This window comes from Lipophrys pholis, assembly GCF_963383615.2.
Source record: "Lipophrys pholis genome assembly, chromosome: 14".
Classification (NCBI taxonomy): Eukaryota; Metazoa; Chordata; class Actinopteri; order Blenniiformes; family Blenniidae; genus Lipophrys; species Lipophrys pholis.
This window is the reverse complement of record NC_137633.1, coordinates 5,173,126-5,317,304: the sequence shown is the minus strand read 5'-3', so window position 1 is coordinate 5,317,304 and position 144,179 is coordinate 5,173,126. Positions and strand designations below refer to the sequence as shown.

The 144,179-nt window shown below is 42.4% G+C and overlaps 4 protein-coding genes across 10 annotated transcripts; 3 read left to right on the top strand and 1 right to left on the bottom strand.

Moving 5' to 3' along the window:
* The first annotated feature begins 21,467 nt into the window (after nt 1–21,467).
* On the top strand, nt 21,468–31,017 carry galcb (galactosylceramidase b). Of its 3 annotated transcripts, none has more exons than XM_080480278.1 (17): nt 21,468–21,652; nt 21,887–21,955; nt 22,055–22,118; nt 22,938–23,051; nt 24,194–24,333; nt 24,412–24,450; nt 25,796–25,926; nt 26,168–26,323; nt 26,424–26,548; nt 26,644–26,771; nt 26,945–27,034; nt 27,122–27,211; nt 27,300–27,444; nt 28,638–28,818; nt 28,923–29,086; nt 29,257–29,333; nt 29,650–31,017. In XM_080480278.1, exons 1-17 carry the CDS (start codon nt 21,518–21,520, stop codon nt 29,791–29,793), a joined length of 1,992 nt encoding a protein of 663 aa, XP_080336404.1. In that variant the 5' UTR covers nt 21,468–21,517; the 3' UTR covers nt 29,794–31,017. The 3 variants fall into 3 exon arrangements, with proteins under 3 accessions (XP_080336404.1, XP_080336405.1, XP_080336403.1); XM_080480279.1 differs by lacking the exon at nt 25,796–25,926 and adding an exon at nt 24,605–24,732 and having other exon boundaries at nt 21,475–21,652; nt 29,650–30,953; XM_080480277.1 differs by having other exon boundaries at nt 21,499–21,652; nt 24,194–24,450; nt 29,650–30,953.
* Nucleotides 31,018–32,063: 1,046 nt separating this feature from the next.
* On the top strand, nt 32,064–37,394 carry ak7b (adenylate kinase 7b; the record flags this gene model as incomplete). Its single annotated transcript, XM_080479824.1, has 16 exons — nt 32,064–32,141; nt 32,517–32,625; nt 32,856–32,950; nt 33,891–33,998; nt 34,093–34,176; nt 34,323–34,411; nt 34,494–34,584; nt 34,674–34,751; nt 35,251–35,400; nt 35,658–35,777; nt 35,854–35,914; nt 36,152–36,274; nt 36,486–36,680; nt 36,760–36,980; nt 37,097–37,255; nt 37,356–37,394. 16 exons carry the CDS (start codon nt 32,064–32,066, stop codon nt 37,392–37,394), a joined length of 1,800 nt encoding a protein of 599 aa, XP_080335950.1.
* An 11,657-nt stretch (nt 37,395–49,051) lies between these two features.
* Nucleotides 49,052–109,969, bottom strand: LOC308119674 (protein phosphatase 1 regulatory subunit 37; the record flags this gene model as incomplete). The annotated part of the gene is made up of 11 exons (XM_080479823.1): nt 49,052–49,180; nt 76,346–76,512; nt 79,051–79,192; nt 82,473–82,585; nt 84,044–84,199; nt 86,950–87,100; nt 89,530–89,649; nt 89,887–89,987; nt 93,695–93,740; nt 108,335–108,435; nt 109,810–109,969. 11 exons carry the CDS (start codon nt 109,967–109,969, stop codon nt 49,052–49,054), a joined length of 1,386 nt encoding a protein of 461 aa, XP_080335949.1.
* Nucleotides 109,970–111,543: 1,574 nt separating this feature from the next.
* vrk1 (VRK serine/threonine kinase 1) lies at nt 111,544–124,392 on the top strand. 5 transcript variants are annotated; one of them, XM_080480180.1, is made up of 13 exons: nt 111,544–111,626; nt 112,184–112,343; nt 112,549–112,604; nt 114,013–114,082; nt 114,635–114,722; nt 115,581–115,689; nt 116,228–116,320; nt 118,111–118,243; nt 118,997–119,117; nt 119,343–119,401; nt 120,326–120,492; nt 121,697–121,787; nt 121,895–124,392. In XM_080480180.1, exons 2-13 carry the CDS (start codon nt 112,184–112,186, stop codon nt 122,044–122,046), a joined length of 1,299 nt encoding a protein of 432 aa, XP_080336306.1. In that variant the 5' UTR covers nt 111,544–111,626; the 3' UTR covers nt 122,047–124,392. The 5 variants fall into 5 exon arrangements, with proteins under 5 accessions (XP_080336306.1, XP_080336310.1, XP_080336308.1 ...); XM_080480184.1 differs by having other exon boundaries at nt 111,618–111,746; XM_080480182.1 differs by having other exon boundaries at nt 111,618–111,757.
* Nucleotides 124,393–144,179: the final 19,787 nt, after the last annotated feature.

Genomic DNA, 144,179 nt, shown 5'->3' with positions numbered 1-144,179 from the left:
TGACTTGGAGAAGTAACTTTAATCTGATTACTGGTTTGGGTATAGTAACGCATTAGATAACTCGTTACAGGAAAAAAAAGTCGGCATATGAGAGTAACGTGTTGCTAATTAACGTGATGCCGGCATCACTGGTGCTGGGCTGCACGATACCAGGTGAACATGCAAATTCCCATATGATGGATATTACACTTTGATATTTGTGTTTCCTCTGTGTTGTTGTTGACGTAACATGGAAGGTTTTCTATTGGAGTCCAGTTCGTCTTGTGCTCATGTTGATATCGGGATGAATTTGTGTCACATGGTGCAGCCAGGTTCGGACTCGGCTGGAATACCTGTACAGGTAAAGCAAGCTTCCCTGAAAACCAACTGCTTCTTTTATGGTAAAAGCATTTTCGCCGTCTTGCTTCATAGGAAGAAAACATAGGTTTGTATCCAGGAAAGAAAAAAAAAAAAGGTTATTTTGTGAGGAGTTTGCGTTGTTCTCCATATGCCAGCTTGTGTTTCTTTTGGCTGTTTTTGTTTCGCTCTGGCTTCCTGCTAAAATCCAAAGACATGCTTGTTAGGTTAATTGGGGACTGTAAAAGTGTGGGTAGGTTTGTTTCCCCGTGTTGGCTCTGACATGGAGTGGCACCGAGCCCGGGATGTACGCTGCCGTTTGGCCAGGATCGTCAGGAATCGACTCCAGAGCCACGCAACCCGAACTTGGATGAAAATAAATATTAAGGTATCATATACAATATTTCCAGATGCTGATCTACTTCACAATATCAAATGTCTACTGTCCATTAAGGAGGAGACACGCTTCTGTTTTCACCCCAGTCAGGTTGTTGACAATCGGATGAATAAGCAAAAACACACGTGTATTTAATTCATTTGAAAAATGAAAAAAAACAAAAAAACAATTCAACACAATACAGAACAAACGTTTTCAAATGCTTGAACGAAAGGGGGCAGAAAGAGGATTCACTTATGTACGCTTCCCCTTTATCTCGAAAAACCATTTTCCAAACAGCAAATTACAAACAATCGAAATGACGATAGAGTCCAAGAGGGCTACGTAGCCACTCCCGCTTATATCAGCATTTTGCTTCAAACAAAAACTACAAATAAAAAAAAAAATCTAATATGATAATAATTTCAAAACTAACCTGGTTTTAATCACATTTTTAAATCTAGCGTGTGTTTTTGAATCTTTTCAGTCCTTGATTTTTCCATAACTGGATCTCTTTTACTGAAATGCAGCGTTCCATTGCTTTGGTCCTAAATTTTTTTTTATTTTTTTATTTTTTGAAGATTTTCGTTCCGTTTAAGTTAAAGTTACTTTCTCTTTTTGCAAATTTATTTTGAACACTGATGGGTAAAAAATTCTTTAAGATCTTTATACATAATCTGCAGAATATAATCTACTAAGTCATGAGCTTTCAGATGATTTATTCATACATCACAGGTCAGAAGAAGACATTCGGCCAAACAGAGAATAATATTCTACAGTCCCTGCCCCGTTTTTACTCACATGTTCACTGGCAAACTGCCTGCCAGTGAACATGTGAGTTCACTGGGGCTAGATGTCTCCAAACTAGGAAAAAAAAAAAAGTACATTTTATTTGTGATCTTTAGTGCATGCACTTTGGCGCTAGAAATAAAGAACTCCTCACCAGTCTTATGGTGACACTCTGTTGTGATTAATTTCTAATTGACTGCTCTGCTTCATTGGCTAAAAAAAACAACCAAATCTCAAATGTTCTTTTTCTAAGCGGAAACCTGAGTAAAATATCAATGAATTGTGCGTGCTCCAAGCTGTCCTCCGTATGAGGAAGATCTCTGATTGTTGGTAGTGTTGTGACCGAAGAGGTGTGCAGAGCCTGGAAAAACTGGGTCACCTTTCATGGGGCTGTGTTACCGACTGCAGTAGTGGGAACGGTCGCCACTAATGGCCGTTCTGATCGCCTCTTTCGCCGAGCCTTCGCCGGCAGTGGACTCTGTGTCACAGCAATCTTTATGTGTCGTAGCGATACTTGGACTGGACTCAGTGTGAACGCTCCCATCGAGAGGAAAACAGAAAAAAGGAGAGCTACCACAGATAATAAGTACGGGTGTTTTGAACAGAGGCGTGTTTTGAAGCCGATACGATGTTCGATCTCAGAGTTTGCGCGAGAGCCTATTTATATTTATCTTTATTTTGAAAGGCAAATTTGCGGAGTTCCTATTGGATTTAGGTCAGGGGTGTCAGCGCGTGTCTCGACGAGACGAACGAGTGAGTTTTGGTTTGATGGTGGTCATTTTAGTGATTGTAGGTGGCGCTAGAGAGCACATTTTGGGCACTTTCGGAGTTCATCTTTACATTTTCTTATAGTCTGCGCCAGCTGTGTGCTGTGTTGGGTGAACGAAAGAAAGATTACAGATGTATTAGGCAAGCCCTTCTTGAATGTAAATTACCGTATAAAAAAGTAAAATCAACACTTTACCTTGATCATTACTCTCTTGCCACGTGTAAAACTCTTCTGCTCACCTACGAAGCAGTGAACAGTTCAAAGCCAGAGCTCAAAGTCATTGTAACTACAGCAAAAATATTTTGTTATTCCTCTAAAGATACTGGCTTTAAACCTCAGAGCTGAACGTCTCTCTTCATGTCTCAAGCCCTTCTGTTCTAAATTAGCTCTCACAGCTCCAGGGGAAGACTTTTGTTTTTGTAAGTAAAACCAATTTGACTGCCACTTAAAGTGAACCTCACACAAGGTTTCCCTGACACAGTCTTCATTAGGTACAGAGTCCCCCTTTTCTCCTCAATCTTACTGATTTATTTGTGATTTCAAAGTTCAGATTGTCCAAATTAAATGAGCGAAATGATTGCACCGACACAGGACTCCGATTCATTCAGTGGAACATTGCTTTGCGCACGCGTCAAATGTAATTTGCTTTTGAGAAATAATCAAGTGGGGGATTCATATATGATCCTGCACCACATAAGAAATTACTATTTAAAGAGGTCGTATTATGAAAAAATTCACTTTGTAATATTTTTCCAACAGTAATAATCTTCCCCATACCAGGAGTGATGCCCCAGAAGTAAAGAAAGTCTGTCCTCTCTCTCCCTGGCTTGTTTCAGTTTTTAGTTTTTTAGTTGCTCCAACCAGCCAATCAGAAATCAAACCTGTATAGTATCATTGGGGTTGAGCCAATCCCAATCGAGGTAGGCCCTCCCACAATTAGGCAGCTCTGCTTTGGCACGTGGCACCACGAGACGAAGAACTTCCTCCTCTTCCCAAGATGGGCATGTGTGGGCGGAGCCAGTCCAGCTCACACAGACACAGCAGATTCTGAATGCAGCTCCTATGATCCAATATTCAAATGGAGGAAACTCAAGGAAAAGCTGGATTTGGGGTAATAAACTTTGAATACAACGTTTTTGGACCAACGAGACCTTGTGAAAGTGTTGGAAAGCTGGACGATTTGACCCTTTTAAGTCTTAAATGGACTACCAAAAGACTTGTGAGGCAGAGAAACTTCATTGTCAGAATCGTGACAATACATTTCCAACACCGAGAAGACGGCAGATTCAGATCCAACTTCAGGGGTTTCGCCTGAAACCATGAACTAAGAAGTCACCCCTGCACGCCTGGCTCCATTATTTCAAAGCCATCATTGCACGTTTTGTGCGTTTTTGATGCGACGGCTGCAATAAGGTCTGTGCCATCGCTCAGAATGTGTCCAAGAGGCACCAGTGGGTCTATTAATAGAACCGCAGTGACCTCCAGGAAAGACTGGATGGCGTCCATGAACAGAGCAGTGACAGCTGGAGTGGCAGCTGACGGCACAGTGAGACGGCAATCAGGGCAGCAAAGCCTCGCACCCCCAGGTTGCAGCTCCCATGAGAGCGCACCCAATTCAGTTCTGAAAAAATTCAGGGGCTGGGGCGGGGTGGAATCAGCATCCCAATCAGCTGTAACTCAGGCCCATGAGAGAATAAGCATAAATGCAATCAGCATCTGCAGCAAGGTCTCCAAAAGCTGAATCCTTGTAAAGATCCACCAAACAAAGATGGCTGAAATCAACCTAAACAGTGAAGCTTTTATTTTTCAACCTTCACCTTTTCAACTGATTAATTGTGCACATTAATTGAGTCTTTCAGACTTAAAATAAACAATTTAAATTGTTTCCCGAGCTGAGTGATGCATATTTCGGTCCTCATTGTTCCGTACAATCTTATGTCACTGTTATTCACCACTTGCTGTCAGACATTTTTCATGAGGCTGTCAGCAGGACTGAGTTATTTTAGAATTAATGAGGCGTCTCTCCGCCACTGAACAAGAGTTTATTGATGAAGTTGAAGTGCCAGTTAAGACAACAGCTTTGGCAAACTCTAATAATAATAATAATAATGTGCTCAGTAAGCAGGACAGAGGCAGTTGCAATGCAGATCTCCAACTATATGTCTTACTAATACTGAAGATTACGATCCATAATTTTTCTTCCGCTGGATTTTTGGCATCTAACTAGTCTGTTGGGAGCACGTACACAAAAAGCACATCAAAACGACCGTAAAATTTAGTAATAATGCACCACGACTTTTGGTAATAATTTGGCAAGCAGTTTCCGCAATAAACACAAAAAACTGCAAAAAATATTCCAGTGAAAATAGATGCTGTTTTTGTGGAAAAACACAAAATAGAGGGGATACTCCTGAGCAGCGGGCAGCAGTCACACACAAAAAGTATAAATATTTTGTAATAGTAATACGAGAAAATACTGTCATGAACATATTACTCCTAAGTCAACGCTGAAACCTGTTATTCTCTATACTGCTTGTTGTGAAGGGAATCAAAAGAGCCACAAAAGTCCATCAAATGATGTCAGAACTGCAGCATTCCAAAGCTAAATTGTCAAATCAAACCATCCCCACTGTCTGGTACCGCTCTCCTGCTTTTTTTGTGTTTCTCTCGTAGTCATCTCGAAAAAGAAATCTGTGAACTGCGTGTTCTCAGAGAAAACACAACATTCCTTTTGGCATTCTGACATTATTCTGCAAAGACGACTCCTATTTGCCCGAGCGGGAAAAGGTTGTGAGACAAATGGCTGAGGCGGTTGTTGTTTCCCGGCTATGGATGCCCTCCCTGAGACGTCTTCCCCTCTGCGTTTATCAGAGCCGCACAGGAGCACGATTAGCTCGTTCAGCAGGTGTTTCTCGACCTATTCATGAGCAGGTAGGTGGCTGCACTCACAGCCTGCCTGATTACCCGGGGCAGGCTGCTCTCAGCACGACAGCATTTGGGTTGTTTTTTTTTTCTCCTGCTCGCGCAACGTTAAGGTTCACAGTGATTTATGCGAGAATATCAGGGACGAGGGCAGATTGAGAGTAAAAGCGACATGAGCCAAAAGAGAAATTCGCTGTCACTGAAAACGGTTTTTCATCTTGCCTCCGCCAACATATGGATGGCTTTGTGTGTGTGTGTGTGTGTGTGTGTGTGTGTGTGTGTGTGTGTGTGTGTGTGTGTGTGTGTGTGTGTGTGTGTGTGTGTGGTCACTATTAGTGTCCTCATTTGAACTCCGCTGTACCGCGGGAGGCCCCAGCTAAAGTGTCCATGTGATTATAGACACGCATTCATGTTTAACGGAGCGTGTAGCTGCTGAGTCCATCAGTCTCTGGTAGGTGTCTCCCTCGCTCTCTCTTTATTGCAATTTTTGTTTTTTATTTTTTTGTATTTGACCGTGCGTGGGCGTGTGTGTATGCGTGCGTGGGCGGCTTGCTGGCTTTTGTATCGTCAGTGTGTGTGACTTGTTCTGTGTGGGTGCTCGCTGTTTGTATGCGCTGCATGTGTGAAGAGGACGAAAGGAGCCGCCGCCACCGCCGCCGCTGAATCTCAGCACAGAAACACAAGCATGCAGGAATATTAAGTGGAAGACATCAGGATTCAGGGTTGCATCTCACGCTTGTGCGCGCACGCTGTAATTTTTGCACGCTGATCGCTTGTCAGCAAATCCCATTAACAACATGAACAGTCGCCATTGTTTGGACTATATACTGGTACTGAAGTAAGTGTTTTTATTTATTCATTTATTTTTTGGCAACTAGTTTTTCATAGCTTTTTAAGTCATCTCCTCATGGATTGCCTTCTTTGTGTCTCTGTTTGACACCAAATTGCAGTGTACAAGATCCCCTGGCTGGGGCCTGCTGGTGGAGTCAACAAAACTGAATGCCTCACTTCAGAATAAATGTTGTCAAAAAAAAAAAAAAAATGTGTGTGTTGATTCAACAAACACAAAATACACCACATGGTTGCATAAAAGGCAGGCGAGGGGCTCCAGTCCCCGGGGAGTTGATAACCACCACCGACAAGCAGGGGTGGGTTCAAATAATCAAAATATTACTGAGTACATTTGATTTGTTTGTGGTGAAAACATTGCATTGGTTTCATAACTCTGCATATGAGGACAATCTTCTCCCATTTGGTCATCGGATTTTGACTTCTATTCATCTGTCTTCCAAATCTGCTCTGTCCCACTCAGACCAACCGACGCCTGCAGGCAATGTATAGGCACCAGTTCACCTGCAAGCATGTCTTTGGATTATAGGAGAAAGCTAGAGCATCCGGAGAAAACATGTGAATATGCAAAGTCCACACAGAGTTTGACAACAGACGTGTGACCAACCCAAAAGAAATACAGCAAATTAAAGCCGCAAGCAGCGTTGCACGGGTCCTCGCACACCCATGCGCGCTGGAATGTGATGCAATGCCGAGCTTTTGTGCACGTCAGAGTGCGGTGAAAATGTGTTTCTGTAAATGATGATTACTTTTTCAAGGTAACTGTGGCGTCACTGTATTTAACACACATGGGAACGTCCACGATGGATCCCGATCCCCCTCACGGCCCTTCCCGGAGTCCCCCGAAACGATGACATGCCCAACGCCTCGAAACAAGTTCATAGCCTTCACGACTCTACTTCACGACTTTACTTGCCAGAAAGCTCATCATCCTCGAATGGATACATCCGCTCCCTCCTACACATTGTAGACGGTTACATGAAATCTTAAATTGCATCAAGCTTCAGAGGATCAGATTCTCCTTTCGGGGTTCCTTGAAAACTTTCTGCAAAGTTTGGCAACCATTTATTGATTACACATGTGATGATTCTGTTTTTCGTTTTGTTGTAAGGGTTTTTCTTTTGCTGTTTTCTTGCCTTTTCTTCTCTCCCTCCCCTCTCTGCTCTCCTCTCCTGCAGGTAGGACTGGCTGGGGGTGTGGCTGGTTTCTCCAGCAGCAGACGAGGCACACCTGACTCCACTCAGCTCATCATCCTGCCTATAAAAGCCTGGTCTACACGCCACTTGTCTGCCAGATAATTCCACTGTGTAGTGGTCGTCGAGATTCCTTGCTGCCTCGCAGCGGTGTGCTTGTGGACTCCTGTTTTTGGCCGGCCTGCTCCCTGTTTACCTTTTTGTGGGAACATTAAATTCAAATTTTTGCATTCTTAATCTGCTTCAGTCTCTGCTTTGGGGTCTCCTTGAACAAACTCTTAACATCTACTCCCTCAAATCATACAATTTGAAAAATATAAATTATGCAATGAAATACAATAAAGTAAAAACTTTAACAAGGCTCCATGGCTTATTTATGTCACAAATATATGGAAATATATCTGTGCCCGTTTGGATTGGGATTTCAGACTGAATTGTCTCCTGTGCCGCTCTACTGCGCATGTGCACAGCAGACTGTATTCACTCGAAAATCACAATTCCAGTTTACTTAGATGAATCTATTTTTAAACCTCTTTGAGTAAAAATGACAACATACTCACAGTTCATGAGTTAAATGAACAGGATAGTGAGAAATAAGTAAAGTACACAAATGTAATTACATTTATGTATGAACATACATACATGTTCATACATATATGTATGAACATATGTGTGATGTTTGTCTTAGGGATAAGGATGGATTATTTTTCTTTTACTTATTTACTCTTCAATTTTCTTTCTCTTTTCACTTCTTTTTTAAACTAATCTTGTTTGTTTTTGTTTTGTTTGTTTGTTGTTGTTTTTGTTTTGCTATCTTTAAGAGAAGAAGGAATTACCACAGACCATTACAACTGACTGGTAAAACTGTACAATTTCACCTGTGAAATTTAAATAAATAAATTTTGGGGGAAAAAGAAATGGATTTAAAACTTAACATTTAGCAGCTAAAAAAAAAGCTCTAGCCAATCTGACAATCTTTTATATAGTTAAATTTAATCTATGTGTATTGAATTCAGCTGTTGGGAATAAACAATTTCTTGTTTTCAGTTTTATTAAAAGATAGCACTTCGTGTTTTGGGGTTTATTTGGTTATTCTTTTATCTTTTGGAATAAATTGCAATGACTTTTGAGTTCTGGACATCAACAAGGCTGGACTTGTTTTTGTTTGTTTGTTGAGGTCATGTTGGACAGAAAAAACAAGTCAGCTGCACATTTCTAGGAAAGAAATAAAGATTGTGCCCCTTTATGACCTCTCAATAATCACAAAAAGACAGAAATACTAGACAGATGTCATTAATGAAAAAAAAAAATCCTGCAGTTGCCATGGTAACCGTTACTGTGACATCCTCGGCCACGCAGGTTCACGTATGACATCATCCCCTTTGATGTAACATCAAAAGCGTACAGCAAAGCTTTGATGTCACTAAACAGAGTCTGCAGCTTGGTTGCAGCAAGTTCTTCCAGACAGAGAAAAAGTTCGGACGAATCTAACAATGGATAAAACGAGACAAGCGACTTTGAAGAGACTGGAGACCGAAAGAAAGGAGAAACATGAGAGATTGTGGAAGGAGAAGCAGAGGAAGGAGGAAGAGAGAATAGAGACAGAAAAGGAGAGTCAGGAGAGAGTGCAGAAGGAAGCGGAGAGGAAGGAGATAGAGAGGAAGGAGTTTCAGGAGAGAAAGAGAATGGAGAAAGAGAGTGAGAGGCAAGAGAGAGAGAGGAAGAGACAGGAGGGAAAGAGGAATGAGGAAGAGAGGAAGGTGAGCGAATGGAAGGAGAGGGAACAGAGAGAGAGGAAGGAGGGAGATAGGAAGAAGAAAGAGAGGAAGGAGAAAGAGAGGAAGGAGATGGAGGAGAGAGAGTGGAAGGAACGAGAGAGGAATGAGAAGCATGATAAAGGGAGGAAAGAGTTGGAGGAGAAACAGGAGAGAGAGAGGAAGGAGAAAGAGAGGAAAATGCAGGAGAGAGAGTGGAAGGAGAGGCAGGAGAAAGTGAGGAAGGAAGGAGAGAGGAAGGAAAGAGAGAGGAAGGAAAAAGAGATGAAGGAGAGGCAAGAAAGAGAGTGGAAGAACAGAGAGAAGAAGGAGAAGCAGGAGAGAGAGAGGAAAGAGAGGGAGGAGAAACTGAAGAGAGAGAACAAAGAGAAAGAGATGAAGCAGAGGGAGGAGAAAATGTGGAAGGACAGAGAGAGAATGGAGGGAGAGAGGAAGAAGAAGCGGGATATAGAGTTGATGGAGAGAGAGAGACTGGCGAGACAAAAGGAGAGGCAGGAGAGAGAGAGGGTGGACAGAGAGAGGCAGAAGAAGCAGGAGAGAGAGAGGAAGGGGACAATTAGAAAACAGGGGCAGGAGAAAGAGAAAAAGGAGAAAGAGATAATGGAAAGAGAGAGGCAGGAGAGAGAGTGCAAAGAGAGGGAGAAACTGAAGAGAGAGAGGGAGAGGCAGGAGAAAGAGAGGAAGGAGAGGAAAGAGACAGAGGAGAGAGAGAGAAAGAAGAATGAGACGAAGTTCAGGGAGTCTAAGAAGGAAGCAAGGAAAGGGAATCAGGAGAGAGTGAGGAAGGAGAGGGAGGAGAAGCAGGAGAGAGTGATGAAAGACAAAGAGATGAAGGAAATTGTGTGGAAGGAAAGAGAGATAATGACGAGAGAGAGGAAGATGACACAGGATAGAGAGCAGAAGCAGAGGCAGGAAATAGAGAGAATGGAGAGGCAGAAGAGAGAGGCAATGGAGAGAGAGTGGCAGGAGAGACAGAGGAATGACAGAGAGAGGAAGGTGAAACAGGAGAAAGAGAGGAAAGAGAAGCAGGAGAAGCAGGAGAGAGAGAGAAAGGAGAAAGAGAAGAAGGAGAGAGAGTGGATGGAGAAAGATGTAATGGAGAGAGAGAGGAAGGTGGAGAAGGAGAGAGAGTGGAAGGAGAGGCAGGAGAGAGAGAGTAAGGAGAAAGAGTGTAAGGAGAGAGAGCAGAAAAAGAGAAATACAATAGAGATCAAGATGAAGGAGATGCAGGATAGAGAGCAGAAGGAGAGGCAGGATAGAAGGAGGAAAGAGAGGCAGGAGGTGGAGGTGAGGGAGAACGTGAAGCAGGAGAGAGAGAAAAAGGACAGAGAGAGGAATGAGAAGCAGGAGAGAGAGAGGAAAGAGAGGGAGGAGAAGCAGAAGAGAGAAAGGAATGAGGAAGAGAGGAAGAAGAGAGAGAGAACTGAGAGAAGGACGAAGGTAGAGCAGGAGAGAGAGCTAAAAGAGAAGCAGGAGAGAGAGAGGAAAGAGAAGCGGGAGAGAGAGTGGAAAGAGAGGCATGAGAGAGAGACGAAGGAGAGAAAGGAGAAAGAGAGGGGGGAGAGTGCGTGGAAGGAGGCAGCAAGGAAAGTGAAACAGCAGAGAGAGAGGGAGGAGCAGCAGGAGAGAGAGAGGAAGGACAGAGAGAGAATGGAGAGAAAGAGGAATGAGAGAGAGTAGAGTTAGAGGCAAGGCAGATTAATTTCCCGAGTACCATTCAAACAAGACAGTTCACAATGTTGTACAACGAAATGGAATGAACATAGAAAAGCTTTGCAGAGAAACAAAAGAAATACATGAAGCAAGCAATTAGGAATTTTAGGGGCCGTCCACACGAGAACACCGGTTCACGTGAACCTTGGCTGATCATTCACACAAGGCGGCGTTTTAGAAGATGTCCCAGAGTGGGGAAATCTAAAACCCCGGCTCGGTTGTGAGGTGTGGACAGCAAAGATAATCATCTGTTGAAAAACGATGATGTCATCACCTCTTCCACCCATGGCGGTCTGCGATGTCACCTCATCACCACAACAAAATGTGTGTGTGTGTGTGTGTGTGTGTGTGTGTGTGTGTGTGTGTGTGTGTGTGTGTGTGTGTGTGTGTGTGTGTGTGTGTGTGTGTGTGTGCGTGTGTGCGTGTGTGCGTGTGCGTGTGTGCGTGCGTGTGTGCGCGTGCCTGTGTGTGGGCGGGCGGCCACCAACCCCAGCGGCCACCCCGGCACTGCCACAGGCTGGCCACCTAGAGGGCTTTTCCACCAAAAAGAACCAGGAGCTAGTTCAGGGCCGGTTCCAGGGCCAGTTCTTGAATTTGAATTTGAATTTATTGTAAGGAAAGCCCCTTGAGATGCAACATCTCGTTTACAAGGGGAACCTAAGGAACACAGAACATAAAGACACAGAACATAAAACAGTTGACATGCAGTTTCACTGGTAGTCCGGATCCCCGGAGTGGCCAAAGAGAGAAAAATAAAAATAACCCGTGAATGAGCTTGGGCCTTATTAATCAACATTTGGGCATTTCAGACGCTTCCAGAAATTAAGTGTAAGCAACAGAAATTCACAATGTAATGCCCAAATGTTGAATAATAAGTCCCAAGCTCATTCACGGGTTATTCTTATTTTTCTCTCTTTGGCCACTCCGGGGATCCGGACTAAAACAAGACGGACGTGAAAAAACAACAATAGAGATACGAGGAGACGCATTGTTTTCTCGCCTTTTGGTCTGGATCCGAGGTTCAGGACAAACTAGATGGAGCAATCTGGACTAAACCGATGAATACAGTCCGTCTTCTCGTTCTTCTACGAGCGCTGTCAGCTCTAAATTGGTGAAATCATTGACGTATCCCGTTTTGGAGTGGCGCAATGACGTGGCTCTCACTTGGCTCCGTTAACGGTGAGGAAAAAAACGGTTCTTTTGCGGTGCTCATTTAAAGAACCGGCCCTGAACTAGCTCCTGGTTCTTTTTGGTGGAAAAGCCCCCCACCCCCACCCCCCACCCCCCCACGCATATCCCGGCTATTCCAACAACGCTGGCTGAGGGGATCCGATCTATGTCGGGTCCACACCAAATCAAATACCCCTTCCCAGCAAGCCCCCACGGTTGCATTTTTCATATTTGGCGTCCCCACCTGCAAATAGAAACTCCTCTCGTCAGAGAACCAAGCACGTCACGTTGTTTCGGGTACCTTCACCAACGATGGACCTTCAGAAAGACGAGGGCGTGTGTCTAAACGAGAAAATATGGCGAGACAAAAAAAAACACAACCCCTTTACCAAATAAAAACAAAACAAAACAAAACAGAAAATGACTTTTCTTTGAAGAAATAAAAATGGTGCGGCAGATACTGTCACTTAACAAGAAGGTTGCAACCTTCTGTTTGAGAATTTGCATGTTGTTCCTGTGCAGGTTTTCTACACTAGCGCTGGTTTCCTCCCACAGTCCCGAAAAATGAAAAAAATGTGTTCCTCTGGAGATGCTAAATGGGTCATTCGCGTTCATCATTTCTTCCTCCTGTCAAGTATATCAATGAAATTAATCCACTGGGTGTCAAGTCGCTCAGACTTGAAAGATGAGAACGTTAAAAAGGGTATAGGGCATGTATCATTACTGTTGTCTTCTAGTGTTTCAATCCCTTCACGTATAGGTTCTCGTCAGGTGCAAATATGCAAACAAGGCAATTGGAAACAAACGTAAAACAGACATAAGATACACAATACCATGACCAACACACAACCAACGTATGAACAAAACCAGTTATGGGGAGCTGTCAGAGCAAACCAGGAGTCGACCTTCAAGTTTGTTTATTTAAAGTTTTAAATTGATGTATTTATGTATTTATGTAAGACCCCCCCCCCCCCCCCCCCCCCCCCAAAAAAAAAGACATAAGAATTTCTAAAGCAGATACAAACTATTGAAAATAACAAAACCCAAAAGGTGACAGATGACAAAATAAGAGAAAATAAATATCGAACATAAACTTGAAAATAACTCCAGCGGTCTCTGCGGGAAAGAGAAGTTGGGAGCCGTAATGAAAAAGTGACTGTCGTGTAAACGAACTCCTCCAAGCCTGACGAAAGTTTCACAGTTACACTCGTTTTCTTTGTGGTGTAAACAAAGCCTACATTTAACGGCTGCAAACCGCTGTGTTCATCCTCGTTGGCTTACAGACAAGTGAGGTTGGGAACAATCACCTGCAGTGAGCGGTGACAGACTTGTAATATTGAAACACATTTCACCTAACTATAAGACGAAAGTCACTGTTCTTCATTCTGTGAAAGCTGCAGAGGGCCAGAAGGAGAAATGCTGAGTCGGCACTATAGCCGCGGGTTACACACCCTCAGGACAAAGTCATCGGAACGTGGACTGACTGCAGTCCTGACCGAAGTCCTGACCGAAGCAGATTTCTACTGTCTGTCGTTCCCTTTCCTGTGTTTCCCATGTTCGCCCGGAGCGAGGCAGGACAGTTTGCCTCAGTGTGTTCGCACTTGGCGGCTTTTCTATGATTAAAAATGAAGGTTCAAGCTGTGATGGGAATCGCGGTGACCACCAAACTAGCGGCGAGAGACCCCTTTTAACAGCATTTCTCACTTTGCTGCGGTTTGATTGAATACGGCATGAAACGAAGGCACCTCCACGGACTGAATAAAGGACGTAATGAGGCCCTGAGATCTTCATCGGCGTGTCCAACCGATGGATTCTTGGTGCTCCTCGTCGCTCTTTTACACATCCGATGAGTGACCGTGAGCTCCTACCCAGTAAAAACACATTTCTCCTCTGGACACGTTTGATCTGCCCAATCCTGATTTTGATACGACTGACCCGGTTTGGAGAAAGTCTTTTAAAGCTCCATGCGCTGTCCCCTCAGAGACCTTCTGTCCACCCATCGGTTAACATGGAGAGACACTCTTCTTCGACCTGATTTCTGACACTTTCGAGTCTCGGCTTGACCTCTGATGAGTCCAAATGTATCTGAAGGGTCGTGTGCTTATTAAGTGGAAGGATGTTAAATAAATTCTTGTTCAGTTTGACTACAGATATAGAAAAAGATGCAGTGTCTTTCCAAGTTTTATTTATATATCTTTTTAATTTCTGGTTGTGAATTAGGGAGCTTTGAGCCTTTTTGTAGATTGTTGGCTCCTGCTGTATTCTCGGATAAATGTCTTGTTCAGGAACTGGAATAAAAAACTTGGTGGTTTCAGTTTGGTTGCGGCTCAATAATGCCAACCAGGTCCTCCAGAAAACACATTGTTTTTACAGTTATCTCTTAACGTTACAACACAATTCAAACTGATTCTGTGTTTTAGGGTAGCATCAGGAAAATAAGTCATAGAAGTAGATGTTTTTTTAACCCCTGAAATGACATTGGTTTCAGAGTGAGCTCCAGTTTTGGTAAGAATCATAAAACGTCTCGAAGAAATCCTTCGTGGATGTGTTGCTCTGTTGCTATATTATTAAAAACTCAATCATAATGCTTTTACACCGAGTCTTCTTCTTCTTCTTCTTCTTCTTCTTCTTATTTGGGGTTTAACAGCAGTTGGCTTCAATAAAGTTGCAAAACCGCCATCTGCTGGTTCTATCGACATTGTTTCCCACCGGTCTCGTCGTCCCTGATGACGGTCCCCCCCTCTCTTCAATCAGCAGCTTTTTTGACCCTGATGACAGTTTCCCTTCTTCGTCTTCTTCTTCTTCGTCAGCCGGACCGGTAAAATAGTGCCATAATAACCTTTAAAATTAAACTTTAAAGTTTTTCTTTGCTTCGGCGCAGGTTGTACGTGATGGAAATGTCTATATTTTGTCAAAACCAAACAAAAGCAACTACAATAAAGCCAATTTCAATGAAACCTTCTGGTGCAAAACGCAGTGAAAAGTCCTACAAACTTCTCCCGTTGCTGTTGCATTATGGGTGTTTTTGCAATCTCAGCCTGACAGCGTAGCTTTGAGGCTAAAGATAGTTTCTCAACTTGGGGCTTAGTGTTGCATTCTTCAGAAAATTTGTTTGGAAAAAAAAGAAATTAATGTTTTCTTAAACATATTATTTTTTTTTTCAATTTGTTCATCTGGCGGACTGAATTTAAGATTCTTGCAGGCCGGTTTTTAGCCATGAGCGTTTATGTTTGACACCCTTGATATAAATGGTTACACTTGTAGTTTCTGGAATCTATTTCAATAAATAAAAATTGTTGATTTATCTCGTCACACGCACCTGTTCTAACAGATACTAATATTAACCATTACACATATTTAACAATTCTGTCCTCACTGGTTCACGATGAGTAGTGATTGATTGAGATGGTTGTTTTATTGGACGAGCCAACAAAATAATCTGATTGATCACACAGAGAAATATCCGAGAGGCCAAAAAGATCCTAACTATTAATATGGGTTCCTGTATATTGAACAAGGAGCCGACGGGAGGCCACATTTTGTGAGTGAGGCAGAGGAGAGACGGATGTCTTTTCACAGCAAACTCTGTTCCCGGAGGAGCTGCCGTTAACCGGCCGTTAACCAGCGTTTGACAAAATGTCTGCAGACTCTAATAAGAGAGTCTCTGCAGCAGGTAGTAAAGAGTCCAACGGTCGGTAAGAGAAGCTCTGCATGAAGACGACATGAATAAAGTCATTATCCCACACAGGATGTGTAAAATATAGAGTATTCACATTTGCTCGCTGTCGTGGCATGTTTGCCTGAGTTGCGGCGGAACAGAGCTGAAAATAAGAGGATTTCCGTGTTTTGCTTGTCTGTCTGCTCGAATGCAGTTTGACTCCATGAAAATGACACCAACAATTGTTCTACCTTGAATAACAAGTGCATTAACAAGGACGACGCACAGCAGAGACACGAAACAAACAGGAAAAGACAACAAAAGCCACAAAGAGGCTCACAATTACTACAAAGAGGCAGAAAAGACACACAGAAGGACCTCAAACAACTAAAGGGACACAAAATTTTAAAAAACAACAACATAAGAGGATACTAACTAACCACAAAGACACACTTCATCATCAAGTGGACAAAATCACACAAAATAGGCGTAAACGTTTTACAAAAAAGACATGAAACATTAAGCAATGGACAGACTAACATCACAGAGATTCAAAGTAAGCACTAAAAAAGACCAAACGACACTAAATCATTAAAAGATAGACAAAATGAAAATGTAGAGCAACAAAATGACCTAAAAAAAAACAATTAAAGGTGATCACAAATCTTCAGGAATTGAGATCAAACGATTGCAAAAGGCCACATATCATGAACAAAAACACACAAAATGACCACAAAGAAACTGTAATAATACAATATAACTACAAAGAGTCACACATAGAGACAAAATGCAAAGAAAGAGACACAATGGACCACAATATGACTATAAACGACCTGAAAGAGGAACAAAAAGAAACACATAGACACAAAAGATGACAGTGAAGGATGCAAGATAAAGAATGGAGATAAAACATTTACAAAGAGGCACAGAGTACTCATGCATTACAAAATGAACAAAAAAGGGACACAAAAGATGGACAACCACAGAAAAAAAAAAGAAAAAAAAAAGGTTAACCACGAGACGCTCTGAATGATCCATAAACAGACGGAACAACAAAGTAAACCAAAACACGGAATCATTTTCAAACCGACAGAAAATGAACACATTCAAATGTAAATGGAAGCTAAAAAAAAACAACGAGTAAACCGCCTCAAATGGCCAAACTCTCTGCTAGAATTTGATACGAATACAATTCCGATCCATTAGCATACGAGCTTAGTCGCAACACGCTCGTCCGACAGAACAAAAGCTGAACGAGTTCATTGTTCGCTCGGTCTGTCTGGGAAAGACAGACCGGCTACCTTTGCCATGAGAATCACTCCGACCATTTATTTATTTATTATTATTTTTTTAAATCTCACAGGTTCTTTGGTGGAAGCTGAAAAGAGAAAAGTGTGATCGGCAGGGATGGAATACAAGCACGAGCATGAAGAGGAAGAAGGAGATCAGGAGGTGTCGATTATGTAAGACCATCACAAATATCATGGTGAAGACCTGAAGAGGGAGCGGAGCTATTTTAAACCTGGGCTGCAGCTCAGAGGAAGAAGCAGTGTGGGCTGCTATGTTGGCCATCGCAACAAATTCTGCTTGTGTGTGTGTGTGTGTGTGTAGTTGTATGTGTGTGAGTGTTTATTCCCCTTCCTGCAGAAACCTGGCAGATCCGTGGCGGACTGGGACTTTAAAGACACGTTGCATAATGCGGGCTGGGGCCTTTCACGGCACAAAAAAAAAAAAGAAAGTCTCCCGGTCAAATCGTCCCCGCTGCTCACTGCTGTTTGGAGCTTTTTGTTGCACAAAACACAGAATCGATTGTGGTGGAAATGAATCACACATTGTTGAGAATGCTGAGTTACACAGGTCAGCCGAAACATTAAGACCACGGTACTGGTTTTAGAATGAGATGCAACAAGCGGCAGGAGAATATTTGGTCCTTGAAACTGATGCATTGGAAGCAGGAAGAAAAACGTGTATACTGGGGGTCTGCAACATGCGGCTCTGGAGCCACATTTATTTTATTTTATTTTATTTTATTTTATTTTATTTTATTTTATTTTATTTTATTTTATTTTATTTTATTTTATTTTATTTTAATTTTAATTTAATTTAATTTAATTTATTTTATTTTATTTTATTTTATTTTATTTTAATTTTAATTTATTTAATTTTAATTTTAATTTAATTAATTTTTAATTAATCTAAAATGACTCATTTCTAACAGGGAATAACTAAGCCTTAAAAAAACAAGAAAAAAAAATAGCAAAACTTAGAAACCAGACAAAATGTCCCTGTAAATAGCGTTTGCTGTACTTTGGTTAATTTAATTCTTTCTGTACCTATATATTATATTATTATTATTATTAAAGTTACATATTTTAATTTATCATCTTTTATTTAATATTCAATTGTCTTCCTTTTTATTTTCTGTGGAGCAATGCTTAAATAAATGTCCCTCTTAAATTAATAAAGTATTTCTATTCTATTGTAAAATGTCAGAATTGTCTGAAAAATGCTGGAAAAGGAGGCTGAAACTGCTAAAATCAGGTATAAAAACGAATCACAATGTAATGGAGTGTTCATCTTAAATTGTGATGGAGACTTCATATAAATGTGACATTAGATATAGTTTTTGTACGCGTTTCAAAGGTATTGTGTGTCTGAAACTTTACTGTTAACTTCATTTTAAAGGTGAAACGTGTTTCGCTGCAGAACCGTGGTATACACACGACATATGTTTAGCTGGATTACGTCAATTTGAATCTCCTAAACAAATGTCTGAAATGACCATTTGGTCAAGTTAAAAGTCAGAATCGTGCATTACGTGGAGCTATGGGCAAAGACAACTTTTCTTTAAGTTTCAACAAAGTGAAAAGTTAATATCAATGTGTATATTTAGGCTCTTCAGGGCAAAGTAAAACAAAATCCTCTAGATAGTCAGCAAATACAGATTGTTTCTTACAAGGAAGCCAAAGTCACAGATGATGAGGTCTTCGGTTGATTACATATAATACTGGATAAATACAACAAGTGATAATGGGCTCACTGGAATGTAGCACAACAGAGAAACATGGCTTGGGGGGGGGGCACAAAAATAGCATCTGTTGCTACACTTCCAGTCACTGCATTCTGGATTAGTGTGTGTGTGTGTATTGATTTGGCATGTTGAGTCATTTGCTTCACGGTAGCTCGGTGAGCACAGGAGAATACAGCGGAGTTTGTATTCTGTACACTGAATGAACCGTGTGGTTGAAGTCCGACTTTCACAGTTAAACTGTTCACCCATTAGTCCTCCTGATATGAGAATGAAATGGATCATCAGCGTGTGGCTCCCTCAGTTTAGGATGATCACTGTTTTTGCTGGTAAAGTCACGGGGCGTCACGGTTCTGAACCGAACGTGGGGCTGAAATGTTCCGGCTCGCCTCTTTGTCGTGGTGTAGTTTGAAACGCTGAACCTGCAGGGGAAAACGGTCAGTACTGCCATAACCCGACGCCCCGTGTGTGACTGGACTGAACTCGACCGGAACCCTGACCCACGTTGACCATAAGAAATGTGACGTGGGACTAAAACGAGACGAAAGGGAACATTAGAATCCATGTGAGTCCAAAAACAACAACAAAATGATCATGAACCTTTGGGAAGTGAGAAGATCGATGGTTTGATTCTGGGCTTGTTGCATCCAAAATATAACCAACAATGCAACACCTGACAATACCGGAGTGATGTTTGGCCATTTCGAATGACATAAAGCCAAAAATAACCTACCAAGCTCACACTTTATTACCTCGCTGAGCATTGTCAATGTGTCTCAGGCATTATGAGAGTATAATTAAAGTAATGTTTTCCAAATGAATGCTTTGTTTGATTGTCAACATCCAAATGTGACACAGAAAATAACCTTCTTCTTAGGAGGAACCCGACCTTGAAAAGGCCCCATTGTGATGAAACAACTAGACATAAAATAAAAACAAGTGACGCAGAATGGCCGTAAAACAAACGTGAAGAGGACTCAAAACGACCAAAAAGTTGGAAAAGAGGCAATAACAACTGCAAAAATACACAGAATGACCACAAAGAAATAAAACAATCACAGATAATTACCGCAAATAACAACAATTAAATAACACTAAACGCCCTCAAAAAGATTCATAAACGGCCATAAAAGGACACAGAATGACCACAAAGAGGGACGAAATAAAGGGGAAACTGCACATAATAGCACACACAATAGCAAACTTAGAGTTTAGAACAAAGAGCGACACTCTTTTTGGGATTTGGTTTGTTTCTCTAATAAAATGAGAGTGTTTCACACACCTTCCCCACACAGGAAACGCCGATCGTCTCGGATAGAAGCCGATGAGACGCTGCAACCGCAAGACTCCTCTCAATGACAAAACGTTATATTTATACAGCCTCCCGGCCTGCGTGAGGCTTTCCCGCAGAGCCGTGTTTACGTCTGAACAACAGAAACTGGTGCCAGCTGATATGACACATCCGCATGATGCCAACTCTCTCCCGTGGCGACCCGCCGGGTCGGAGGTCACCTTGAAATAAAGGCCAGCGAGGCCCAATCCCGGTTAGTAAGACACATTCCTGCTCACGCTTCTGAACTTTGCGCCACTCTGATTTGAAATTGCCCGGATCGAGCAGCAGCATCGTTTTTCACAGCCATCACGGTAATCTTGATTTATGGAACACCCTGCATGTGGAAGCAGCCGGGAGGGCCGTCTGTGAGGCCCCGCGCCCTCTGGTGGTCACATACGGAACTACAGGGTGGATTTCCATCACGACTACCAGAAAAACATTACTATTTATTTCTATTTATTCCATAATCTCAACAAGTAAAGTAATAATTTTATTTGAAATTAATACTTGAATCCAATTAAGTTTGATGTATGAGCCACTGTTAGTTAGAAAATTGTTCTTTGATAAGTGAATAAGAAATAGCTGCTTTTGTCAATTTTGAAAAGACAATCATTAGGTCATTACACTTATGATGAGATGATTTCATAATCCAATTCTTTACACAGGTTAGTTCAGTTATTGCGTGTTTCTGAATCAGACATCTTTATTTACATCGTAATATGACAAACTTCGACCAAGGACATATAACATAGAGCTCATGAGGGTCAAAGGTCAGGGAGCCACGGTGGAGACCTGTCTGCTGCTATTAAGAAGGTTTTTCTTGCGATGGGACGAAAGTGCTAATCATTGCACCACCATGTGAAAGCTCTGTATGCATGGACACTGCAAATGAACGACTGAAAAACTAAAACTAAAATCAACAAATACTGTAATTCTTTACCACTACCACTACTACTACTACAGCAGCAGTAATAGCAACAACTTCAACAACAACAACAGCAGCAATTATTACAATTACAACTTCCACTTCTACTACTAAGACTACATTGGCTTCTTCTACGACTACAACAGCAACTACTACTGCTACTTCAACTATTACTAAATGATGATTATATTCTTCTGTTATCACTTATTCACTCTTTGTTTGGTGAAATATCTTTAGTTGATTGTTGTGAACTGTTGAATTTTATATTTAAGTTCGAGCAATTCGATATAAATGAATAAATAATGAAACAACAACTACTAATGCTACTACTTCTGATATTGATCAAGGAAACTGATGTAAACACGTTAATATTTTTTTTTTCGTTAATGATTATTATTGACACGTATTATTTCCACCTTAAAAAAAAGTCGACACTTTTTTAGTCCGCAGGCTGTAGCTCTTTCTACGAAGAGCATAAAGCGCAGCAATATACACAATCAGTGTTTTATGGTTGTAGATGGTTTATAAATAAAGTTTTAACGCCGATTATAGTTGTATCCAGCGGGTCTGCGCCGCCCTCTGGTGGCTGTCGCAGGGAACTGCAACTTCCTCTTTCTTCCCCTTCCTCTTCTCTCCGCGGTCACGTGACGGGGTTCAGTCATTGTGTGTGATGAGCTCAGCATGGTGGTCTCCCTGCTGGTTCTGTTTTCTCTGCTTTCAGCCACCGGCCGCGGCTCCGCTCAGACGTACGTGTTGTCGGACGAGGGCGGGGCGGGGAGACGGTTTGACGGGGTCGGGGGTTTGAGCGGCGGCGGGGTGAGTTTGGCTTTTTCTTCAACACTTCCTGGGTCCAGCAACACTGACAACAGTGTGTGTGTGTGTGTGTGTGTGTGTGTGTGTGTGTGTGTGTGTGTGTGTGTGTGTGTGTGTGTGTGTGTGTGTGTGTGTGTGTGTGTGTGTGTGTGTGTGTGTGTGTGTGTGTGTGTGTGTGTGCGTGTGCCTGTGCCTGTGCCTGTGCCTGTGCCTGTGCGTGTGCGTGTGCGCGTGTAGGCCACTTCTCGTCTGCTGGTGAACTATGCAGAGCCCTACCGCAGTCAGATCCTGGACTTTCTCTTTAAGGTGAGTGTGCGCGTGCGTGTGAGTGTGTGTATGCGCGTGACCCCTGCATGTTGTTTCAATGGACGGATCACCCGCTTGTATTTCTTTCCTCTGCTGCAGCCAAACTTTGGAGCCTCCCTGCACATACTGAAGGTGGAGATCGGAGGAGACGCCCAGACTACTGGCGAGTATTCCACTTTCTTGTATCACAAATATTGTGCATGTTTATTAAATTTTTTTCAAAAAGTAGTGTAAATATCATGCCAGATTACCCGAAAGAAAAAGACAAAGTACACGTTAACACCCCCGATGCACAATTTCTTATATTCCATTTGATGAATGCTGTCAAAATGCAGTAAAAATAATACACACACCTTAAAAAAATAGTGAAACTTCACTATGAATGGTCTTTTTTTTAACAGCCTACAGTCCAAATTCCACTATTTTAACTTCAACTGGCCTCTAATTCTACAAAACATTGCTGTAATGTTCTGTAAACTAGTAATGAATGGGTTTGTCAAGCAGTAGTGAAAGGGACAGCTCCAGCTTAGAACTGAGTGTTCATAACTAATAAACTGTTTATGTTTGGCTGCGCTCCTGAAGACAATAACACACACGCGGTCACATGATAAAGTATCCCGTCCTCGTGATGTTTGTTCACTCTTGCACATACCTGAAGCTACAAAACCCAACCCTGTGGGGTGGGGGGGGCATGTTGGCTATAGTCAATAATCAGTATGGTGCAGTTTGTAGTAAATGTAAAAGCTGCACATTGACCGGAGATGTGGCCAGTGACAGGTCACTCTCTATTGCCTGCTGATAGAGTTTCACTACTAGTTTGTTTGCTTATTGTGAAGAAAACAGCCATAAAATAAATATATAATATAAAAAAACAGGAAATAATTGTTTTTTTTTTTTAAGCATTTATTCTTAGCTGTCGAAAAACAAAAGGACTGTAGCAGAGCCTTGACTGAACATCGAGCAACACCTTGATTCCCATCAGATGGAACGGAGCCGTCCCACATGCACTACGAGGACGACGAGAATTACTTCCGCGGCTACGAGTGGTGGCTCATGAAAGAGGCCAAGAGGAGGAACCCGAACATCACACTCGTCGGTGAGACGAAACCCAATTATGACGTATTCAGAGATGCATCGTCTAGATGTCGGATTTATCATTCATGTTTTTATTAGTGCTGTCAATCGATTAAAAAAAGAAAGAAAAGATAACTGATTAATCGCACAATTTTCTGTAATTAATCGCGATTAATCACAATTGATTACAGAAATTTGTGCCGATTTATTCATGGGATTAATGTAGACTCAACACACAGTGACTAAGTTCAAAGAGGATTTTTATAATGTCCTTTTTAGCTTTTAAGTTTAGCAAAAAAAATAAATACATTTATAAATAAACACCCGGTTTTGTGAGGGTGCGAGACAGAGAGAGAGAATTACTTCTGTGGTCCTTAAATTCGGCTTTACAAAGTGTGCAAATGACTTTATAAAGTGAAACTTTCTGCCTTAATATTATTCCATAGTTCAATGAATGAGTGAACCGTTTATTCCGGTGCAAAAATGTAGTTTTGTCCATTCAGAGTATAGTTCTTAAAAGTTCACGCGCACATGTTTTTTTTGTTTTTTTTCCTTTTTACAGGATAAGCCCAGGCTTATTTTTGCCTTACCTTTAAGAATCCATACAGGTGATACCAGAAAAAAAAAGGCATAAAAAACAAAACGTAACAGAAAGAAGAGAAAAACTAAAACTTAATCTTAAGTAATTCTTCTTAATTATTTCTGATTTCAGTCATTTTCCATTGCAACCATTCTTTTCTTTTTCGAAGCACAACTTAGATTTACACAATTTTAAGTCGTCCATAATATGACTTTTTAAAATAAAAATGTTTTTAACATTGATTCTCTTTCAAAGACTCCCAATCCTCTTAAATTATAATTACTTTCTCTTCATTTAAATTTTTTATAAAAAATTTTTTGGAATACTGGTGGGAAGACTCTTATATTTTACTCAAAATAATATTTCTAATCGTAGTTTCTCGGTGTTCTGCTGTTCTGTAGCCGCGCTGCTGCACCGGTAAGGGAGTGGGAAAAAAACACAACAAAAAAGTAAACAAAACGATAGTATTATGTAAAAAAAAATAAAATAGTTACCAGTTATTATTATAATGAATATATTTTTTTAATTTACATTTTTAATTATAATTTGATTCTTATATATAATTCTTCTGGGTGTCGCTGCAGGTTTGCCCTGGGCTTTTCCCGGCTGGGTCGGCCACGGGAAGAACTGGCCCTACGACTTTCCGGACGTCACCGCGTCGTACGTCGTGAGCTGGTTCCGTGGGGCCAAGATGTACCACGACCTGGACGTCGACTACGTCGGGGTGTGTGGGCGTACGCCTGCATGTAGACGTCGAACAGACGTAGTAAGACACTTGAGTAATGAATCTCTCTCGTCTCAGATCTGGAACGAGCGAAGCTTCGACGCCAAGTACATCAAGGTGAGTCGGTCTCTGTCCTTCGTTCGGCTTCCATGCAGTTTGATGCGAGTGTCTATGAACCCGGAGGAGAAGAACAGCCACCGACATTGAGAGCTTTAATGCGACTCTCCGTAAAAGAGAGAGTTCCCCTCAGAGCGTGTGTTTACTGCCGAAGGTTCTCCGCAACACGCTGGATAAGGTCGGTCTAACCGGCGTCGGCATCGTCGCAGCGGACGGCGATTGGAGCATCGCCGACTCCATGAATCTCGACCCAGACCTCAACGATTCGGTTGAGGTGATTGGGTGAGTACCGGCGACTGGAGCTCACGCACCGTTGTTAACGTCCGCCGCGTTTCTCTGCGTCTCCGCCGTCCTCTTCCTCCTCCTCCTCCTCCTCTTCCTCCTCCTCTATGAATCAATCCTGATCTGAATGTTCGTGGCTGTTCTTCTGCTTCAGCAGTTGAGCTGCGATAACCGCCACCGGACGCATGTGTTCGTTTATAGCGTGCGAATGTGGCAAACTCGAATACTGTAATCTGAGATTACGTCTCCGGATGAACAAATGAATGATCACTGCCATCATCTGAAGAGAGACAGATTAAATCTTTGTTTGTTTTGGGGGTTTTATTTTATTTTATTTTATGGGGCTCGATTAATCTCATTGTTACACGCTACATTGAATTTGCATATTTTGCATGTTATTATGAAAATACTGAGGCATAAACAAAAGCGCAACCCAAAAAATGACGACAACGAATAATGTGTTTTCAAACAGAACTTGGACTAGATATCGGACGTTCTTCAATGCATCTTCAGCCTGGATTTATTCACTAAAATAATATGATCTTTTAACCGGGTTTACAGTGCGCTCCAAAGTGTTGGGCCATGCTACGGTGTTTAACAGCGAGAGGAATGACAGTGGAGACAGTTCCCCCTTTTTTTTAAAACTCATTAAGCCCTGAAGTAACATCAACATCTTTCACTATTGCTTGCAGTGAGTTTTACATTACAACCGTCTCCTTCACATCTAGAATGTGTGTACACACATATATGTATATATATATATATATATATATGTATATACTGTCATTTATGGACTATAGGTCGCTATTCTTTCACACTCTTTAAACACCACAAGGCTAATTTATGGATTTGCTGATACATGTGTGATGCGTTCAGATGCATCATGTAACTTCGACTTTTCTTTTTTTTTTCTTTTTAAATTTGGTGGGAGCAGCTTATATTCAAATTACATTTTTATATGTATATTTATATACATAAAAAAACCTCATACATGGTGAGCAAAATCCAAGCTGAACCAGTTTTTTTTCTTTTTTTTTTTTCTCCCTGTTTATTGCTGCGTCAGCTGCTGCGCTACACTCTGGACAAGTTCGGTCTGCAGAGGGTCAGGATCATAGCCAGTGACAACCTCTGGGAGCCCATTGCCCAGTCGCTGCTGCTCGACCCCGAGCTCGGCACGGCCGTAGACGTGCTCGGGTAGGACGCCTCCGAGCTTCTGAGCCGCTTCGCCGAAACCTTAAAGCTTCGCGCTGCCTAACAAAGCCATTCTCGCTGCGCCGCCTCTCTTTATCGAGAGATATCATCTTCGTGTGATTCTGTAAAACCGCGCCGTACTAACAGCATGCGGTGTGTTTGTCGTGGAGCACATTGTCTGTTGTACGATCAAGCCAACGTCAACCAGTCTGATCTGCGGTGTCGTTCCATGCGGGCCGAGCAGGGCTCATTATCCCGGCACCAAGACCGTCGTCGACGCTTTGAAGACGCAGAAGAAACTGTGGTCGTCGGAGGACTACAGCACCTTCAACGACGAGGTGGGGGGAGGATGCTGGGCCCGGATCCTCAACCAGAACTACGTCAACGGCAACATGACGGCGTGAGCAACGTTTTGAGCAGATCTGACTGGAGATTCTCTGATTAGACCAGTTGGATCACGTTGTACTGGTGTCGGCGCCGCCATACTCTTTCCCCTTTAGCACAATCTCCTGGAACCTGGTGGCCAGCTACTACGAGGACCTGCCGTTCGGCAGAGACGGCCTGATGACGGCCGAGGAGCCGTGGAGCGGCAATTATGTGGTGGAGTCTCCCATCTGGATCACAGGTCTGTTTAGAAGTACAATACAGTGAACTGGTTTGCTTCTTAACACAAACAAAAAAAAACCCAGCAATAACCCTTTAACCCTTTGCGCTCTGCAGCTCACACCACGCAGTTCACGCAGCCGGGATGGACGTACCTGCAGACGGTTGGACACTTGGCTCAGGGTGGGAGTTACGTGGCCCTGACCGATGGCAAAGGAAACCTCACTGTTGTCGTAGAAACCATGGCAAGTTGAGCGTCCTTTATTTTCTGTTTTGTAGAAATTAGGTAGAATTAGACGTTTATCGTGTGGACGATCAGGTCAAGAATGTCACAATAGAAGAAGTGAAAACAGATTTTGTTTATTATTATTATTATTATTATATACACACACTGAAACAAAGAATTGTCCTCTTCCAGACTCATGATCATTCAGTCTGTATCAGACCTCCGCTGCCCCACTTCAATGTGACGTCCCAGAAGGCAACTTTCCAGTTGAAGGGATCGTTCGTAAGTCCAGGAGGGACGTCGATCGATTTGTTAATAATCAGCGAAGTCAAAGTTCTTCATTTTTATTCATTTTTTTCCCCGTTCCAGGCTTCCATAAAGGAACTCCAGGTGTGGCAGTCGCAGTTCAACTTCCAAACCAAAAAGCCCACTTTCTTCAAGAAGCTCCCGCCGCTGAAGGTACGGTTCTAATTGACGGGTTCTCTGCGACACGTCGGCGAGAGTCTGCAGCTGTAACCGACTGTCCTTCTGTCCACGGTGACTTCAGCTTGCCGGCGGCTCGTTCAGCCTCAATCTGGGCGAGGACGAGGTTTACACGTTCACCACCATCACCGCGGGAACCAAAGGAAGCTTTCCCGACCCGCCGCCCTCCGCCCGCTTCCCCAAAGCATACAAAGATGACTTCAACGCTCGTGAGTGTTCCAGTAACGATCCCTCGTTTCCTGAATAGAGTTTGAATCGTTTCAACAGGATCTTGTTGGTTGTAATGTTAAAATCTCTTAGTGAAAACATTTATGTTAAAATGGTTTGTTATGTAATCAGCTGATGTCGACTCATCACACAGAGCAGCCAGTCCAGTGAGGTTACTGCCCCAGTATTCACACAGTAACACACAACTTGGGAACTAGTTTTAGTTTAAGTTACTCTACCAGAATCCACACGAGAAAGATAAATTTTTTTAGTTGTTGATACAACAAGACATCTCTAATGCGTCATCAATACCTTTATCTTCTTGTTCTTATTTTGAGTTTAACGACAGTTTGTGTCTATAAAGTTGCATTACCGCCATCTGTTGGTTCGTTCTATCCATGTTGTTTCCCGCTGCTCTGTTCGTCCCTGATGACGGTTCTTCTTCTTCTTCTTCTTCTTCTTCTTCTTCTTCTTCTTCTTCTTCTTCTTCTTCTCCTTCTCCTTCTCCTCCTCCTCCTCCTCCTCCTCCTCCTCCTCCTCCTCTACTTGGGTTCAACGGCAGTTGGCATCCATACAGTCGCATTACTCCCACCTGCTGGTTCCATCCATCTACATTGTTTCCCACCGCTCTCGTTGTCCCTGATGACTGTTTCCCTCTCTCTCTCTTAGCAGCAGCGGTTTAATCCCTGATGACGTTTTCCCTTATTCTTCTTCACTTGGGTTTAACGGCAGTTGGCGTCCATAAAGTTGCACCACGTACTTTGTAGAAATGTGTGGTGAAGGTCTTGTTTTCATGTAGTGATTTATTCTCTGTGCTGATACGAACTTTAATGGAAGTATATTTGAAACTTAACTTTAAATTAATAAATTAACTGGAATAAAGCAAATGAAATCAAAAGCTTCATGTGTCCAGAGGAAGGAGCTTAAAAGGAGGTTATATCCCAAAAATATCAAGAACATTACACTGAAACACACTAATTCTTTTATGTTTTAATACTTTAAAAAACAAAACACTCAAACACTCTTATCCTTTTCATTGGATCATCTTTACTTTGCGCTTTACCAACAACAACTTGCTCCTCTGCAATGCCATCACTACACTTTGAATTTGTGTCATTCCATCAAAGTGCTGCTATGAAGTCCCGAAAATTCGTCGGCAGCAGTTCGCCTCAAGCGTTTTCCTTTCCGGCCGCAGGGAACCCCCCCTTCTCGGAGGCTCCCAACTTCGCCGACCAGACGGGCGTGTTCGAGTACCACGCCAACCTCTCCGACCCCGGTCCTCACGTCTTCACCTTACGACAAGTCCTGACCCAGCGGCCCGTGACGTGGGCGGCCGACGCCGACCAGACGGTCAGCGTCATCGGGGACTACCAGTGGTGAGAGGATCTTTCTTTTCTTTTCTTTTTTTTTTTGCACAACTTGCACGACTCCTGGAAATGGGTTTTTAATCTTTGGTGTGTGTTGTTGTTTGTGTGTGCAGGCAGAACCTGACCGTCGCCTGCGACGTGTTCATGGAGGATGTCCGTACCGGCGGCGTGTTCGTCGCAGCCCGGGTGGACCGCGGGGGCCAGTCCATCCGCAGCGCCAAGGGAGTGTATTTCTGGGTGTTTGCCGACGGCACCTACAAAGTTACAAACGATATAGGTCAGGGAGAACGCGCCGCTTTGGTATCTAGAGAATTCAAGGTTGTTGTGTTCGCATTGTAACGATTTCTAACTTGTATTTGATTGTTTCACTTCTTGTCCGTTAGGATCAAGGACACCGTTGAATTATGGGTAATGCTGTATCTCACGCTGTTTGTTTTTTGTCATCAGCTGGACAGACTATACTTGCTGAGGGCCTGTCTGGAACCCGAGCGTATCACTGGTACACGCTGTCAATCACTGTAAAGGTGAGTAACCAGAGGCTTGATAATGTGTTTTGTTCTTTTATTTTTTTAACTGTTTTTTTTTAACTTTTTATTGCTCCTTTCTGCTAATAAAGCTCTGATTTAGCACAACATTAGGGAACTGTTTCACAAGAAAATAGGTCAAGGTCTGCAAGATTGGCAACACTGAGGTTATGTATATATATAAAAAAAAAAGGGTTTTAATATCAGTTTTGACTGGAGCTCTTAAAAAACCGGTTAAAACAGTTATATGGAAAGTCCTGCTGGACCTAATAACGTGGATGATCGAGGTCTAACGTTGGATCCGTCTCTGTTTCAGGGCCAGTTTGCGTCCGGTTTCCTGAATGGATACCCCCTGTGGAAGAATGCCGTGGTACTGACTCCGAAGAACGGCTGGGCGGCGATCGGAACGAACTCTTTCCAGCTCGCGCAGTTTGACAACTTTGCGGTGGTGGCTGATTAAGTGTCTGAATGTGAAACGACGACTTACACTATGCTGTGAATGTGCTTTTTAATATCTCACCCTCATTCGACACGTCAGTGTTTTTGTTACGACGATTTAAACACTTTTCTCTCTAATGAAGTCGTATCAAAGACGCAGTGAAAGATCAGGGACACACGGAAACAAAACGCACGGAATTGTTCAGGATTTTGCACTCTGTGATTTTTTTTATATGATTCTAATTACTTTCTAGTTTTTATAATTCGTGTGTGAAAAGTGACTGGATGTTCTTACCTCACTGATATGAGCAATTTAATAAATAATCTATTTTTAGCAGGAAGGCAACTCGACCAGCTTGAAAGGATTCGTAAAGTTCTGAATGTGAGGGATTAACGTGTTACAAAGAAACGTGTTGCAGTAATCCCACTACTTTTGGCAGTAATGAGTGAGTAACTAAATATTACATGTTGATGAAAGCAGTTGGAGAGTTGCGATCTCTCTCTATGCGACTCACTTCGCCAACTGTTGATGTCTCATTCACAAAAGTCTTGTTTGGTGGAAGAAAAGCCAAAAAGCATCGGAATATACCCACAGTATGTGGTGAATACCTCGATAACACGTGTGCACATTGGTAGTTTATATCATTCGTTTTTGTGTGTGTGTTGTTTGTTTTTATTTTTTTAAGCTTTATAAATCTTTGAAGAATCCTTTGAGTCAATCATACCTGCACACACAAGTAATACAAGCCTTACTTTACCAAGTATCTTTATTTGCAGTACTTGTGCAATACTTTCTAGTTCTATTCAGAATTTATATGGGTTGTCCACAGTCCAGTTGATGTGATGCTACTAAATAAATCATGACCATTTAAGCCTGAGAATCAATAGATGTGCAATTAAAAAAAGAAAAAAACTACTTTTATTTTTCAAATAAATGTGTGTGTAATTTATTCCAGCCTCGTTTCCAGAAGCAGAAAGTACCTGTGAAATGACAAACACAACCCAGGACACCCAAGTAAACATGATGCAGGAACCAGAAATTTAACGGGACATATTCAGACTATATGAGCAGGTAAATGTTTCCACTAGAAGTGCTCCAGTAGAAAACATTTCTTCCAACACACGTATTTAAGAACGAGCTTAAATAATAAAGGAGTCTTTTCAAGAAGATTTTCAAACTTCTCTGGCGTGTGAAGTTTAGTTTTTGGGAATAAAATGACTGAAATGTCTTTAGATGTGCTTAACCAACAATAAGAGAATGGCCTGCCTGTTTCCCGTGTCTATTGCAAACTTTACTCCACTTTTGTCCAGGCTGCCACAACATACAACGTGACCACTGTCTCAGGCCAACAAATTTCAAATGAATGGTTTTAAGTGTGTGTGTGTGTGTGTCAAAGGTTCCACTTCAAAACCTCACTTCTTGTCTGTAAAGCTTTGTTTGGTCTTGGACCCAAAAACAGATTTACCTGTAGAATGATAAACATGGAGACACCCGAGGTCCTCAGGAAGAGATTTACGCAGTGTTTTAGAGTCAGAAACAAGTTGAAGCAGCTGTGGAACAAACTTCCTGAACACTTGAGGACTGCTGACACACACCTCTTAAGTGATTGATTGGATTTAGGAATTAATAGGCAAACTGTCAATATCTTGATCGAATCGTGTGTAATGTGTAACATGTAAGACTGGAATGCTGAAATCCAAACAAGTCAGATGTGTGAAAGCAGTGTTCAGTCTTTTTCTTCAGAACTTTATCTAACAAAGAAGGAACAAACAAACATGCAATCAAACATAACAATCAAATGATTTTGACAGACAACTGCTCACAATAAAGAATAGTTAGATAATCTTCCCTGCTGTGATGGGTAATTGGGAAATTTTTAAATATAAAAAAAAAATGAGAATGACATATTTTAATGATAAAGTATAATAGAAATACAAAAGGGAGTCATTGTTCTTTTTGGGAGAGTTCTTGAAATATTTTGACAGTTTTAATGCGTTGTTTTGTGTGTTTACATAATTTGATATTTTAATGTGTTCAACTTGACAAAATGTGGGCTCACATTTGCCAAATTTCATTTCTGAATATGTTATTTGCTTATTAGACTTATTCCATTAACTATCAATTCAATTTCCATATTTTTCTTATCATACGCGCTACCGTAAGTCTAAATTCTACTTCCGGATGTCTGACGTCGCTCGACACGCGCGGGGGACCCGTCTCCGTGGTAACGTTACACAAACTTCTACACGAGCTCTGGAGACTCAAGACAGAAAGAAGAAATAAAAAAGAGGATGGAGAAAATGAAACCAGCTCCTAAAAGAGTTTTTGTCAACAGGATAGACTCGTATGCGTCCAAACACATCGCTAAGGTAACGTTTTAATGTGAAAAGTCTTTTTTATTTATTTATTTATTTATTTATTTATTTATTTATTTATTTATTTATTTATTTATTTTAGCAACTAGCTTAGCTCCTCTGTGCTGTGTGTGTTTACAGCTGTTAAGTGAAAGCGGATTGGAAGCAACTGAAGACAACTCTGAAGACCTGGATGGTGAATCTCAGACGGACCAGAGTGAAACAGGGTTTGAGCTCGTCGGGACCGTCTCAGATCAGTCAGACCAGGAGTGGCCATTTGTTTTGGAGCAGTATTTTGTAAGTAAAAAAATAAATAAAAATCAGTTCCAAAAATCTGCTGCTTTGAGTTAAACAAACCCCCAAAAAACATTCTTTATATTTGTATTCAAGCAACCAGACAGGGATGATTTGTTGTCCAAACTTCTGGCCTGTGATGTTATTATCTACAACATCAGCCAGCATGATGACCAGGTGGATGAAGGCTTCTGGGCTGTTTCAGGTCAGTCTGGGATGGTTTGAACTGGCTGTTTATTGTCCAATCATTTTATATATATATTCTAATTCCAGCCCCTATTAGAGTTGATAAAATCTGGGTCTGAAAATAGGAAACCTGACGCAGCATATGCTTTAGTTTCTATGAACTTGGTGAGAGTAAGTAGACTGCAGAGCAAATACACCTTGTGACAGGCAATGATTTATGGGCTACTCCTCCTGTGTTTTTATTTATAGCTCTTCACGACGAAATGGGCCACTTCTCTAAGCCAAAGGTGTTCATTCTCATCTCCACGGTGATGACCTGGGCCTGCAACAAGTCCCCGGATCCTGTGAGTGGATTCATACTGCGCTGTTGTCTGACACGACGGCCATTTGTTTGGCTCTGTCTGCATGTAGTAACAATAGCCGGTAGTTACAGTATAGGTGGAAACATATCTATTTTAATTTTAGTCTCAGCAAAATTAATATGGAATGAAAATATAAATATGAAAATGTTATTACAAATTGCTCAGGTTTAACTGAGATTCAACAAAAAGTCTTAAATACTTAGTTAGTTTTTGATCTTGAAAAAACAAATGATTTTACATGTTTTTTGTTTTATTTTACAAGAATGTACAAATGGCTCCTCAATAGTGTTGAAATTCATTTCTACAAAGTATATGTAGTATACACACCAGCTTCAATTCTGTGTTCACTGGATGTCACAATCCCAATCAGTTCTCTCATATATATATATATATATATATATATATATATATATGTATACAGTATGTATATATAGATATGCTATTTGGAAATTTTTACTTCACCAGAATTGCTGTAATGTGTGTGATTTTGGTCACTTTTAAATTTTGAAATAAATATATATATATATCTTTTTAACCATAAATGGCTTGTGATGATCTTGATTCAAGTGGAACATTCTCCAAATATATGTGAACAAGTGTCATATATACTAGTATAACTAGAAATGATGATAATAAAAAAAAAAAAATGATACTGCACATTTTGAATTTAAGACAAAAACAAACTTTATACCATAGATAGATAATAAATTCATCAAACAGATAAAAAGTGACTGTAATCACAGCGGATGATGTTCTAATTTTCTGAGAATCAAAATTACATTTGATGAACGCTTTCAATAAACCTGTGGATATATTTTCCCCCGCTGCATTCTGTGATTGTTTTAATCAAGCCAAGTAGATCATCATTCGCTGATGGCTGCAATCATGGATTCTTTCTGGTGCCTTGTCCTTATTGTGACAGGACGACCCGGAGCTGCTCACCGACGAGAGTTTCAGGCGCAGAAAGGCTCATCCGAACTTCAGAAAGCACATTGACCTGGAGAAGAAGGTGGTGAAGCTGGGCAAAACGGTCAGGAGGAATATGAGTTTGACATTTTCTCCAGCAGACGCGTTGACTTGAGAGTCGTCACGGTGACGGTGGCCCACGGTGCTTTTCCTTTCAGGACAAAACGAGGTTCTCCACATACGTGGTGGCGTCGGGACTTCAGTATGGGATGGGGGAACAGATCTTCCACTACTTTTTTAAGGTGAGATAAAAATATCAGCTTCTTCTATTAGAATTCCACTGAACTCCACTCAGAATTTATCGATCAGAATTTCCATCCTCAACAATCGAAAAGGCCATTTTTCCTTCCACTCGTTGCAATTAATTCAAATGATCCCTGCCCTGTAGACTTCATGGATCGGAGAAGAACACGAGATTTCCATCTTTGGAGACGGCGACAACTTTGTTCCCACGGTTCACGTCAGAGATCTGGCCAGGTTTGGACACACAGAACACGCAAAAGGTGGAGAAGAAAATATTTAATCAATAGAACGTCCTCCTCCTCCGGATGTCTTCCAGGCTGGTTCAGAAGGTGGTGGTGCACCAGCCGGAGCCTCAGTACCTGCTGGCTGTCGACAGTTCCAGCTGCACCATGGGGGACATTGTGAAGGTTTGTGTGATCGAGTGATGAAGATCAAACTACGGGTGGATTAACGAGGGAGAAGATGTTCTACTAACGTGGAACTGTTCCCCCTCCAGGCCGTCGCCACTGAGCTCGGACCGGGGAAGATCTGCAAAAAGCCCGTCGAGGAGGCCTTCCTCGCCAAAGACTTGAGTGTCAGGAGCAGTTGTTGGAAATTGTTGGCAAATTGATTAAAATTAATACGACTTCATAGGAAAATTGACGAGATTTCAAATAAGAAGTTCTTAACAAACTTGTGTCGGTTGTAGTTTCAGCCGAGGTTTTGTTACGCCTACACAAATCATTATTATATTACTATTTATTAAAGGGTCATGCAGTTCCAGCAATTTACTTCTGCAGTTATTTAGAATATTTTGAATAGCAGTGCAAGTGGATGATTTTTATTTTGTGCTTTTAGTAGCACTGCAAAGGTCTTTATATATTTACTTCATATATCTGCTGATCACGGTCTCACTTCAATATATAATAGAAAGTGAGTTTGATGGTATAATTCCTCTTGCTGAGAACGAGTGTGAAGTCCTAATTATGGTTAAATATATTTGTTTGTTTTTCTATGAAGGAAATGAAAATTCTCCTAAAAGCCAAAACGTTCCTTTCAGATCTGTCGACGTGACACTTCTTTGCACTTGACAGGTCATGGAGATCGATTCCATGCTGGTCAACCTTCGGATGTCTGCCGTCCACATGGAGACGCTGTTCTCCGTTAACTGGCTGTGTAAAGCCGGTCTGGTGGAAAACATGGAGGCGGTGGTGGAGGAGTACCGGCAGGAGCGGGGGCTGCAGGTCGGTAGCAGACGTCACCGACATCTCCAAAGAATAAATGAACGTTAACGGCATGAATGTCTGTGTGGGGGAAAGCATTAACAGTCAATTTGTCTCAAGGATGAAGGACATAATATGGAAAATTACACTATCACACAATAATTTACAACAAACTTTCTAATAAATTAAAGAGTTAACTTAATATATTCTATTTATTTTACAATATTCTCTCCATGCACCATATCTGCTGAATAAATAAACTGTCCTTGCTTTTCCAGCCCCTACGTATGTGTGTGCTGGGGCCTCCTGCAGTGGGGAAAAGCACAGCGTGCAGGGCGATCTGTGAGCACTACCAGCTGCATCACGCCTCGTGGAGGGACCCCGAGATCGTCCCACAGGTCGACTTCCGAATGTTTCTCTGTGTGTGTAGTTTGTACAACAGTTTGACTTATCGCTTTTAATTTATGCCCTCAGGAAGGTGTGGACGCTGCACGTGACCCAGAGAACAGCCCGAAGCACGTGGATCAAAATGGAAGTACGGACCAAGTTACTAGTGAGAGTCGTGCTGATGAGCCGGTCAACTGACATTTATTGTGTTCATTGGAGGATTAACCAATCCTAACGATAAGAGTGATTCTAATTTAGTTTTTTTATTAAGTGGCTTTTAATGCTACTTTGTGTCGAATGAACCAACCAACCAGAATGTTCCAACTTTTTTTTATTTGATCTTTAACAATTGCAAATAAAACGTCCCCAAATCATTTTGTCTCAGGTACTTTGGACGACCGGCTGAAGACGCTGAATGAAAAACTACAGTCAGCTCCATGCAGAAACCAGGGTTTCGTTCTGGATGGTTTTCCTGAAACCTATGAGCAAGCTAAAGAGTTCTTTGATGGTGAGACACAGAAAAACAAACAGTATGAGATGTGTGTACACAATATATAAATACTCACCAGCTGTTTCTCTTTAGGCGGAGACGACGACACACCCAAGATTGTACCAGGTCTTTGTCGCACATTTGTTTATTTTCACCGTCCAAATCCAGCGGATGGGAAAGCCGCTTCAGGTTGTCGTTCCTGTGAATGTTGTCCGTGTGCGACCTGCAGACTTCGTGCTGTGCCTGGACGCGTCCGACGACTTCCTGATCGACCGAGTGATCAACCTGCCCGAGAGCGCCGTGCAAAAGCACAACTACGAGCAGGAGCACTTCCTGAGGCGGCTGGCCGAGTACAGGAGCAACGTGGACGCCGACCCTGTCGTCAACTACTTCCTGGAGATGGACGCGACCCCCCTGCACCTCGGTAGCACGCGGCTACGACTTTGTGGATCTGCTTCCTTAAGGTGACTGAATTGTACCGAGTTCCTTGTCTCCCCGTCCAGAGGTCACCAGCAGCAGCGAGCAAGACTGGCGGCTGCTCATGCTGAAGGTCTATGACACCGTGGGTCGGCCCAAAAACTACAGCTCCACCAGCCAGGTGGAGGAAGAGGAGGGGCAGAGGAAGGCCGAGGAGAGGCTGAAGAGAGAGGCCCAGGAGAAGGAGGAGGAGGAGCAGTGGCAAGAGGAAGAGTCCAGGCGCAGGGAAGCTTGCTGGAAGGAGTGGGTGAGTGGAAGAGAGAGGGGGGGGGGCTTTACCACGACAGTGATAATCACTTCATTCAAAAACCAACAGAAACTTTCCACACACCTGTTCAGTTCAATGTGTGATTGGTCGATCAGAACCAGAAGCGGGAGGAGACGAGGCAGCAGGAGGAGGAGCTGCTGGAGGCCCAGTCCCTCTCCATGAGGAACTACCTGCTGGAGCGCGTCATGCCGACGCTGAGCCGCGGACTGGCCGAGTGCTGCAGGGCGAAACCGGAGGACCCCGTGGACTTTCTGGTATTTCACTCTCCGAAGTCCACACCTGTCTCCCCTTTAACGTCTGGCAACCGTACGATTGAACGCCCCCGGGGACGTCTTCTGGTTTATTCTCTTCCAGGCGGAGTACCTGGTTAAGAACAACCCCTCGGACTTCTAACAGCAGAGATTAGCTCTTGTCGGCGAATCCGCGCGAGAAGTGAGTAAAACACGAGATCCTGACGCCAGTTTCATTTCTTTCTATTTTATTTTTTTTTCATTAGTCTTCGAGACTCGTCAAAGTGTTTCCGTCACCACGCTTGCAAGTGTCCCTCAGTTCATCTTTGGAATCTGATAAGGTCTAATTAGTAAGTGGCCCGTTCTCCTGCCCCCGTTGGATTCCCACTCTTGATTTCTTTGGGCTCTGGTGTGCTCGCCATTACTTAAAATCGCCCCAAAAAGCGAATGAAAGCGCGCACCGAGCCAGAAGCTAATTATGGAAGTTAATTTGCCTAATGAACTTGGTAAACTCAAAAGTCGACACGCTCGGCTCGTAATTGCTCTGATTTGGCTGCCGATATCCGGGAAGGATGAAACGCTATAAATGGCAGTGAGTTTGCGGCTCCCCCATGTTGCCACTCACGACTCCAAAGTGCACATAATTGGCTGCAAACGGACCTCCAAATTATTTCATTGTACACACCTAATCACCACGCGGGGAAATTAACCGAGTTTATCTGGAAAACATGGTGACGCAGGCTGCCGCGGGATAATTTGATGCGCCATCTGCGAGTCCCAGGTACACAAACACTCAGCCACAACACGGGGAGTTTCCTCAAAATAAATCCCAGACGAGGCCTGTAAATATTATGTAAACATGTCTGCTGATTTTCTAAGTGAATATTGTAACATGGCAAATTGACTGCAAATTCCCCAAACTTGAGAAGTTGAGTCTGTGAATGGGAGCTCTTCAAAAGGATCGTTTCTTTAAGCGTCTGCAGCGATCGCAGGTTCGTATTCGCTAGTTTTTGTGTTTTTGATTGCATACTTAAGTTTGAATTCTCAGCTAAAGCAAGTGAACGACTGAACGAGCAGAATGAATGGTTTTGTGTATTTTAGTTGTTGGTGTGTTTCGCTGATTAAGTTTTTGTTGACGTGCTTGGCAGCTCTGCTTTTTTGCAAGAAATCTCACAAATATTGATTTTAAGGCACTGGAGACTACGATCGACAGAAGTTTTTACTGCTTTGCCATAGTGGAACACTTTATTTTGGGTCACTTCTAATGATTAATATGTAATTTTCTGGAAATCCTTTTCTCTAAATGTGTCTGCAGTTGCACGCTCTGCCCAGCAGAGGGAACCAAAACGCCCCCTGGAATTTGTAATTGATTACTTCACGTGTGTATTTTTATCAACATATTCTGGTTGGGACGTTTTTTAAATATTGTTTCCTTAAGTACTGAACTTTATTATTTTCTGAGGAACTCGTACTTGAGTGTTTCCTTTAGGTATGAATGTTAACGGATCCCTGTTTTCAAATAATATATTTCAATTTTAATCTAATGGCTGATTTTGCTTAGAAAAATTAATAAATCCAACCACTATTATTTACACATTTTTGTACAACTAAACAGAGAGAGGACCGTTCCCATTGGGAGACTTTTCAGAATGAGATGTATATCTATTTTTGCATTTATTGATGTGTTTTGTTTCATAAATATTAAGTCAGTTAAAGGATGCAGGTGGTCAGATCATATGCTTATTTGGGGTAAATCTCTCTTTTTTGTATTGTTTGCTTCAAATGATGCAATATATTTATTTATTTAAATCTCAGCATTATATTTCTTTGGCGTGCGCATGCATGTCTGTGGATGACCGATGATCAATGTGAGCTGCTATAACGAATGTGGGAATTATTTAAAGGCAAACATATTGAAATTCGTCTTAATTTACATGCTTTATTTTTTGCTTTGCCATACACAGTTGACACATTTCTTCCAACATTCCATGAGATTCATTCACAAAACCTCAGCGTCTGGGTTGTTTCAATGACGGCCTGCTGCCACTAGGTGTCAGTGTTGGATCATCAGATCTGCTGCTGTGGAGGTGTTTTTGGATTTCTTCATGTCTTTAGTGTCTGGATGTTTTTGGTGGAGTAATTACCTTCTCAGCTGAATGTTGGCTTGTTGAAAATAAACAAAAGTTAAATGAAACGAAGACACTGTGACTTCTGGAGTTTGTTCTGTGCGTCTTCACAGCGACAGCGCGCACTTTTGTTTGTTTCAACAGATATCCCCCGAGGAATTTGAACAGAATAAACGGCGTTGCATTTTTTTATCACACGTTGTGTTTAACATATAGAGTAAAAGATGAACTGACAGTTACACGTCGGCTGACGGCAAAGCTGCTTTGTTTTTGATTCAAGATCAGCTTAAAGCAGCGGCGTCCAACTTGTTTTCACATACAGCTTGATGAGATCCTGAGTGGATTGGACCATTCAAGCATATTAAACTTCGAGATACCTTTTGTGGACAACTCAAAATCTCTCCTTTGTTTCACTGTGAAGGTACATTTTAAAAATGCCTTCATTTAAAAAAAAAAATTTTTTACGTCATAGAATCATAAGAAAAGAAAAAGCTGACTGCAATCTTTTGATACTTGATAAAATCCAATCAACATCCATTAGTTTCAATTGATCGAGTTTCTTCTGCAACAACTTTTCCAGAATCCCTCCCGATTAATGTTTTCTCGTGATTATCAACATTACATTTAGGATTTAGTTCGATCTACTTTGGAAACAAATTCAGGGATCTTTGATATTTCCTTTGTGCTTCAGCATGTGACTCCGTCACGCCCACTTTTCTGACCCTGCGGGACACATTTCTCTCTCCTGATCGCAGATTTCAGACTTTCAATCGTCTCCAGTATCCGAGTAGTACACGTTTTGCAGTAATCTGAAGCCTCCCCTGGCTTTGGTTGAGTGTTTTGGTGTTTGTGTATTTTTTTTGTATCAAGTAACTGGAAATAGTGTTTTGTATGGAGTGTCCATTTTCGATACGTACAGTGTTAAATAACCTTATATATCAAACAGTATTGTACTTTTACACTCAAGATTGTAGTAATTCTCAAACGTTCTCATGTTATTTAAATCTAAGGACTAACGGACAGTATTGCGCAATAATAAGCCGTTCACTTAAGATTCATGTTTAACTTTAAATAAAGTCTTTCCCCTCCATTTTGTTGTAAACCCTCGTGTGAATACATGTATTTCCAGCAGCAAATCTTTTTAAAACATGCAACGGGACAGAATACAAGGGGAATTAGTTTTGAGAATTCTAAAGCCGGACGCACAAGGTCCAACCGAGAACTCACTAATTCTGAATTATTGCCTTCAGGATGGGTCAGACTTTTACTTTGTGTGAAAGCAACGGATTCCTGAGCTCCTTCGCCATCGTTTTGTTCCATTGTTAAAATAGAATCATTAGAAAAAAGAAAAAAAAAGAAGAAAAAAAAAAGTTGGTTCTATTGTTGAATACACAAAAAAAAACATTTCTCTATCATGTTCTGTTGAAATACAGAGAAATGTGTGTTTCCCAGCAGGATGTGTGTGACATTACCACACACACACACACACACACACACACACACACACACACACACACACACACACACTTTCCTCCGACAAAGGACTCTGACTCCCGAAGCAGAATAAAGCAACAGGTAGCTTAGCGGGAATGAAAACACATTTTATCGCACCATAATTTGCTGTGGATAAATAAGTTGTAATTACAAACAAACATAATTTTCAATGCTTTCTGGCAACAACTCAGAAAGCAGAGATTTTCTTTCTTTCTTTCTTTCTGTCTTTTCTTTTTTTTTTTTGTAATTGTGCTTCTTTGGGACTATTCAAAGGCCCGTTAACTGGAAAAAAAAAAATTACAAAATTAAGATAGAGATTCCAAAAATGACCAATGGAGGCCTTGAAAAGCATCGGTATGATATCGAAAACGTTCCTTATCACTATTTATAAGTGTTTTCGTTTCGCACCTTTTGACGTGTGTGTGTGTGTGTGTGTGTGTGTGTGTGTGTGTGTGTGTGTGTGTGTGTGTGTGTGTGTGTGTGTGTGTGTGTGTGTGTGTGTGTGTGTGTGTGTGTGTGTGTGTGTGTGTGTGTGTGTGTGTGTGTGTGTGTGTGTGTGTGTGTGTGTGTGTGTCCAACCCACAACGCAACTAATACTTAGCCATCAGCCACGCTAAGCCGCGTGTGTGTGGCAGCATCTGGAGCGAATCCACTCTCAGCGATGCTGGTCACTGTTTCCTAACACCCCTTAATCCACGGAGCGATCGCACCCGCTCACACCCGACAAAAAAAAAAAAAAAATGAAGCAGACACATGCGGGCTCACAGATTCAGAACAGACCAACGCCAAGCTGACTCTCTGACCATCAGCCTGTTCACACACACACACACACACACACACACACACACACACACACACACACACACACACACACACACACACTACGGTTTATTTTAATATTTTTCACGGAAGCTTCTCTGTCTTAACCGTAGTTCGACCCGAAACTGACAATTATAACGATTCACCTTTTAAGCTCCTCCATTTTGTTCCCCACTGTGACATACGTCCCCATGGGTGAGTGAGGTATCGGGGGGGATTGTCCCCACAATGAACCAAAACAAACCTACATTCACACACACGCGTTGTGTTTTCGTGAACGCTGGTTTGAGGAATTTTAAAACTGTGTCGTAACGAATCTCGGCGTAAACAATCGCCAGTTTTCTTTATTTGAACCTCACTTTTGTCCTCGTGGATGACCTGGGAGAGAGAGACACACACACACACACACACACACACACGGTCTCAGTCTGAATGCTCGAAGAGAGAAAATGTGTTTTGTTGCTAAGGAACAGTTTGTCTTGCGTCTCAGCAGGGGGTCTCCTTCTGAATATCATTATGTCCCCCCCCCCCCCCCTCCATTGGAAAGGACGGCACATTTTTCTTTTCTGCCAATATTTATCTTCGGCTCTGCTCGCTCTCCGGAGGCCCCAGAAAGCGTTTTCATCGATTAAAGGCAGCAGTAGAAAGCAGACAGCGATGCCAGACATCGCATCTATTTTTTTTTTCTTCTTTTTTTTCTCAAATGTAAATTTATCAAAACGCTGCCTGATGCTCTGGCAGGTGTCATGGCCCACAACAGCAGCATCTTGCTTTATCCTCAGGTAGGAGAGGAACAGGGTGGTTACCGCGATATGAAGACCGATTGGTTGAGGCCACTTATACCTGGAAACAGTCTGCTGGTACTTAAACCTGCACATTCAGCAAATACTCATACAGCATGGAAAAGATGATCACAGTTTTGAATAACTTTAAGATCCCCGTCAAAAATGAGCCCTTTAATGAAAAATGCAATTATTTGCACGTTGTTGAAAAGCAGATTTCTATTCTGAAATTGTACAAAAGCAACAAATTATATGAAAAATGATCTTAATTTTGAGACGTCAGTTGATTTTGAACACAGAGGTGAAGTGGTTAGTACTCTGAGTCCAGATGTGACTTCCTGTATGGAGATTGCATGTTTTCCTTCTGCGTGTGTGGGTTTGTACTCTGTTGTCCGCCTCTAGGCCATCTTCTTCCTCATCTTCTACTTCTACTAGTACTATGTCTTCTTGTTCTACTTCTTCTGCTACCTCTACTTCTTCATCTACCTTTTCTTCTTCTACTACTACTTCTACTTATTCTGCTACTTCTGTCTTCTACTACTTCTACCTCTTGTTCTACTTCTTCCACTACTTCTACCTCTACTTCTTCATCTACTTATTCTACTACTACTACTACTACTTCTATCTCTACTTCTTCATCTACTTCTTCTACGTCTTCTACTTCTTCTGCTACTTCTACTATGTCTTCTTCTACTTTTACTACAACTTCTACCCCTGTCTTCTACTTTTTCATCTATTTCTTCTACTACTACTACCACTTCTTATTCTAAGTCTTCTACTTCTTCTGCTACTTCTACTACTTCTTGTACTTTTTCTACATCTCCTACTTCTACTTCTACTACTTGTACCTCTACTTCTACTTTTTCTGATACTCCTACTTCTACTTCTACTGCTACTTTTACTTCTACCTCTACTACTTCTTCTTCTACTAGGTATTTTGTGTTCTGTTGTTGAAAACGTTCTTGACTTAGTTTATGGGATTGTAATATATACAAATGTGTATATAAATTATCATTATATTTATTTATATATATTTTTCTCATTTAGTTTAAATGTATGTAATGTTTCATTTAACATGTATGGTTACCTAAATCCATTTTTTACTGTGTGTGTGTGTATATATCTTCTGCATTTAAAAAAAAACAACCCAATGTTCGACTTCTTTTTCTTCTACTTCTTCTTCTACGTCTTCTTCGGGATGTTTAATGTAGCCAGTCAGCCCATGTCTTTTCTATATACGTACTTCTATGTACTAATATAATGACAAATAGTGATTTTATTTTAATGCCAGACTTCCAAATGTTTACCAGTTTCTTATGAAAACACAAGTCGGTCATTCCTACTTGGATACTTTTATTTAATGTCATTTTAAACTCAAGCTAAATTTAAATACCTGTATTGTCTCTAATGTACTTACAATGAGCTCAGGACAAAAATGTGTTATGAAATAATCAATGATTTCGTCCTCCACCTCTTTTCGGTTTACGTCATTACTGGATGCACGGCTTTCCATACAACCTTATGTGTTTGAACATGTTGAAAATAAAGAAAAAACTCTCCCGAGTCGGAGGGAACGGAGTAAAAGGCTACTTTATTTGGAACGCCGCTACTGTGCACGAGCACCATGGCCACAGTAAATCCCTCTGTAGTGAATATTGGTAAACGCACAACGCTTGCTCTCCCATTCGCCTTCCTGCTGCTGACCTTTCAGTGAGAACGTGTCACGCCTGGCTGCTCCTAAAATGTCGTATTTCTTTCGATGGGGGAAACGATGGCAGCCAGCGGAAGCTCGGGAAGTTCAAGTTCGTCATGAAGTTGAGAAGTGGGAGTTTAGAACCTTTTGCTGACATGAGTTCAAAATGCCATAGAGTCGTATTAACCAACAATAATAAGATGTTAGTTGTAGTTTTAAAGCGAGCTTCACGATTTGGTTGTGCGGCAGACGGTTTGTTAAAAAATAATGTCAATTGTGATCGGAAGAGTTGTTTTTTGTTTTTTTTTAAGAGTCTGTCAGGAGTGATGATGAATTGTTTTTGAATACAGAATTAAGTACCGAGCTGTGAGTTTAGAGAACTGATGTCATAAATCAAAGGTCCTCGCTAGTGCCCAAAGACATGAGTGAGAGTGTGTTTCAGCGGTGGGAGGAGGAGGAGGGGGGGGGGGGGGGGGGGGGTAGACCATATGAGAAGCAGAGAGCACCCAGAGGACGCCGCGAGGGGCGGATTGGCCCCTGCCGGGCCCGGGCCTCAGGACGGATGGATGGGGGGATTGTGTTGACAAGGGGGAAAGACAAAGAGGAGGTGGAGGAGAGGCAGCTACACATTCAGCAGGGAGGCTGAGAGTATCGGCCAGAAACTCATCAAACCGGTGGAAACACCTCCAACTGCACAGCAACAGCAGGACGTGTGTGTGCGTGTGTGTCTGTGTGTGTACGTTTTAGGCAGCCAACGATGTGTGTGTGTGTGTGTGTGTGTGTGTGTGTGTGTGTGTGTGTGTGTGTGTGTGTGTGTGTGTGTGTGTGTGTGTGTGTGTGTGTGTGTGTGTGTGTGTGTGTGTGTGTGTGTGTGTGTGTGTGTGTGTGTGTGTGTGTGCGAGCTTGGAGAAGTGGAGGATGTTCCTGGGTGATGAATGGGCGCATTGAGGGGAGGCTTCATTCAACCATTGTTCATTAGTAAAGTACACAACTGTCCTGCCTAATTGCTCAGCCATAATGTCAGATGGCGATGAGTGATTACAAGCAGCTTTGACCTGTTCTTTACATCGGCGCCGAGGAAAACTTCACCTTCTCATCCCTCAGAGGGAGAGAGGAGGCGACGCGGCGCGTGTGCGCTTTTGTCATTTGCCTTCCTATCTCATCGCTTTAAGATGAACTCTGTGCCGCACGCCGATGCTTTACAGATCAGAAAATGCTTTAATTCAACTCCCATTAAAATCAATTGGCTCCAATAATAACGTGTTTCAGTGACATTTTTAAAGTCAAACTGGTGAACTTTCGTTTTTTTTAGGCTGTTTGCACTAAAACAGCGTTACCATTATCTTTGAAATTGCACTTTTAGAAAACGGCTTTTTTGGAGTTTTTTTGAATAAATATTGAACACGGAGCGCTGCAGGTTGCCGCCAATATATTTTACACACATGGACGGTTAAACTACAATATATGACAAAGGAGAACAGTAAAAAGGCGTTAAAGTGTTTACATTGAACTTTTCTCTGCACAAATGGCTGCATTACAAACTAGAGCATTTCAGGTGTTTGTTGCTTCTGGTACTGGAGGAGTCGATGTACCACAAGATGAATACAATCTAAAGACTAACAAGACATGTTGTGCAATAAATGCGTCCGAAAATTCAGTGAGGAGGTGAGGCTTTTGGGTTTTCACCAGCAATATATCTTTATTTAATTCCGAGCGCGAACCTGCAAACTTTTGGAAAGAAATAAAAGACGGGAATTACCAGTACTTGATTGTCCAAAACCAGCAGCAGACGTTCGCAAGAAGCTTCTCGATGGACACAAGAGGACTTTATAGGCACTCTGGTGTTTTGGCTTCGTAGCGAGGATGTCCGTTTTATTTTATTTTTTTGCCTGACGGTTTCTCTATTTTAAAGAAAAAACCTGCACACCAACATTTTGTCTTATCTACAAGCGGCTACCATTTCCCTTTACATCCTCGTCACATTCACACACAAAAGTCAAGATTTTGTGTTTTTATTCAACGTTCAACAGAAAATAATCAATCTGCATTTCCAGTGGTTATTTCTACAGATACAAACGTTCCTCCTGTCAGATTCTAAAGTTCATAGAGTGACGCTTTACTGAAATTCTGCCATTCGTGGTGATTTCAGCTTCCAGTCACCTTTATGTGGACAGAGGACTTGCTTGTGAGTGTGCATGTGCTGATTTTCATGCCTTGCCCTCACTCCTTCCTAACTATGATAAAGTAGGCCCCGTCCTGTCATGGACGCTGCCCTACTCCCACAGCCCGGGCATCTGCCTCGTCTGCCTCTGCCATCAGGACTGGATGGGGTTCAGATCGCTCAGGCGCCGGTGAGAAGCCTCGGGCTTGGGCTGGAAACAAGTCCTGGGGCCACTTTGGCTGGAGCGGCGAAGGAGGCTGGGAGGGCGCTGATGATGGAGGATGAAGACAAGGAGCCGAAACATCGGACGGAGTAGCGGGAGGTGGATGCGTGGGTGGGGTGGGGGGTGAGATGGGGGGGCCACACGCTGTCATCAGTCTACTTCAGCGTCCAAAAAAACAAAAAAACAAAAAAAAAAAACCATCACACTCCCCACTTTGGATGAGGGGGCAGCGGTGAGTCATCCGGGGAAGTTCGTGGGTCCAGGTGTGAGTTTGATTCCACAAAGGGAAGAGGGAAGTCTGTCCTGCTGAATCCACTCGTCTGGTCTCATTCGTCAATCAGCGGATCTTATGATGCATTCTGGGAGAGGAAGGGGCACCGGCTGCGCTTTGGCTGTTGCATCCAAGCACAGCAGAGGAGACCAGTTTACCCTGCAAGTTCTCAGCTATTTTTTTTATTTATTTTTAAAGTTATTCTCCACCAATGCCGGAGACCCCCCCCCCCACTTCAAATAGGACTTTTCACTCTCTTTATTTTTCTTATTTTTTAGAAATCTATGATTTCACTGTTATGTACCATGAGTATGACATCATTGGTTTTGTATGAATAAAATTCTTGACCATTAAAGTTCACGTCCTTCTCAGAGGAAAAAGGAAATCCACAATAACTTTTTTTCAGGCGACTTTTTTTGTTTTCTGCAGCATAATCCAAAATGTGAACACGGCCCATATCCGTCCACAGAGAGCGGCGTGTATGTGTGAGTGTAGTGTGAATGCATGCAAAGTAAAATTGAGGAAAAAAAAACCAAACCAAAAAAAAATCCACTCCACCAGATTGCTGGCCATGTGGTGGTCAGCTGCTCAGTCCACAGAGAGCTAGAAAGACTTAGACGCAACAAGAAGTATGACTTTTCATCAAGACTCTCAAAAATGGCCACACGAGGTCAGATGACCCCCGAAGCGTTGGCATACAAGCAGAAAACTTGTTTTGTTTAAGGCTTACAATTTGTGGAACATTCAATCGATATTACCATCGCATAATGTGGCGATCTACTGGGCATGCTCAGCCTCAGGTGTGTTAAGAAAAGGTGCATCGATTGTAAAACGTGGCGTCGGTGTCGAAATCTGTGCTTTTCTTTTGAATGCTGGTCGCTGCTCAGGACGTAAGGCAGCCAGGAATGGTAGTTCCTGCTTCTAGGCAGATTTATTTGGTGCTATAGATCTTGGTATATGTGAGGCTGCTGTTGGACTGAACATTGCCTTACATTTGGTTTTCCGCATTTTGAAGGAACCATTGAATTAGGGCATCCTTTCAGTAAAGTCACGTGTAAAGCACATAATTCTAATCTTCCACCTCGTATCCAGAAGACTTTCAAACATAGAGAGAGTCGATATCGCCTCAGGGCTGCTGAGTTTTTTTGTTAAAAATAAGACAAGAACAAATAATAAAAAAAGTAGATTTGTTTCTGTGAGAGGGATTTGGAACAACTTGGACGATAACTTCAAATTTTTCTTTATGGGCTTAAAACATTTAAAAGGTGGTTAAAGCTCACAACTTTTGAAAAATATCGCGCTCAGGAAAGACGTTTCTGTTACTTCAAGCTTTAGACGTTAACTTTAACTGAAGTTCACACATGCTTTTTCAACACTTTGTATGTTTTGGTTGAGTTGATAGCTGCTATGACACGACACTGTTGCGAGTGCAAACACACTCTGGGATGTGTCCCACAATATATCACCGGGAACGCCGAGTGACGAGGGAACACAAGCACGCAGGGATTTGCGGGGCAGACCAGGAGGGGGTGGGGGGTGCTGATGGTGGAGGAGTTCAGACAGATGGGGCAGGTTGGCGGTTTGTGGGTGCAGTTCTCATTTCGAGGTGATTCACGTTTGAAGTGGGCTTGCAAAATTGCTTTATGGAAAGTGGCGAGCAGCTCGTCGGGAACATTAGACTGGAAGCAGCAGGGAGGCCGGCGTTCCATTAGGGAGCTCTACTCTGCTTTTATTACCGGGATTTGGAGTTTTATGGTTATCATTATTTGCAATGGAATTATTATTCACATATATCTGCTAGTCAGCTGTTTAGACTGGGGATACTGGGACACCGGTGACTGAATCCATGCCTGGTTTCTCATGTCAATTTGTACAAAGGAGCCATTTGTTTGTGTGTGTGTGTGTGTGTGTATTTATCGCTGTTGTAGGCACCTAAATCTGCTCACTCACGTTATGGAGAGATGCCGTCCTTATGGAGACACAAAGCAAGTTGTCAAAACTAAAAACATTCAGCTGCTACATAAATACTTATTTATAGTTGAGATTAGATGAGTGGTTATTTTTGAGTTGTGGGTACTGGTTGGGGTCAAGTGAAGTGTGTGTGTGTGTGTGTGTGTGTGTGTGTGTGTGTGTGTGTGTGTGTGTGTGTGTGTGTGTGTGTGTGTGTGTGTGTGTGTGTGTGTGTGTGTGTGTGTGTGTGTGTGTGTGTGTGTGTGTGTGTGTGTGTGTGTGCTGACTACACAGTTTCAGCTCATTGATGGTCCTTGTCGCCCGTGTTTTCGGGGTTTCCTGGAGTGAGGTCAAAACGACTTGCATTGGCAAGGCAGCGCTCGGCGATCTCCGTCTGCAGCCTCGTTTGAATCTCCTTTAAAAACTCGTCCTGTTGGTCAGACACAAGAACACAAACCGATTCAGCAACACAAGTCAAACAAGTGAGGGCAGTTCACAGTCTGATGACGAGTGATCGATGCCCAGTTTCACACCCAGAGTCAACAACAAGACAACATTTCAAGGGAAAACCCATTTTTGTTTCAGAAAAACTTTTGCGTTTAGATGGCAACGTTTTGAAAACGATGGCAGAAACCCTGAAAACGATGTAGTATTCATGCGGGGCCACTCGTGGGTGCTGTTTCTGTAGTAGTAAAACCACCCACATTTGCATGCAGAGAACAATTCATAGTAAACATTGACCCTCTCAAAATGTACATTTTATTGGAAAAGCGCTGTTAAATTAGTGCACCATGTAAACAAACACCAAAAACACAACAAAGATTTGCCATTTTCGCTTGAAAACATGTAAATGTTGTCTAATCAAACCCCCAATCAAAGTGAAGTAACACACTTTCCTCAAAATTACATCCCATAATGTCTATTTTTTATTTTTTTTATTTTAAGTCATGTGATCAGACTTACAATACAAGGCTTCACATGTTCATTATACTATCACATGACATACATTGGCATTGTTTGGTACGACATTATTACAAATTAAATTGTGTTTTAGCCTGAAGCAGCTACATTTGAGGCACATGTTACCGAAGATTCAATTAAACTGCATCTTGGGTAAAATTTCCAGGTGATTATTGATCCATCCACTTCTAATGCTGCTATTTTCAACCATCCATGCTTGAAACAACTCTCTATTTCTATTTCACGGCAGATATCCAGTTCTACTTATGCTGTGATGTTCTTTATTCTAGTTTCTTCTGAAGTAAAAATTAGATACTTTCATGGTACCCATTTTTAGGGAATTTGATTTTACCAACCCATCGAAAGCAATTCAACATGATAAATGATTTGAATTGCTTCCTCATTGCATATGATGGATATAGGTATATGCCTGTATGAGTTCCTGTGAAACTTTCAGAAATTGAAATAAAAAAAATGTGGAAGACTTAGAGAAGTTACGTCAAAATTGTAATAAATAAAATAAAACCCTGAGGTGAGAAATATCTAAAATAAATTCAAGCACAGAGCAACGTTCCTGTCTGGCTGCTGATCCTCACAATCGCCAAAGCACTTTTTCCCACCTCATAAATTATCACTGTGAGGACGGGTGTGACGCTGTCAGGAAAGCCCAGCATCTCACGAAGCAACAGCAAAGGCAACATGACAAACCCCGCCTACCGCCTACTCCGTCCCGTCGTCACTCGCCGCTTCGTCTTTTTTTCTTTAACACAGAAATAGATCACAACATCGAGACCAATGTCATTCCTGAGTTGATGAAGTTCATCAGGGCAAATTTAAAAAATGATCCAAAAGTGGCTCACATTCGCGTTTGCTTGGTGACTCAGGTCCTGTTTACACAACAACGTTTCAAGTGAAAACCATTTTTGAAAACCGTCTTGCCTTGAACATTTTCAGCATTTCACATTCAGACCATTTGTGTTTTTTGCCGTTTCCATGGAGACCGAGTTTTCACAAAGTCCCATCTTTGTTCAAAAAAAATTCTGATTGTGTTTTCGACACTCAAAACCCAACGGAAAGTTGTCCGTTTTCACGATGTCGTGTAAAACGGGAGCCCTAAACTGACCATAGGCGTTAATGTGACAGTTTGTTTGGAGCTGGAATTAACGTCCATCCCCTGGAAACCGAGCGTGATTATCTGAATGCACTGAGATTGTGGGTAGAGAAGACGATAAGAATGTTCAAATGCAGATAAATCAGATGGTCGCTCCTCATACATTGCGATGGCCATGTTTGTCTTTAATCAGGCGGGCTTACAGAAAATGAAGGAGAGGAATCACGCTAATCGATGAAGGACCAGCAACGTGTCTTGGGTTTGTGCCCAAAAGTCAGCCGAGATCCTCGATCGGACAGATGGATGGACACTATTGTGGGTTACGAAATCAAATATTCACTTTTTTTTTCATCTGAACCAGAGAATTTTAGTGTGAAAGAGCGCCGGCTTCAAGGAGTTAACGCCGTCACAACAAGGCAGCCTCAGTAACCAACAAACCCTCGTCAACTTCAAGACGGGGGAATAAGGCTCGCCAAATTCTGAACTCTCCCAAGGAGTTCGGAGGAACGTTTCTTCCAGTTTCCTTGTTTGTCGCCTTGGCTCAATTCTCCACGACTCACGCAGGAGGACAATTTGCAGAATCGCTTGGGAATAACTCTTGTTCCCAGTTTGATTTTCAGATACGTCGTGGAATGTAACTGAACGATGCGTTTACCTTGACCGCGCCGAGAAACTAGTCAACGCTGCAAGACGAGCATTTCTGAGCAGGTTTATCTGGAATTAGCTCTTTTTTTTTTTTTTTTTTTTAATCTAAATATTTTCTTGAAAAAAAATAAAAATGATCATTTATGATAAGAACCTATAATCTACAAAAATCGACATGTGCAGTGGCAGATTGTACTTATCTAAATTGTGATTTCTGAGTCGTTGTGCTACAATCATGTCTACCTCATTAAGACAATCAGTTTTTGTCATTTTTTTCTCATGTCTGTTGTTTTTAATATGTTAAAAGTTACTTATTTTTTCTATAATGCTGCATGTCTGGTCAGGTCAAGCCTCAGGCTCTCTTCATCCTGCTTCAAAAATCCCTAAAACTGTGTGCGTATCCTTCGACAGTGTGGACTTTCACCAATCCAGTCCCCTGTTTTCCAAACAGTTTTCATAGATTGAGAAGTAAAAGTTCACCTGGCCGGAGCTGACTTCCTGTCTGACCGCGGAGGTGTTTATTAGAAACACTTGAAGCGCTAATTAGGAGTTTAGACTGGAGCCGCCACCTCCTGCAGACATTATTCAGAACCGCAGTTGTCACAGTCGGGTTCGCAGTTTCGCGAGAATTCGAGACGAACGGAGGTAAAGACGGCGTGCAAACGGCTGGACCGACCAAATCAGAGAGTTTTTACTGGACAAGACGCATAAAATGGTTCGTTACTATAAAGAACCAATAGGTTATAATCTACTTTACCATGATGGAGTCGCTGGAGTTCAAAGCCACAAGTGTGTCAGGTTCGATGATTTCAGGTCGATACATCACTCACTGAAATACTACATACTCACTGAAATACTACATACTCACTGAAATAACCTGGGCTTGTTGAAGAACATATAAAGATTTTTTTTCTTTATGTTTGTGTGACTTTCTGGAGTAGGACAGAATAAAAACCAAAATAAATGTCATTTATATGGAATAATGTCTTTTGTAAAATGTATCAAAAATATCTATTTCTTGAATTTCACTACTTAGTTTTTTAAATCATCACATGACACTAGTATCTTATTTTAAAAAAAAATTCCTATCTAATAAGATGACTTTTAAAGAAACAGGAAAAGCTGGAAATGATCATATATGATAACTTGATTCATTAAAGATTAACGCAAAGCAACTTTCATTATTTACCCTCCTTTGCATGCAGTTGCCCTTCTTTTAGGAAACACATGCAGTCAGTTAGTTTTCGTACAATCAAAGTAGACAAAGGCTCTGATGTGAGTTCGGAGATTAGTTCTTCATCTTAAATGAAAATATATATATATATCTAAAAAAAAAAAAAAAGCAAATTTGTCAGTTATGGCGGTAATAAAGAATATTCACAACTGTAATTTCACTTTTCTAAAACTTAAAAAATGAGCATGGCTTCAGATTTAACCCCGTAACGATGAGACTGAATTTCTGTAGTTCCTATGTCTGTGTAATAAGTTTGGACTCGACTGTGTTGACTCTGGTTTTAGGTTAGTGTCCACCGGGTTACTGCTTTTCCCAGGCTAAACTGGGAAAACAAGACGGAGGAGGCAAACCACAGTCAAGCAAGGAGTGTGAAATATTAATGTGTCATACAGTATCCATCAAGGAAGAACAAGTAAATAAACTAATTTGAACGGATCTAAAATGTTGAGTCTCTCCTGTTTGACGAAACATTTCACATTTACTTTGAATTAAAACTCTTCTCTGACTAGTTCCTTTCGAACGTTTCTGATCTGATTAAGTGCAAAGATTTTAGGAATATTTTAAAACCACTTTTCCAAAAACAAATGAACATTTCCCTCAGCAAAGAAAACCTGAAACTCTCGACGTTCTGTGCATTTGCCTGACTCCCCTGCTTCTCTTACCCCCCCCCCCCCCCCCCCCCCCCCCCCCACCCCCACCTCCTCCTCCTCCTCCTCCTCCTCCTCCCCCCTTCCGTGGCGGCGGTCTGCAGCAGAGCAGTTAATAAAGAGATTGATTATCGGCCTGTCAGGAAGTGACAGTTGGACAGGGCTGCACTGCGTGAATGACAGAGGGCATGCTCACCACGCAGCAGCCTGCCTGACACACACACACATGCACGCACACACACACACGGATGCCTTTGCCAACACACAGGGTAGGTGAGGTGGTGGAGGAGAAGGATGTAGGGAGGAGGGTGGTGGTGGTGGTGGTGGTTGGGGGGCTGGATGGGTGAGAGGCGGGCATGTGGAGAACAGAAACGCAACCTTCTGCCGGTGGAAAGGATTTTTCTTCGTGTGTGTTTGTGTGTGTGTGTGTGTGTGTGTGTGTGTGTGTGTGTGTGTGTGTGTGTGTGTGTGTGTGTGTGTGTGTGTGTGTGTGTGTGTATGTGTGGATTGAGGGGAGGGGGGGTCAGAGTTCGCAGCTCCCGCCTTCTGGTGGGAGGGAGAGACGGAAGCCAGCGCTGCTGTACCCCGAAGCCGGAGGGGTCAGAGGAGGCCAGGGAAACACACTTTCACCCTCGTGGCGGGCTGGTGGGCATCTGTGAACATACTGTCTGACACACACACACACACACACACACACACACACACACACACACACACACACACACACACACACACACACACACACACACACACACACACACACACACACACACACACACACACACACGTGATGTGTGATTTCTGTTTGTCCCGGATACAAAACCTTACTCTGAGCCAGCCGATTGAGGAAAAAGCAAAAAAAAAAAAAAGCCAAACCATTAAAGTGCTGTCTCAACAAATTATTTTGCTGCCATTCATCAAGGTGGAACTCAGTAAGAATCTTTCTGGTTTGGTTCCAGCAGTGTTTGATAGTAACCAGCTGTTTGGCAGGACGTCTCACGTCTGACGAGCAGCAGAAACTTTCTTACATTTCCCTCATTTTTACGATAATTCGAGTTTACCACACCTCCAGTTCAGAATGACCTTTGGACTGATTTCACAGCACAAGGATGAGGAAGAAAGTATCTGGGCATTTTAATTTGATGCCATTATGGGTTTTCCTTCTTCTAGGTACTTCACATATTTTGGAACTTTAAAACCGTGTTACTTTACTCGACGTACTACAATCTCTTTTTGACGCCGATTATCTAAAGAAACGACACGCGCAAGTCCTGCAATGCTGCCATTTTGTCACTGGGTGGCAGTGTAGCACCACTGTAGCGTCCAGTCTGCCCTCACTTTAATCCGTGCAGTGAAAATGACTGGCTGTCACTACTTATGAGGCTGCACATGCTGATGAAAGCCACTGTAGCTATAGTGCTAACTGAGCGACATTGGAATCTATAAATAGATTGTTTACTTGATGTACTTTCATTTCTCCTTTAAGTGGCGAGGACCCATCAGAGTTAGAGTACGACGCAGAGTTCAGTGGGGTTTAATGTAACCGTAACTTTTATGTAGTCATTGTTGTGTTCGGGGTACAACTTTAAATAATTGTACCTTTAAGATATACGGGCACTTATTCACGGCTGTGCATTCAATTTGTAGTAAGTTTTTACAATTTCTTTAGAGGAAATGGGTAAAGGCCGAAAACAAGGCTTATTTTTTCTTTCCTTTTTAAAAATCCAGAAAGTTACCGAGGACACCAGTGATACAAGAGGGAGGAAAAAAACATAACAGAAGAAAAAACTAAAGTTATTATTCTTTATCATTTTTGATTTCAGTAATTTTTCCTTGAAGCGATTTGTTATTTTACATTTCATCGTTTTCTTTTTTAAGCACAACAGAGATTTACATCATTTCAAGTCGTCCCTGAGTCCATTCCATAATGTAACTCGCACAAATGAATACCGTTTTCAAAGACACCTAATCCTCTTAAATTACAAGTATTTTCACTTGAAATACTGTTTCTGTTTTTAAACATACATTATCTACAAATTTTCACATGCAAGATTCTATAAATAGTTTAGTCATGTTTTTTTTTGTTTTTTTTCCAATTGGAAGCTTTATTTTTCATTTTAATAATTATTTTCTGGACTTTACTGATCGGGTCTATTTGTGTCCTCTATGTATTTCCCCAAACCTCAACACAATACCTTCTATAAGGTATTTTATTTAAAGTATAAATGCAAGAATCACACGAGCACAACAGACAGAACTGTTATGGTTCATGCATTTCTTGAGACATTACATCGTGTGAGTTAAACTGTATAAACGTCCTCCTTTACATATGTTTGCTGAACGTCCTTTTCTATTCAAATATTATTAGTTTCGATTTTCCAGCACATGAAGTAAAGGACGTCTGGACGTCTATTTGACCGCCAGAACTAGTTGGACAGATGACACATTAAAAATAAAATAGTGGACATCTAAGACACCCAGAATCCGTTAAGTCCAGCTGATTGTATATTTATTGGTTTGTCATTAAAAAACAATGAGGGACGTAGATCATGACAGGCAAGAGGAGGCAGCATGTGAAGTTTAATGTCTCGAGTTATGACCATTTATTGTTTTGGCCGCAAGACATTGAACTTCTTTAAGTTTCCGCGGAGAAACTGGCCACTTTAAATGTTTTATCAGCACTTGTCATTTGTGGTTGACTTGTGTGTGCATGACTTTCCTCTGGGTTCTCTGGTCGCCTCCCACAATCCAAAAACATGCATGTGATTGTAATTGGCGACGCGAAATTGCCCCTTTGTGTGTGTCCTGTGATTGACGGATGACCTGTCCTCACTCCAGTTCAACGTATTTTCATTGACATCCAGAGAAGACATAAATAAAAATAAAAAAAACTTTCCTGCTGGCCCCTCTGAGGACGTCTTCTGATGTATAGACGTGTTTTGGACCAGTTATTACTCAGTGGGAACGAGATTGATTAAGCTGAGCGAGGAAACAAAACGGTTTTTTTTTTTCTTTCTCTTACCGAAAGCAGAGGAGGAGAGCACTTCACACCCGAAGAGGAGGAATAGGAGGAGGAGGAGGAGGAGGAGGAGGAGGAGGAAGAGACACAGATGGACAAGTGCTTTTACGGCTGAGTCTTCCCCTGGCTCAGTGCCACGGCCACAGACTCTCTTTGTTTGCCCGGCTACTAAAACTAATAGAGATAAAGGCAGGTTCCTGCTGGCCCTGAATTAGAAAGTCATTAAGGAGTATAAACACACATGGGAGCGCTCGCAAAGCACACACACACACACACACACACACACACACACACACACACACACACACACACACACACACACACACACACACGCGAACGTTGTTCAGTGTGTGTAGACATGCGAAGGCACTCGAGCTCTGTGTAATCGAACAATTTCAGTGCTGCTCTGCAAACGGCACACAATGCAGCCACACACACCGACACACACACACGCACACGCACACTGACACACACACACACACACCGACACACACGCCTGGCTCTAATTTTAACCTCGGTTCAAATTTAAATTATTCGGGCTCCACAACATAGGCGGAGTCACATTTGAAAGTTTTGGACCCCACAAAGGTAGCAAAACAAAAGCACCTAAATGGTGTTTAATTCCTTCAAGTTGTAGATTTAATTATCACTTCTCAACTATCATCACCTAAACTTATGAAAATCAGTGAATTTTATAGGGACTTGATTCGCAGGCGAACCTAAACCCAACTTCTCTAATCTAACAGGAGAAATGACAGATTTTTCCTAGAAGTGAACTTCATTAATGACAAGATCCAATTCCTTTAAAACGTCCATTTTAAAATCTATGAGTTGTTCGCAGACAGACGCAGCAGATGTATTCACTCTCATGGTGATTACACCGTTTTTTCCCCTCACAACTTCCGCGCAAGGTTGCAAGTTTGGTTTCTGATCGTGGGCACAGGAGCAGCCACAAGAAGTACAAGTAGATGTTGGTGATGAAGTCTTGTGGTTCATGGAGACTCGTGGAGGGGCCGGAAGGTCTGGACAAAATAGATCAAACAAGTCGCACTGCCACCCAGTGGAGGGCAGAAGCGTGAGTGAAAATCTACGAAATGCCCCTTTAAGATCTAGTTTGACGTTTCTTTTTTTTTTTATTATTAAAATAATCTGAGACGTGTTAACAACTTAGCACTTTTTTGATATATACTATCCACAACTGGCTCATCCTGACCCTTCATTAAGTCTCCATTCATCCATCCATCCATCCATCCATCCATCCATCCATCCATCCATCCATCTAGAAAATGAACAATTTATAAACATCTGTCACACAGTTAAGAGACCCAGCTTTAATTCACTATGTACTATGTTTTGTGTATACCTGATACACTTGCGCGATCAGCTTTCAGTTCACTATTAGAAATCAGGGAGGGTTTAATATACTCTTTTATTTAATTTATTTCTTTATTTTTTGGAGTTGTTTGCGGCGGCGTTGGCTGCATTGTACCAAGCGACGTCTCTGATGTTCTGCCTCCACTGATCATAATAATGTGATTTAATCTGATCGATAAAGTCGTAAACTCAAACGAGCAGTGCGAAATACAATATTAATAAGATGATAGAAGAAAGCAGGAAATGTAAATAATAATAATTATGAAATGATTAATAACTTTCCAATAAGACCGGATTGTAAAAACCAGTGATGGAGCAAATCCACACAGAAATGTGCATCAGGCCTTTCTTTCTTTTTTTTTTTTGATACCTCTGTTCTTCCATCCCTCTCTCTCTCTCTCTCTCTCTCTCTCTCTCTCTCTCTCTCTCTCTCTCTCTCTCTCTCTCTCTCTCTGCCATTTCAACATTCGTTAAGATGGCTGCACGGTGGCTGCTGGGAACAAGCGTTTAAAGCTCTCCGAGGTGCAGGTGGGGGCTTAAACACGCTCATTTGTTAGCGCCGCATTTAGGGAGACAACCTCACAAATGGAGGCACTGAGCGGGTTATTATTAGCAGGGAGGAAGGGGTGGGGGGGTGGGTGGGGGTGGGGGGATTCAGTGTGTTGGACTGAGAGGGAAACGCACCGTAAACACAGACAGAGAGAGAGAGAAAGTAACAGGGGGGTCAATAAGGTCACAGAGGTGTGTTTCAGTAGGCTCCACACCAAAATCTGTGGCGCCAGAGCACAACAGTACCTGTGCCACGTCTTCAGTCGGAGCATTAAAGACGTGAAAACGGAAGCGGAGGAAGAGCATATGGAGGCCCCAGCAGAGACATTCTTATTTCGATCTGTGAAAATTCATTACGGATTCTCCGTCGCGATGAGCGAGCGAGCGCGCGCGTGAGAGAGAGAACCTCGTCGTTTGTTCTCGTCTGGGAGCCAAACAAAAGGACACGTGTGCTCGTTTTTTCGCAAACGGGATGCGGCGCGGGCTCATTTCAAAGGCGCAACTTGAAAGACGACAGACAGCTATTTACAATATTTATACATTTAGGATGCTGATACTATGCATAATATGCGTCTGTCCTTTGGTGTGTGTGTGTGTGTGTGTGAGGAACTGTGTTTGCATCCAGGGGGGGCGTGTAGTGTGTGTGTGTGTGTGTGTGTGTGTGTGTGTGTAGTGGGGGGGGGATCGCTTATGAAAAAAGGTTACTTTGGAAATTCTCTGATAATTGGTGCCTTAAAAGGAGCTCATTTTTAACTATGTCACCACGACTGCTCGATGACAATTAATCTGTTTGCGGCTGCTTCCTTGGCATCTGTGCCAATTACTTTATATGCTAATATATGTAAATGACATCTCACATGCCAGTTTCAAGTATTATGCGAGTGGCGTATTGTCTTTTTTTTTTTATTATTTATTATTTTCTTTTTAAAGTCATATTGTTGAGGATGATCAACAACACCACTGCTTTAAATTTGTGTGTGTGTGTGTGTGTGTGTGTTAAGTTAAGAATTTCCTCCCGAGCTCAGCGTTTCTCTGCAACGTGTACACACACACATACACACACACACACACACACACGTCTTACCGTTTCCCAAAAATTTGACCCTCGTCTGAGTTTAAAACTAAGATATTATGATGATTATTAATATTTTTGCAGATAACTGCACTGTTTTTGCACATTAGATACAAAGGTAGTCGAGATGAAAAAAAAAAACTTTTGCAAGGCAGTTTTTTTTTTTTTTAGTTATCGGGAGAAACGTGTGTCATCGTAAAAAGAGGGTAGAAGGTCAAAATAACATTTATTTTATTATATTTTAAACTTAATTCTTCAGTAATAATTAATGAATGTCATTCAGAAATACAGTGAGAAAAATGTTTAAATAAGCTTTTAAAAAAGAGCCTCCCTATAACTTTTACTTTCAAAGACAAGAAATGATAATAATTCAGTTACAATTAAACACCATAATAAGATGGTCGTGTAATAAATTCAATTGGAAATGGACATTTCTGTGTATTAATAAAAACAGACATACTGGCGCTTTCACTCGATGCGCTTTACTTCTCTAACATATTTAGATCAAGTTACCTGAAGGTCATAGATGCTGAGCAAAAGACATGGAATATTACTTGTGTTACTCTGAGAAGTGTCATGCAGAATCATTTCTTTAATTCTTTAAACGTGACAGAGGAAGCAACTGTTTAATCCTTGCATGGTGCAGGCATTGTAATATTTCCCCTTTCTGGATCTTCTATATGTTTATACGGCAGGTTTAGAGTTTAAATAATTTGTAAATTAAAGTGCGTGTGCACTTAACTCCAGGTAAAGTAGTTTCTAATGAAGTGTATTAAACCAGACATGGTACAAACATATAACAGACACAAGGAGGCAGATCTGAGCTGCAGCTCTGATGCTTTGACTTTTTTTTTTTTTTTCTTTTTGATGAGGAAACCGTACATTTAGTCACTTTTGGTGCCTTTGTTTGTGTGTGCATGTTTTTTTGTTTTTAAGTTGACACTCGTATATAACACACATTTGCACAACAAATGATTAGGAGTCCTTCAATATAGACTACTTTACGAGTTAATAGTATGTAACTGTCGCCTTGCGGATAAAAGTTCTGACTAAAATAGATTAAACAATGAATGAAAACTTTAAAGGAAAAAAAAAAACACAAATAAAGAAGGAATTGTCTTAAAATTGACATTTAGAGATATTTAACCTGTTACAAAAGACACACAAATAGATTTGACTCTTCAACCTGAACACACACACACACACACACACACACACACACACACACACACACACACACACACACACACACACACACACACACACACACACACACACACACACACACACTAAAGCTTCACTTATAGATAAAGGCCAATGTGAACACCGTGAAAGATAACTTCATAACTAAGTATATTACTCCAAACCAACATGGACACAACCCTGATGCTCGCTTCAAAAACAACTTCAATCGGATCATCTTGCCTACAAAAGGAGACCCGGACATTTTTAGCTTTGTCATGGACCCCCACCTGAAAAAACCCAAAAACAAACCCACCCACGTCCCAGCTTTAAGTCAGTCAGCTGTTCTCCTACGTCAGGAAACTGCTCTCACTGTACATCTCTGGTATTTCGGTGGAATAAAAGGAACAAAGGTGGAGTAAATGTTAATGAATGCTCTTTGAGGATAATTCACAGGCGCCTTTTTTCCTCTCCTCCTATAAATGGCAGTAATTGCACACAGACAGACGCTTTAAGACGCTTTTCCATTGTTCCCCTCTCTCCCCCTCGTCTGTCTCCTGCTCTGTCTGCGGGATCCCACCGCTCCGCCTGAAGATGTCACTGTTGTATATCGAATAGCTGCAAATCTGTGTGTGTGTGTGTGTGTGTGTGTGTGTGTGTGTGTGTGTGTGTGTGTGTCTGTGTGTGTGTGTGAGAGAGAGATAGAGATGCGAGAATATGTTTTCATGTTCCTCAGTGAGAAACAAAGCTATGTTGTTGTATTTAAGAGGTTCGACTGTGAAGTTTTGACAATGACACACACACACACACACACACACACACACACACACACACACACACACACACACACACACACACACACACACACACATGCACGCACACACGCACGCGCACACGCACACACAAAAAAAAAGAGAATGAAGAAGGAAAATATAAATGCAGTTTGACCCGGCTGGGTGATTTTCTAAAAAGGAAAAAGACATGAATGCAAAACATTTAGATTGCATGTCAGATTTCTATTCTAAGTTTGACTTTCATTATATGAATATTTTCTGAATATTCTCTCGTTTTTGAGGATCACTTTGGCCCGAAACTTTAATAATACACAGCCACTGTGTCACGGCAAAGAAACAGAAAAATACCTAACTGATTAAAACAATTATAAACAAATCGGCGCAGTTTTAACACGCGCTTGCATTGTGGTCCAGCTTCGCCGCAGCTTTTCATGACGCACGCTGGGATGGTTTCTGCCATTTATTTTGGAGATAATTATGAAGATGATTATTGCGATTTGATAATTGCACTGATTTTTTTTTTTTAATGGGAAAGAGGTGTTTGAAAAACAACCTCCACTGGCGTCTGAACTGAAGGTGGAAGAATTCTCCGACACCGTGTGGATGAGAGAAAATGCTATATTTAAGTTTACACACTTATTTCAGCGTCGACTCCTCGATTCCTATAAAACTCCCTGTGTCACTCTTTCACTTGTCACTTCGCTCACTCGTGCGTTGCACCGTTTTAAAGCTTCAAATCGTCGCCGAATTAAAACCTTGATCACCCGGCTGCGAGTGTCCCAGCTTTTCGTCTGTGCGATTCGGCGATACAGTCGACTCCTTTATGTCTTATGACAAGTGAAAATTACATTGATCAGTGCTGATATAAATCCTCTGTTTGTGCTGTGAAGCTTCACAACTATAACTGCAGCTCCCTCCCCCTGACGCTGCGGAGCTCAGGCGGAGACAGCTCCGGTTCAGTGTGTAAGCTTCACACCATCAACCTCTCTCTCTCTCTCTTTTTTTTCTTTTTTTTTTTTTTTTTTACATGACTGGGGATGCACGAACACGCTGAAAATAGCAAGTCTACGTATGGAAACACTGTGGAAGTTGGGGAAACACTGGAGGAAGTTTGGAGGTTTTAAAAGAGACACCTGCGGCTGACGTAATATTTTCCTGGCAGAGTTTGGAGGAAGTGATAAATTAATGCCAGATTTCAACAACAACAACAACAAAAAAATGCTATCTAAGTGCAAACAAAATAACCCTTGTGCTTGTTAACAGTTTAACATCCAGATAAATATTGTGGAAGAGTGATTTTAATGACCTAAAAAACCAAAAAAAAAAAAAAAAGGGGGGAAACTGATTGAATCGTCTCACTTGATTCAGTTTGTCACTTTGATTTCTTATCAAATCACCTGGAAGTTAAAAAGCAGTTCATTTAATTCAAACACACACACATTTTACAATACATGTTCTCACGTGTTTTTTCCCCCCAGTTTTTATTCTATTTTAATGGCGGAGTTTGAAAACCCTCTGCTATTCCGCTGCCCTCCTTACAAAGGAATCTATTTTATTCCCATTCACATTATTAACCAATGCAAGAGAAAAAGTGAGCTGGATTTTACAGTGGCATGGAGCAACACACACGTCTGCAGTTAGGAAAGACACATTTTATAATTGAAAAGTTCATTCTTTAGTCAATAAACTCACAACATACGTTTTAAAAGTTGAAGATTGGGATAATTATGGCCCCCAGTAGAACAAAAAGGGAAAATATATGAACATTTGAAATATTAAAAGCAAATATTAAACAGAATATAACATAAAAAAAGCCCTGAAATAATTCAGTTTATGAAACTATAAACTGAGTTGAACTGTCGCTGTATTGGACCATATTAGGGTCTAATTCTAAGAGCATAAAGTATTGTTCACAGTTGTTTGAGCGACGCAGAATTGAATTGAGTTTGTTTGTGAGGGAGAGAGGAGGACTGTCCTGCGGCGACGACGACGACTGAAAAGCAACGTCTGATCGATCAATAGTCCGACACCCGCGCAGGTCGAGGAGATGGAGAACAAAACAAAACACACTGACGTCTGAAGAAAAATGTAAAAAAAGAAAAGAAAGAAACAAGATGAGCTTCACCTGAAAACAAATCTGATGTCCAAAGTCACGTCCAGGTTTACAGACTTTATTAAATAAGATTCTGAACGTCAAGCGACGGCGGGGCCCGATAGGAAGATGTGCTTGCGGCTTCGATTGGCTGAAACATGTTAGAATCTTAATGATCTGCTGGTAAAGTTTGTAATTGAGTCGTTTGGTTTCTTGGCCTAAGAATTCAATTTTCACCCAAACAGCTTCTTCTACTTTCAGATGGACTGATGATCCAAGACTAGACCGGAATTAACCGAAAATACCTTTTTAACTGATGACAAAAGAATTAATAAAACAGTTTTAGTCATTTAATTTTTCTCCGTCTACAAATGAGCAGTGAGGAGGGCACAGTGGCCTGTGAGCTTCAGTAATGTTTCTACTGAAACACATAACGGCTGAAAAGACGACGAGAGAAGTGTGGAGGTTAAACGCTGACATGGGGAAACACCGAGGGGGTCAGCACCACTAAAAGAAGTGTACAACAGGACGTGAGAGGAGCGGGGGCGTAGGGACACATGGAGTGAAAGTAGTGCTTCACTTTGTTAAAAGGCCATCACCTATCTGCGCCCTGCTCCACCTACCAGAACACCCATCTACCTGCAGCTCACTCCCCCCCCCTGCTCCCCTCCACCCCGCCCTGTATTTATCGGGCGGTGTGACTTCTAATCCCTCTCTTTAGCGGTGGTGTGTGAAAGCTAACACTCCTCCATGAGATTATGGAGCGCCCCTGGGCTGCTGATTATCTGAAGAGACCACCGCAGAGACCCCCGGCCATGCTTTCCCATGCCAGCTCCGTTTAATTGATCTTCATGCTTTTACAAGTTCCCTCCAACCTCTACAAAGAAAGAGGATATCGACACAGGTGGAAAGTGGTTGTTTTGGCTGCGAGTGATTAGACTTTCTTAATTGGATGATGTTGGTGTTGACAGTTTCTCGGTTTTCCTTCTTTGAAGGTGCCAATATGCCTAAACCGGAGCCGCCTGCCACTGCATGAGATGTCCAATGTTTGTGTTGGACTGTACTGTGAGTACTGAACATGGCATTTCAGAAATATCAGGCACATTCTGGTATTAGAATCCCTGTACACGGTGGAACGATGACTGAGCTTCCAGCGTCACTCGCGTATCATCATATCAGCCTTCAACCTGTACTTATACTTCAGTTGTCTGCCAGACATAGAGCTACTTTGACTCGTGAAGTCAACTTTCTGTTGACGGGAAGCGCCTGCTAATGAGCATAATGGAGACCTCTGAACACTTTCAATTAGGAATTAATATAAGGCTGAAAGGAGCGAGAAAGTAATCTTAGAGACCTTAGATATTCGCCAGTCCGTAATTAGACAATCTGCGCACAGACGGGGACCGTTTGATGCGGTGGCTACTCGTCCAAGAAGTGCGCACCCAGCCAACGGAACCACACTGAATGCTCGGGGGGGGGGGGAGAAGCCCGGAGAAACAACTTTAAGGCTCGAAGGACTCGCCGGATCATGGGCACCTTGGTTAAAAAGTCAACCATATGCAAAGCACCATTAAAGAAAAGGGAAATAACAGAAGGCGGCTTGATACAGAGCTGCAGTGAAGACTGGATATCTTCTACAGGCCAACAGTCGCCATCACGAGAGCATCCACCGCCACGGTGGAGGGAGCATCATGACATGGGGCTCTGCTGTCCTATATTCATTGCTGCTCACATCCAAAGAATGGAATCGAACAGAAATACGTTATTATTCCCAGAGGGAATATCTTGAAAGACTAAAGTCTCAAGGTCTGTTATGAAGGTCTTGTCAGCAGCTCGGTTCATGTTATTCCTGCCAAAGGATATTCATTAATGTTCATCATCAAATCCAAGAATTTACTTGGATTTACAAGCAACTATAAAAATGTTTAATGGTTGTGTTCAACAACATGAAATGCTCAAAATATGTGTGATATTTTGCTTCGGCACATTGTGTTACATAGACTCTGGGCAGATTAGACTTTAGGACAAAATAAACCATGAAGCCCCCCCCCCCCCCCCCCCCCCCCTTGAAAAAAATCTACATTTTCCTCCTCCATTTTATATAAAGACCTCAGAATTACTCGCATTAATTAGTTAACTACTATTTCCGTAATGCTGAACACATGACTCACTGACCCTTGATGAGGTGAACCAGGGGGCAACTGCAATCAAGCCTAAAGTACAAACTTTGACGGGCCTTCTGTTTGATTTTTTTTTTTAATAAGACGCCCAGCAACCTAGCGCATCATCCAGAATGCCATGACTCTGGTGTCTTGTGCCAGCATTGCCCACAACCACAGAGGAGTGCTTGGGGACGGTTTCTCTGACCTCTCCGACGGAAACAAAGGGGGGCTGGCATCTGTTTTAATAAAGCTGCCCACTCTTCATTCGCCATGTTAACCCCCCCCCCCCCCCCCCCTTCCCCCTCCCCCTTAACTCCCCAAGCTGTGGAATGGGAATTGGCACCGGAGGAGAGGTGGCAGAGGTAACAGCTGGTTGCAGCCGTGGCACCATGGCCATGGCATGACCACGGCTTTATTAGTGGCGTCCAGGACGCCAGCTGATCCTCTCCCTGGGTCCCTGTCACCGTGATGTCTTCATCACTAAGCTGAGGAGACAGGCCAGACCTGCCAGCCAGTGGAGGTGACAACAAATCCAATTACCTCCCCACCATGGCGCCCACACCAGACTCTGGTGGTCGGGGTTGAGGCGGATGGAGAGCAGTGACAATGGGGCAGTGGAGCATGATACTGTTAACGGAGAGCAGGAAACATCGAGATGTTGAACAGAAGGTGATTTACCGACAACAAACGGAAATTTATTTTTGATTCATTAGATTTACTGACCACACTTTGGCTTCGACATAAACTTGAAAGGTGACTTGAATATGTCGGCAACTCACGGCTTACAACAACCAACGATTGCAGGACGAATTTTCCTAAAAGTTGAAACTGCAGCAGATGATTGGGATCTTCTGTAACGTCACAAAACCTTCTGAATCGATGAGATTCATCTTGTGCAAACAAAAGATTTGGGTGATATCTTTATTCAAAAAAATGCTTTTGACTCCTTTAATAAAAGGACACATAGAAATGAATGTTTCCTACATTTCTGGACCATTCCAGCAAAACCGTGTGAAGCACATGACTTCGTTTTTGCATCTTTATCAATCATTTGATTCCATTTTCAGCAACTGTATTTTAACTCCCTGTTAGATTTCATACATTTCTTGAGTCCCACAGCTATTGAATACCAAAAATGTATGTAATTTTAGGCCTATACGACTTCCTGCAAGCGGTGGGCATAAACAAAAGTCTTTTGGTCAAAATAATTATGTGGAAACTGACGGAGGTGCAGCGACTTGATTGAATGAAAAATTCATGACTGGTTTGAGACTTCTGAAAGTCACAGCTGAGGTGCTGTCAATAACAGCATTGCTCTTCCTACAGATCCACTAAGTGAGGATTGCTGACCCAGGCCACACGTAGCGCGGTTGACCGTGGCCCTGAACGTGCTTAAACTTCTTTAAACTCGGTTATATCCTTTTATTTCCATAAGAAGCTGAGGGACGGGCTGGGTGGTTGGTCAAAACACAAAACCAATGAGCTAATAAGGAGAAGTTTTCAAATCCAGTGAGTGCCCCGCTTTTAAACATTAACTCAATTAAATCTCCATAAACAAATTGCTTCCCCACTGGTCAACCGGGAGAGGAGATGTTAAGTGCCGCTGCAGCTGCAGGCCGGTATTGATCCGCCATCAGCACTGCTGTCCTCAGTGCAAGGATTAAGGTGAAGGAGAGGTGAAACTTTGTCTGGCAGTCAGGATGGAGGATTTTCGCTCTTTGAAGGAGGCAAACAGCCAAAGCAGAACTCTTCAGCCGTTGTGTTTTTCCCCCTCACTCCGTCAGTCTCCTCTTTCCACCAAAAACCCGCGCCGTGTTGAAGGAGTCTCACCTTATCACCCACCGAGCCTCAGATTTTGGGGTTTCGCCTTCAGCTGCCGACTCTGGTGCCCAACCGGAGAAGCTCGTTCGCCACTTCTCCTCCTGACATCCCTCCATACAGGGATGGAATGATCGATTCATGAGGGCAAAGAAAAGGGGAAAAAAAAAAGGAGGGGATACTTTGGAGGGTGAGTGTATGCTGGGAGTTGGAGCGGCTCTCGCTTTTGAAGGTGGTTGAAGTCTTGCCAAGATATTTCATATTCATAGTTAAATATTCAGCGCGCATGGTGGACAGGGGCAATTTCTGCAGTCAGCCCGCCATTCAAAAGTGAAAGGGATGTGGCTTGTGGATGAAGGGAGCGCGAGAGATAGACACGCATGGGGCTTCATGGTAGTCAGATGAGAGGCTGCCAGCTGCTGATGGGTGACTGTTTGAGCGTGGCGCTTCAGGACATGCCCGTTGAAAGACGATGCGATCCGATACCCCCACTTATGCGAGGCTTATATACATATGCCCCCTCTTATGCAGAAAAGGTCCATATCAATTGCAGAACTTCCAATGTTTTGGTCATTATGCCAAGTTGTTTGAATGAGCATCTTGTATGTCTGAATAGGGAATGTGGATTTACTGGGCTATGACCACTGTACGAAAAAAAAGCTGTCTTTGCATAAAATGACCTTGTGGAATCTTCAGAAATGTTGAATTGAAAAGACTGGTGTCTTAGCAAAACTGCCAAAGAAGAAAAAGTTTTGATAGTTATACCTGGACTGTTTTGACTTCAAGACAAACTTCATAACATACGATGATTTTTTTTTCTTTAAAGAGCGAGTTTGCACTGACTCTAAAATATGGTTTCTGTCTTACATAACAGTTTGGTGGATTATGGGTGGTTATCATGTCTGCTGGTCAATGAAGCAACATAACCAGAATGATGATTGTCAGAATAAAGTGAGTTATATTCAAAAAGACGTGGAGAGAATTTTGTCTACTCAAGAGACAAAGCTGAAAAATGATTTATCAAAGGGTAGAATTTTCAGTCAAAAGGCCTCGGGACAGGCACCACTCCATCACGAAAAAAACTGTATTCTCTATGCTGAAAAACACATTTTTAACAGTGTACAAGAAACAAACCATGCATGAACTTGGAAACAATTTTCAGATTTGATCAAAACAGTAATGTATTGTCAGATCTAGAAAACCATAAAAGCAACTGGACTTCTTGCAGCGCTCGCTTCATCTAAAAGGCTCTTATCATTCCGATTGACCAACTGTGTGAAGTCTCTCGGCTGGCATTCGCCCGGTAGTGCCGACTTTTTAGCCAATGTCCAATCTGATTGGACGTTGAACTGAATCAGGCAGTATAGAAGATAGAGAGATGAATGATCGCATAAATGTGAAACTATACCATTCACTGAAAAAAATGCCCCTCTCAAAATAAGAAAAAACAAAACAAAACTCAAGGTAAAAAATCGTAGAACAAGTAAAAATTGTCTTGGTAAGATTTCTTCAAATAAGACATGATATTTAGAATATTGAGATGTTAAAATTAGCAGGAAAAACTTAATTTAAGCTATATTTCACCAGTATTTTCAAGCTTTCTGTCTTGTAATGAGACACAAATGCTAAAAAATTTATTTTAAAAGATTTAAAAAATCCTTATTTTTTTAAAATGTGGATGATATGATGACCCAAACACTTTGTGATGATCTGTCCTGCCGTCAGATGTGACTCCATCTCTTGGCCGTTCCTGAAGGTTCTTAGAACTGAAGAATAATTCTTCCCTTAAGCTTCTTTTAGGGGTTGAAAAGTTTCTTCATTTTGAAAACATTGATGTTTCTTTTCTTTCTTTTTTTTAAATAAGCATAAAACACCATGAAAGTTACTTCAGTGGTGTTTCTGGACGATTTAAATGAACACTCTGCGATAACGTGAAATTTGCAAAAGCAGTGCGAGTGTAACAATTATCACTTTTACATGACCAAGAGAATGTGTTTTTCTCATTCCACCCTCCCTTCTTGACAGCTTTCTATCATCTCCACACTCGAAGGAGGTAAGAAAAATACAGTAAGGAAAGTAAAAGGGTGTGATGAAGCAAATGACTGTGAGTCGTGTCAAATAGTATTCATGGAGGAGCCGCACCTCGCTCTGTATCAGAACCAGCCACTTTACGGGAACCAGGAGCCTGTTGTGACGCCGTTCCCCACTGGGCCCCTGTTCAGATCAATTCAAAATGGTGACACTCCTCACCCCATCACACCCCCGACCGCCCCCTTTCCCCAACTGCACATCGAAGTGATTACACGACACCCCCAACCCCCAACCCCAAACTCACACACACAAACAGACAAGCGCACATACACGTACACACACACGCTCAGAGGGGCTAATTAAGGCTTTAATATGCAAATGAGAGCCGCAGTAAATTACACAGCTGGCAAATATGCCTGTTTTTGCCTGAAAATACATCAGGAGTGCAGCGAGGAGTGTGTTGCTGCAGTTGTTTTTGTGTTTGCAGAGAGACAGGGGATTGCCCCCCCACACCCACACACCCACACAGCCCCACCCACACTACCCCTCAGCAACTCCAGACCCCCTCCTTCATCTGTCAGAGAAACTCATTCGGTTTCGTCCCTTTTGGAGATATCAGGAGGTCAGCCAAAACATTCAGACCTCATACAGGTGAACAGATTACCGATGATCACGTGGCCACAGTGGCACAGTTCCACGCGCAACGTTGATTAGGGTAACAAGAGAAGAGTGAGTTTTTCAATCCGCTGTGCTACAACTGGGTAAAAATTGGCAAAATGTTGGCAAGTCTGACGAAAGGCCAACTTGTGACAAGTGCATTACAGCCTCTCAAACTCAGTGCTTGAAAAAATAAACACAAATCATTTAAAAACTGATGACTGGACGGTGCATCATGGGAAGAACCCAACAAAAGCAGTGCAATGCCCAAGGAAAGGATTGCGGTTACTACTTTGTTAGGTATTCTCAAACTATGTCAGGTACAGGATTTGTACATCCTTAGTGCATAGCAGTAGATAGCAGGGACCTGTTCACATTTTCTGGCACATTAATTTAGTTTTCAAATAGCCAGAATCTTCACATCTGTATTATTAGATAACAGAGTGTTCACTTTAACCAGGTTTGGTCCATATTTGTTTTAAAAAACACGTGTGGTAGTGGTCTACCTATCTCAGTCATGGAGCAGGTGAGGGAACAATATCTCAAGGTTCGACACACCCTACAGAAATACATTTTTATCCCTGGTTGACCCATTTCAGAACTTCTAGGACTCAAATAATCTGCTGACATTGTCTTCACACGCATGTCAAATTCAGATATTCATGCCTCGCTCAATCCATGTTTAGAAATCTGAATTAATTTTGAATTCAACTATAGCCAAGTTTATCTCAAAGGTTGGACCGGGTCATGTTCAGTGGAATCTAATGTCTCCCCTTCATATTGGAACAATAAGAACCAGAAAGTGAGAGAACCTGTTGCGGATGTTTTGGGAGATTAATGTTTTCCTATTAATGTCTGGTGCAGGACTCTCGCTGCTCAACTATCTTGTTAAATAGATCGATTTTTCATTTCATGAGCCAAATGTTTTCTGTTGGTGAAAGCTGTGTACTGAAAAACTTTGTCATCTGGACGGGGACAGATGGCTTAAAACCTGAATGTACCTTTCAGCATTGATACCACCTTCTCTGATTTGTTTAGGCTATTCGTGCCATGTTACTGTGAAAGAGTAAAATTTACTTTTTTTTTGATGGGGGGGTTCAATATGAGATATTCTCTGGTCATTCACTTGGGTTAACGCCAATCGTTTCTTCAAGCTGTGAGTGCTGCAATGTGCAGCGTGGTACCAGTAGGTGGCTGACTGATCTTGGCAACCGTGTGAACCCGGGTCCCTCCAGCAACTCTGAGCCCTTTTCTGCTGCCCTCTGAGGCGTTGCTGGGAGGTTTGTTTCGCCTGGTTGCTGTTGTCTGCCTTACGTACTCTATTCCCCCGAGCGGTGGTGTCATCATGATGCGAGCCGAAACCTGAGTGCCGACTACATGCATGGTCAGGCCGTCCTGTCACCTAGCCACCCTACTGGGACTGACCGTGACAGGAAGGGTGCCCATAAACATACCCAGAGACCTCTTTGTCTCATGCTTTTCCTAAAATAAGACTCCATGCTCAAATGGAACCCTCAGTGCAGTACATCTCTCACGGCAATCTCTCTATAGACCCACACGAGCACATGCATTTGGTCTCAGATGTCACCTCCATACCTCTCTCATTCCCAGCAACGTGATCAAAAGTCAGCCAGTGAATTAAAAACAGGAAAAAGACGAAGCCAATTTAACATTTCGTTGTTGTTTATGAGCAGTAAATGTGATTGTACTCAGAGTTAAGGCAGTTTTAAGTTTGTTTCTCAATCATCTCCAAATATATTTGTTTATGTGACTCTGTATATTTAGTTTCTGAATATGTTTATCTTTACACATAGACTTAAAACAATACAATGTGTAGCTATCTTGTCAGGGGGTGGTTTTATCTATTCAACTGAAAGTAATTTACAAGTCAACCATGAATCAGTGAGACATGAAACGACTCTGAGTTGGCTGGACAAACTACTCGGGACAGAGAAGGGGGTGTCTGGATGGGGATGGCATAATGTTGGTATTCCAGGACAGCGCAACGTGAAAGTTGGGACTGATGCATCTAGGGGCTCGGATGAGACCATTTGAAAGTGAGGTGGAAGGAGGCTCAAGCCCAGATACTGGACCGGTTGCCAGATATGAGACAAGGACAAGAAGGACCTGACATTTATGTCCACTAAAACTCATGATGCTTTCCTCTTTCTATTAATCAGTGGCAGCAGTCAGGAATCAAAAAATAGAAGAACAACCTCAAAGAACCAACAAGACCTACATGAAAGTGTTAAAAAGCTGGATAATATGACCCCTTTAACTATCAACTTTAATAAAAAAGTAAAGTTTTAAACCAAATCTGAAACACAGAGATGGCGTCTGATTTTAAAATATACACGAGGCACCTGACATAAGCACGAGCAAACAGTTCTGTCGGGATGATATGTTACGATGAGGTCTGCAGGCTATGCTAAAGTGTGTTCATTAATTGCTTTGTCTGTGAGCAGGTAAGTTTTCAACTTGGCAAGGAACCAATAAAAGAAGCTTGTGTGGGTGAAATATGACCTCTCCTGCCCTTCAGTACTCTCACTGCAGCATTTTGAATCCCCTAATTTTTGGAACCCCCAGATAATAAAGACACGCAATAGTCCAGTCTATAAGTAAGAAATGCCTGTACAGTATTTTTAGGGGAGCATTGGGACTGGATGTTCCTGACTTGTGCTGCACATGATTGGTATATAGAGGCTCAATAGAGGCTCATAGTTTGTCTTTGGTCATAAAATGTGATATGATCTTTAATTAAGTTGCAAGTATGGATGATCACAATGTGCTTAACCTAATGCAACACAAGCAATTCTAATATTTCATGTCTTTATTGAACACGACCATTAAACATTTACAGTCCTGCTGGAAAAAAGGAAGTGAACTCTGGATTCATTAACAGCCTTGAAGCAATAAAACAAACCGTGACGCTCTCTTCACCGCACTCCACTGTGGGAATGATGCTCTCATGTTGAGATGTTATGCCCAATGCATGCCACTCATAAAAATGAATGCTGGGTAGTTTTGTTTTTCCCAAGATATGTTTTGGTCACCGTGCTCTTTCGTTTACTTGAATGTAAAAGAAAGCCTTTTAGCCTTTTTTAAAAAAATTATTATTATTATTTCTGATTCCTCAAGACTTTTAGCTGTTACTCTCAGCTTTTTTTATTAAGCATTATGTCTTTCGAATCATTTGCCCAGGTACCCACTTCTATGAAAAGTATGGGCACAGTATTAAATGGTTTTTAATTCTGGACATTTTGTGGAGCTTTGGACTAGTAAATACTCAAAGGTTCACAATTTATTTGTGAAACCTTCCAGGTTGATGTAATTGAACAAATATCAATCAGAGGCCAGTTTTTAGATAGTTCTTATGAGCAACAAAAACCCCCAAAAACAAAAAAACTGAGCTATGTTTTAAAGTCAATGTTGGTCTACAATTAGAACAAATCCATTTAACTCATGAATCCATTAAGCTGATATTTTTGGACTTTACAGAATAATAATTGGTCCACATTTGAGGTTAATTGGTGACACAAAATTGTAAGTGTGACTCTTGAATATCTTTGCCTTGTGTTGCACTGTGAACCGGTCCAGGGTGGACCAATAGGGATTGGATCAAGATATTTTCCTCTGGATGTACGGGCTCTCTGGTTTCCTGGTTTTCTTCTGAAAGCTGTAGTAATCTGAATTACAACTCTCCAATAATGATATTTGCCAATATGAATATGGCCCAAGAATTAGGAAGCTATTACTTTTCTAAAGACGCCACAACAGGCCTCTGAAGTTCCTTCCTGTTGACACACAAACACAGTGCACGCAACTTTCCAACAGTTACACCTTGCTAAGATGACATTGAGGACACGCAGCGTTATCACCGCTGTCGGAGAACAGCGAGGACGCGCGCGATGACCAAATCCGAAGCCAAATATTGAAGCATCAAACAGGTAAACAGGAACGCAGGGCTGCCTCGTCCAACCCGCGATTATGAGAGCACGGAGCAGAGGAAATTTACTTAATTAGCTGGGTTAACAGAGTCCCCTGATAAGGATGTATAAACAGCTCCACCTTGCAGTGGCTACAGAGAGAACTTGCCCCTCGGAAAAAGGCGGATTTCCACTCGGGCCAGGGTGCATGAATATTTTAAACGGGTAAATAATTAATAATTAACAGCAAACAGGCCACTGATCAAATGGAGCAATGTGGCAACAGACATGAAAAATCTGATTCTTGTAAACAAAGACGAGAGGACCCAGATTTACTCTCCTTCTTCCACCTTCTTTTTCTCGCCTTTTAAATATGCGCATCTTCAATCGCCCCCTACATCTGGGCAAAACCACACACACACACACACACACACACACACACACACATACAAAAGGCACATATATGGAGGCACAGACACGCAAAGTGCCGCCATAACCCCCTCTGTCTCTCGCTCGCATTCATACACACACACTTATTTTCCTATAGACGAATGAAATTCTCGCGTATTCCTCGGCGACCCGGGGAATGTGACTGAGCGAGAACACTTGATCTGGCCACCCGCTGCTTTCTGATGGAAAGATTTGCTTTTTAATACAATCGTCACTCCTCCCACCTGGATATGCCACGCCAAGACAAATCCCAGCTGTGTGACTCTAAAACCTGACAGAGCTTAAAAATTCCCTTATTACAATTCCCTTAAAATGCCCAGCCACACTAACTCCCAACAATGGTGGAAATGCTAATCATATCTTTCAGCAGCTTAGAGGAGCATGGAAACAGAGACCCCAATATGGAGGATTTTGGGGGGGGTATCTGTACGGGGGGTGGGGGTTGGGGGGCGGTGAGGAAGATGAAGAAGATGAAGAAATCCCAGCTTTAATGACACACATTCACAGAAGCGTCATGGCTCTTCAAAGCTGCTTCTTCAAAATCTGGCACATCTTGCTGCTTGACTTTAGCCAGAGGAGACATTTCATAAAAATCAGTCTTAATCGTGTAAACAACATGCAGACAAAAAAAAAAAAAGGGTGTGTGGGGGGGGGGGGGAGAAAAAAACAAACAGTGCAAACAAAAATAAAACAACTTTGGAAGCTGTGCACGGATTGCCTTCAGAGTTAATTTTAAAGTAAGCATTCCCTTCCTTAGAGATTTTAATTAATGCTTTAATATGCAAATAAGTTAGCAGAGATAAAATCATGACAAACAGATGGCAAGTGTGGGTAATTATTTTGTGAATCCAGCAGGGGCATGTATTAAAGTTATGGCATCGTTTTCCTCGGGCCTCTGCAGCCACGCAAGGTAGAGAAGAGAGAGATGGCGAGAGAGAGAGAGCGAGAGAGAGAGCGAGAGAGAGAGAGAGAGAGAGAGAGAGAGAGAGAGAGATTGTCTTCAAGTGACAAATCTTTGACCACAGTTTGAATATGTCACAAAAAGTCAGTATCGGTATTAAAAAAAAAAAATCATTATTTTAAGTTATGGAAATCGGTACAAAAGCAGTGGTCATTTGATGCTTTTTGGAATGAAAAACATTCGTCCATTTCACTGTGATGGCAGCAGAGGCAACGACTGAGGTCAGTGAACTGCTTTATAAATACAGATGATTTGATATCCAAGCCAAGAGAGACGCTCAACTGTCATATCAAAACATGGCTGGCCCAAACATGAACTCTTCATCCAGAACCCGGAGGAAACCCACAGAAAGGCCCGGCCAGCGCTCGAACCCGTGACCTTCTTGCTATGAGACGAGAGTGTCAACCACTGCTCCAAATATAGAACCTCCAGCATAAAATATAAAATCTATGCGTTTGAAGACGTGAGAAGGGACAGTTTTGGAAAGGATTAAAATTTGATGGAAAAATTTGTTTCTTTTATTTGAGAATTGGTCAACAAAGTATTAGATATAGAGTAAATGGTAACTGCTGCTGCCAACCAACCAACCAACCAACCAACCAACCAACCAACCAACCAACCAACCAACCAACCCGCCAATTAACCAACCAACCAACCAACCAACCAACCAACCAATCAACCCGCCAACCAACCAACCAACCAACCCGCCAATCAACCAACCAACCAACCAACCAACCAACCAACCAACCAACCAACCAACCAATCAACCAACCCGCCAACCAACCAACCAACCCGCCAATCAACCAGTTTCAGTTTAGCCTTCTTATATCTATGATTATGCAACATTACTGCCGAATACCAACTTTCCCGATGTAACGTTTGAGCGTATGATCGTCACAACCTGCACCCACCTGTTCATGTGCGGGTATTTGGTCCAAATCCAGACCAACAAGAGACCGGTTGATTCTCATCGCCAGACTCAGAGCCATGAGGCCTCCAGCCTTCACCTCGTTCTGACGGAGGTCCAACCTCTGAATGTGACGACTCTCTGCCAGGAACTCCGCCAATGCCACAGCACCTTAATCAGAGGAAGCAGGTCGATCAGAAAGTCGCATGACTGAATGAATAAATTTTCATTTGAAGGACGCACCCTAACAAGGAACTTTAGATGTTTTCCTTTGTCCAGATTGTATTTTTATTTGGGTATTAGGCTTATTACATAGATTTGCCTTGATAACAGTTTTATTAGTAATCCCCACATCCTTGTTGGGCAGTTTTGTGAAAACAGGCAACAATAATTTCACTTTTAAAACAACTCATGTAATAACTGGTCTGGATGACAGGTAATAGGTACTCATCTTGTGGCCTCATCTTTGAATATTTGTATTAACTACATGAGTACATTTACTCCAACCTGCCACCATTTGATAAAGTTTAAATTGATACGGCACATTTAACTTTCAGGCCTGTGGAGATTTTATCAAAGGAGTCATCCCAAGGGATTAATAAAATAAAGAAAAGTCTAAGTCCAAGCACAAAATCTGCAGATATTTCAAAACTACAAGCCGCATCTTTAGTACAGGATTCCCTCAAACATCAATGTAATTTGCATCCATAACAGCCTTTCTTTAGGAATTATTTTCTAAACAGCAATCAAAGTTGTCAGGATAGAAATGCTGAGTATGAAAATTGAACAATGATTGCATATTAAAGTAGTTAGGAAGTAAAAATATCGACTTCAGAGTAATGCGGCACAACAAATATGTTTACTTGCGCAGTGCGCTTCTGACTACGACTCGTTCTGTAACTCTACAGGAGATTGTTATTATCACTTTTTCACAGGGGAACAAATTAAAAAGGAACATTATTTATAAAATAATTAATTTGCAATGAGTGAAAAAATTAAGACTATGGTAAACGTTGCAGTATTTAAAAGCAATGCCCGTTATGTAATTAATTTGGTCTTTTTAATTGTGTCACACGTTCAGAAAATTGAACTGCTTTTGAGTTTTAGGTTTTTTTTGTTTAGGAGACAATCTATTCTAACATGTAAGCTCGGTATCTGAGAAATGCGTACTGAAGCTGGAGGCAGGATGCAGGTACTGGATGGGCCCCCAGTACATCACACAGTACCTCATTTTCATGATGTGAATTTTCGTTGGGTTACCGTTGCACACAAAGAAGACTGCTGCCTCAGATTAGGATCAGGATCAAATTTATCGCTAAGCAGGTTTTCATATACAAAGAATTTGTCTTAGTGAAGGGATGCATGGCAATCATGTATTTATACAAGATAACTGACAAAAAGAAAGAGGGGAAATAAATAGATTTTCTTGAATAAACAAAAACGTCAGGGGCTGAATACCAACGAAGATAAATTATATTTCAGTGGTGTTGCATCAAGGCCAGAAAGAGCACCAAAAATAATACACTTTGGACTCGGTGTACTTGAAATTTGTGTAAAACTATTAAGTAATTTGTGTTTTGAATTTGTCACACCACAGAAGTTTGTAATCAGAGGATGATTGGGAGATCCTGCAGTTCAAAGTACTTTAAAATTTTTCTCTTAACGGTTGTTGGGATCTTTAGTCAACAAAACTCTTCTTGTGCTATTTACATTCCTAAAATGTGAAAAATATTGTAATGTTCTACCCATTCTTTGCAATTGTTGTCATTTTCATACTTATGGTTTTACACAAAATAGATTCCTGAATTCTGATTTGTGTTCATCGCGCATAATAAATTATGTTCGAAACATATGCTATAATCAAATAATAGTTTGATCTTCCATTTATTTATGTTTAGCATAATTTCTTGAAAATGGTAGAAAATTTGAGACCCAACCACATTTTGAAAATCACTGTTTCACTCTGTTCAATGAAAAAACACTGAATTGAAAACGGTTTAAAACAGATTCTGAAACTGAGCCAGCAACTATAATTATCATTCATACACGGTCACTTTTGTTTTGTAAGTGAATTGATAGGCCGTAACATTACGTTAAATATCATGTGAGCTCCCTACGCATCAGAGAAACAGTAGCTCATTGGTCGAATCACGCTTGGTTCCCCACATGTATTCATATAACTGCAGGAAAACTTTAATGACTTTGGATCGCTTTTGATACCGACTACGAGATGGTCCGACCCAGTCATCTCACCGTCACTACAAAACGTTCAAAATCCTTATGCTTTTCTATTTTTTTTTTCTCCTGTTTTTAACATATAAATCCCTCCTACTAGCAGGTCCCATAATAAATAATCAATCAGAGCCATTCACTGCAGCCGTCACTGGTCATAATGTAATGGCTGATGGGTGTGTTTGATCTAAAACATGCCAAAAACTTCTCAACGCTCAATTTCAAGTGATCCATAAAAAAAAAAGGTTGAAATTATTTAACAAGAGTGGGCAATTATTTCCTGAATTAAATAATCTGTATAATGTTTAAATGTAAAAAAAAAACCAAAAACTTAAGAAACTCAATCAATATTTTGATGTAACAGAAGATTCCCACATGTGACAAAATTTTTATTTTTACAATAATGTTGTGTTTCTATGATTCTTTGGGAGTCTTCGGATAAAAAAGAAAACTCCAAAAAAACCAACATTATAGTACCTTCACATGTGATGTTAGTTTGGGCCAAGCCAAGCTGCAGCACTGTGCCGTTCACCATCAGAGGCTCCCTGATGACCTGCATCCCCTCGTTCCCCAAAACGTTCCCACTCAAATCAAGGGCCTGCAGGACCTTCAGCACCGGCTGTGAAAAACAGGACCCATAAGATCGTATTGATTCCATTCACCTCTCATGTTTCACAATTTGAAATAAGCAATTATGATGATTGCACTTTTTTATTTTTTATTCTTTTAAACTGCATCCGTGTAAGTGGGTTCAAATAGCTTACTTAACCTCGGCAGCGAATCATTTGCTTCCCCTCGCACGCCGCTCTCGGTGCGCAAGTGAGTGTGGAAAGGCTAAGAAGTTTTTAATTGTCATTATTGTTATTATTATTATGCAGGGATTATCGTTCCTCTTCAAAATGTTTCCTCTCATGTTAAACGCGCAGAACTTCTGTTTTCACTCTCCAGAGCCGCATTAGCATTGGAGGTTGATTAGCTGGTGCGTAAAGCTGTGGGGGTGTCTGGGGCACGAGGGGCCCATGTTGCCCAACAGCTTGAAGAGGAACGCGCCACCCACTCCTCGGGTTGGCCCCTCGCCTCGCCACCCTTGTTAAACTCCTCTGGTCACTGCTGTGAAGAGAGAGGGAGCACAGGGGGCGGAAAGGAAGCCAGGAAAAAAAAAAAAAAGAAAAAGAGAAAAGGCGACTGACAGACCCGGAGAGCATCTTCTTCTGAGTTAATTTGCACTGCTGGTGACAACAAACACACTTGAGAGGGCCCACCCCGTCTCCTCGCCGAGTCGCGACGCGCACACAGAGGCAACCGCCGCATCCAAAGGAAGCTCCTCTGGCGGGGCGAGAGGGAGGGAGGAGCGTCCCGAATGGATATGCGCGAGGGATAATAGCAGACAATTAAAGAGGCGACTGCGTGGTTGAGAGTGTGTGAGAGTCAAGCATGGTTGAAACCTGTCAAACGTAAACCGCGGGAGGGTTGGAGTGAGAAGTTTGGGGGGGGGGGGGGGGGTGCGAAACCACCCAAAACTCAGTATGCTTTCACACATGACATAGTGGCGTTAAAGAAAATGAAGAAAAACAGCTAAAGCACGCAAAGTAAAAGGAAGTGAGAGCTGAAATGTGAAATATTTACCTTAAGAGCAATCCTGTTCCTAATAGTTTGGATAACAAAGGATTTATTTAGACATGATCCGTTAAACTCAGCTCCATTCGTCCCCCCCCCCCCCCCCCCCCCCCCCCCCCCCCCCCCCCCCACTCCGTCCTTCAGAGGACAAGCGACAAGACAAGTCGAAGAGATGGAAAAGAAAAGCAGATACACCAACCAGAAAGGTTAATAACAGCTCGCCTCCTCATCATATTCGACACAACCAGTTACGGGTCTAATTATCATCATTATGGCCTGCAAGGACATCTACTTATCCCCGTGACTGGCAGGCTGCATGACCGGCCCTCCTTAACACACATCTATTATTTAATCAAACTGTTCCTTCTTTTGGCCGCGCCGGCGGAAGACGGGGGACGTGCATGCATGCCTGTGTGTGTGTGTGTGTGTGTGTGTGTTTGTGTGTGTGTGTGTGTGTGTGTGTGAGGCAGGGCTTTAATTTCTAGCCTTTTGACTCCCACAATCGCCACTCACATGACGGGAAGGTGCAGTTTATGCTGACAATCAAGCGGAAGGAATGCATGTTATTAGGGTTGCGCACAGAGACGGGTGGAGGCGGGACGTTTTTAGAAGCGGAATTCTATGGATCAGACTGTTTTTCTTAATAGTGGAAAGACAAAAGCAGGTATGAATTAGAAAGCTGAGCTCGGTTCTCTTCCAAGACTATTTTTTTTTTTTTTTTCCTTTCCTGAGGCATTTCTTTAGGGGTCAAAGATAGAAGTTTTCAGACTTACAGTTTTTTCTTCATTGGGCTATGACCCTACTGCCACCATAATAGGACTAGTTTCTGAGCTGTTAGTCTCGACATTCGCGCTATCCTGTATTCACACCCCGCCTACTATGTGTCCATTAACTTGGGTGATTTTGTCTTTGCGTGGACACACTCTTGAGACAGACTTAAGTCAGTAGAGCTGCTATCTTCCAACAATGAGTGGATCCAGTTGAGGCGGTTTTCGATGCCCTCTGATTGTCTCTTGTTGGAGCAACTGAGCAAAGACAACTGAGACGAGGCACCAGAAGTGAATATTCTGCTTTCAGCCAGTCGGGGTCACCTCAGTTCAGCTGGAGAGGATTTGGGGGAAAAATGGATGTCGTAGCTTTTCAAAAACCGTGTACATGGAGGAAAACACGACTTTTCTGTAACACTGCTACTGTGCATGAGCACCACGACCATAGTAAATAGTTCCTCTGCGTTTGGGCTCTGCATTTACTAATAAACGCAAGTCCGAGTCTCAACAAACGATGATTTCTGAAAACTCCGGCAACATTGGAGATTTGGAAAAACCGTGTCTCCATGTGGATCTAGAGAGTTGTAGGCGGAGATTTGCTTCATAATCAGTGACGTGGTGTTTTTTATCAAGGATTCTGATTGGCTGTCACGGCTTCCTGCTTCTCGTTACACTGCCACCTACAGGTTTGACGGCTCATCGTCGCTCTGAACCAGGTGTGCATGCAGGTCCGTGTCAATGAAGGTTTTGTTGTAACCATAGAGAGGGAAATAGCCGCTTTTGTAAAAACGCAGGTACGTGTAAAGGTGGACTTATAGTTGAGTCACCCGGAATAGCAATCCAACTTCATCGTCTGCCCACTAGACTGTCCGTGTGCTCGCCAATGTTAATGTTTATAGCTTATTGTTCTCTGCGCACATCAGTGTGTGGTTTCATTACAACAACAACCGATCTTTCCAACTTTTGGCCTGGCATGCCACCTAAAGCTCATCGTTTTTAGCATTTCTGCCATTTCCATGCAAACGCACATGGTTTTCAAAATATTGGCGTGTAAATGTGGAACATTTCTGAGGCAAAAATGCAAAAATGGTTCATTTAGTCTGAAAACGGTGTTGTGTAAACAGGGTCTTATCCAGAGGAGGCCACAGGATGCAAGTTTGGTAAGTTTGAAAATTGGGTAAAGGCAGTGTGGTCCACTGGCCAATCGTCTGGAAGAAAACATTGTCACTTTAGAACAAATTACCTCCACAGACATTAGTTGGAGACTTTAAAAGTCACTTCATGGTAACGTTCCCAGAAAGGAAAACTCATGGCATCTTCAGTCACGATAAAACGGTTTGCCATGCTAAACCCTAACCCCAACAAGTCTGATCTATGTCCCAAAAGTTTAATTGAGTGAAGTTCAGCATGTGCCTCTGTGTCATGTTTTGTAATTTCTTGCACGAGGTAGTCCTATGCATTATTCCGGTGGTGGACACTATCGGTTGTTTTGAACATAACAGCTCCATTCCTCACCAAAGCCTTGGCCAGATGGCCCATGCCTTTCACAGTGATCCCGTTGTTTCTCAGCAGTAAGACCTTCAGACCCGACGTCTGCCACCTCAGACCATCGCACAGCTCCTCAAAACCTGGATCGTGGTGGAAAAAAAAAACAAAAACCAAAAGGCGATGAGTCTTTACCTTCGCCGCTTGCGCCAATGCTGGTGTTTGTGAAGTGAACGGCACAGCCAGATGTCTAGTGGGAGTGTTGCTGCGGCGTAATGTTTGACCCGAGCTCCAGCTACTGAAAAGCGAGTTGCTACGTACTTAACCTGTTCGCATATCTATATCAATTAGATAATATCAAATCTGGACTGTGTAAGTTTGCAAGCTGACAGTGTGACGACCCATCCCACTTTGCTAAACTATATTACAGCTTTGCCGTTTTCCCCTGCAAGCTCCTGGCAGACGGAGTCAGCCGGGTCATCGCTTAATTAGGAAAAACTGAACGAGCGTTGCCAAAAGTATTACTTATTAAGACTCGGGTTCACACTCGCAAACAGACTCATGAAACAGTATTTCTCTCGCAGTTGCACAAAAATGGAACAAATTGGAACACTCTTTGCTCAACAGAGTCGTTTAAGACAAAGTAAAACTGAACAGTACGTTTAAAAGAGATGGGCCGTGAGTATGTTATTTTTACAGATGGCTGCACTGTCGAGCTCCCAAATCCCCCAAATATTAGTTTTGACATTTCTGTTCTCTGACAGTTCAAAGTGAAAGAAAAAAATTTAAATAAAAAGACACCTTCCAAATTCAAGAGCTTTACAGCTGTTAATACAAAGATTTTTTTCTTATTTTTTATTTCTTGGTTTGAGCAAGGCTATGCTTCCCGTTTTGCTCCCAGGAATGAACTTCTGAGCGTATTTTCCAAGCACCGTCTTTTTCGAAAATGTCAAAGCGGTCCTTTGAGATACAGTCACAAACCTTTTTGCAATTTCTTTTATTTATTACGCAAAAAAAAAAAAAAGAAGGTTGATGTCAGAACACATTGCCTGGGGGCCTAAAACTATGTAAATGCTTTTTCTGTCACGTATTTTCTTGAGCGGTAAATGTGGCCAGCGTCTCGTACGACCGGCGGTCGGACGATTTGCCAAACTCTGGACAACAATGTCTCGTTCTGCTCCGGGAAACAAGCAACAGCTGGTTAGATGATGAAGCTGGAGTCAAATTACAAACACTATGTTGTTTATGCGTGCACTATAAGTGGGGCCTTGAGTAGTAGTTTGTAATGAAGGCATGTTTTTAATCCTACCAGAGACGCTTTTTTGGGGTGTAATCGCATTAAGATGGGTTCAATCTAAATGTAAAAATGCTTTTTTTTTTTTTTATCTTACTACCAAGGTGACGATCCCGGCTAATTACTGGATTGAATAGGTGGATTTTGTAGAATGTGTTACTTGTGTGGATAGTTTTTGTTATAGATATGCTCAACACTGTTGTAGTTCCATTTTAAGTTTCTAGAACTTACAATTTTTTTTCTCCCCTGACTCATCACTTTTTCTCTCATATCCTTGAGCGGCCGTCACATGAATCCTTCTTCTCACCTGCATCCGCTAAAGCATTGTTGCTGAGCTCCAGTGTTTGCAGAGTGGCGTTGTATCGAAGCAGATCTCCCAGCTGCAGGGCGTCCTGGTAGCTATTCAACACGTTGTTGGTCAGGTGGAGCTCCTGTAAAGCCCGATTCGTCTTCAGCGCGCGAACTGCCGGGGAGAAGATTCACAAAAGGCCCAAAGGCACAGCTCTCACGTCAATACAACCTACAAGGAGCCGCTTGAACGGCTAAAACATGTGATTGATTACTTGTTTTATCGTGTTGAGTCAAAATAGCTTCAAATAAAACTCAAATTGATATCCAGTCAACAATCGCATTTGGTTTTAATCATTTTCTCACCTCAATACATTCAACTGCGTAATTAAAGATGGACAGTTTTCAACAATGAGTTTGGGTCTAAATCTCACTGAAACAAAAATGACTGCAAGAAGCTCTGGGATTGCAGGTTTTGCAGCCAGTTTCTCATTGCTTTGGGAATTTTGATAAATTGTCTTCGAAAATATTGAATAAAATGGTTTTATTTGCTTTTTTTCATCAGGAAATTCTGATTTCTGTGTGTAAAAAAAAAACCCACACAAAAAAAGCAGTTTCCAAGAATTCTGACATTAAAAAAAAAAAAAAAAAAAAAAAAAGAGCACAAAACAAATCTTTACCACCTTCTCCAACAAGTGGTTACCCTTTGTCATTTTAACATGTTATTGTTAAAACCACACACAGGGCAACTAACAAAACACCTTTGAAATCCCAAAGGGTTTTCCTTTAAACATCTCCATGCCATTGTCACATCCCTTTCATTACTTCATCTTCTCTTCAGAGATGTTTGAGGGGGGGGGGGGGGGGGGGGGCCTTTTGTGTTCCTGTGCAAGTTGTGCAATACGGACTGTACTGCGGTAGGCGTGTGTGTCCATGTCGCCCGGGCCCTCGTTGCCCTTGCATCTAGATCGATGCGGCAGATTTGATCAAGCCTGTTGGGCTGCACGTGGAATGCCAACACTGTCATCAGGCACAGTGGGAACCAAATGGTGGAATCGGTGGGATTGATCCGGCCGGCTCCGCTGCAAGCGCCCAATCCTGCAATCACAGGCCTCTCTGATCGAAGGCAATGATCCTCAGCACGGACCCCCTGCTGGAAGGGAAAGGGGGGGGGGGGTGCTCCCGGCGGACTCCGAATAGGCAGAGACGATGGATTAGGTTGCAGGGTGAGGGATGAGCGAAGGCGGTTTGGCGGACCCTCAGATATCAAAAAGATCCAGGAAGCAGCTGAAAATGTTGCGAGGCTGTTGAGAAGAGTGGGCAGCACACTGTGTCCATTTGGGTAGTTCTCTGCTCCAACTGAGAGGACATGGGAGGCGGTGAAGACGGTTCTGATTTATTTCTCTGTCAAAAAGTCTGGAACATTCATTTCGATGGCATTCATGTATATTCAGATTTTTAAATTGTTTAACTGTAATTTTTCCAGCTATTGTTATATGAGACTATTGCGCATGGCAGTGTGTGTGTGTGTGTGTGTGTGTGTGTGTGTGTGTGTGTGTGTGTGTGGATATCAATTTCATTGAACACTGACCAACTTGGCCTCGCACAAACAAGTAGAGAGGCACATTTAGAGGAAGATCATTACAGTTTTGCGATTTTAAATAAATTTTGGGGAATGGTTCAGTCTAGGCAGGTACTATTTTTGGTTAAGAATAAATCTCCAGGAAATGAATTTGAGTTAAACACATTATCTAAACGCATTATGTGTGTGTGTGTGTGTGCCCTTGTTTTATCATCTTTGTGAGCTCCAAAACCAGGAAGTACGCTACCATGCACTATAAATTAGGTGCAATCTATATATTCGGCACAAATACTTGTAACTATACTAAAGTAACAAAGTTACGTTGAGGATTAGTTTGAAGGCTGAGTTTGGAATTGCATTCAGGTCACGGGGTTAAAGAGCTGATTGATGTACGACGTCAATGATACGACCCCACAAAGAACAGAGCCCCGGATATGTGTGTGTGTGTTGTGTGTCGTATGTGTTTGTGTGTTCATCCAGGACACCACTCAACCCCCCTCTGGGCGCAGAGCTCGCCTGTGATGAGTGCACTTATGTGTGTACTTTCACCCGGTAATTGTGTATCTCCATGTGCGTGTGCCTTGTGAATAAACCCCAGGCATCTGTGGTCACGTGACCTTCTCACTCCCCTGCTCCACTCCTCCTTCCTCGTGGAGACTATTGAGAGACTCAGCGGTACTTGATCAATCAAGGTCAAATAAAAAGGATTTTTGTTGAGGCGGTTGTATTTTGTTGCTTCTTTATTCTCATTAATAATAATGAGTTTTGATAATTGGTATTATTAAGCACATTGCACAATAAAAGTGCAGCCATGTGTTATTATTTACTGTGTGAGAAAGCATAGATCACATTTAGATGAGTACCGCAACAAATCTTGGATTGTATTTTAATGTGAGACACAATACGTGACCTCAGGTGTGTGTGCGTGTGTGTGTATGTGTGTGTGTCTTGGCTACCGGTGCCTTCAGAGATGTGTGCAGTGGTGTGTAAAGTGACAGGTAAGAGATTAGACCTCTAATCTGGGTCTAGACCTGCAGAGAGGTTCACAGGTCAAAATCTGGTCCTGCTGGCCACAGAACACACACACACACACACACACACACACACACACACACACACACACACACACACACACACACACACACACACACACACACACACACCCACACACAAATAGACATATCAACAGCCCCATCGGCTCCGTCGCCCATCTCTCACCTGCGCGCACACCACCCATGCGTTTGGACACTCCAGCTATTTTAATAATAAAGTGCACATTTCAAAGCTGACTGTTGCGTGTGTGTGTGTGTGTGTGTGTAGGTGTGTGTGTCTGCGAGTCATACCGAGTGTGTACAGCGGCATGCCGCTGAGCCGGGCATTATCAAGGTGAAGCACTGTGAGCCGGCTGGTCAGCAGAGCTTTAGCGAGAGCCTGGGCCGGATAGTCGGACAGCAAGGGCACGTTACACAGATCCAACCTGGACAGACGGACACTCTGAAAGACACACACACACACACACACACACACACACACACACACACACACACACACACACACACACACACACACACACACACACACACACACACACACACACACACACACACACACACACACACACACACACACACACACACACACACACACACACACACACACACACACACATTGTGCAGGAACACACTGAACGCAGACAAAGGCAGGAGGAGCAGGCCTGTCAGGATGGGAGGAGATGGAGGCGAAGAAGGGAGAGCGTGAATGAATATTGGAAGAAAGACCTTCAACAGCAGCTGTCTAATACCCAGTCCCATCAACGGTTAAGTGGAGAGGAGGATTCCGAGGAGTTGCACTGTAACACGGGTCCGAGCCGTCCATCCTACCTGACATTACATCGAGGGGAGAAAACCGGGAGGAGTGACACGGGAGAGTGACAGGGCACTCGGGGTCAATATGGTTTTGATAGATGTGACAGATACAGTCAGAGTTTGACTTCATTTCGAGCGCCAGAGAGTGTGTGTCAGCTGCTCTTTTCCAGGGCACACACACTGGATCACTTGAGCCACATGTTTGATTTAGCAAATTTTACACAGGTACCTGAACAAATTCATGTAGATTATCCCATTTAAGTCTAAAATGAAACTTTCTAAATTCCCGGAAGATTTCAGCTCTCCCCCCGAATATTGGTGTTTTCTTTGTGCACATATGAGGATGTGACCTTATGAGACGTATGCCGAGCTCCGACCCCGGAGAACACATTTCTTCCAAGAAAGTTGTAATTGTAGCACCTGAAAGAAAATGTTTGTGTATAATGTATTTCTTCATTTGTAGTTGATTTTGCTTTCAACATTAGCCGTTTATTTTCTGTTCTCGTGTTCATGCAGTTAGTTATATTGGCCAGCAGGGGGCGGAGTGAAAACTGTAGTGAATGACAGCCAGTCGATTAGGTGAAGAAGGGGAGTTTTTTTTTTTTTTCCTAGTTTATGGAGATGAAGCTGCATGGCATGTGTGTTCCCGATGTTTTCATGGCAACTCGCCGATCTGTCCCTGTCCTGCCGGCGGTTATTAAAGTGAACCTCTTTTTCACGTCACGTCGATGTCGTCTGAGTGGCGAAACATAATCTTCAGATATCGTCATTGCCTTGATAGTACCTTCGGCTGGAATTTTCTTTCTGGCCTTTTTTACTTGTGACCCAAACAAACTCCACATTGTTGTAGCTCAGATGACAGATTCGTGTTGTGGTTTCCTCAAAATGAGCCTATTGCTTCCTGTCAACTTCTTCTTGGACACGAGACGCCCTTCTTCCACTGATGACGATCGAAGCCCTGCAGCTATAATTCCTACATTATACACTGAAATGTACATGTCAAGTTTCAGTGTTTTTGAGTTTTTTAATTGCCGGATGTTATTTCAGATTGAGTTTAATATAACTCACCATATCAGCCTTGATTGCATTTCCTAGAAAGGTAAAACCACTAAAGCCCCGTTTACACGCCAACGTTTCACGTGAACATGCACCGTTTTTGCGTTTTCATTTCAGAAACGTTTGGCAATTGGACAAGGCAATGTTTTGGAAACGATGTAGTAAGAATGCCAGGCCATGAGTTGGCGCTGTTCGTTTGTTTTTGGAATGAAGCCACACAATTTTGCGCGCGGACAACGACGCGCTACAAACATTAACAACGGCGAGTAAACGGACATTCGCATGGACAGACGACGGAGTTCGATTGCTGGACTCTCAACCGTGAAACGACCAAGTCCCTGGAGAACATGGACGGGGAGTCATGACACTCTGGAAGCTGCCATTATTGTTATTGTCTATCTACTCAAGCATGTGCCATGGTGCTCAATGTGCGGTAGGGGCATTTTCGAAAAGTTGCATTTTCCCCGTTTCCAGGGTGACGGATGTCAGGGCGTTTTCAAAAAGTTGTGTTTTGAGTCGCCGTTGTTGCGTAAACGAAAACACGCAAAAAGCAAGTTTTCTGTTCTCACCCGAAAACGTTGTCGTGTAAACAGGGCCTGTACTATCAAAAGATAGGGACATGTTTAAGATGTAAACAAGAAGAAGATGAAGCATGTCGCAGTCCCCAAATATATTTTGTTTGAAATAAGGGTTTATGACCTTTGCAAAGCATTGACTCCTGTTTATCATTTACATTTTACATGCTGTCCCAAATTTGTAAGATGGGCTTGTAGTAGTGAGACCTCACAAGTGATGATCAGATATCTCTGTGTACGATCCTGCAGGTTTATCTCTGTGTGTGTGTTTGTGTGTGTTTTCACATTGGGAGAGCCTCTCAGCCCGTTTGCTCTGCCCTGCACCTTCAATCCACATAATGTGGCACAAACTCACTTTTCTGGGATGTACATTACCCCTCGGAGAAAGCCTACATGAAAAGATTACAATTCCACTGCGTCAGCCAACCTGCTTTATCAAATGAGCGAGAGCCCTCCAACCCGATGTTCCCATGCTGTTGTTGTCAGAAATGTCAAGATGTGTTGTAGATTCGTAGTACAAAATCATATCCAGCAAGGACGATGCTCCCTGGAACAGAAAAAAATATATATAAAATGAGGGAAGGAGGGTGGGAAAAAAAAATAAAAAATGAAGAAAGCAAAACCCCAAATTTGACAGGAATGTTATGAAGTTTCTTTGGAAAGAAGGAAAGAAAAAAAAAAAAACACAGCCTCTAATCTGATACAGGGGGAGGCCTGAATATGAAACTGTATTGGAACTGGAAGACGAAGATGAGGAAAATAAGTTTTTGCTCATAAAACTCACATTTTCTTCCAGTTGGGCTGCCTGCAGATTGATGAAATCAAAGTGTAGCGATTTCAGGACGACTTCCAGAGCTTCACAGGAGCGGTGGTCTAATCGCTCACCTTGATGGAGGCAAGCAATCAAACGAAAGATAATAGGGAGGCTGTTTGCTAACAGGCAAAATTGCGCTACTCTAAATGTGCTTTATCCCTTTTTTTTTTTCCCCCCCACCCACCGAAACGAACATTTCAGCAAAAATTACGACAGAACAACTTCCTTTATAGACAAACTTTATCTGTGTCTGTGTGTAGGTGTGTGTGTGTGTGTTTTTTTTTCCTAATGAAGTTCTGAGGCTTAATCAGAAACAGAAAAAGAAATAGCGATGAAAGCTTCATGTTTTCATGATTGGACTTCCAAGACGCGACTCCTCAAGTATCCATTGATTACTGTGCGCCTGGCAGACCACCGTAATCAATAAGCGTACCTGTGCGCGGCAACTTCCAAGACAAATAAATGTAGCCTGATTACTTTATCTACAAAATCACTCTGAATGTAGAATAAACAAAACTCTGTATGACTGTATGCATTTGCTTTATTGTCGCTTTGTAAAAAAAAACAACCATTAATTGCATTCGCTCCGCATTCTTGAGTATTGCCGATGGATTATACATCATATTTCACACTACACTCTACATTTGTACTTTTAAATTACTTGAAATCGTTCCATCTACAAAAACACAACGGAGCTATTACAGTCCTTTGCTTCTTGCCTTAAACTCTTTATATCTTGTTCTTAAGAGGAAAAAGCAGCTAAGCTGTGGCGACACTCCTAACAAGCTTCTCCCCAATGCACAGGACCAGCTGGTGACGTGGTTCGGACAAACATGGTACATTTCTGGAAATAAAAGCTTGTACAAGAAACTACTTTATTGCAAACATATATGTATTCAACTAATTACCACCTGTTAAGCCACATTTCTGGACGTTTTGGCCGCTTTCTTCACGTCACAAAAGCACAAAACTTTTGGTTATGTAGAATAAAAAAATTAAATAAAAAAAACATTGTAAAACTGTCACTCCTAATCCTAAACAACAACAGTTTCTATCAGTTAACAAGCGCCTGTCATGCAGGTATGAATCCATTCAGATGGATCGCCGGAGCAAGGAAAAGGTATTTCACTGGGATGTGAATGGACATAAATAAATATGAAATTATTTTTGCTCACCAAATACTGCAGGTTATACATTAAAAACATGAGCGATTGTGACTCGGATCACAACAATATTCCAACTGAACAATGACCCCTTACCCATGAGCTCAACCAGGATGGTCTCTGGTGATATCAGCATGTAAACACTGCTAGTTTACGTTACACCGAACGTTTCATGAGGTTAAAAGTGTTTATGCCTTCCTAATAGTGTGTTGCCATGGAGACGCTCCCCGCTCAGTGTGTCACACAGGGACGTAGCTACCTGAGCTACCAAGTTAGCATCGACATGAGCTAATGGCTATCATGCTAGCCGCGCTAACTCTGTTCCGCAAACAAATGTGGCGTTGGCGAAGGTCTGGGCTCTACCGAGTGTAGCTCTACTTTTCTAATGTTTCTCACACTATAAGATGATATCATTATGGGATGTTTGGATCCAGGGAATACAGTGCATAGTCTGCCGTACTACCGTACCTGGCTTTTTTGACACTTTTTTTGTCAATCTGATCGAATTCTTTTAGATTCTCTGATTAAAGTCATCGGAATGTTGTGCCGGTTTACATGTACCGAGATGTGACCCGATTTGTTAGAGATTCCCATGATGCTTTGCACTGTGACGTTTGTCATTTGTCATCCGACTGTAGGAAGTAACCCGACCGGCTGTTCACACAGACTATGATCAGAGCAGAAACTGGACGACACCCCCCACGTTCTGATTCAAATTTCAATGAGATTTAAATCTAATTAGTGCAAATTTAATCGGGTCGGCATTTAACCAGATTACATTTAGTCCATGTAACCACAGCTACTGTTGCAATTATGGGTTTACCTCGAAGCTTATTTTATAATTTTGTTGTCTCTATTACGTCTGATCTAAAAATGTGTGTTTTGATACACTGCTGCAGGGAAACGGCGACCGCCTGTAACCCCGACCCGTAGAAAACCAGCGACTTGTGCCATTTTGTAATTTGGTTTCCGTGCACACGAGCTTCTTCATAACCCGCGTTGCCTCCCAAAGTATGCAATTACGTTTAAGGTGAATTTCCCGACATATCTGGGAAATAACAGTGATCGTGTTGTAATCTGATTACTCTGGCTCCGCGGCCCTGATCACAAGTCACAGTCTAAATCAAACTGTGACTGATCCCCCCCCCCCCCCCTTTCGTTCTCTCTCCTGGGTTAATTCTTATCTCCTCGTCCAAGAAGGGGAAACGATAATTACTATCATAATTATTTCCAACACGATTTTTACCCCCCCCTCTTCTGTTTTAACAATAATCACTTAACTGAGCGATGGCGGAGGGTGTTTGGGGTGGAAGGAAGAGCCATTTGAAATCCCCTTTTTTCCCCCCCCCCCCTAATCCGCCCTGCGTCGGGAAGATAATAAGGCAGCGACACCCACAGTCAGATGTCATCAGCGCGTGACGACAGTGATGCCCATCACGGCAACGCACGCAACTTTTTACGCAGCTGCTGTATGCAGATGTGTCTGCTGCTCAGACGCGACGCCACAGACGACTGGCGGAGTTTAAAGACTTCACAGGGAGGACAATATGTTCGGCGCTCGCTTGTGCAAGACACTTTTATCCAAGTTTGGAGATGGGAGAGATAGGCACCGGCGTCGGCTTTACTTGATGAATGGCCTTAATTTACGCTTGCTTTTAAAGTCGGGTTCATAGTTTGTTTTGATCTCACAGAGGGGGGGGACATTTTTATTTATTTTTTGTCTTGGACTTTGCTCATGATTTAATGAAGTTTAAGTAAAAGTGAATTCTGTAGTGCCGACACACTTTCGTTTTATGTCGAGTGTCTAGTGCGTGCTCAAATCAAATGCGCGTGAGTGAAAATAAAGATTCTAAATAGTTTGCAAGTAGACTTTAAACTTTCGGTCCGGATTAGACTTCAGTTTTTCCATTAAGATGGCTTCTCCAAAATTAGAGGCATTTTAAGTTTCGCCTTTCAGGGATTCACATTTAAATCTGATCTAAGGCCAAAAAGAAAAACAAATCTTGAATTTATATTCGATTTAACGTTATTTAACATTTCCAGACCCGGGCTTAATTTCGCAGGCAGGAATCCAGATTGGAATGACGTCATCTTGCTTTTAGGGATCAATCGATCCGAGGTCAAAAACCTCCCCAGGGCCTGTGGAATAATCCCACCGCGGTGAGTCCTGGGACGGCATCATGTTGCAGCAGCAGCCCAGTTGTTTGCTCCGCTCCGGGCTTTTAGGGCTGATTTCCAATTCTCTTTCTTTTTTGGCGTTTGGATGAACGAGTGAAAATAAGCAATGCTCCGGGGAGAACGTACACATATTTTGTGTGAAAGATCATGCCGATTGAATCAGCTCACCTGGACCAGTGCCAGCATTTCAGATAAAAATCCAAGAATGGGTGTGTGAGTGGGAGGATTTGTGACAAAATGTAAAATTAACTCCGATATATGATTATGATATTTTTTTTTTTCCTCTCTTCTTCTTCTTCTTCTTCTTCATCTTCTTCTTCTAGTGATTAGTCGCTCTCTGGATATGTAAAATATCACAAAATCACAGAGCGGATCACGGATGTCACACAGAGTCCTCAATCACAGTTAATAATGATGGAGCGAAGCGTTCATCTTACCTTTGAGATCCAGACTTTCCACGTTGCCACCTACACACACACCCTGCTGAGAGACAGACAGAGAGAGAGAGAGAAGGGCAGAGGCAGGAGGTGTGAGGGAAAGGCGCGAACACACACACACCACACACACACACACACACACACCACACACACACACACACGCAGATACATATCTGGCACCAGCAGCATCCTCCACCCTCCCCAGTCTCTTTACGCACGGCCTCTCCATCCATGCCACGCCGCACTGGTCTTATCAGGGAGGCTCATTGGCGACGCGAGTATGAATTATGAATTTCACACAGTTTACCGCCGCCGAGATGGTGACACGGCGTCCTAATTAACCAGTGTATAATAATTAGAAACAGCTGGTCATCAGTTGATGTGTTCATTTGCCAGAGCCGGCGTTCCACATACATCTAATTTGACTGCATCAATCACCGGAGGTGGCAGATTTGTGCGGATGGTGGAAAACACAGATTTCTTTTTTTTTTTTTTTAAAGTGACAAGCAAAACAAGAAGAGGCATCAAGACTTTTTTTTTTTTCTTCTTTTTTTTTAAACTTTTCTTTTTAAAGATGATAGCTTGATGAGTCGATGCGACTGGGGCTAATATATGAAGCAATTTTTTTTAATCTTATTAGTAATACAAGCATTTATGGACACACTAAATGAGTTTGTTTTTGACAATGAAGTGTTTAAGATAATGATTTGAACCAGAATTGATGGGACTACAGTCATATCATGGGAAAACTCGACCTCTGAACCAGATGTTTTATTTAACAATTATATTTGGGTGTTAGGGTCTCAATTACCTTCCAGTTAAGATTTAAGTTTATCTTAGACATAGTTTGTGCGACAAGAGAAATATAGAAACAGAATTGAGAGTTGGTTCATTCTAAAATTAGTCGGAATTATGTTTTAAATCTTTAAATGGTTCAAGATTTATGAATTTTTACAAAGTGTACAGTGAAATTTAAGTGCGATTTTAGTGCAGTCTTAATAAAATGAGGAACACTGGGAGAAAATGCATTCTGGATTTGGTTCTGGATCTATTCAGGCCTGAATCTTTATCAGTTAAGAGACTAATTCTGGAACAATATGGACCTGATTCTGGATCAGCTTAAACCAGATACTGGTAAAGTTTCAGGAAGATGCTTCAGATCAGGTTTATTTTAAATGTTACCAGCATCATCTGATGTTTTAATGACTCGATCCAGACTAAGCAATAGCATCCAACTGTCTTACTGCCCAGTCGTCTTAACTGGTTGAGGTCAATTTCTCCTGATTTGCAAGCAATTAACTCCTTGGTTCCTTTTAAAATCTCTTTCACTATTATTTAAAACTAGTGTGAAAAAAAAAAATCTACACCACTGCATCCAAATGCCTTTTATCAGAGAGTTAGAATAAACCAAACTGTCAAATTTAGACACGCTGGTGATTTGCATAAATACCAGCTTCACTTTGGGTCCTACATCCACCAGGGGGCCCCAACAGTGAGCAAATTAAAGAACCGCCATGTGCTTCGGTTTCATCTCCTCATTTGTACATGTGACTTGAATAAAAGTGTACCCAACACATTTTCTTTTTTATTTTTTTGTTGTTTATGTGATTACCTTTAGATCTCTCTTTCTGACGGCGGTGGAGAAACGGCACGACGAGTTTGCAAGCCAGTTCTGCTCAGAGCCCCTCTTACAGGCCGGCGCTGGCCCCTGTCACACCGCTTCACCTTCAGTCAGACTCGGGCTTCCTGACCGTCACCATCCACCACCACCCCACACACCTCCCCTACCACCACCCCCCCCCCCCCCCCCCCCCCCCCACCTCCCCCTCCCCCCGCCCTCCTGCATCGACTCGTCTCGGCTGGCTCGGTGAATTGCCGCCTTCTTATTTGCAAGCAGCGCCTTGGTTCCTCTCTTTGTTGCTAAATATGATTCATTGTTCAAAGGGACACGGGGAGTACAAAAGGACTTGGAAAGGCTCGCCTTGCTCGGGCTCTCGTGCTGCGGCGGGGGGGGTGGGGGGTGGTGTGTGTGGGGGGGGTGGTAGCGGGAGACAAAAGCACGGCAGCCATAATGTGCTCCTGTTGGAGGAATTAGACAGATCAATGGGACAAAAATTGCACTGTTTATGTATACAAGAGGCTGCTGTGTAATTGGTAGAGGTGGTCGAATGTTCCCAGGAATTATCTTACCCAAGGCCGAGCGCAAATGTGCCCACGTGCACACTCGTGCACGGCGAGTACACAAGTATGCATGTGTTGCGCGTGTGTGTGCGCGGTTTAACGTACAGCGGCGTGTGTGTAAATAAAGCAGGCACCGCTTAAGAAGAGAAAGAGAAGGAATTTTTGTTAAATGCTGCATTTATTGGTGAGATCTGAGAAAACAAAGCGATGCAATCGGATTTGTGAATCAGGTTTACATTTCAATTATGTATTTTTATTCCATCTGTCGGATCCATCAGTTGATTTAATGTGTGTATCTGTACATGGTTGTTCCAGAGGAGTCTGGTTTTTGAGTTTTTTTTTAAACTATCTCTATCCTCAGTGACCCAGAAAGTTGATTTAAAAAAAAACAAAAAAACCCCAATCATTTGGAAAAAAACAAATCAGTCAACACATCCTTCAGAATAAATAAATACAATGCGACGCTATGTTATGTAACACTTTAGTAAGCCTCTCGCTGCAAAACCACGTGAGCGAGTTCTTCACTGATTTCTTTCATTTTTCCACCTGAAGCTTCACTTGGCTGACGACGGGGCTCAGTCTTGACATATATGCAAATATCGGCGGCTGGAAAGACCCAAGGGTGTCAATGCTCTGGTCAAACCTGTGCAGAAGTCATTCCACCGCACAGGGAGAAGTCACAGCTATAAAACTATACAGCAATTTAAGTTTATTTAATTGTCCCCTACAACCATGACGTTATGCCTCCGTATTATGATTCAACCCATTTCGAGCACAAATGAGTTCAACGAGAAGCCAACCCAAGCAAACAGATTTAAAAATCAAATTCCCAACAACATGCGGATGACATCAGACGCGAACATTTTCCATCCAAATAAACGATAGAAAGATGCCTGATTCATGCCAGTCACACACACAGATGGTGACATCCTTCCATGTTAACTAATAAACAAATCCATGAAAGTTAAAATATTTATAAATCCAATTGTTTGGGATTTTACCGACGCAAAACACGACTTAACGGGGCTTGTTTTGACTTTAGAGCAACACGAGCCTGCTGATCGGGAACATAACGACAGCTTCCGGTGGTGGAGTTCACCTTTTTTAACGCTGACTTTTTTTTTGCACAGATTGTTTCTTGAATATTGTCAGTCACGTCACAACGACAGCACCCGGAAAAAAGAAGAAAAAAAAGTTAGCATGCGACGCTTCCTTGGTGAAACTGGCCTGTTGGTGGCACCGAGCCAATAAAAGATGCTCAATGCGACTTTCTGACTACCCCCCCCACCCCCCCACCCCCCCATCACAATTCCAAACACACACACACATGCTCACACAGGAGAAGGAGGCAGAAGCATACATGCCACTTCCTCCTCCTCCTCCTCCTCCTCTTCCTCCTCACAAGGAATACGGTGGCAGCTGTTTTTCATCTTAATGAATTTCTGAACTTGTTCCTTTCCTCTCCCGCTCGCCGCTGCCTCGTGGCGAAAGACGGAAACCGAAGGCGCCGGCTGCCAAATCAATTGATGTGTCGTCGGGGGGGGGGGGGTGGGGGGGATGGAGTGATAAAAAGAAGACAGAAAAAAAACGTTCCCTCCCTCGTACTCTCTTACACGCATTCACAGGAAAAATAGAGAGAGAGGAAGAGGAGGTAGAGGGGGGGAGTGGAGGGGGGAGGTGTTCTGGTTTTCCAAACTTGACTTCCACAGAAGTCATCTCTGGCGCTTTCACTATTCTTCTTCACTCAACCCCGTCTACAGCTGCTCTGCCTCTCCGGCTGGCTTTGTATTCAAACTGTTTGACTGCACCATTTTTATTCTCTCTCTCCCCCCTTCTCTTTAGCTCATTTAATTAACAGACTGACAACACACACACACGCACACACACACACACACACACACACACACACACACACACACACACACACACACACACACACACACACACACACACACACACACACACACACACACACACACACACGCACACACGCACACACGCACAGAAATGCTGCGTCGGTCAGTCTTGGTCCTCGCTTCTTTCCAACACCTTTTTCCTGAGACTGTTACAAGTCGTCCGCCAAGTGACTCTGGACGTCTCTTTAAACGCCTCGCCAGGCGTGGAGACAACCCCTCTCGTCTGCAGGCCTCTGAGAGCTCTTTAGACACTGGCACGATGACAACGCACCCATTTCAGGAGCAACAGGAAGGAGCAGCGTGTCAACATCAGACGGGTTCCACCTGTAACCGCATAAACCCGGTTTTGGTTTATTCACAGCTAATCTGGAATTATGTATTCAGATCTCCGTCAAAAGACAAAATATTCTGTCTTTTCTTTGAATGCACAAAATTAAAAAACTAAGCGCAACATGCGTATGTCATTTTCCACTTATTTCCCTTTAATAGAATCAAAATGTCTGAGTTTGATAGAGAAAGTATATCAAAATAACATTAATCCACAGTGTGCCTCTGTGTGTGTGCGTTTCGGTGTTGTGCTGGACACACGCACGCACACGCACACATTCTCCTTTCAGCATCTTTCCTGCAATAAAGGATAAATTATTTAAAATAACACGACCTTTTATCTCACACCCTTTGAAGGCAGCAAATTAAAAATGTAAATTGGGAGCTAATTAATATGCAAATGTATTCATTCGCTGTTAACAATTAGCAATTAAAGCTGCAGTGTCTAGAAAGAGCACAGACAAAATTAGTAACTTCATTTATCATTTAAAAAAAAAAAAAAAAGCGAGAGTGAGAGAGAGAGAGAGATCTAAAATCATACATAAAATTCTAATTGACTTTCCCAGTATTTCCCTCTGTCGTCGCCTTTGTTCGGCCGCAGCACTTTTGAAATACATGATAGCGTGCGTTTAGCGACTTAATTAATGCCACTTTGTGTAAAATACGCTGTCCGCTTAAATGGCTGATGTCAAAAGTAATGTGCGAGAGAGAGAGAGAGAGAGAGAGAGAGAGAGAGAGAGAGAGAGAGAGAGAGAGAGAGAGAGAGAGAGAGAGAGAGAGAGAGAGAGAGAGAGAGAGAGATCAGGACGAGGTCACAGCCCACGTTGGATAAACACCACAAAAGAAATGAAAAATAAAAGTTTAATTAGTCTTAAAAAAAAAAAGGGGGGGGGTCATTTTATTTCATCTCTCCTGATTGAGGCAGCTTGGTCATCAGTTGAGTTTGCTCTTTGGTAATTGATTTTTGGTGCACTTACGTATTAATGTTGGATTTAAAACAAATATGACACCGAGACTAAGTCGAAGTGTTGAACTTGAATAACGCGCGCGCAACAACAGATCTTAGCAACGGCTAACCGCTAGCGATCCCCTAAATTACAAAGCATTAGGAAGAAAAACCCACAAACAATAGTAACAAGTCAATTCTTCGGTGTGTGTGTGTGTGTGTGTGTGTGTGCGTGTGTGTGTGTGCGTGTGCGTGTGTGTGTGTGTGTGCGTGTGTGTGTGTGTGTGTCATTTGCATTTAGTAAATATATTTTGGCATAATTTATTCAATGCACATTTCCCATTTAATTTGCATTCAATGTGTTAACTGGAATATATATATTTTTTTAGTAATCTGCTCATTTGAGATCTTAATTTAAATTTTCTCCTCTTAACGTGATCTCCTCTTTGTTTTTCTACAACAGGACACCAAGACGGTTTTCACTTCCTGGAGTGTTCTTTTAAATTCCTGTTAGCAGATGAGTCTTAAGTGCACTTTTCAGGCAAAGGGATAAAATGTCTGCTTAAACAACACATTCATGTTCATTTGGTGGAATTACTGCCTCGGATATCACTTCTCCACACGCTGCCAGCCCTGACTCGACTCCTCTCGCAGGATTTTAACCATTTACAGGATTTTAAACTGAACCACAAGGTGGTGTTAAGTGGCTTTTTCATTTTCATTTCACTATCTCACTTACGATAGTGTTGTGTTTTGTGCTTACAATCAAAATCCAGAATATCATGACATTTTCAGGGATGATTTGCCTTCACCCAAGGATCAATCGATTACATTTTGGGATTTTAATGGCTAATCGTTTTAGAAGAAATCAAGTCCCATTCATCTCCTGTCATCTAAATCACACCAAATTTCATTCGAAATGTTTAAGTAATAATAGTACGAATAAATCTCCCAGAAAGCCTTGCATGCCGCTACGTAACCTGCTTGCTGAGCCGTTCCCATCGGGACACGTCACGCCGCACAAACGATATCGTCTCAGCGGGCTTCAGACACGACGAGGATTTAATCCGAAGCAAATCTTCAATCCCAGCCCAGAGAGAGAAGCGGCGCTCCTTTACCGGTAAGTTTCAAGCTAACATGCTAACGTTATTAGCTTCGCCAACAAAAGTTGATCTGCGCGTGTTTATTCATTTATTGGTTTGTGTGTATGTAGTTTACCAACTTTACCAACTACTCACGCGAATTGCATGAAACTTTCAGGGAGGATTTGTCATCTTCCAAGGATTAACCGATTAGAGTTTTGGACGTTAACGGCAAACCGTTAATGAAGAAACCCCCCCCCCCCCCAAAAAAAAACTGCGAGAAAATGTCCTATACAAAGCGGAAAGGAGGAGATCAGCATCGGTTGCCACGGAGACGCACCTCGAGCCATTGAGCTACCGCAACTCAGTGCCGAAAACAAACGCTCTACCGAGTGTAGTTCTAGATTTAAAATATATATGCTGTGACTTTCATTGACTTCTCATTGTGAGTTTAGACAAAATGTTGATCTTTAAAATGTTGGAACAGTCATGATAATGTTGTTTTTATTTTATTTTAAAGCCGCTAAAAGCTAAATCTTATTGTATTTCTTCATTTTGAGAACGCTCATGCACAAATTGACTTCATCGTCAGCTTCGTACAGCTTTTGGTTCCGGGACTGCAAGCGGCCTCACAGGTCATTTTTAACTGAAAACCTTCATATGCATGCCTGTTGACTTATTGGTCTCACTCTGCACACATACACTGAGTTAGTTCTTGTAAATAATTACTTTTGATACCCATAAACCCTCTCGGATAGTGGTGCCCAATCGGTCACAATTTGGTGGGTATGATGACACCTTGTGGCCCCTGTGACGATGAAATGTGGCCCAGCTGGGGGCGAGAACATCATTTAATGCCTCCTCACCTTCTCAGGTACAATCCTGAGCAGTGTGAGCCCCACAGCGTGACATCCTGCCCCCCATCGCTGCACCGGGGTTGGCAGCAGACGAGTGTCAAGATTAAATAAAGGTTGGGGTTTGGGTTTTTTTTTTTGGTGGTGGTGGGGGGGGGGGAGGGTTAACCGTGGTCATTTTTCGTGACAGAGCCTTTTCCCCCTCAGTGAGCCCAGGCCTGTAATATCATCCTACTTACAAAAAGCACTCAAATTACATGTGCGGCCATCCAAGCATGCAAATCCAATTCACCCTAATAGGGCCCTAGCAATAGTGTGTCGCACATGCCATTCAGTTTAACTGTAACTGCCCCATTTCAATTACACTCACAGTAAAATAGTCTTTTACACACCGATGAGGCTCCATACTTTTTTGGGGGTCTTTTTAAGGCATCCGATTCCAACAGTGTGTTTTTAGTGCTTGCCTCTGTGTGTGTGTGTGTGTGTGTGTGTGTGTGTGTGTGTGTGTGTGTGTGTGTGTGTGTGTGTGTGTGTGTGTGTGTGTGTGTGTGTGTGTGTGTGTGTGTGTGTGTGTAAGGCCGTTTGGATGACAGACTTGTGTGTGCGTTAACAGCAGGCCCCCGCATTGTGATCTCCATCCCCAACCTGTACTCCCCCCCCCCCCCCCATTTTCCCTTCCTCTTTTTTCCGGCACTCTCACCATGGCCGCCGCCTCCTCGACGCCATTTCAAATGTGCCACTAAGTGCCCCGTTATCGCCATCTCGGCCCGTAATGAGGGGAGCGACATATGTCCGGCTCCCCCTGCTGCTCCCCGATAAGCCCGCGCATTCAAGACACACACCGGGGTAAAAAAAAACCATCACTCCCCCTCCTCCTCCTCCTCCTCCTCCTCCTCCTCCTCCCCTCTCTCCTCCACCTCTTTGGGCTTTTTATTTTGCATGCAAAAACCTGCTAACAACCACCAAGGAAAACAGTGTGGCACTTACTTAGTGACATTTACCTCGCTGCCGACTATTCCACACGCGGGGGGGGAGCCGCAATAACAATCAGCATGCACTTAATTTAAAAGAAAAAAAAATCTTCCCTTTAGAATTACACAGGAAGATCTCCCTCTCTCTCTCTATCTCTCTGTGTGTGTGTGTGTGTGTGTGTGTGTGTGTGTGTGTGTGTGTGTGTGTGTGTGTGTGTGTGTGTGTGTGTGTGTGTGTGTGTGAGAGGAGCTATAACAGTTGTGCCGGCAGACTTCCGCAGTGCAACATTAATGCTAATCAAAAGAGCTGAGAAAGCAGCGGTGGTCTGTAAAAACAGATTTTCTCTTGTCTTTTCATTTCTGGAGGGATTCTCTCTTTTCTCCCCCTCTCTTTTTCCTCCCCCCCCCCCCCCTCCTCTCCCTCTCTTTCCTTGGAGGGATTTATCCTGGGAAAATAACATTTGTGGGAATTGAATCTGACCCTGAATTTAAGAGAGGCACATTGTCATGTCATTTTCTTCTATCAGTTCCTTCTTTTTTTTTTCTTCTTCTTCTTCTTCTTCCTCCACTCTCTTCTTTCCTTCCTTGGCAGTGGGATAAATAATGAAAGTTAAGTTGTGGTAATTGATTTCTCTTCAGTCCACTCAACTGAATAATCTGCAAGGGAAACAACCACTAAGCTATTCATTAGAAGATTTGCCAACATGCAACTAATTCCGAGCTTACTCTCCAAACATCGCGGAAAGAATACAAACTCCTCGTTAAAGCGGGCTTAATCTGGAATTCTTTTGTGTTTGGAGGGTTGGGAAAGTCTTCACTTGAAGCCTGGAAATCATTAAAAATGAGGTTTGTTTTTGGGGTTTTTTATGGGCAAACTGAAAAATAAACAGGTAGTTAGAATAATAGGACAGGAGAGTGACTGTATCGGGGGAATTATTACTTTATATGCATTTATTTAAGTGCTTTGCAATATGTGAGGCGACAGTTTGGGTTCTCAATTCAATTGGTTTTTTTGGGGGGGTGATTTTATAGAAAAAAAAGATGATTTTTGAGACTTAAAACGTCTATCTATCTATCTATCTATCTATCTATCTATCTATCTATCTATCTATCTATCTATCTATCTATCTATCTATCGTTCGGTGGTGGTGCTTCATGTTGAGATCTAACAACTTTCCACAAATACCATCAATTTGCATATTTTGCTTTGATAAATGAGGCGGAATCATTATTTCGTATTACTGTGGCACATCCAGGCTTGCCTGTGGATTATCATTTGATCACCTGTATAAATAGAAATTAACAGCAGATTGAAGTCGATAAAAAAACTAACTTTTTTTTTTCCTTTCGTTTTTTTAAACAAAAGAGTTTAACCGAAAGTGAAACGTTATCATAAGTTGCTTAGGTAGATTTTTTTATTTTTTTTGGGGGGGGGGGGGGCGAGGAAAAGGCTTTTTAGTATGCACACAGCGAACCTGCAGAACTCAGCTTCATGTACAGCTGCTCTATAGATATAAGAGCTACACTTAGGACTAAATGTCTGTCATCTTCGGTGATTTCTTGTGACTGGTAATTGTTGCTGGTAGTTATGCGCCTTTCTGACAACTGCGTTTGTGGCGCCGTGCGCCGCACACCAGCTCCCCGTGGACGAGGCTTTTTTTTGTACGTGCGTGAAACAATAACCACAGACTGATGCTACACACGTGCTCGTGTGTCCATGGACGACACGAGCAGATCGGTTCTGCGGTGAAAATGTATTTTATATAGGAAGTTTCTTTTCTTTTTTTTCTTCATCGTTAAAAAGGAATTACAGGCACCCGGTTTATATTATGCACATTACTTTGTGAGGAGGCCCGGTTCGAATCCAGAGATTTGAAGACAAATACGACCATTTGAAAAGAAAATTTGCTAGCCCTGAATACTCAGATGCTCCGTTTTCCTGAAGTAACTCTCGATCAATCGATAGGAATTGTCTCTGGATGACTTGGCAGGAAATCTGAACCTTACAGTTCCTCCGGTATCCCGCTCCCGATGTTCCTCCGCCGCTCGCCGCGGTTGAGCTCTTTCCCTGCACCAACAACGGCGCCTCAGATAGGGCGCGTGATCGCCTCAATTACCCTTCTAATCACGGAGGGAGCCCAAGTGGAAGGGAAACACGCACACTTCACAGTTTGCACAGTGAAATCACAGACTCTGAGCATGGCGGCCCTCGCCCCCGCCGGCTCCAACCTATTATTGTTTACCACCCCTATGAAGATGTCACCAACAGCAATGCTGTTTTACCCACTTACAACATTTCAAAGGAGTGCGAAAGGCCCCAAAGGTGCAATAGAAAAAAATAAAAAAAGATTTAAATAGTCTTCAATGCTGGTCCTTGGGGAAGTGTGTGTGTGTGGGGGGGGGGTTGCCCCTCGCCTTAAAAGACCTAATTTAATAAATTTGCTCTTTAGGCCTCCGTCTTTTCGATTTGCATCGTCTTATTACGGATTCATTCTCATGCAGCCTTTTTTTTTTGGTCTAAATATTGCCCCTCTTAGCTAATGCTTAACCATACATATTTCACGAGGACCACCTACATTCGTTTCCAATGCAACCGGGTTCATTAACACCTCCGAGATAATACGGCGGCTGTGTGCTTAATGTAAGCACAGCTAAGTCTCTAATTTTCCACAAATAATTCCCCTTGATCTAGAATGTGAATTTATGCAGGGAGGGTTGGGGAGGGTGTGAGAAGTGTGCTTTAACATGACGGGTCCAAGTAAAGTAAGTATGTACATTAAATGAATTATGAATGACAGGCTGAGTGTTTCAAGTCTGGCTAAGAGAGAACGTGTGTGTGTGTCTGTGTGTGTGTGTGTGTGTGTGTGTGTGTGTGTGTGTGTGTGTGTGTGTGTGTGTGTGTGTGTGTGTGTGTGTGTGTGTGTGTGTGTGTGTGTGTGTGTGTGTGTGTGTGTGTGTCACTAGGAAACAAAGTACTTTTAATACATCACCATCGAGTGTGTGCAAGATTGAGACTTGTGGGATTTCTAATGTTAACTTCATTCTTCATTATATTATACTTCTTTAAAAGGGCAATAAATAGCATCAGGTGTGTGTTTTTTCCCCTCTAGTTAGCGCCCCCAGAAAATTGCCATTTCATAATTTCAATAATTAACATGAATTCATCGGAAGTCACTGATTTTTGCAGGGGAATTTTATACTTTTTGTCATATTGTTTTGTGTGGATGAAATGTATTATTAAAACTGAGCCTGTGTGTGTGTGTGTGTGTGTGTGTGTGTGTGTGTGTGTGTGTGTGTGTGTGTGTGTGTGTGTGTGTGTGTGTGTGTGTGTGTGTGTGTGTAGGTGTGTGTGTGTGTTAAACTTGTGACAGGTTTCCTTCCCGATGCACACTTTGCTCATCATCAACTGGGTTATACACATTCACTACACGCAGGTGATGGGGGCTAAACATTTATGGAAACACCATTTTATGGGGTAATTTCTCCTCTAAAGTTGTAGAATGGACAAGAGAAACAAAAGCATAGAAATTAGCGTTACGGTGGGAGACTGCACCTCGAGTTTTCTCGAGTTCTAAAGTAAGATCTAAGTTAAGCAAAGTGAAACGGGGAAAGAGTGAATACTTTTTAATAGGCTCTGCAGGTACAATTGCAGTGCCTATTGTACCTGCGATTTCATTACGACGACGGTGGGTGCTTCCTTTTAATCTTCAAAATGATAACATGACGTGTTGAATTGTAAGAAGACAATAACTCTTGAAAATGATTCGGGTGAATAATTGCTTGTGGGAAAACGGGTCTACACGGCTTTATCCTGTTTAGAGGCGGCAGAGCGCCGGAGCTGAGCGACTGTTTGAAGTAGAGACGTTCACAATATGCCTGTTTGGGAAGAAACTACACCACTCACACGATCCACAGGATTTGGGCTTTTTTTTAGACAGGTGACGCTCCCGAATCAGTGTTTCTACAGATCTGTACACCTGGTCGCTTCCAGGTACCTTTGTTTTAATAAAACCTTTAGTCTTTACTCGGCTTTGGCAGCATATGTGGCTCAAATTGCACCGGGTTATACGATAGGTATTGATTCTTCGTAGAAGGCTATAATATTGTTGTTTTATGAGAGGGTTTGCTGATATTGCACACAAGAACAAGGTTACACCCTGTCAAAGCAATATTTCCCTTTGCATCTCCTCGGGACACGATCTATCACCTTGAAAACAGTGCTTCAGTTTCATTTCAAGAAGCGTTCAGTAGAATTAACTTGCACGTTCCCATGAGGTGACATTAAGTCATAGGACTCAGAAGTATTCAGAGGCCCGAGTGTATCTGGATGTGTCCATGTCCAGTTTTGCTCATTTCAATAGTTGTGACGAGAGGTTTTTCCTCATCTGGCTCGCCACAACTTTGATTTGCAGGCTTTATTAAAAGGCCTTTCCTGTGTTGAATGTCACATTTTTCACCTCTGAGACTGAATTTTTATTTTTATTTTTTTGTGCCAAATCCAAACTTATTGGCTGTAATGCTTCGACACGGTAACACTGTTTGATAACTTTATCCAACAACATGTCCAACTCCACAGTTTTGTGCTGGAGGGTGCTGATCACCCAGTCTGATCAGTCCAGGACCTTCCAGTTTAGCATACATGAGACCTGCAGAAAGTCTTTACTGGTTCCCTACGATGAACCAACCAGGGCATAACTTCCTATTCCCTTTCTATGGAAACCAATGGATCCGCCACACCACTCACTCTTTTCACTTGTTGTCGTGGTCGTTTCAGTCGTTCATGTTATCACTGTGTGACACAGGTGTACACGCATTTTACAATTTCCAAGCGACCTCCCCCTGACCTTTGACCCCCAGCCACTGACCAGAGCAATGACATCAATACATCATGTGGCATATCAGAGGATAGGGAATTGAAAACATGAACGCTTTGGCATTGGTTTGGCATTAATTGATATATAAGTGACCGTGTTATGACAAATATATGATTTGTGACCTTTTCGTGACCTTGACCTTGACCTTAGGCCCAAATACTCTCAAAATTTAATGGGACCATCTTTAGATAAAGGCAAGTCATCCCGGAAACTTTCATGATTTTTGGGGTCAACAAAAAGTTGGATAAACATCCATCCATCCATCCATCCATCCATCCATCCATCCATCCATCCATCCATCCATCCATCCATCCATACATACATACTGTACATACTGTACATACATACATACATACATACATACATACAAGGTAACAACAAAACAGATCACTTCACACTTGGTTTTAATCCGTCAATAACAATAACAACATCAATAACACCCTGTGTTCTTAACATGCAGCCACGTCATCCAAAATTCAACAAAGTCAAAGCCGCTTTATTTGTCAGTTCAGCTACACATTTTCACACATATAGAAAACCCGAAATAGCTTTTCCCTCTCACATGGCATTTAAAAAAATAAAAAAATAGAAATTATACATGCTAAAATATACAAGCTAGAATATGATCATTTAGCAGTAAAAAAGTAAGAAATTGCAGTAGGCATAACAGTGAATAAAAAACACAACAGAGAGGTCAAGAATAAGAGTGCAGTTCTCAGTGCAGCCGAGGAGCTTATGAATGGTTTAAAGTGGCTTCGTGTCGCATGAATGTCAAAAATCAATGAGCCACCTGCGCGGCGCTTTGCCCATTTTTCAATCCATGTCATTCGGAGGCTGTGAAGTTGAATCTCTAACGTCACATTTTCAGGTCAAGTCGGCCAGCCGTCACATTTTACTCACAAAGTTAATATTTGAGATTTCAATCGTCTAGCTCAATATCATCCACCTTTCAGAGAACTAAAAGTGTTTGATTTCCTGAAAATTACTGCTAAAATGATCGATTTTCAGACTACATGCAAGTTAATTTGATCCCAAAAGATTATTTGAAAGATTGAACAAACTATTGCTCAAAAAGAAGAGCAAACAACATAAACAAGAACAACCATACACATTCAGACACATAGACTCCATTGATATTCAGTTCAGTTTGAGATTTTCCAAACTGATTGCATCACATTGCGATAAGTGTGTTACAGCATATGCATTGAAAAATCTCAGTCTGTGCTGACTATACTTTCCACGCAGTTGATTTAAAAAACAAAAGAAATCTTGGACATTACATCCTGAGGGATCTGCCCTTGATGCTGGCAAACAAAAGTAAGGTTTTGGCACAGTTGGGTGAACGGTGAATAACAACAGTGTGGAGTGAAAACAGCTCCACCCACAGCAGCTCAACACTGCTTCAGCAGCAAACCCTCAACGGAGGCGCCTCGCGCAGTTTGACTGACACAGACAAAAAAGTAACGCTCGTGATGGTTAAGTCGCGTACCTGGAGCTGCTGCAGGATGTGCGCTCTGGGTTGGACCTGGTGTCTGCTGCAGCTCTGCTGGTAGGCCGCCATTACCTCCGTCAAGGTGAGGCAGCTGTCAGCTGAAACAGAAAAAAGCACTGATTCTCTGCTTTAATGTCTCTGCATCCCAGTAAGCCACCGGCAGCCATTCAGAAGTGCTTAAGGGGCTCCGAAATGCCATACGGTAAACTGTGCAGTGAGTGTGTGTGTGTGTGTGTGTGTGTGTGTGTGTGTGTGTGTGTGTGTGTGTGTGTGTGTGTGTGTGTGAGTGTTACATGGAGAATAGCAGTGAGAAGGACATGAATGTCTCAACGATCAATCAACCAATCAGGCATCTCAATTTATCACCACCCCCCCTCCAGGCTTATGGGATAGGAAATTTCCAGATGCGAGAGACTACAGAGAAGTGTTATGACTGAATGATAGAAAAGACATCAATGTTTTGACTAAAGAATGCATCACATTTCATTTATTTCCGGATGCTTGAATAGAGATGGATTGATATCTGAAGAGACTTACGAGAAGTAGTGGATTACTTTAATTAAATCAAATAGGATGAATGACACAATAAAATCTGCAGTAGATTTTTATGAAAAGTTGGAGACCTTTATACATGAATCCTCATTCTGTCCTTTAAGTGCAGCAGTAATGCAATTGATATTTATTGGAAGATAAAAATAAAATGTTTCACTTTGTTTAACTTCAATGATGAACACAGTACATTCTACAAAAAAAAAAACGGCCAGTCCATCTACATGGTTCTTATATTGTCATAGAAAGAAGGTCATGGGTTCAAATACCAGCCAGACTTTACTGTGTTAAATATGTTTTCTTTATGATAAATGTAGGGGTTCTGATACCACCATGTATTGGGTTTTATGAGGAAAAACAGGCGTGTTGCTGGTGAAGTAACAGCTGAAACACATGGCATATTTGCTGGTTCGGCAAATAAACGGCTTCCGTGATCGATCCTGGTGTCAATAATAAAATCACTGTGATCACTTTGGGGGATTTACATCGGGGTCCTGACACAAGGATTCACACCCTCTGTGAACAACTCATTCTGTCACTGCTTTTGAGTCACTTTATATACTTGGTACCTGGAAAATCTCCTTATATACTTAATGATTAACGATTAATAACCAGCAAAAGTTTTTTTGTGTGTTATGCTGACACTGAGATTCCGTCGTAGGTTGAACAGTTAAAATGCATAAACACAAGAGTGCAATGAATGGCTATCGTCATAATGTGTCTCTAGAACTTCCAGGGTAAAGTTGTGGCCGGGTCACTCTTGGGACATTCAGAAATTTTAACTTCTTTGTTGAATCAAAAACGAACTGGGGTGCTCTGTCGGGTCGTTAACTCCCGCACAGATGGCCAAAAGTCACCGAAATGGCATCGTGGAATAATCATCAGGGTTGCATTCGGCTTGACAAGATTGAGCAACAGCTTACCCTTTCTGTCAGTGTCTCTGTGCTCCGCAAAGCCAGAAACTATCTGCTCGTCAGGGGGGAAGGACACATGCTTTCTCTCTTTGCTACTCTTCTCCTGACTCTTGTTGGGTCCCTCTGCGTCGTCGTCGCCCCGCTCCTCGTCGTCACTGCCGTGGGTCATCGCCCTCTAGAACGCCACCGTGGAGCCTTCCATTGCAATTTGTAGATGAATGGTCACCTCAGCTCAGACGGCAAACACTCCGGTCGCAGCCTATGTTCATGTCCTTGGAGCCATGGCAACAGGTACTGAAGTACTCCTTCGGTTAATCTGGAGAGGAGGCAGAAGTGTGTGCAACAGTTGATGTGAAAGCGGGCGTACCAGCCGCTCTGTCGGATGTAAAGCGTTGCTCCCTCCACTCTGTGGCACTTGGAAAGACAAGACACTAAAGAACCAATATCTTATTCATGAGTTCAGCGCAGGTTGCAAGTGATACTCGGTGTGTATGTATCAAATAACACATTCAAAGAAGGTGCATCTCTGTGCATATGTGCCTATTTAAATTCAACATTTACAATAAGACTCGTGAGTACGCCGGCAATGAGAGGCGGGTATGGTGTGGGAAAACACTCAAAGGGGTTTTTTTTCTGCTTTGAAATGAGGGAGCCATGTTAAGAACATGTTGTAATTTTAAGCACAATTTACCCACCAAATCAACAGATGTTCAGGTTTCCAACAAAGATAAGTATGAAGCTATCACAAAAAGATCCCCGAGCCTGGAAACACTTTGGGAATTCTTTCCAGTTCATGTCCATATTATATTATTTGTAAAGTACTTGTTTTTTTTGTTTTTTTTAAAGTAATAGTAATAAAACAAGATTGTTATCTCCTGACCTTGAAGTTTGACAGAAGAATGCTTCATTGCATTGCTTATAGATGACAATTCTTACTTAAATTAGTTTAGTGAGGATTAAGTTCCAATTTACACAAGTTGCACATTGCTTTAGGCTTGTCGACTGACATTCCAGGAAATGTCGTCAATACCATTTTCACCCTAAAAAAGATTTTTTCAAGCCAATATTTGAAACAGGTCAGAGTCTGGGATGCATCGGTATTCCACAAATTATACACAATTGTTAAAGTTGTGCAAGTTGCTGGATCAGTGTGATATTGACAGGACATTTGTAATCAAATAATTAAAAAAAAATTATAATTTGGAGTGCATACTATGTGAGATATATTATTTATCGTGAACTTTTGGTTAGGTGTAAAATGCTAACATCAGCAAATAAGTAAAGATGCAGAATACGTACATTTAAAGGTAGTAGTAATGTAATGACCATGTAATGGTTTGTAAACCTTACGTCATTTGCATTTCACTGTTAAACTACAACAGTGAGCACGAAAGAAAAAGCTGGATAATTGAACGGGTTGATAAAGGAAGGGCATATTTTTAAGTGTAAAAAGGGAAATATTAACAGATTAGCTTTAAAGAAGTGCCCGGTCCAATATGGCAACGCCGTCTCTGTTGACCGGACCAATAGGGAACTCCAATGCGAGCTTATTTAGAAGCTTATAAGACCCGCCATGACTTATTAGTTTTTTTTTACTTGCCATTCGGATCAAACGTTGTCAACTTTAAATGAGATGTCTCCATCCCTTCTTCACCGCAACGTGCTTCAGACATATGCCTACGTAAGGACGCTGTGGTGACGTAGTACGCGCTCAGCCAATGGATATTAAACCCTCGTGACGTCACTTCCTGCCCGGTAGTTTTGCGGGAAGTTTAGTCGTTCGTTGCAGTTTAGCCGACAAGTCGACCACAAACCGCACAGTGACGGTGTGTATATTGTCTTTATACTTCATCGAAATATGTCGCGTTTGCGGGCAGCGTCGAAGACACAGTTAGCGGATTGAGAAACTGCGTCACGAAGCAGCCCGTGATCACGAGACGGACGTGGTAGTAGCGCGGTTAGCATGATAGCTAACCAGCATTCTTTGATAACAGAACTTGACCGTACTCGGCTCGCAACTCGCCAAGATAAAGTGTGCGCCTCTCGATTTATGTCGGTCTGAGACGGCTCGTGTTTTTAATGTCCGACACACACTGGCAACTCGCGTTGACCGTCCACTCAGTTACTGAAGTTAGTCACTAGTTGGTTGGGTGCTAGCAGCAGCTTATACTCAGGTTCGCGCAGTGAAAATGTGTTTATTGATGCCTTAAATTGATTATATTCTGAAAGTTGTTGTCTGTGCGGAAGCAGGTTTAACTCGATCCCACATCTCACTCGAAATCTTCGTGCTGACCACAACTGCGCAGTTTCGCTCTGCTTGGTTTCACTTTATTTCTCGCCTCCCTGCAACACGTATGACTGATGACATTTTGCTTTATTGCAGATGCCTCCCAAAGCCAAGGCGGCAGGCAAAGGCAGAGCTCCAGCGAAGAGGAAGCTGGCGGAGAAGTTTCCAGCTGGAGAGGTTCTGACGGACACCGGGAAGAAAACATGGAAGCTCGGGGAACCCATTGGCCAGGGGGGCTTTGGCCTCATATATCTGGGTAAGAATAGCTGCTATCGCTATACTATATTAAGCAGGTGGAACAAACACACAGTGCTACAGGGAGTTCTTTAACTCACTATTTGTGTATAACACCAGTGCTTGACAAAAATATTTTGTAATTTTGAACTATTCTGGATGTTAAAGCATTTTGGCATACGTTTTAGTGCTGCTCAATATTGAATTGACTCCTCTTTTCCCCCCAGCCGAGGAGAATTCGTCCAAATCTGTGGGTCCCGACGCTTCTTACGTCATCAAAGTTGTAAGTGTCATCATCGATGCATTGGCATTTGTTTCACCTGAATTATATTCCATCCAAGGTTTTGATCAAACATTGATTACACTGAATGCTCGTTTTTGCACTGAGGCCCATACACTCTTCAATTTCTGTTATTGCACTACAAAACTGCATCAGCTTGTCCTGAAAAGTCTTCCCTGATAGGATTTGTTATTGTTTGGGAGGAGTAATTGTTTTACTTATATATTGTTTGTGTTTGGAAGTAGAATCTGAGTTGCAAAATTGATTGATTTTGAAGCTTGAACAACAAGGAAGGTCATAGAAGTTTTGCTGTTATTGTTGCAGAAGATGCGGCGCAACTTTATTTGAAAACTACAATAATTATTGTGGGGGGGGTGCGCTAGAGGTTCAAGGTCTTTATTGTCATTTTCATCCTTACACATGTATCGAACTTCCTTTCTCCGGACCAGCAGTGTACATGGGCATGAATTTAAAGAAATAATACAGATTAGAATAGTGCAGCAATGTAGACGACAAGAAAAGAAAAAAGTGTGCAAGATACATACTTTGTACAGAGAAACTGAAGCATTTTTGACTTGTTTGTAATGTGCTCTATGTTTGTCATCATGGCATGTATTTGCATGACTCCTACTCATTTATTCTCACTGCTGAGTTGTATTTCTAAAGCACCAATCACAATATAACCATCTTATAGAACTTCTAAACAGAAAAGCCCTGCCACCTGAGCTTTAAGGTGCATCCACAAGCTCAGCTTTCTGTTGCACTTGTTAGTAGGGACAAAGGGGGTAGTGCTAGAAAAACAACCGAATGGACCCACATGCTGCACACATGGTGGGCACGAGATACACTGATCACAAACTTCCCTCAGTTCCACTGTCAGAGATCTTGTATGAACATACAAATAAAAGGAACATTAGAGATATGGAACTACGGTGAGTATGAAAGGGAATGAAAACCTCTGACAACAGTTTACGTTGATAGCAGCTTAACTAATGAATGGTCCAGGGGTGACATGAGCTGTCTTTTATGGAAAACTTCATCAGATAGGAATGTTTTAATCCTCGCCTTGAAAGTAGAAACTAGCCTTTATAACTGAAACTGGGAGGTTTTTACCTTTTAAATTTCTGTATATTTTTGTTTTCAGCCAAAATAAAAATGCAAACGGCTGAGAATTACAATTGCAAAAACCCTGAAGGGAAAGATAAGCTGCTTCTGAATGTCATCCGTTATCTTTGCTCTCCGCGATCAACTCTGAAATCCATCGATTTGTCAGCCCTGATACATTCTTGATTTGTAGTTCTACTTTCCACCTGTACGTGCATGAATGCATCCCATGCCAATGCAGAAGCGCGTGTCCGCAGTCTTATGTAGGTGGATGCAGGCTTACGGGTGCCTTTTGTTTTGTCCACAGGAGCCCAGTGAAAACGGACCGCTGTTCTCCGAGCTTAAGTTCTACATGCGAGCCGCCAAGCCCGATCTCAGTAAGTCACACCGTCACTCCTCGGAGACACGCGTACACCCAGAAGTGTGTCACCTAGCCAAAGTTAGCCCTGTGATCACAAGGAGCGAATAAAAGAGAGCCAACTTTGTTAATTAAAAAGAACGCCTTGTTGCAGAGACACGGAGGGGCCCTGCAGAGGAAAAGAATCTTTTGGTGGCAGCGATGTTGGCCCCCAGGCCACAGCTTTGCATTTTATATAATAACAATCCAAATGTCAATCTCCCCTGACAATTAACTGTTATATTACTAAGGAACCAAAGGCTCATATTTTATTCATGCTGGAATCTCGTGTTGTTGGTAAATATTTGTCCCTGCAGCAGATTAGCTTGCGGCCAGGCTGGCCAGCCCCTCCCCCGCCCACTGGAATTATTATGATCTTATTTCTCTTAGCATCACTGCCATCGCCCAGTTAATACAGATTCCACGTAAACTTTTCAAGAACCAAACTCTCCCGGATTTACAGTCAAGTGCAATTAGTACATTTACCCAAAGAATACTCAGATTGAACTGTTTTCTATTTATTTTTTTGCAGTTCAGAGCTGGATGAGGTCACACAAGCTGAAGAGTCTCGGTGTTCCCAGGTACTGGGGCTCTGGTCTGCATGAGAAAGACGGGAAAAAGTAAGAACGCACACAGAGGGCAGTAAACCTTATTCACATCCTGAGATTTTTTTTTTTGTTTGGGTTTTTTTTCGGCATTAGTTTTGTAATCTTGTCACCAGCTGATGCACATTTAGAAACTAAACCACGTGAGAAATTTCGCACCGTCAGCAGATTTTCCTTTACATTTGTTCCGGTTTATGATACTTCATTTGTTTGTGTGTCTTGGTTACAACAAAGCATTTAATTAAAATTATCTCTGTTCTTTGGAGACCCACTAAAAAACTACATGTACCTTTTCTTTATTGTTTATATCAGACGGCAGTGCATTGAAGAGCCTCCAGTTTAGGGGGTTTCTTCACTTTTACGGTTTCATAGTTTCATGAGGGCTTGAAAGTTATTTAAACAAAAGGAACTGAAAGCACCAAGGTTGGGACGACATTTTGATAGCGAGTACCGGACTCGTCGACTAATTTTCTACTGGTCGGGTAATTTAACTAGCGTGGTTTTTCTACAATTTCTAGTCAAGTAAATAAAAATAGATAAATTATGCAGGGTAGAGAATGGTTCGGCAGCAACCGACAAATGAAGGGCTTCGAATAAATGTCTTGCATGATGTCTCGTCGTGCGATAAGCATTGTTATATAGTAAGCCACTGTGTCAATGCCATGTAGTTTTTTCTCTCTTTATTATGAGTCAATCTTCACTGCTTAGATTTGAACTTTGTTATTAGCATTAGTAAATAATAGAAATATAATACAATTATCTAAAAGCGAAATACTGTTACATTTCGTCTTTTTTTTTTTTCTTTCCTGTTTGCATCCTGTTCGTCAGACGTGCTGAAGAAGTCTTTTTTTTTTTTTTTTTTTTTGCTTGCAGGTATCGGTTCATGGTCATCGACAGACTCGGCACAGACCTGCAGAAGAAGTTTGAAGAAAGCGGCCGGAGATTCCCCCGGAAACTGGTCCTGCAGCTCGGCCTCCGAGTGGTCAGTCATTTGTCTCTCTGAAGCCTGAAGCGGCTGCGTTGCTCACGTCCGTAGCGCGCGTGACTTGACTTCAGAAATATATTGGAATGTTGCTCGGTTCAAAACTCGCCGGCCTCCCGTTTAAGTGTGAAACCGCCGGAAACGGATCTCTGCACTCCGGTTATGTAAGAGGAATTGGGTAGGAATAATGCAGAGTCACTGTTCAGGGGGCGACTGGCAGCGTTCGCGCAATGTGTCGTTCATTTTTAGCGTCGCCAGGGGAGCTAGCCTCATGTGCCGTTACCAGGAAGCTCCCAGGGAAAGAAAAAAAAAATCTCTGTGGGATTTTTCCTGGTGAAATAAAGGTTAAATGAATAATAGATGATATAAAGGCATTTTACAACCACCTGAGAATTTACATGAGCGTACGGTGGCTGATGGAGATCACATCACCTTCATAAGATTATCTTTTCTAATCACTGTGTTTTCCTGCAAATGTTTCTGTTTCCAGATTTTTATCTGTGCGTTGATCAAGAACAAATGTTTTCCCCTCGTCTAGCTGGATATCCTCGAGTACATCCATGACCACGAGTACGTACACGCTGACATTAAGGCGTCTAACCTCATGCTGAGCCACAACGATCCCAACAAGGTCAGTCGCATTTTAAAGCCTTTTGTACATTTGTTTTATTTATTTATTTATTTATTTTTGTAGGGGAAATAATGAGAAACCTTCAAACGAGGAGTTTTTTTTATCTGTTGTCGGGAAACAAAGGTGCTGCTTGCGACCCCCAGCACTGCTCTTTGAAAGCCGAGAGATGATTGTGTTTTTTGGTCGTAACGCACTTGTACTGCTTCATTAGATTCAATTAAAGCCCGGGGGGAGGGAGGCGGGGAGAGTGTGTGTGTGTGTGTCTCTCTGTTTGTGTGTGTGTGTATGCGCGTGTGTGTGTTTCAAACAGGGGAGATTAGATGGCAACACCAAAGAGCTTTTTCCAGCAAACAAGGTAGGGGCAGGGGCAAATATTTAATTTGAAGATTAATAATGTATCATTGGTGGTGTTATTAAAGAGCTATTTATAAATGACAATTTAAAAATCAGCCCCGTAGGAGTTTCATATTAGGTAAGGTTGTTTTTTTGTTTTTTTTCTTTTCTTTATTTTATTTTCTCCCCTGCAGTTTGCACTCTCTAGGTTTGACTTTGTCACTGCATATTTGTTTTTCTTTTTAGAAACCGAATATAAGCATAATATCTTGTTGTCTCTGAGACTCTTTGCTTTAGAACAGGGGTGTCGAAACACATTTTAGTTCACGGGCCAAAAAACAATCCGGTTTCATCTTGGGTGGGGCGAATCTGTAAGAAATTGCAATAATAGCGGTTACATTTATACTTTAAAGTTTTCCTTTGTTGTTGTGGCGCAGAGTATATGTTAAGAAAACTTAGAGGAAAAAACCTCAAGCAGACAAATACACAAGAATCGGACTCAAAGCAATTAAAAAGAGAATTTTAATAAGTCTTGCAGCAAGAGAGACAAATAACAGTACAACATTCAGCAGGATGTCCAGGAGTTGCCTAAAAAACTTCCAGCACAGTCCAGCTTTTTATAGGGTGAAGTAAACAAGGCAGATGCAAGTCTGCACCTGAGACAGTGAAGGAAGGACCGTCAACATCCCATAAAAATTACATTTGTGGGATTTTCACAGGCTGACAAACACTTTATTTTTTCAACAATTACTACTGAAAATGTTTACAATCTCAACATAAAGCCACTTTAAATGGAACCTTCTGGTGCAAACTACAGTGGAAAAACCTCTCCTGTATCTGTTGCATCAAGAAATGTGTTTCCCAATCTGCTTGGAGGGTTTGATTGAAGCCTCTCACGGGCCGCTTGGTGATCCACGGGCCTTATGTTTGGCACCCCGGCTCTAGAATTGATAAACACTTAACTTACACGTCAAATGCAGCTCAACCAATTGTTCAGATTGAAAGCCTTCGCTGCCGTATGTAGTTTTATTCATTTAACGACTCAAAGACTTGACAGTGAACTCATTAATGTGCTAAATTAACAATCACTCCAAAAATGGAAAGAGAATTCGGTGCCGGCTCTCTTGTAAAGGTTGTGCCACCAGTAGTGACAATATCTCATGAACTAGATGATCGTTTGGCCGGAAGAATACAGGAAAGAGACGCGATCAAACCACTTCCCCTTTGAGGTTTTTCTTTTTTTTCTTTTTGCACCAGTTGTCAAGTTCATTTGCACTGAAGAGGGTGAAATAAACTAAACGGACTTATAAGCTTACAGCTTATGGTTAATGTCACGACAGTGGAAACTTCTGTTTGACCACAGGTGGAACGCTTGCTCTGAACACGTGTTATGTACTTTGTAGAAAGTCAGTTCTTCTCTCAGTGCATGCCTGAATCACTGTGTTTGTGAACTGTAGGTTTACTTAGTAGATTATGGGCTGGCATATAGGTACGCTCCCGACGGCGTCCCCAAAGAGTACAAGGAGGATCCCAAGAGATGTCACGATGGCACCATTGAGTTCACCAGCATCGACGCCCACAAAGGAGCATGTAGGTACAAGTGCATGACGCACCAGCATCCTGTGTCCCGGTCACAATGCTCGCACTTCGACATTAAGATATTAAGAAGATAGAGAAAAGTATTTTTTTTTTTCACCATCTCAAGCGTCAGTTTGCAACCTGCGACTGTAGAGTCTTTTTTCATTTTTTTTTATTTTCACCAAGTCAATACAAAAAAAATGCAAGAAAACCCCATTTTTGTAAAAATCGAAATGTTTACCACAACTACCAAAAAAAAAAAAAAACTTGAAATAAACTGAAAAAACAGCCACAGATGAAACAAAAACGTCAAAACGGTTAAAATGGGTAAAATGGCTTGACAGAATAAATCACCTGGAAAGGTAATACAGAGAAATATAAGTCAAAATGCTGATGCAGAGAAAACAACTAAAAAAAATCTCTTTACATTTTTAAAATAAAAAGACATTAAACTGCTTAAACAAACTATTAAAAGAATGTCTCCACGCTCTAAATTGTAGCGATGAAAGGACAGGCGGCGCTGTACTTATTTTAAAGGTTAAAAATTAAGACTCCTAAGATCTAATCTGGTGGAACGAAGGCCAAAGGCGGCTCTTTGGTCATAAAGGTTGCAGACAACTGATGTGGAGAAATGCAGTTTCATCGTGGCAACAATGAATTAATGAAAAGACTCCATACACTATGCTCGTTTTTAAAAAAAAAAGCACTTTCCACTGGTGTTTCTTTGTATGAAGCGCTTGTTTAGCTCGTGCGTTTTGCTTCCAGCTGCATGCAGGAGGAGCGACCTGGAGATCCTGAGCTACTGTATGGTTCAGTGGCTGTGCGGCCGGCTGCCCTGGGAGGACAAGCTGCAGGACGCCCTGTACGTCAGAGACGGCAAGCTCAGGTGAGACAGACGTCTGCTGGCGGTCGCTGGTCGCCTCACATCACTGTGTCTCCGGGTTTTAATGTCTGTTTCAACACTTTGTATTCTAAAGATAAACACGGTATTCTAAAGTTTGAATAATGATGTATGTCATTGTGTCGTAGCTTGTTTTTGGTTTTTTTTACACTCAACATATTGACCTGGAGCTTCTTCTGCTTTTCAATTTTTTATTTTATTTTTTCATAGATGTCAAGAAAACATCTCAGAATTTATGGACGAGTGTTTTTCCTCTCAAGAAAAGCCAGGTAACACAAAAACACGCCAATTTCTTGTGGGCTTACTGTAAAACTGTGACCATGTCTCTCACCATCGACTTTAGTGATATTCCTCATAGGGACTTACTTTTTGATCTTGTCATCCTTATTTTTATTATATTATTTAAAGATAACTCCCATCGTCTGACCTGCTCGATTCAATCAGACTTTTGTCTCACTGTCTTTTATAAGTTGGCAGTTCTGACTAGTTTTTCCTCGGCCGAACACGACCGGCGTGCCGCTTACGGCTCCCAGCCGTGCGTACGTGTTACCGTGTCAAAAACCAAGTCAAATTGAATTAAGTACAGTGCAGAACTTTATGGTGATGGAAATGTTGGAAGAAAGAGGTATCCACACTGGAGGATATGCTTTAGTGTAAAGGTAAACATACTACATTAAGCTACTTTTTTTTTTTTTTTAAGGAGAATTTCCAGGATTGTACAAGTGGATAAACAATCATGTAATAATCAGCAGGGTCTCAGTGGGGATTCTTACAAGTGAAAATCTTGAAAGCCTTTTAATTGGGTTTAGATTTGTAGGTTTTTTTATTTCCCCAAACAAGGAAACTCTCCAGATTGAAGACTTCCTGCCAAACTTGCCTTCACATGAAGCAACTTTAAAGGGGTCGTATTATCCAACACTTTCACCTGAAAACGTTGTATTCAAAGTTTATTGCCCCAAATCCATTTGAATATTGGATCATAGGAGCTACATTCAGAATCTGCTGCGTCTGTGTGAGCTGGACTGGCTCCGCCCCCACACATGCCCATCTTAGGAAGAGGAGGAAGTACTTCCTCTCACTGTGCCATGTGCCAGAGCAGAGCTGCTCTGACGATTATTACTGTCGGTGAACTATTAGGAAGTGAATTTTGCTTAATATGAGTCCTTCAGTCTTTTTGCCTCTTGATGTTTCAGGTGAGATCCAGAGGTTCATGGAGGAGGTCAAAGCTCTGGGATATCAGGACAAACCAGCATATGAGAAGCTGCGCTCCATCCTGCAGGCCGGTCTGAAAGCCATCAAGGCCGAAGACGACTTCAAGCTGGTTTTCTCGCCCGCCAAAGGAGCCGCTTCACCGGCGAAGGTCAGCAAACACATGAAGGCAGAAGAAGAAGTTTGCAGACTGAACCAAGTCGCAAACATCAGCCCCGATTGAAAAACTCTTCATCTCGGCGTTTCAAACCTGCCTCTGTGGATACACCATCTATTTAGGAGGTTGCAAAATTCCAGGAATTTTCAAAGTTGGAAACTTTAAATAAATGGGAGTCCATTGAAATTAATGGGAATAAAACAGGAATTTACTAGATTGAAGCTTGGCTCTCAGTGGGGAACTTTGATTTAGTTTGGGGAAAATATATTTTAGCACCGGGGTCTGCAACCTGCAGCTCTGCAACCACATGTTACGCTTCAGCCCTGATATTTTTAGAAAATAATTTTCCAATAGAAACTTTGCTCACATTTTTAATAAAAATTTATAAACCAGATTTAAAAAAAATTGTCTAATCTCCAAGCTAAAAACGGCTGAATAAAGTAAAACAGCGAAGATGATTGGAATTGCCAAAAGTACTCAAATAATAACAAAAATACTTAAACAAAAATGATTAAAATCGCAAGTACAGTTTTTCTTTTTTTTTTTTTTTAAGTAAAATTTAAAAAGGGGGGGAAAATGCACTCACAATCTCACTACAAGGAAATACTTCAACTATATACAATATGTATATTTGGATTCTGCAGATCTGTGTCGTCACAACTCTTAACTTTGTTTCACTGACCTGCGATGTTTCTCAGCTGGCGGCTAAACAATGAATTTGATGATATAATTACTGTATTCAGACGGAGCGCCCTTTTCCATTCACCTGCTTTTCCAGTCCCCCCCCCCCCCCCCCCCCCCCCCCCACCCCTGATGCACTTTTGCTCCCTGTGCATATGGAAGATGCCATCAGGGACGCGGTGTTTGCCAGCCAAAGGGTTACCGGGCCTCGGTGCTGGTTATTGTATGTAATTATCCCACCAATCTGTTCACCTCGGTGGGTGACGCGCGGTGATCATGAGGTAGCAATTGTCGAAATGGGGGCAAAAAAAAAAAAAAAAACCCCAGAAGGGCGGGATGCGGTGGGAGTGATGGTTCAGAACAGAGCTTCGTTACTGACGGCGGAGGGAGGAGTCGACCGCCTTTGTCAGGCGGAGAGAGTGGACTCCGAGCTAAAACACTCGGGCTGGGTGATAAAGTGAAAAACAAAATGAGTCGCTGACACTTTTTCATTTCTCCTGTTTTGCTCTCGTCGCAGAAGCTGAAGAGAAAGAACCCGTCAGACGACGCGGAACCGGATGAGGCGGAAGGAACTGTCGTTAAAAAGAAGAGAGTCGCAAAGAAACCAGGTAGGTTTTCATGCACCCACCCCACCCCTACCTACCCCTCCCCACCCCTCCCCCCTCCTTAACCAGCGCTGTCATATGGTGGAGTTTTATTGAATTCTCTCCTGCAGAGGTGAACGGAGCCAAGAAAAGTCCCAAAAAGACTCCCACTCGACCGAAGAAGCGGGCCGCCCCCAAATCCAGGCCGGCGGCGACGGAGAGCCAGGCGTCACCGGGGGGCGCCAAGAAAACCCGAACCAGAACAAGGAAAGCCACCTCCTAAACTCCTTCAGCACTCCTGTCAAGTTTTCACACGCTGTGAATTTTCTTTTTTTATGTGGTTTGATCAAAATCTAATAAAGATTCATTCAAAATGACGCTTTTTGTCCCAAATTCCATCCTGGTCACTCTATAAGTTTTCTTGTAATTCAGCGATTTTACTGATTTTAGTGACACGTTTTACTTTGGTTTGAAAAAGAAGCGTTTTTGTTCCCGGAGGCTAAATGGGAAACGCCGTGTTAGACCTTTTAGGCTTTAGTGGGAATAAGTGACGCACCGCTGGGCTTGATGGTGCTAATGTACCTGTTCAGGAGGAGACGGGACGGCAATCACGGTGGAATCTAAATCGCTGGCTGAATGTGGCTCTTTGTCCTCCCGCCCGCCGCTGACCTGCAGATGAAATGTGACGGATGTTTTTTTTCTTTTTTCTAATGGTCGTGAAAGTTTGTCGAATCACCGGCGCGACATCGTTTCCTTCACATGAGTGTTTCTCTCTGGAGAAGCTGCTGACGAGCTGTCCGTTTTCCCCTGTCCTCAATCTCATGGACCCCCGCCCCCACCACCACCACCACCACCACCACCCGCCCTCCCCCATTAACTTCCAACAGGCTGTGCCCTCCCCTCCTCTTCTGCCTTCCCTCCCCACAGAGGAAGAGATCTCCGCTAATGTCGGTGTTGTGAGGGTCCTCGGGGGTCCCTGTGGTGGCCGGTGGCTTGCCATCGATTGCTGCCGCCTCTTCAGGAGTAAAAAAAAAAAAAACTCTACCCCCTCCCCTCCCTGACACTGACCTTGGGGGCGCCACAGCCGTGAATCCTCAGTAGGGGGCAGTAGTACATAATGATAGCAAATGGATTGGGGGGGGGGTTAAAAGATGGAGGGGGCCGAAGGGACAGCACTTAGCACAAGACTACCATCTTCTCCGCTTGCAGAGCGGCGGTACCGGCCCGCCGGGCGTTTGTTGCCGTGGTCGCCCTCCCGACTGGCGAGCTGGCGGAGCGTGAAAGCCTCGCAGCAGTGGCCTCCACCGCTGCTCTCATGATATGGATGCCAAGCCTCCCCGGGCCCACACGCCAATAACTTGATGACAGTTTCCCTGGCTGGCAGGTTTCCTGTGTTTGTGACAATTGTCTGTGGGTTTTTTGAGGGGGGGGGGGATCCTGCGTGCTCAGCGGGAAGATATAAGGTATACGTTTTAGACACCAAAAGTTCTCTCTTTTTGCAGGAGGGCGTTTTAAACAACTTTCAAGTGTTGAGTGAAAGTGCAATAAGCTTATACCAGAAGGGATAATTAGACAAACCCTGAAACGCCGGAATCCCTGTGTCCTCAGACAATCAGTAATGTAGCACAAATAAGAGCATTTATTTTAACAGCCCAATAAATATATGTATATTTGTTTGTTTTGTTTTGTCAGATGCTTCGGCGTCTTTGTCTATGTACCTTTCAGCCTGCGAGCCAATATCCAGAAATTCCAAAGACGATGACTGTTCTAATCTGAACCAGATATGAAGTGTAGTATCTCCACATTACTGTAATACTTGGTTTACTTTAAGGTGAAAACAACAAATCCATGCATGTTGAAGACGAGCAATTGAATGCAGTCGTCATAATTCTGTGGTAGACGTTCGCGGTTTCTCCTTCAGTAAAGAAATATTGGATTGTAAACCTAAACCAAAGGTGATTGCATTTCTGTGCATAATGACGTTGGAGCTCAAACCCCAAAGACTTTAGACTCGTTGAGCTTGAAGCAACTTTGCGTTGGGAGACTCTTCCTCCCGTGATTCACGAATTACATCCAACACCGACTTTCATTTGAAAAGGAGACTGTGGACTGCTCCTGTTTTTTCTTTTCCCCGAGGCCACGTAAGGTTTCACTTCGCTCGGTTCAGGCGGGCTTCGACGCGGTCATTTTCGTGTGTGTGTGTGTTGGTTCTTGATGCGCCGACTCGGGCCTCAGCCCGCTCTTTGTGATGCTCCTCCAGTCCTTTGAGGGAGTTCAGGCTTCAGCTCCTCCTTGTTGCACTTTGCCCTTTCGGTCAACTTGCCATGAATCCTCTTTGATCCGGAAAACCGTGTGAACAGCAGACGCTCACCAATCATCTGCCGGCTGTGACTGGAGAAGCTTTATTATATTTGCACTACAGAAACAGACCTGACATAACGGGAGATTTAAAAAACTCATCATACTTTTGGCCTCAACTGTCATGATTAACTGAAAAGTTTCACTGAAATGAATGAATGTTGCGCGACAACATTTCAAGTGGAAAGACATTTTTGTTTCAGTACAGTTTTGCATTCACACGGCAAAGTTTTAATAAAGATGTCCGTTTACATGGAAACGGCAGAAATGTTGAAAATGATTTGAGTTTTTTTATGCAGAGTCACTAGTAGGTGCTGTTGTTTGTTTCAAGACAATACGCCATAAATACTAACAATGGAGAGTACAGGGACCTTCGTATTGGACAGATCACACAGTTGGATTGTTATTATTGGTGACTCTATAAAACTAGGACAGTGTGGAGGTGGTCCCCTCGCACACCGGCAGCAGCGATGAGGTGAGGCACTAGGCGGAGTCCAGCCAGAGGGCGGAGTCCAGCCAGAGGGCGGAGTCCAGCCAGAGGGTGCAGACAAGCAGGTGGGCATCCATAAAGTTGCATTATCGCCATCTGCTGGTTCTATCTATCTACATTGTTTCCCACCGCTCTCATCAGACCTGATGACTGTTTCCCTCTTTCTCATCAGCAGCTTTTTCATCCCTGATTCCTCTTCTTCTTCTTCCTGTTCTTCCTCTTCCTCCTCCTAGCCTTCGTGAAGTTGCATGACCGCCATCGGCTGGTTCCAGCTTGTCCATATCATTCCCAAAGCTACAGAAAGAAATATAAGAAAGAAAGATGTGCTGCCTAACCCTGGGTATAAAGTGGTAATTCAGGATAAAATGGGCTGTTTAGGTTAAAAAGTTGCTGAGATTAAAAAGACAAGTCCATAAACAAGAGTGTCTCCTAACACAAGCATCTTTTCTTATATATTAATGGTTATCAATTTTTTAAAATGAGGATTTGAGGAGGTTCTTTACCTTCCTTGGTGACTGACTACAAAGCAGCTGTAGAGTTTCCTTTTTCAAGTAAGTATAAATACGACAGACTGTTCAAAACAAGCCCGACATGCTGTGAACTATTTGCTAAACCACCACATCCTGGGATATTACAACGTTTTCAAAGAAGCCTACATCTTTTTTGGCATTTGCTGCCTCTCTTGACACAGAATTAGATATAGTGAAAAGTTAAAGTGAAGTGATTTCTTTTCATTGTGTCTTAATGTAAATCCCATGAACTGCTTTGTTTTGCCGTTGTGAATAATCCGCTATGTCGGCGGCCTCCTGCGTCTTCTCCCTGCAGCTCCATGGTTCTGCCATTTTTTACCGCTCTCACTGTAAATCTGCATTTCACCCTCCACCTTCACCTGATGGCAAAAGAGACACACAAATTCTATTCACCAACCTGCACTCCCACCCAGTCTTAAAAAAAAAAAAAAAAAAAAAGTACAATAAAAACTTTTCAACGCTTGCAATCATCCACACCCCGCCCTCAACTCAACTGGATGAAAAGACGGAATGAAATTTGTGCTGTAATTTAGCCCTCCTTCCACTAAACAACAAACCCCCTCTCCCAAAAGACAAAAAAAAAAAGAAGAAGCCCCCACTAAAATCTGCACACAGGTTCCAGGTGTGTGTGTGGGGGGGGGTGAAGTTACGGTACATTTGCCATTCTAGTTGTGTGTAAATATTAGAAAGCAGCGGGTTCCTGGCGTGAGGAGAAGCCAGCCAAAGCAGCGGCACTAAGACGGGCGTCCTTATCGGTATTGTGTTCAGACTCCGGCGTACTCCTGCTGTTTGTAATCTGCAGCCGCCGCTGTGAGCAAAACTGGACAGGCATTTATTGTCCCAGCAGGAGGACGCTTGACAAGAGAATGTTAAACACTCCGCTACCTGCAATTTTCAAAAGGCGATAGCAGAAATGATAAAATGTACACACATACACACACACTTAATTTCTTTCTTCTTCTTTTCTTTTTTTTTTTTTTTTCTTTTTTTTTAAATTCGTGGAAAGAGAAGCCACTGCAAAATGTGAACTTAGGGAAAAGAGTGAACAGTTTCTTGTTGGTCTCGATGTTGTGAGCGTGTTTGTTCATTGCGATCCTGGAGTCTTCGGAGACGAGAACGCGGACAAATGGGATTTTAATTTAATTTCTTACTCGTGGTGGTGTCCAATTGCGTCACTAATTATAAGAAGCAAAGAGCCAAAACCAATGTTTTTGAAGTGATGGCCTGGTGACCTGTCCCAGACTTAAAAACAGCTTGAAGAGTCCAAATGTAGTCCGGTGGTTAGTTGACATTAGATAGCTCATGGGATAGAAATCACAAGGAATGTTTCAAGTGAAAACACGTTGATTTAGCATTTTGTGTTTCAGAAAAGTTTCAGAAACAATGTCTGTTACACTGAAATGACCAAAACGCTAAAAACAATGTAGTTAGCATGTTGGGCCACTAGTGGGTGCTGTTTGTTTTTTTGTAATGAAACCACCCCCGTGCCTGCAGATCGTCTATAAACACTAACAATGGTGAGGAAACGAACATTCGTATGGACATACGACCAAGTTGGAGACTCTCAATAATAAAACTATAACTCTCAGGAGAATATAGACGGGGGGGGGGGGGGTCATGACACTCTGGGGGCAAAAGTCGTCGTTATTGTCCATCTACGTGCACATATGAACATTTTCAGACATGAAAATGTAAAAATGATGCACTTTAATTCGAAGCGTTGTATAAATACAAACGGGGGCTGGATCTCCGAGCCTTGGCATATTTAAATTAAGTTGATGATGGGTGTGACAGGAATATGTTCCCTTAACTATACCCTATACAACTATACTATATCTATATATAGTATATATACTGTAGGTCATCGGACATAATGACTTTTGCCCCAAATTCTGACCTGAAACCTGATTTTGTGAGTGAGTAACCTGGATCCTCACAGTGGTAAACACAAACAACGGCTGTTACTGCTGTTTAAACTGTATCATCGTTGTTTGTTTGACTGTTGAAGAGTCATGGAAGAACCCTCTGCTCACTTTAAAGGTTTTGTTCTGTCTCTTGTTGCAACCCGGGACAGATCGAAGTGCAGGAAGTGGTTAATACTTCCTGCCTCTCTCTCTCTCTCTCTCTCTCTCTCTCTCTCTCTCTCTCTCTCTCTCTCTCTCTCTCTCTCTCTCTCCTCTCATTGCTAAACATTCAGACGTCTGAGCAAGTGAAACGCAGAAGCAGGTGGCTTCAATAAATCAAATTCATATTGTCATTTTTAAACACTTCTTGCTGTTGTTGTTTAAGGCCACTTGCTTGATTACACGGTGCAGTGTTGCTGACGTAAAGTTATAAACGCACACGGTTGAGTTAGTTTAGTCACTTCTGGTCTCATGAAGGTTTCAGTAGAAGGATGTTGCCCTATTAGTGTGGATTCCACCCAGTCACAACCGCACATCCTCATCTGCTGCTCCTGGGTGCAACGGATTAACGGTGACAGGCCCGACTCCGGTGAAAGTGGAGGACACACTTAATATTTCCTGTCAGTCTTCTTCCCCATTTCTGAAAACGGCCTGATAAGTGAGATCGGCAACTTGACGTCGGCACCTCATGTCGCTGAAGCGGCTGCAATAGCAACATGGTCTCACCTTTTGATGGCCGCTGTGAAAAGCAGGTGAACCATTTTAAAACCTGTTGTTTGTGTTGTGAATATCAGACACGTGCACGAGTGCAGAGCAGGAGACATCCGAGAAAGGTCCTGCGGCTCTTCGCCGGCTCCATGGAGATTCAGAACAGGAAATCCATTAAAAACTCTGTGGGTTTCATACAGTTCACAATCTAATTAAGTCTCATCAGCTGCATTAGTGTCAACGGCTGATCCTCAAGTTAAAACACTGACAGACGACGTTTGAATTCTATTGCGGTATACCGGTTTTCCTAACTACATTAAGAACCTGCAGGTTGTCTACATTATGAAATGAGGTAAACCACAAACTCGGCTTGAGAAGGATGGGTGTACATTATACGACATTATACGATTTAAATGAATACAAAACAGAGTAAATTCGAGCTGTATAATACGTTCTTACCATCTTGTCTTTGTTTTAAGTGTTACACATAAATAAGTCAGCATTTGATCCGTCTAATTTGATATTGCAAGAAGACGGCATTCAATTCTCTGCGCAATGTCTTTCTGTGTGGAGTTTGCATGTTCTCCCTGTGTGGGTTTTCCCCAGATACTTTGACTTTGTCATAATAGAACAATGAGTGTAACAGTAAGTAACTCAAGATATTAGTTAAGAACTTTGGCAGGTTAGATATGTTCCATAAGACATTGTGAAGACAACGATGGCCCAAAACCTCCCCCGAAAATAAAATGGTGCTGATTTATCAATCCTCGCTCTTTGAAGAGCAATAAAGGACGGAAATGATTTAAGGATACTAGTTGGGAAATTTCTGTTTCTGTTCGAAGGTTATTCAAGGTAAAGGGGGCAGAGAAACGAATGTTTCCAGTATGGGAAGTTTCTTTCTTTTTTTGAGTGGTGGGAATGGTATTGACTAGCTGGAACCAGCAGATGGCGGTAGTGAGAAACTTCACAGATGCCAACTTCCAACCCAAGTGAAGAAGAAGAAGAACGGAAACAGTCATCAGGGATGAAAGAGCTGCTGATAAGAGAGAGAGGGAAACAGTCATCAGGGACAACGAGAGCGGTGGGAAACAATGTGGATAGATAGAACCAGAAAATGGCGGCAATGCAACTTTATGGATGCAAACTGCCTTCAAACCCAAAAGAAGAAGAAGCTTACGCAAGATAATATTAGGAAAAAGTAATTTTATATTCTAAACAAATAAGACTTAAAAAAACATTACAACAAAAATATAAAAACACGTCATCTGTTTCCTACTGGACATGAAGAGACTTGGTGGTAGTCGTTAGTCGAGCCTCTATCATCCACCTCATTCACAACCAAACAGAACCTAAAAACCAACTCAGCCACATCCTCCAACATCCGACAGTGGAGCGCCTAGTGTTGACGTATTTGTCCAAAATGGTGAATTCCAACTGGCAGCGGAGACAATTCTCTGCTCTGATTTGACTGTTTGAGCAATGGCTTTTAAATTGGGTCACAGCAACTAATGGGTGCCATGCTGGGAGTGCCATTAAGAAGAAATAAACCTATGTGGACATATTTATTAGGCAATTTGCACCTCGGGCCATGAAGCATCTATTAGAGACTAATCAGGGGAGCTGACTTAACTGTGGACATCATTCTGTAGGTACACATTACGTTGAAGACAAAGGCCAGTACTGAGCATGACTTTATCAATGAATATCTACATCTATGTTTTTTGCGGATTCAGACTTTCACATTTTCTTGACAGTTGCCGCATCGTTGACATTTAGGCCTCGTTTACATGACGTTTTCAAGTAAAACCTATAAAAATGATGTGTTTAAACGACGATGGTTCTCGGAGCCACTGAAAAGTTTCTGGAAACAGAAGTCGTCTTCACAACGCTGTCATGTAAATGTGACCCTTTTCTGAAATGATGCGTTTTCACTCAAAATGTCGCGTATAACTGGACCACAGTCGCCTCAACAGGATGATAAGCTATTTTGCTTCTCTTATACAATAGTTGTCAAGAGGCCAATCTAGATACCACAAGTATGTGAGGTTTCCGAATTCAGTGCAATCTATGACTGATGTGAATATATTTTAGTAGCATCATTATATTAACAAAAACACCAAACATTTGGAATAACTAGGGATGGGAATTGATAAGATTTTTCCGATTCCGATTCCATTTTCGATTCTGTTTAACGATGCAATTCTTTATCGAGTCTCTTATCGATTTAAAAAAAAAATAATTATAATTACTATTATTTTTAAAAAGGAGAATTAACAGGTAGATTACTAGGGGTGGGAATTGATAAGATTTTATCAATTCTTCCAACAATTCCTGAGTATTGTTTTGAGGGGGAAAAAAAGTAGTTTTACAGTCTTCTGCACCAAAAGTAACAATTAAATTTTTTCCTAAGATGAAACTTGAATTATAATTTTTCCTTTAAAAAAGAACAGTCAAATGTGTATTTGCCTTCATTGGATGCCCCCTGGAATTTACACTTTTTCAAATTTTGCGTTGTTGACAAGTGAACCCTCTCTGGGAGGTTGTAGACTGGAGAGGAATGAGGAAGTGACGTAGCAGAAGGAACGAGTTCTCTCGGTCTGCAGGGAATGCTGTTTTCATATTGTGTTGGTGCTTTTTGTGAAGGGATTTTCAACACAGAATTATCTAATACATAGACATACAGTAGTAGACCTCTAAGTGATTGTGTATGTTTACACAGTAGACATATTCTAGTAGAGCTTTTAACACTGTGACAACTCGAGGCTCACACATATAGATGAGATCTACTAGCATATGTCTACGCTGTCGGCTCGTTGGAGCAGACATTCACTACACGGGACAGATTGACGGCAGAGTTGATTTATTAAAAGTCCCTCATTAGTAAGAGAGAACACGGAGAGAACATGAAACCTCCACACAGAAAGGCTCCTGCCGGGATTTGCACCGAAACTTTTTTTTTTTTTTTTTTTTTAATTTGGACCTTGTGGCTGTGAGGCGAGAGGCCGTGGACTCTGTGGATTCAGGACGTGGTGAGTGAACTAGAATTAACGTATCGTATTATTTAGTCGTTTTTCGTCTCCCACTTTAGACCTTCTTCCTCTCCATGTTTTCTCACGTCTGCGTCGCAGAGTGTGTGACGTCATGCAACGTACCGCAACGCGACTTGACGTCGTGCTGGGAAATGAATCGTTAAGAAGAATCGAACACATATAAGGTGTACGATTCCGATGGAATTGATCAATTGGAACCGGTTCTGAGTCAGAATCGGTTTTCGATTCCCATCCCTAGGAATAACAGTGTTTTTGTAACTTCTTAACTGAACTTTCCTGCAAAGTTGACATGCAGCGTTAATACCTATTGAGGTGGACCGAATAGATTACAGTCCTTCACGATCCCAAGCAGGACGGACAATAATAAGTGGATTCAAGCTTTTCTGTCCAGCAAGAATATTTTCTCACGGTCTAATAATCTCTTCCTCTGAGCACGGTGAGCACTGAAAAGTTTATATAACTTTCACCGTGACGCTCATGTCAACATAACAAAGTGACTGAGAGGCGATGGCGATCATATTCAATGCAATGGTGTTGATGTGCAATTTTGCCTGTTTTACATATTCCAAACCTTCATGGTTGTTCTCTTATGCTTTAAGATCTTATTTTCTTTGTACCCATGAGCAGACTTCACCAGAGTAGAGATACTATGGTACATTGTAATATATATACATATACATGTAACCGGCCGTCTAGCACCTTGTGAACACACACAGTATATTCTATTTTAGTTGGAGGTTATAAGTTTGTCTCAGTGCTATATAATCTATTTGCCTGTTTTAATTTGTTGAAATTGCTATACAGTAATGCCAAGACCACCACCACCACACACACACACACACACACACACACACACACACACACACACACACACACACACACACACACACACACACACACACACACACACTCAAACCACAAAACAGTTCTTTAACCCCTCCCAGTTCTTTGCATTCTTCACTTCACAAAGCTTTCATACAGCTACTTCTGACACAAAATCAATTTTTTCGAGGACTCGCAAACACTGCGCTTGTCGTGAGTGTGTGCGTGTATGTGTATGTGTGTGTGTGTGTTCGGCGGGTGGGGGGGGGGGGGGGGGGGTTGCGGTCAGTCTCGTGAGGAACGCTTCATTCCCATGGTTGTCTGGAAGTGGCGACAGGGTCCGGCTGGTTGACTGGCCCTAGGCAGAGCTGTGTCCGACCTGGGCAGGGCTTTGGTAGACGGAGTGGGGGTAGTTGTGGGGTGGGGGACTTGCCTCGAATGGAGTGATGGAGCTTGTCAGTGGTCCGTGGGGAAGTCGTGTTCAGTCAATGAACACTACAGGCCAGTAGGGAGCCCAAGGCAATGTCCCACTCCGGGGCCACAGAACAATGTTGTGGTCTCACTCTGTGGGTTCGGCAGCGTCACAGTTGCGGTCAGTTACAGAACAGATCCTGTGTATAGAACGATGACTATGTTTTTGTTTCTCCTTTATTGAGCCTGCCATGTTTTTAATTTGATTTGAAATGGGACTTATTAATCAAGCAGTTGGAAGCCACCGTCGAGCTCAGCGGGGAGAGGCGGTGATATTTCTCGTTTAGATTAAAACAACGAGGTGGTTTGAGGTAGTTTGTCCCTCGTGGACGGCTTTGGTCAGCCAGGAGCCAGGCTGTTATTTCAACATGTTCATCATTAAATTGAAGTTAAAATGCGTCTATATGAATTTCTCCAGGATGGATTCCATTTATTACGGCAGTTGTATGAGCTTTAATCACACGTGGACCTCACTGGAGAGAGCCGTTGGCAGTAAGGACAGAAAGAAAAGGTCAACCCAAATATAATTCAGAACAATGAAAATCGTATTAAAATGATATTTCATGACAAGAACTAAAGAAGAGTGAATGACTTTAAAACTTACCCTCGTCTCCCTTGTTAAGCACAATATCATCAAGGAACGAACGCAAGGCGTTAAAAGCTTCCGCATCCATACTTTCCTTTCCACCCATAGGCCGCTTGAACCACGCTGTTTAGTTTTGCACGTGCATAAGTTTGTGTTTGTATTCACATCGATCCTTTCAACCATTTTCCTCTACTCTACAGGAGCTGGAGTTGATCCCAGACCGAGTACACCCTGGAGAGGTCGGCAGTCCATCACAAGGTAAACATAGAAAGACACTCACATCTACAGGAAATGCGCCAATTAACCTCGACCTTTGAACTGTGGTGAGAAACTACAGGAACCTTGAAGCGCCACATACAACAGACCCTAAACCCAGACTTGTGTGCACATTGAAGAAAGTTTCCTTTTTGCAACACAACTAAATCACCACTGAGTTCCTTAGTAGAGTTGAGCACATTGTCCTTTGCACAATAAGAGGAAGTATTAAGTCACGATTAAAGCCCGAGAAAAGGCACAGATATACAAAGAAATTGAGTTCTTGTCGCTGAAAAGATTCTCGATTCTAAAAAGAAAAAAAGAAAAAAAAGAAAGTTCATTTGATTCTGGCTCACTTGTGCTTCCTATTGTCATCGTCTGCCCAGTTGAGCATCTCGTCATCAGTAATGACATTAGACGGAGGAGGACGCGGAAGGTTCCCTCCAATGCAGTTGTGGGAAGAGAAACCGCTGTGCACGTCAGAAACAAGCAAAGTGAGGGAAAACCCTATCGTCTCCTCTATGGGATTTTATTACTGGGTAAGATTGAATGAAGTCTTCGCCATGATTTTCTCCTGCACAGTATAGTGACACAAATATGCAATGTTTTGCATCACCAACAGCCTCCTGTCCTAGACTCTATTAAGTCTGATCAACACGTCTTCGAACGTTTTGAATGTCGCGAGCGGAAACCTGGAAGCCAGGCAATCTGTTAAGTCCTTTCCCTGCAAACACCAATTGATTCTAAAGCTCATTTAAAATTGTATTTGATTCATGCCGCCTTTAAACTGGCCAATATTACACTTATGAGAACATAACAAAGCTTCGAAATGTGGTATCATAGGAAGACATCAGAGTGAGTCTCTCCATATTTCCCAAATCACTGCGTGTTTCACATTTGCATGAAGGGCCGAGGGATAAACAAGAGCCAGCGGAGAGGAAAGTTTCAAATCTCTGCATAAAACTATTACGGCAGCTCAGTGTGCTCGCTCTGTGACCTCAATGCCGATGCCCGCTTTCCATTTAAACTGGTAGCTACACACTCTGATGCCACTGATAGGCAGTAATTAAATGAGCGAGCCTGGTTCTTCCCCCTGTAAACCAGCTCTCCAGGGCCCGATACTACATGGAAATTCAGCTCTGAGGATCCACTTTCAGATGTCTGCCTGGAAAACATGCCTTCTCTCAGCCCTCACTCTGTGTGTGTGTGTGTATTTGTGTGTGTGTATGTGTGTGTGTGCGTGCGTGTATTTGCGTGTACGTGCACTTGTACATGGGCGCAATACATTTGGGGAGTACACTTAATGAATCTTTTAACCTCAATATTTTCCCTCACAAATGTATGCATATCATGATCTGTGTTTGCAATGCCGCCCTGATAGTCATGATTTATTTATTAGAAAAATAAAAATAAATTAAAAAAAAAAAGAAAACTATCAGGGCATTGAGACGTGTTTGTGGCTGCAGACTAATTTAAAAAAAAAAAAAAAAAATCATACCAGCAGACACTCTATACACTTCCTTGAGGTTGAGATTTGGGACTCTTGGCTTTTTGGAATAATTACAGTCTTTTAGTTTTCCGGCAGTGATCATTCAGATTACAAGTTTAGCAAAGCAACATTTATGTTGTTTGTGGAGAGGGGGGAAAAGAAAGTACAGTTTGTGGGGTTATGCCTGTAATTTTATGCAGATATAGGACAGGATTTCTCAGCAGCAGTGTGTTCGGCTTGGTGAATAACATAATATAGCAATATGAATTTGGACATATTTATTTTACTTATTTTTTAATTTCCTAGTCTCTCTTCTCTTATCTGTGTTTTGTTCCCCTCCCATTTCTGCGTATGTGGTCCAGGGCTGCGCCTTTTTATTTCTCTCGCCCATGATTGTGCCGACTGTGTCTTTGCCGCAAAGTCCTTACACGTCCATTTAACTCCTGCTGTTTATATCTTGAGCACTTCTACACCCCGCTATGTCACCAGCCTGGGAGTTTTTAGTGGTCTTCTGTTTAATTTTTGTTTTTGTTTGACAATACAGAAGCATCTCTGGATAGTGTCGGCTGGGAATTGTTGTGCACTCCAATTAAGATAAACCGTGAGGCTATGCGGCGCTTCTGAAGACCATCATGTCGTTTCATCATCCTGATATATTAGTCCATTAGGTCATTATCAACTCACACGGATATTGTCAGGCTAAGATGTTTGCCACCTTCTTCCGCTTGTTGCGTCATAAAGTGATAAAAAAAAAAAAAAAGAAGTTGGAAAGTGCCTGATTTTGCAGTAGCAAATATGCCTAAAGCCTTAATGAACCGTAATAACGTATAATTATTCTCAAACAGTCACTTTGTAGTATTCAGAAATCCTCTAAAGTCGATCACAGCAGCTCAGCTCAGTTTTCCTCCGCCTGCATGTCTTCATCTATTGTCTTCAAACGTCCTCTCTTCCCACTGAGATTGACGGACAGACGAAGGCAGGGGGAGGACGAGGAGGTGCCTGCAGGCTCAGGTTTCCCTCCTCCGCCTACTACCCCCCCCCACCCTGCCCCAACCCTGCACCCTCGCCTCACCCTTGCGCCCTCTCTCACCCTCTCCGAGCCCCTTCCTCAGCCTCTCTCACCATTATGTCCTCGCTCTCGCTCGCCCCGCTCTCCAGATTGGCCCTGCACAGGAATGGCGGCACATAGAGAGGGGTAGAGGGGAAGTGGATGGCCCCCCTCATCCATCTGTCGCGACTCCAGGATCAAATAATAGGATTCTGTCTGAGAATAGAAGATAATTGCGGTCTGTATTCTGCTTTCCTAAGTGTATGATATTAACCTCGCGCTCCCCGCTAGCCCTGCAGTAGGAAGCAGATGGTTTTGTGTTTTGATATCCGAGCCAGGGAGAAGGAGGTCGGAGGTCAAGTTGAAGTTAAAATCCAAAGGAGTGCTGTTTCTTTCCCTCCTTTAACCCCCCCCCCCGCCTCTCCGCATCTCCTCCCTTTCCCTTTATCTCCCACGCTGGAGAGAATATGGATGTCATTCAAAAAAAAGAAAAGAAGAAGAAAAAAAAAAGGGACATTGCCTGTGACCTGTGCTTCTGCTGACCCCTCGATCCCTGATGGATGTGGGAAGAAACAGGTAACCCGAGCCCACGCTTAACCCACTTATGTACCCGGTGAGTGGCATGCAAAGGTGGGCGAGCGGAGCCCCGGAACAGGGACGAGATTCAATCGTCAGGCTGCGCATCGTGTCAGAGGTCAGAAGTGGCTGAGAGGGTTAGGAAAAGGGCCATTCAAACAGATATCCATGTTTACCGTTCATGTATGACTGTCTGAGGACGTGGTGATTTACTGAACCAGCGCAGGAGTCAAAGTCACAGAGAGGAATATCCTCACTTTCAGGCCTTTCTGCATGTTCTCTCTGTGTTTATATGGGTTTTTCTCTGGCTGCGCCTGTGGCTTCCCACAGTCCAAAAACAAATTGACCCTAGATGTGAGTGTGTGTGTTTTACCCTGGGATTGGCTGCAGCTCCTGTGACCATAAAAGCTGGAAAACACAGTATAAATGATGGATAACCTCACAAAATTCACTCAAGTCATTTCATTGAAATATATATATAAAAAAAAAAAAAAACTACTGTCATTTATTAACCTTGTCTCAGAGGAAGCGGAAACGTCCCCTTGTTGAGGATCTGAGACAAAAGAAAACATTGCAGGTATTCGTTCATCCATTAAAAATGCACTTTATCTTGTCTAGTTTCGTACACATTCCTGACCGAAGTTATGTAGCTTCTGAAAAGTAACAGAGTTTAATCCTGATGCAGGTTGTTGTTCTCTTCTCGTAGTGAGCAATGACATTACTTTTGAAAGGAAAACTGTAATAATAATTGATGATTGATGCACAAGACTCGTACTTATCATCAAGTGTTAATATTGATGTCACCTATGGCGTTGTTAGGGTTAATCACACTTACCTCTGTATGCATAAACGACCATAAAATGTTGAGATTGATCATTTGGAACATTTTGGAAAAAAGTTTTAGTGTTTATGAAATTAAATAAAATATGATATTGTCCGTTTGCTTCTTTAAAGACAAATGATCATTTGTACTTGATTTACCTCACCTCAAATCAGAATCTTTGAGGAATGTACCTCTGAGTTCTGTGTGTGTGTGTCTGCGTGATGTATTAGAGGGATGTACTGTTAAAAAAAAAAATATATATATATATATTTCCTACAAGTGCGTCTCACCGGATCATCACTCATCAGTCCATTTAACACGTGCGGGGTTATTTTACCCAGGCCTGTGTGTCTGAGGCTCTCAGAGGACCGGAAGCAGCAGGCCTCTCTCCAGCTCGCCCTGCTCCTCGGCTGCTTCAGACAGCCGATAAGGAGGAAGATGGATTGGAATAATAGCTCATATAAAAATCCAGCCGCCTCATCAGCCAAAATCACAGCATGGGGGCCGCAGCAGAGGAAAGCGAGCCATCCGCACTAATTAGACTCCAACTTGAAGTCCAGATTTAGTTTCGGAGCAGGGCATGGTCAGTGGAAAACACTGGGTTCACATTGTTACGGATCATCACATCAGGGTCAAGTTATGGCCGATACCCATCTGTTACCACACATCCATTGGGTTTCTTTTTCTTTTTTTTTTTTTAAAAATATACATTTTATCCTGAAAGAACTGCAGATAGTGTTCAAAAAGTGACTCTGGACAGGTCATCGGATCATTCATAGAAACCTGTTAATTCACTTTGTGTGCATTTGGATTGTAGGACAGAAATATATCCTTACACAGAGAAAACCAGCAAATTCAGCCCGAAGTGATTTAAGACTAACACAATTTGATCATAGGACACTACTATCAATTTAAAGCTGCGCATTTTTCCGACATGCACATGAAGTTGATCTCGCAGGCTATGCTCTTGCATATTATCTGCTGTTGTTCATGATAACGTGCCTTAATGATGAATGGACCGGTCATTACACTGGGTCATGCCATGGCCTTAAGTTGTAACTACATTTAATTATAACTGTGACTGAGATATTGTTGTTTGTCTGCCAGCAGAATAGGAGAAAAAAACAAAACAAACTTCCCTGGTACTTTCATTTGATTTACTGGATATAAAGTATTTTTTGCAGAAAAGGTAACTGGTGACTGTTTCTAAAGACCAAATTTCCCCCCAACTCGCTCAACCGAGCCCAATACACACAGTAATTTAATCAGTTGTTAATATAAGGATATTGATTAAAGCAGCCCTAATGAAAAATGTGTTTCTGACTGCAGGCTCGGCTCTTTATTCAGCAGCAAATTTAAAATTAGGGAGGGATAAGCAATAAGAGTGGGGTTTTTTATCAATAACCAGTTCACCCTAATTAATGAAATCATAACAAACTCAAATAAAAGCTAATGAAAAACACTTGTTCGCTCATTTTCCACTCTCAGACTGTGTGTAAGAAGTGTGTTGCTGTTCAGGCTTGTAGCAGAGCGGCGGCGTCTGGTTCAGAAGAGAGCGCTCCTGTTATGACAATCTGAATGACCCCTCGCTGCCTGCCATGTTGCACATAATTAACCATTGAGGCACATTAAAGGCGTTTGTTTGTGAGGAATTATTTATGGGAAAATTACACATCTTAGGTGTAAAATTGGTTTTGATTCTTTTTTCTTTCTTTTTTTTCTTTTTTATTATTGGCTTTTGATTCCCAGCACTTGTATTCAAAATGCCAAATTGGCATTGACTGTCACGCAGATGTATGCAGAAACCAAAAAAAAAGGATCGATAAAGTGCTTACAGTGTTGTGAACATTGCATTGTGGTATTACTGTAACACCATATTGTTTGGCATTGATGAATCAGAAAGTTATTACATTTATTAGTGGAGCAGAAGCACGTCGATGTGCCAGAAGTAACGCCATCATCTTACGTGGAACATTAGAAAGTATTGTCTGACGGTAACGCCGCTATATCTGGAGGTAAGCCCTTAGTAACAGAAAAGTACAAGTTGGAAATCACAGTTATACAAAAAGTCGGCGCGCTGTAAAGCCTATTGCTACTGTTTCGCTAAACTCCTGTTTACTCTTGGAGGTAAACGTTGGTAGTTTATCACCTCGACTTCCATTTAGACAACACTTCAAGTGAAAACGCACAGTCTGTGAGTCTTTGTCTATAAAGGTTGCCCGTTTACAAAACGATGCCTTGTTTCATCATGTAGGGCCACTAGTGGGTGCTGACGGTTGGTTTTGTAATGAAACCACACACACACACGCGCGCGCAGAGAACAGTACGATATAAACATTAACAATGGAGAGTACACAGCGTTGGATTGTTATTACCGGCGACTTTTTTGCTATAAAACTACTGAGTCCCGGGAGAATGTGGGCTGGGAGTCGAGCCACTCTGGAGGCCGCCATTATTGTTATTGTCCATCGACTCGAACATGTGCAGAACTATTTGCTGCAGTAGCAGCATTTCAGAAAAGCTGTTTTTTTCCCCCATTTCCAGAGAGACGGAGCATTTTTTTTTTTCTTAAATTGCATTTTCCTCCCTTTAGATGACGACAGAGTCGGAGGGTTTTCATGAAGTTCCACCTTCGGAGCCGTTTTCATAAGGTTGCAGCACCGTCGTCGTGTAAACCGACACGCGAAAAGCCACGGAAGTTTTCCGATTTAACTCGACGACATTGTCGCGTCAACGGGGACCTCAGAGAATCTCGCTTCGACTTACCAATGACTTCATCCAGACGTGAATGAACGAGTCAATCGTGGCATGCCAACACGACAACTCGTTACTCGATAGTTACTTTTTTATCAGCAGTAACTAGTTAAGTGACTCCCAACTATATTGAATCGCTGATTTCAGAGAAACTTGTACAACGCTGATCACTTTTGACTGCGTCTTTTACATCAGACATTAGATGTTGCTTTCATCCAGGTACCCCCACACCCCCACCCCCCACCCCCACCCCACCCCCCTATATGATATTATAACCGGATGCTTCTGAATATCTTACACCTCAATCCATCTCAACACACCTGAATGCAGAATGAAAAGCATCAGTGCTCATCATTCAGACTGGGAGACGTGATTTAATGTTGTCCCCTACAAGGAAATAAGAAAGGAAGGTGCAGGTTAATCTCTCCCTCCCTCGCTCTCTCTTTCACTCTCTCTCTCACTCTCTCTCTTCCTCTCCACGACGCACACACAAGCATAATCCTCGCAAACAACACACACACACACACACCGCAGCTGCACACCCCTCCAGTCATATCAGCAATCTTAAAATTTCACCTACATTCCAATTGAATACAAGCTATCATCACAGGCCGGCTTTATCTGCTGTGATATATACCCACAGGCTGAGGGAGGGAGGGCCGCGGTGAACCTATTTGTGTTTATGGCTTTGCAGGGAAAGAGATAAATGACCCCCGGTTTTTATTTGGTTTTAATGAAGTAGGGACCAAGGGACTCCCCAGCAGTCTCTCTCTCTGTCTCTCTTTCTCTCTCTCTCTCTCCACCTGTCCTTTTCCTCCACCGTCAGTCCCCTCTCTCCTCTACTCACCCACTGCCTCCCCCCTTGTTTGTGACCTACATGCAGGACGCTTGACAAAAGACAGGTTGAAAGAGAAGACCAGTCTCTCTCTCTCTCTCTCTCTCTCTCTCTCTCTCTCTCTCTCTCTCTCTCTCTCTCTCTCTCTCTCTCTCTCTCTCTCTCTCTCTCTCTCTATCAAGATGTGAGGTGTGAAGTGGACTGGATGAGGTGCCAGGCAGAAACTTGTTAACTCCTGCAGTCTCGCAGGCTAAGAGGGGGTCCCCCCCGGGGGGGTGTGTGAGGTGAGGTTTGGTGGAGGTCCGGGCAGGGAAGTGCAAGCTGGGATGAAAACATTATATTTGGCCACCGCACCAAACGGCCACGCTGGCTCACAGTTAATTGGACGCTCGGGCCCCCAATTAAGGCCGGGGCTCAAAAGGCGACTGGGGAGAAAAACAAGTGCAAAACACACACACACACACACACACACACACACACACACACACACACACACACACAAGCAGTACAAACGCACACGTCTTTCGCCTTTCCATGGGACTTCATTAAGCATGTGGTGAAAGGGCTCCTGTGGGAAAAGGGGACGTGGATCCACATACGTGCGGCAGTCGCAAACATACATCCGTCCATCGCGCACATGCTAACGCATATTTTCATGTACACACATTTTGGCGGCATTAGACCGGTGGCTCGGGGTTATGACACAGCCATACGTGCACTGAGCTCTCCGACTGATGCTCTGCTTGATTCAGTGCAAACACACACACACACACACACACACACACACACACACACACACACACACACACACACACACACACACACACACACACACACACACACACACACACACACACACACACACCCAGAGTGCAAATGGAGGGGTATGCGACAGCCAGGAACAGGGTTTGCTTCTCTGATCTTTCTCTGTTTGTTCGCTGACTTCAGCTTCACGACCTTTGACCGCCCCAGATAATGTGGCCTGGGTGTTTTTTTCTTTCTGGGCTTCAGAAAGTGCCATTCTCATGTCCAGGGGACACATCTGTCACATGTCATGCCATGAAACATGTATTACATCATCCCAAGTCCTCCTCCTCCTCCTCCTCCTCCTCCTCCTCCTCCTCTTCCTCCCTGCGGACGGGTTGTTGTTGTTTAGGGATGTTTAGGTCAAAAACAATTATGTGCGGACAGACAAATGGAGATACTATGTAAAAATGTACAAATACAACAAAAATACACTGAGCAAATGTTATTACAATACATCCTTTGCATGTACGCATATTCATAATGCCAAGCAACAGTGATGTGACTCCAGATCAGTGAAATAAAACAGAGAGACACTTAATTACATAATACATATGTATAACAAGAAAAGGTGTTTCCTTATGAGCAGCTCAACATTGTGACGATCTGTGTGAGGACACATACACAAACCTGCATTTTCAGTGTCCGTTCACAGGACAATGGACTTGGAACCACTGAAATGCAACTTCCTGAAAACCGCTCCAACGTTTTTGTAAACAATGCCACCGCGCAGGCGCATGATGGCTGTGGTAAATAGTTATTCTGCACATGCGCCAGTTGATCAACAATAACCACAATGGCAGCCTCCAGAGTGTCGTGACCCCCCCCTGTCCATATCCTTGGTCGTTTCATAGTTGGTCACACATAGCGCCAATCCATCCTCATCGTCTGTCCATACGAATGTCCGTGTTCTCGCCACTCGCAACTCCAGAATGTAAACTCGTGAAATAAGCTGTGCCAACGTATCTGATAACAGTGATTCAATTCTCCAGTGCGATAGTGGATGTTTCAGTACTGGGAATTTGTTCATCAACTACTAACTACTGGAATCAACTTCCTTCGTCTTCACACAAGTAATGGAGGAACATGTTGGGAAGTTATGTGTGCTTCTTGTTACAGGAATATCTGTTAGCGCCCTCACTATTTATTTATTTATTTATTATTTTCCCCCCGATGAGGTGAGAGCTGGGTGACATGAAATGAAATGAAAAAAAAAAAGAAAAAGAAGAAGACTGGGAGTGTTAATATTTTAAAAGGTCAGGTGTCTCCAGGAGTGTTTAGGTGTGTGAAGGATGATCCTCAGGGACAGCAGAGCCACAGCTTTTTTTTGACTGGATGAGAATGAACAAAAGACTAATGGTGAGGAGAATCAGTGGACGGGCTTCTGGTTTTTTTGTTTTTTCTTTGTCATTTGGTCATGCGTGTTTCATGTTTCCTGGGCGAGAGTGTGTGTGTGTGTGTGTGTGTGTGTGTGTGTGTTTGTTGCCTCATAAAGCTTTGATAACTTCTTATAAATTTAGCATGAGTGCACTTAGTGTATTTGTATCAGAGTGTTTTTGGGGGGTCTGTCCGACTCTGCGTGTTCACAAAGACACATTTTGATGTATATGGATATAGAGATATAGTACTGTATGCATATCAGAGCATTCATACACATACGATCAGTGGATTGTAATGTAGTTTTGAAGTAATTGTACTTCAAATACACTTGCCAGTGCTGCCTTTAGCCATATAACAAGACTAGTATAGTGCCTAATGTCACAACAATACAACTGCAAGCACACTAGTTAAAGTAACTCCGCTGTTGGTGAAAATTTTTCATAACTTGCTCATAATTGAAGATAAATGATCCCACTGACTGAGGCCACGACTAACGGTAATGTGACCCCATTCTGTGTCTCACGGCTTAGACAAGACTTCCCTCCGTGGAACTACTTGGGGGACACGTTTGAGCAACAAGCCATAAATCCCACTTACTCCACATTAGGTACAAGTGCTGTGAAACCTGGCCTCCCACCACGCTACTGAGTCCCTAATTAAAAGCCCATTCTGGCACGAGTCCCCGGGTCCTGGTCGGAGGCAGAGTGCTGCAGAGCCGCTGCTTCCTCCAGGCGTGGCTGCAGGACTCTCTTTATGGGCGCATGTTTGCCGATGGGGAAACGAGGGATGAGCGATCCGACTGTCTGCCACAGTGCAGGAACACTGAAAGACTTTTTACGTGGCGGAACCTTTTGGGATTTGAATCGTTGCATTAACAAAGACTATTGATCAATCCTGGAGACGCGACCAGATCACAGTCCGCCACTGCCTTACGGGCGAGCCAGTGTATTTTATCTGGGACGAGTGGAAGGGAGAAAAATTGTTCTACCGTGGCAGTGTGGGCCTGATGGTGGCGCAAGACCGAATAAGGTGTTGTTGAGGAAAATATCACATGATAAAGTTGGGAAATCAAAGTTCTGGGGATGGCCAGTCGAGGAAATGCACCTCACCACAATCAGAGCAGCTTCGATCTGCACTTCTTTTTCAAATTTGTTAAAAACGGACGTGATCAAAAACTATTTTTTAAATCTGTTTTAATTAACTCAACAAAACACACACATCCCATATTCATGAAGGCAAACCGAGTGAATTGATTGAGTTATTGGACTCGATCCTCAGTTTGACCTTTTCGTAGGTCAGATTTAGTTTTTATTGGCTCATCATGATTTTGGGAATTTTTTTTTTTTACTGCATTCACGATGAAATAATGTTCAGTGTTATTAAACGGAGCATTAATGTCCTTCATTTTCACAGAAGTGATTTTAGAGCTTCAGGTACGATTTGTCACTCCTCCTTACTCGGGGGGGGGCCACTTGTCACTGTTTCACAAACCTCTTGTTTGTTTCAGATTAAAGGTGACACAAACATTTCACA

Bases quoted from the DNA above. Each gene is read 5' to 3' on its own strand.
- galcb (XM_080480277.1), top strand. From the start codon at position 21,518: ATGGTGGTCTCCCTGCTGGTTCTGTTTTCTCTGCTTTCAGCCACCGGC. The intron at 25,927-26,167 runs GTAGGACGCCTC...CGGGCCGAGCAG, and splicing joins ACGGCCGTAGACGTGCTCGG to GGCTCATTATCCCGGCACCA. The intron at 29,334-29,649 runs GTGAGTAACCAG...TCTCTGTTTCAG, and splicing joins CGCTGTCAATCACTGTAAAG to GGCCAGTTTGCGTCCGGTTT.
- vrk1 (XM_080480183.1), top strand. From the start codon at position 111,764: ATGATAGCTAACCAGCATTCTTTGATAACAGAACTTGACCGTACTCGG. The intron at 111,833-112,183 runs GTGTGCGCCTCT...GCTTTATTGCAG, and splicing joins TCGCAACTCGCCAAGATAAA to ATGCCTCCCAAAGCCAAGGC. The intron at 112,344-112,548 runs GTAAGAATAGCT...TTTTCCCCCCAG, and splicing joins CTTTGGCCTCATATATCTGG to CCGAGGAGAATTCGTCCAAA.